The following is a 129756-nucleotide window of genomic DNA, read 5'->3' on the forward strand; positions in this document are numbered from 1 at the left end:
CGCCTGTGCCCCGGCCGCGCCGCGCAGAGAGCGGCCCTCAGCCACGAGCTGGCCTCCTACCGCCGCGACACCACCTGCCAGAAGGAGGTGGTGGCCCTCAGCTGCCCCCAGCTGCTCCCCCACGCTGCTCTGTCCCTGGGAAGCAACGAGGAGTCCTTTGAGAGGGCCTCGCAGGTCTCTGAGCCCTCTGGCCGCAGGGTGGTGCAGGTGGAGTGCGAGGTGGCTGCCGCCCTGGAGAGGGTCACACCCCTGCCCAGCAACGCCTTCAGCTGAGCCTTCAGCTGAGGGCTGGGGGTCAGGAGAACAGAACAGAATGAACCAGGTTGGAAAAGACCTTTGAGGTCATCCAGTCCAACCTATCACCCAGCACCATCTGATCAACTCAACCATGGCACCAAGGGCCTCATCCAGGCTCTTCTTAAACACCTCCAGGGATGGGGACTCCACCACCTCCCTGGGCAGCACATCCCAATGGCCAATCTCTGTGAAGAAAGGAAGGGAGAGGCTCTGCTCAGCTGCCCATGGGACAGGCCAAGGGGCAATGGTTATAAACTCCAGCAGAGGAGGTTCCACCTCAGCATGAGGAGGAACTTCCTCAGTGTAGGGGTCCCAGAGCCCTGGAGCAGGCTGCCCAGAGAGGTTGTGGAGTCTCCTTCACTGGAGCCTTTCCAGCCCCACCTGGATGTGTTCCTGTGTGCCCTGTGCTGGATTCTATGCTCCTGCTCTGGCAGGGGGCTTGGACTGGAAGATCTCCAGAGGTCTCTTCCAAGCCCTGACATCCTGTGATCCAGGAATGGGGTGGTGAGATGGGCTCAAGGAGAGATGGAAGCAGGGACACAGCTGCAGTTCCCTGCTTTCTGAGGAGGTCGAGGATGCTGTGGATGTTGCTCTTTCTCTCTCGGGGCAGCAGTTTGTGTTGGCAGGCATGGAGCAGCCAGAGCGCCCTCTCAGACGGCTCGGGGGAGGGGGTTCGGCGATGTGGGTTTCTGGCTTGCAGTTGCAGCTCCCGCCCGGGTGGGCAGCAGAGATCTGCAGGCGGCTCCCTCGAGCTGACCCAGGTTAAAAATGCTTTCTGCAGAAGGCTGAAAGGCAAGGGCTCAAATTCCACCGTCCTGGGGACTTCATCTGAGCAAGCAAAGACTTGTGTGGCCTGCTGGGCTTCTGCTCCACAGCCCATGAAGCACAAACACAGCTGTGCTTGTAGGGACAGAGCCTGCTTTGGTTGTGTCCAAGAGGCCACCAGCCCAAGGCTGCTCTGTGGGCACGATGCTGCTGGCAGGACTGGCTGCTGCTGCTGCTGCCTTCTGCTCGCTGGGACTGTGCTGGGTGGGAAAGGCAGCTCTGGGGTGGGCTGGGCAGGAAGGGCCTTGCTTGGAGAACCCTCTTGGGCTCACCTGTGTCTCCTTTGCTCAGGCAGATTATCCTGCAGGTCTGGACAAGCTGCTGCCAAGCAGAGCCTCAAGGCTCCAGGTGAGGTGGCAGCAGCTTGTCTGGAGCCTGTTGCAGGGAAGGATGCTGCACGCCAAAGGTTGGCCCTGGTGCCTGGAGCAAGAAGCAGCCTTTCTGTGCTGAGACAGGCAGGGCTGAGGGCAACCAGGGATGAGCACAAGGTGTGGTTTGGAACATGGAGCTGTGACAATTCCCTTTGGGAATGACAGAGTCTGAGCCCCTTCAGTCTGAGGGTGGAGGAGGAAGTTGGATGTTCCAGCAAGAAGGTTGCTGGTTGGGTTTCTGTGCCTCCACCACATCTTCCTCCTCTGCCTGGACTTTCTTCCCTCTTTCACTTTGCTCTCCCTCCCATTCCCTTTCTCTCCCATTCCATCGAGGATCCTTCCCTTGCTGTCGTGTTCCAATAAAAATGCCTTCTCCAGGAGCCCTTCTGCCTCTCCTCTGCTCTTTAATCAGCCTCTCCCTGAGTAGCTGGGAGCTTGTGTCTGGGGAACTGGGGGTAGACACAGCAGGGGAAGAGCCCCCAGCATTTCACGGTGACACGGGTGGGGAGTGGGGACTTGAGGAAGGTGTTTTGATCCATTCCTGCTTCAACGCGGCAGCAGCAGCAGCACATCCACGGCGCCTTGAATCTGAGACAGCTTTGGCACAGCAGGAAAGCCACTTCCCCCTCCCCAGCAAAACGTTCAAGGGAAAAAAGGCAGAAAGTGCTAATTACAGAGGAAGGGTAATTAGCCAATAGAGCCCAATTAGAGTCGAGTTACAGCGGAATGGGCGTGGGAGGGAGCGGAGCTCACTGCATCTCCAGGGTCTATGCTCGGGATTTTCCGGAGGAGCACTGCTAAGACTCAGCCTCCCGTAGAACCTTCTCCTTCTCCACAACCTAAACCTCCCCTGGGGCAACTCTGAAGCCATTTCCTCTTCTCCTGTTGCTCCTTACTAAGGAGAAGAGCTCTGCCACCCCCCACAGGGCTGCTGCAGCCTCCTTTCCGGGAGCTGTAGAGAGCACTGAGGTCTCCCCCCAGCCTTTTCCCCGGGCTGAACGCCCCCAGGTCTCTCAGCTGCTCCTCACCAGCTCTGTTCTGCAGACCCTTCACCACCTTCCTTGCCCTTCTCTGGACAGACTCCAGCACCTCCCTGTCTTTCTTGCAGGGTGAGCTTGCAAAAAGCAATGGAGAAGATGATGTAATCCTTTGGGGCTTTTTTTTTTTCCTCTGGTCCACTTGTTATCTGCATTTAGCTTGTGCTGGGGAGCTGCCCCTGAAGTGATTTTTCAGCTTTAGGAGGAATGGATGGATTTAGCAGAGAAAAAGTGGGAGAGAGGGGAGGAGATGTGGCTGGTGGAGGTGGCTGTCTTGCCTGATTTAGCTTCCAGCTTGGAGATCAGCAGCTGCTTTTCTCATCAGGCAGAGGCCAGGGGTTGGCCTCCGAGGAAAGCAGCACCAGACAGGGGGGAAGGCTAGCTGAGGGTTTGTGGCTGCTTGGAGAAGCCTGGCAGAAGCTCTTGTGGAATCACAGCCCCAATCTGTATGGTAATTTGGAGCAATCAGCAGCTAAGGGGAAAGAGGCAGGAGGAGGATTTTGTGAGAGCATGGCCAGAATATCTCCTTGCTCTGGTGAGGTTGTGCTGCCTTGGACTTCTCTGTGTGTCTCTCAGCATGTTGAGCACATTAAGGAGTCCACACGTTGGTCTTTTCTGCTCCTACAAGTGAAATAATGAGGGTCTTCAGGGGGCTCCAAGAAGGCTGGGGAGGGACTGCTCAGGCTCTCAGGTAGTGATAGGACTAGGGGGAATGGAATGAAGCTGGAGGTGGGGAGATTCAGGCTGGAGGTGAGGGGGAAGTTCTTCACCATGAGAGTGATGAAGCCCTGGAATGGGTTGTCCAGGGAGGTGGTTGAGGCCCCAGCTCTGGAGGTGTTTAAGCCCAGGCTGGATGAGGCTCTGGCCAGGCTGATCTAGTGTGAAGTGTCCCTGCCCATGGCAAGGGGGTTGGAACTAGATGATCCTTGTGGTGCTTTCCAACCCTGACTGATTCTATGATTCTATGATATGAAGGAACCCTGTGGTTAGTTCTCATCACCCTCCCTCCCTGCCTAATAGCAGCAGCTTCTCAGTTGGGAACCCTCAAGGGAGTTGTAGAGAGCCAGAGGGTCTCCCCTCAGCCTCCTTTCCTCCAGGCTCAGCAACTCCAGGTCCCTCAGCCCTTCCTCTTGTCGTCCAGACTCTTCCCCAGCTTCCTTGCCCTTCTCTGGACATGCTCCAACCCCTCACTGTCCTTGGAGTGAGGGAGGTCCCAAACTGACCCCAGGATTCAAGGTACCCAGTACAAAATTCAGTTTATTCTTCCAGCTACTCCAGACAAAGGCTGAATCACAGGGAGCTGGAGCTGAGGAGAAAAGGAGCTGGTCTCAGCTTCACAGCTCCCGTAGCTGGGATCTGTTTCCACCGGCTGCCACCTCCCTGGCCCGAGGTGAGTCCAGCCCCAACCACTTCTTTGTTTTTGCAGGGTTGGGTGTTTTGGGGCCGTGCCGGGGGGTGCCTAACGGGGCTCCCCGCACCGAACCTGCGCATTTTAACCTCCCTTCCCACCCTGCCGGGGGTCCCATATAGCCGCCCCCATCCCTCCGCTAGCCGGGGCCTGAGCTGCCCGGCGGGAGAAGGCGGGGCCCAAAGCGGGGCGGAGCCGCCGAGTGGGAGGAGCCGGGGCTCGGGCCGGGGCGGAGCTGCCCGGTGGGAGGAGCCGGGACCTGGGAGAGGGCGGAGCTGCCCGGTGGGAGGAGCCGAGGCCGGTGCCGGGGCCAGGGCCGGGCGCAGGCGCCGCAGAGGGTGGAGCCGTTGGGCCGGGCCTGGCGGTGAGGGCGGCCTTGGGGGGCACTGGAGCGGGGGTCGCCGAGCCGGTAAGGTGGGGGGGGGGGGCGGGGTTGTACCAGGAGAGGTGGTCTGGGGGTGCACGGAGCCTCGTGGGGGTGCGGCGGAGGGGTGAGGGGAGGAAGGGCTGCTGGGCGTGCGAGGGGTTGGGGGTGTTTGGAGGGGTTCCCGGGGTTCTGGGGAGGAATGGGGGGTAGTGGGGAGCTGGGCTGCATGGATGGGGGGCCGGTGACAGGGTGCTGGGGGTGTGTGGGAACGGGGTGGGGGGAAGGGTAACCGGGTGCAGAAAGCAGCACGTGGTGCTGAGGGAGCAGAAGCAAAAGGAGGAGGCATTGGGGTGCCCAGAGCAGCGCAGGATGCTGCCCTGGGGGTGCTGAGGGCTGCCCGGGGCTGTGCAGGGAAAGAAATGGGGGTCGCAAGGAAAGAGTTGAGGCGCAGCAGGAGGGGCGATCGGGGGTGCCCACGGCCTTATGCCTGCCCGGGGCGCTGAGGGCTGCACGGAGCCGCGCAGGGGCAGGGCTCAGGCCTGCAGCTGGGTCGGAGGCGTGGAGGGGGAGGTGTGCCAGGTGCCCCTGGGGCCATCTCCCCTGCAGCCGCTTCTCCCACGTGTCCCTCCGCAGGCCTCCTGATCGCTGCCGCCCTGGCGCTGCGCTGCATGGACGGCGTGTTCCTCTCGCCCAACGAGGATGAGTTCGTGGGCAGGATCACGGAGGAGCTGGAGCACTTCATGCTGCAAGGGCAGCACCACAGGTGGGTGCTCAGCCTCGGTGGGCACCAGCTAGCTGCAGAGGGGTCTTCGCAGGGGGTGACCCCTTCCCTGCTGCTGTGTGCAGTCCCTGGGTGGTGGCACACTGCAGGGCCGTTGGCACGTTGTCCCCCGTTCTGCATCGGTTCCTTGGGATGAAGACTGCAGCTGGGTTGGTGCAGCAGTGTTTGGAGCACGGCTGCAAGGTCTGGCTGGCTGCAGAGCTCCAGCCTGGCTCAGAGCATCCCTGCAGGCTGAGGATCAAGGTGGGGTTTGCCTCCTTATGCTCCTTCAAGCAGATTAGCTTTGGGTGCTGGTGGCTTTTGCACCACCACCCCGATGGTGCTGGGCACATCTGGCCCAGCTCGCTGTCAGCCTGATGAGTTTCAGAATCAAGCTGTTTCACTTCCCCTCTCTGCTGGGGGTTTCCTGATGGCTGGATCCTCTCCCGTGGCAGCAGACCCCGTCCCCTTGGGTTGCTGCACCATTTTCCATTGGCCAGGCTGGATTTCACTGGACCTAATCCCTGAGCCAGTCACCTCTGACACCCTTGAGATGGCTAAAAAGAGGCTGTCAGAGAGGAGCAGGGCTGAGATTGTTTAATTAAGTTTCCTGCCAGCTTCTACCAGCCATAAATATTTGATTGGTTGCTTTTCCTGTGGCTGGAAACCACTCAGAAACCGAAGTGGAGTTGTCAGATCCTGTCTGAAGGCACTGGACTCAAGGGCTGGTGTTTGCTCATCCCTCCCCATGCTCTGTTAGGTTGCTGCTTTCTGGAGCACACTCAGGCTGGAAAGAAGGGAACCAAGTAGCAGCCTACTGCTGCTGCTTCCCAGTCATTCCCAGCATGGATTGCTGGCAGGAGTGGGTGTCCCAGCCCAAGGAGCTGGGAGCAGGCAGTCCCAGCAGCCCGAGTGAGCACACCCAGCCAGGCGTCTGGGGTGGAGAAGGGATTTCAGCTCTTCTGGGGCTTGGCTGGAGCCCCCACACTGGGGATGATCTGGAGAAGAGAGGTTTCTTGCTGGGTTCTCATCCTGGTTTTTCCCTCCTGCAAGCTGCTGATGCCCTGCACCCCCCTCTCTTTTCAGGGTGCTGCTGTTCCCTCCCCTGTCCAGTCGCCTCAGGTACCTGATCCATCGCACCGTGGAGAACGTGGATCTGTTGAGCAGCTTCTCTGTGGGAGAAGGCTGGAGGAGGAGGACAGTCATCTGTCACTCAGCTGTCAGGTAGGGTGTGGGAGATGTCCCCCTGCTTCTCCTTCTGTGGCCATGGGGGTTTGTGTTCCAGCTCACCAGGATGAAGTCTGTGTGGTGCTCATTCACAAAGGGTGGCTCTCTCTCACTGGTGGCATCCTCCAGTCATTAAGGGAGCAGAGACTCTTTTCTGTCCCTGTTTGCTGATTCCTGGCTGGATTTCATTGAGTCATGAAGTGGTTTTGGTTGGCAAAGACCTTTAAGATCATCCAGTCCAACCAGCTGCCAACTCTACCAAGGCTGGGGGTAAACCATGGCCCTCGGTGCCACATCTCTGCCCCTTAGAGTCACCTCCAGGGATTGGGGATTCAGCCACCTCTCTGGGCAGCCTGGGCCAGGCTCTGAGAACCCTTTCAGGAAAGAAGATTCTTTTAATCTCCAACCTAAACCTGCCCTGGGGCAAGCTGAGGCTGTTTGCTCTTATCACTTGTCACTAGGGAGAAGAGACCAACCCCCACCTGGCTCCAGCCTCCTGTCAGGGAGCTGTAGAGAGCAATGAGGTCTCCCCTCAGCCTCCTTTTCTCCAGGCTAAACTCCCCCAGCTCCCTCAGCTGCTCCTCCCCAGCCCTGTTCTCCAGAACCTTCCTCACTTCCTTGCCCTTCTCTGGCCCTGCTCCAGCTCCTCAATGTCCTTCTTGGGGTGAGGAGCCCAGAACTGCCCCCAGCGCTCAAGCTGTGGCCTCAGCAGTGCTGAGCCCAGGGGGATTTGATGCTTGTCCTCCTGTCCCTTGGCTTCCTCTGCTCACCTCTCACTTCTCTTGCTCGCAGGCTGCCCGGTGAGGCCAAACCCAGCGAGCCCAAGCCCAGCAGCAACCCCCCGAGGCTCCACCGCCCTGCGCAGCCCTGGGGCCGGGGCGGCCGAGGCGGCCGGCAGCGGCACGCTGGGGACGTGCACGGGGACAGCTCCCGGGCCTGTGTGGGCTCTGGCAGGATACAGAGGCCCCCCAGGAGGAAACCAGATAAAGCTTTCTACCTCCCCAAGGCCATGCGCAGGAAGGGCGAACGGGGCGAGCAGGAGAGCCCGGGGGCGGCCGCAGCAGAGCCTGGGGGGAGCCAGGCGCAAGGAGGAGAGGGCTGCCCCGAAGCTTCGGCTGGGGACGGCCAGGAGGAGCTGGGCAAGCCTGGAGGTAGCCCAAGTGGCGTCTCCTTGGGCCTTGGTGAGCAGCAGGAGCCCGCTGAGGAGCATGCTGCAGGCGGGAAGGATGGCAGCCACGCCGGACCTCCTCCGTGTGGTGTGGAGAGCGGCAGCGGTGCCTCTGGGCAGGAAAGTCAGGACAAGGACTGTTCAGGTTCCCTTCCTTCTGCACCCCAACAAAGCCCAGCTGAGGCTGAAGAGCAGGGTTGGAGCTGTGACAAGGTGGTTGGGGCAGAAGGCAGCAAGGTCCCATGCCAGCTGCAAGCTGCAGAGCAGCCCAGGCGGGAGGCCGGCGCAGGGCGGCGCAGCGAAGCCTCCGCCCCGTCGGAAGGTGCCGGCAGCGGCGGCTGCACGGGCCCCGTGGTGCCAGAGGCGAGTGCTGCTGGCTGGCTGCTGCTGGAAAACCAAGATAAGAGCTGTGCTGCTGCTGCCAGGAGCCAGGAGAGAGGTGGCAACGTGTCACTGCCTGAGGAACAGGCCAAGGACTCTCCGAGTGCTGGCACGGAGCGGGAGGGAGGCTCCGAACTGCAAAGCCAAGACCCAGAGCGCCCCAGCGATGTCCAGCTGGAGCCTCAGCAGGACCCCCCAGGAGCCCCAAACGAGCCTCAGGCTGTGCCTGAACCAGACCCACCAGCTGCTGAGGAGCAGAAGGAGGCTTGGGTGGATGCCCCTGGGGAGAGCCACGGTGGGAAGGTGCCTGTGGCAGAAGAGGAGGGCACGGAAGGGCCTGGCTTGTGGGATGAGCTGCACTTGTCTGCAGGAGCTAAGGAGGAGAGCAGAGGTGGCCCTGGGCAGAGCAGCCCCGAGGATGACTGCACAGCAGAGCTCTTGGCAGAGGTTTGGCTGTGGGCAGAGACTTGGGGGCATGGCTGGGGGGCTCAGGAGCTGGCTGTGGGGAAATGCATCAGTTGGTGGGGGGAGAATGCCTGGGCTGGGGGCAGGCTGAACCTGTTGGCAGGAGGGTGGCCCTCAAAGGGGTGTGCAGGAAGCAAGGTGGAGCTCGGGGCTGGGAGGGGGGGAGGTTGCTCTTTGAGGTGGAGCCTGGGCTGGTGGAGGTCTTTGGGTTTAATGGTGAGTGTTTGGTTGAACCTTCTCAGATTGTGAATTACCTGAGTGTGAAGGACATCAGCATTGAGAAGATCAGCTTTGATTATTCCACCTATGGGGAGGCACAGCTCACCGAGGGGGACTTCGGCCACGTCACTGAGATCTATGACTTCTCCCCAGCCATGAAGACAGAGCAGCTCTTAGAAGTGTTCTCTGACTTCCAGTGAGTGCCCCACAGCAGTCTGCAGCCTTCAAGGCACAGCAACCTGCTGCACCTTCCTTCATGCCCTCCTCTCTTACCATAGAGGCAAGCAGGTTGGAAAAGTCCAACCTATGACCTATCCCCTGACCCCTCCTGACAGCTGAGCCATGGCTCCAGCTCTGCTGTCCCCAGCAGGAGAAGGACACAGAGCTGCTGGAGTGAGGCCAGAGGAGGCCACAAAGATGCTCCAAGGGCTGGGGCAGCTCTGCTGTGAGCACAGGCTGAGGGAGCTGGGGGTGTGCAGCCTGCAGAGGAGAAGGCTCCAGGGGCACCTCAGAGCTGCTGCCAGGAGCTGAAGGGATCCTGCAGGAAGGCTGCAGAGAGACTTTTGCTGAGGGGGTCTAGAGCCAGGCCAAGGGGGAATGGTTTGAAGCTGAGGCAGAGCAGGGTTAGAGTGGAGCTGAGGAAGAAGTTCTTCAGTGTGAGGGTGGTGAGAGCCTGGCCCAGGCTGCCCAGGGAGGCTGTGGCTGCCTCCTGCCTGGGGGTGTTGAAGGCCAGGCTGGATGAGGCCTTGAGGAGCTGAGTCTGGCTGAGAGCTGTCCCTGCCCATGGCAGGGGGGTTGGAGTAGATGATGTCCCTTCCAGCCTGAGCCATTCCAGGGTTCCATGAGTCCATCCCTTCCCCTCATGGGCCATGAGCAGAGTGGTTTGGGCAGCCCAGCTGTGGTCAGCAGAGAGCTCTGATGGGTTCTCCTGGGGGGGTTTCCTTTCCTCTTAATGAATGTTCTCCTGCTATCTTTTCATTTCAGTGAGAGTGGCTTCAAAATCCAGTGGGTGGATGACACACATGCCCTGGGAATCTTCTCCAGCCTGTCCACAGGTAGAGTGGTTCCATTCCTGGCCAGGGTTTCTCTGCTCTGGCAGTGCCCCTGCACTGATGCTCTGCTTTGTGATGTGCCTCTTGAGCCTTGCCCATGGGCTGAGCTCTTGTCAGAGGTGGTTGGGGATCAGCACAGCTTTCTCCCTGTGTGCCTCAAGCTGCAGTTGGCCTGGGGGAGTGGGGAGACTCTGATGTGCAAGAGCCAGGAGGATTTTGACTGGCTTGGGTGACAAAGCAGGACACCCTTTGCATGTGGAGTGACTCCTGCTGAGCTGCTGGAAGCTCATCTGGGTTCCTGCTTAGTCTCTTTTACCTCTTGTAACTAGGCAGAATCCCTCTGAGCCTGCAGTAATCTCCTGGGGACCCTGGGAGTGTGGCACACAGGTCCCTGAGCCTCCTGGCAAAGTGATCTCCTTGGGGGTGAGCCTCCCCAAGCTCAGGGCAAAGCCATCCCAGGAAGAAGTTGTTCCCCAGGAGGGTGGTGAGAGCCTGGCACAGGTTGCCCAGGGAGGTGGTGGAAGCCTCAGCCCTGGAGGTGTTTGCAGCCAGGCTGGAGGTGGCTGTGAGCAGCCTGCCCTAGTGTGAGGTGTCCCTGCCCATGGCAGGGGGCTTGGAAGTGGCTGAGCCTTGAGCTCCCTTCCAGCCCTGCCAGTTCTATGGCTCTAAGTTTCCATCCAGCAGTGTGTGTGGTCCCAAAGCTCCTGTTCTGCCCTTGGGATTTAGTCTAACAACAACAGAGTTGGCTGTTAGAAGAGGTTTCTATTTTCTTGGGACTCTTCCTGTGTCAGGCACATGAGATGGAAGCCTGAGGTGACCAGAGTGAGTGTAGCTGATGAGGAGAAGTCTTGAGGTTCAACAAATCACAGTGCAAGGTCCTGCAGCTGTCTTGAGCCAGCTAAGAGACAGGACCAGGCTGGGGGCAGAGTGGGTTGAGAGCAGCCCTGCAGAAAGAGCCTTGGGGGTGCTGGGTGCTGAGCAGCTCCCCAGGAGCCAGCAGTGCCCTCCTGCAGCCCCAAGGCAGCTGTGTGCTGGGCTGCAGCCAGAGCAGGGTGGGCAGCAGGGCAGGAGAGGGGATTCTGCCCCTGGGCTCTGCTCTGCTCACACCTCACCTCCAATCCTGCCTCCAGCTCTGGGGTCCCCAGCAGGAGGAGGACACAGAGCTGTGGAGTGAGGCCAGAGGAGGCCACAAAGATGCTCCAAGGGCTGGAGCAGCTCTGCTGTGAGCACAGGCTGAGGGAGGTGGGGGTGTGCAGGGGGACCTCAGAGCTGCTGCCAGGAGCTGAAGGGATCTTGCAGGAAGGCTGCAGAGAGACTTTTGCTGAGGGGGTCTGGAGCCAGGCCAAGGGGGAATGGGTTGAAGGTGAGGCAGAGCAGGGTTAGAGTGGAGCTGAGGAAGAAGCTCTTCAGTGTGAGGGTGGTGAGAGCCTGGCCCAGGCTGCCCAGGGAGGCTGTGGCTGCCTCCTCTCTGGGGGTGTTCAGGGCCAGGCTGGATGAGGCCTTGAGCAGCTGAGTCTGGCTGAGAGCTGTCCCTGCCTGTGGTGGGGAGGCTGGAGCAGGTGAAGCTCCCTTCCAGCCTGAGCCATTCTGTGCCTGAGATGCCAGCTCCTCAGCTGCTCAGGTTTGCAGTGCTGTTACCCCATGGGCTGAGCTGTGTGGTTTCCCCTCAGGGTTTCCCTCTCTGCTCACCACTCTCTGTTCCCTGCAGCCTCTCAGGCCCTGGGGCGCCGTTACCCTGCTCTCAAGATCCGACCCTTGCTCCATGCCACCAAGCAGTCCAAGATCAAAGCTCTGCAGAGACCAAGTAAGGCAACCTCTTGTCTCAGCTACTGTTCCATTACTCCTTGTGGTGCTCCCTGCTTTACTCCTTCCCTGGAGCTTGAGTGGTCCCCAGGGCAGATGAAGCTGGGCAAGACTTGCCCTAAGGAGCACAGCTGTGGCTTTCTGGGGGCTCTTTGCTGGCATCACAGGGCAGGGAGCTCTTGCAGAGGCTTCAGGACCAGCCTCAAGTTGCAGTTTTGGGGTGTTGTGGGGGTTGTTTTTCCTTTACAGTGGTTTCAGCTCAATCTCTACCATGGCTGTGCTAAATCTCCAGCAGAAAGCAGCACTGCTGCTGCTTGGCACAGGTCAAGGGGATGCCCAAGGCCTGCAGACCAAGCCCAAGTTGTCTTCTGGGCACAGGAGGGAGCCCTCCCCCAAGCTCTCTCTCATTCCTCTCCTGCTGTGCAAGGACTGAGCCACAAAAAGCATCATCAAACCTCTTGCCTTTTGTTTCCTCCCCACCTGAACCCTTTGGTGAGCTTCAGCCATGGTCTTGCTTGAGCTGTTTGCCTCTTGGGGGAAGTGCTGAGGGTGTTGAGCAGGGAGCACAGGAGCCTAGGGGCTGGAGCAGGGCCAGAGAAGGACAAGGGAGCTGGAGAAGAGTCTGGAGGACAGGGCTGGGGAGGAGCAGCTGAGGGAGCTGGGGGTGTTCAGCCTGTTGGGAAGGAGGCTGAGGGAGACCTCATTGCTCTCTGCAGCTCCCTGAAGGGAGGCTGGAGCCAGGTGGGGGTTGGGCTCTGCTCCCTAGTGACAAGTGCTAGGAGAAGAGGAACCAGCCTCAGCTTGCCCCAGGGGAGGTTTAGGTTGGAGATGAGAAGAAACTTCTTCCCTGCCAGGGTTCTCAGAGCCTGGCACAAGGAGGTGGTTAAATCCCCAATCCCTGGGGGGGTTTCAGAGCCACAGAGCTGTGGTGCTGAGGGCCATGCCTCACCCCCAGCCTTGGCAGACTCAGCCAGTGGTTGGCCTGGATGGTCTTGAAGGTCTTTTCCAGCTCAACCTTCTGCCTGCCCAGGGAGTTGTTTTTTTCTGCCCAGTTCAGCAGGAGTTCCATGCAGGACTAGGTGAAGGGAAAGAAATGGTTCAGGTCAGCCATCAGGATTGGTTTCTTGCCTTTATTGCCTTGTTCAGATCATTATGGTAAATCAGTTATAGTGCTACAGAGATGCCATGGGGCAGCAGAGGCTTGGCAATGTACAGACCACTCTGGTGGCTCTGCAGGACCCCAGTCCCAGCAGGGAAGGCTTTCAAGGGACACTGTCACAGCTCCAGCTCCCTGAGGTTGCATTTCAAAGGCTGCTTGGCTCGAGGGAAAACAGCAAAGGAATTGCCTTGGGCTTTTGGCACTTGGTCTCCTCCCATGGTGTCAGTCACAGCCTCTGAGTCTTGGTGCTGGAGCTTCAGCCCCAGGTCCTGAACTCCTCCTGGGGCATGGTGTTGAGGAGCTCTGGTTGGGAGTTACTTTGAGGAGCAAACCCTTGCTGTTTCTGAGCTTGATTTGGGGTTTCAAAGCTCAATTAGCTGAGAGTCTCTCTCTCTCTCTTTGCCCTTTCCCCCCCCTCCTTCTTTTGGAAGTGGCAGTTTTGCTTCCCAAGCTGTGGCTGCTTTGAACCTGAACCCTTCTTGATTCATTTGTTGGCCTTCACTGAAGCTTTTAGTCAGGACAAAACCAACCTCCTGGACAAGCAAAGCAAAGCCTTCACCCCCCCACCCCCCATGGCTATCTGGCTGGAATAAATGTGCCAAGGTTTGCTGCTGGAATGGTCAGGAAAAGGCCAAATCCAGACCTGCTGTGCACCTGGGGGAAGGGTTTTTTGGTGCGTTCATTGCTGCTGAAGGTGAACCTGGAGGTGGCTGCCAGAAAAATGCCTGCCAGGAGCTGAAGGGATCCTGCAGGAAGGCTGCAGAGAGACTTTTGCTGAGGGGGTCTAGAGCCAGGCCAAGGGGGAATGGTTTGAAGCTGAGGCAGAGCAGGATTAGAGTGGAGCTGAGGAAGAAGCTCTTCAGTGTGAGGGTGGTGAGAGCCTGGCCCAGGCTGCCCAGGGAGGCTGTGGCTGCCTCCTGCCTGGAGGTGTTGAAGGCCAGGCTGTGGAAGTGGCTTGGAGCAGCTGAGTGTAGCTGAGAGGTGTCCCTGCCTGTGGCTGGGGAGTTGGAGTAGTTGATCTCTGAGGTCCTCTCCAACCTGAGCCACTCTCTGATTTTAGATTGGTTTTTAATGCAGATTTTTTTCTTTCCTTGCTGCTTCCTAAGGCTAAGGCCTGGGGGGGTTGGTCACTCCCAGTGGAGCTCAGGCTTTGCTGTGCCTGCAGGAAGGGCTTGGACTGTGCCACCTCCCTTTGGCTCTCTGAGCTCTGACCTGCTGAATTCTGCCAGGAGTGGGGAGGAGGAAGCTGCTCCTGAAAGGAGCTGGGGAACAGTTCTCTGTGCCTTTGCAGGAGAGGCCTGGAGCTCTGTGCACAGCCAGACAGCTGTCACACAGTCAGAATCACAGAACTGGCAGGGCTGGAAGGGACCTCAAGGCTCAGCCAGTTCCAAGCCCCCTGCCATGGGCAGGGACACCTCACACCACAGCAGGTTGCTCACAGTCACATCCAGCCTGGCTGCTGGGATGAGGCTTCCACCACCTCCCTGCTGCCCCAAGGGAGTTCCAGCCTGCCCCTGGCCTCTGCAGGTCTCCTTCCATCCCTCCCTGCTGCCCTGTGGGGAATTGGTTTGTTATGGGAGCACAGGGCTGAAATAGAGTCATGGAATGGGTTGGGTTGGAAAGGAGCTTAAAGAGCATAGAGTTCCAACCCCCTGCCATGGGCAGGGACACCTCACACCACAGCAGGTTGCTCACAGCCATATCCAGCCTGGCCTTCAGCACCTCCAGGGCTGAGGCTTCCCTGGGCAACCTGTGCCAGGCTCTCAGCAGCCCAGTCCCACACTGGAGGCTCCTCTCTGCCAGAAGAGGTGACTGAGTGGCTAGGGGGTAGAAGGATTTGCTTCCACTCCTGGGTTAACTCTGCAAAGGAGCCAAGAAAACAGCAACCAACCCTTCTATGGCTTTTAGCCACCAGGCTCTTCCTGAACCAGCCCTCACTGACCCATTTTAACTCTTGTTTGTCTTTGGTGGTTTGTTTTTCACCTAGAACTCCTTCACCTCGCAAAGGACAGACCCCAGACCGACACCGTGGTGGCCAGGAGGCTGGTGAGCAGGGCTCTGGGCCTGAAGAACAAGGACCAGGCTGAGGGGGGCTCAGGCCCAGAGGTGCTGCTGCCTGAAAGCTTGGAGCAGGAGGAATAAACCAGCCCAGCTGCAAGGGGGGCTGGAGGAGCAGGGGCTGTGCCATGAAACTGCATGCAGGACACTTGGAGCTGCCAGGAGGATGCCCTCCTGGGGGATTAGAGCCATCTTCAGGGGGAGAAGTGGGGAAGGGACAAAGTTTTGCTGTTCAGTTTGAATCTTGAGCTCAGCAGCTGAGCTGTCAGCTCTTCATTAGCAGGAGCCTCTTGCCCCTGCTCTGTAACCTCCCAAAGAAGTGACTTTGGAGTGAGAGAATTGGATCCTGGGGGCCAAACTTCAGCTGAGCAGCTGCAGGAGGCAAGCAAAATGAAGCTGTTTCATGGTTACTTGGTTGTAATGTTGCTCTTAACCTCCCCCCCCAGAAGGGAGGAGCAGTGAATAAAGCAAGTTTCAGGGTTTCTTTTCTTTCCTCCCCCCTCACCCCTCTTCATTCCCTGGTGTTTAAGGAGCCTGAATGGCTGTGGGTGAGGATATTGTCAGGCAGTGCTGAGGCAAAAGCAAACCAGAGCTCCCCTTGTGAGTTTAGCCAGAGCCTGGGGGGAGGAGATTCAGAGAATAGAGTCACAGAATGGTTTGGGTTGGAAGGGAGCTCAAGGAGCATCCAGCTCCAACCCCCTGCCATGGGCAGGTTCATAGCTGGATTGATTGATTGATTCATGAATCCATTTGGGTTGGAAGGGAGCTCAAAGAGCATCCAGTTCCAACCCCCTGCCATGGGCAGGTTCATAGCTGGATTGGTTGATTGATTCATGAATCCATTTGGGTTGGAAGGGACCTTAAAGCTCATCCAATTCCAACCCCCTGCCATGGGCAGGTTCATAGCTGGATTGATTCATGAATCCATTTGGGTTGGAAGGGAGCTCAAGGAGCATCCAGTTCCAACCCCCTGCTATGGGCAGGTTCATAGCTGGCTTGAGAGAGAGGTTCATAGCTGGGTTGATTGATTTATAGATCCATTTGGGTTGGAAGGGACCTTAAAGCTCATCCACTTCCAACCCCCTGGCATGGGCAGGGACACCTCCCACCAGCCCAGCTTGCTCAAGGCCTCATCCAGCCTGGCCTTCAACACTTTCAGCACCCCCAACCTCCCTGGGCAACCTGTTCCAGTGTCTCCCTCCCCCTATTCCTCCAGCAAATGGTAGAATCATCCAGTGGTTGGGGTTGGAAGGGACCTTTCAAGCTCCTTCAGTCCAGCTGAGCTCACTGCAGCAAGCAGAGGCTTCTCCAGCTGGAGCAGGTTGCCCCATCCTAAGCATCTAAAGTGTTGCCTCAGCGAAGCAGCCACAGCAGGAGAACACCCAGAGGAGGTAAGGTGAGGCCCCCATTTCTAAGCAGCCCTCAAGTTCCACCTTCAAACCATGAACAGTTGGCCCCCTGAAGTCCTCACAGAGAGCTGAGGTTCCTGAACTAGCAGGAGGAACATGAGCTTGCTGGCTCCTGCCTGGGACACCTCACCCAGCACAGCTCAGCTCCATCACCTTGAGCTTGCTGGCTTCTGCCTGGGACACCTCACCCAGCACAGCTCAGCTCCATCACCTTGAGCTTGCTGGCTCCTGCCTGGGACACCTCACCCACCTCACCTCAGCTCCATCACCTTGAGCTTGCTGGCTCCTGCCTGGGACACCTCACCCAGCACAGCTCAGCTCCTCCTTTGGCTGCATCACCTTGAGCTTGCTGGCTCCTGCCTGGGACACCTCACCCACCACAGCTCAGCTCCATCACCTTGAGCTTGCTGGCTCCTGCCTGGGACACCTCACCCACCTCAGCTCAGCTCCATCACCTTGAGCTTGCTGGCTCCTGCCTGGGACCCCTCACCCACCTCACCTCAGCTCCTCCTTTGGCTCCATCACCTTGGAGCTGTCCAACTTGCTTACAGTAGGCTTAAAACCTTTCCTAGATGCCACCACCTGGGCCCTGGGATAAAAGACAGAATTAGTTTGGACAGGCATTAGGAGAGAGAGGGGAAATGAAGACTTCTGCATTCTTCTAAGCCTCACAACAGCCCTGTGAGGTAGGTTCTGGAAGGGCACAAGTTAGGTGGAAGCAGTTTCAATCCCTCCCTCTCCCCTCCAGGGCTTGAGCTGGTGTCAGCTGTGAGCATTTTGGTGCCTTCAGCTGCTTGTAGGAGTCTTTCTTTTTGTGCACAAGAGGACAAGACTTGAGTAGCAGGAATGGTGAACTGCCAGGGATAGAAGGAGACTAAAGCCTGGGGTTTTGGGGAGGTGTTTGTGGCTAAACCATTTGTTTTATTCAAGTAGCTGTGTCTGGAGGGGGGAGGGCAGGGGGAAAGGGAGGGAAACAATAACAGACCCTTGTGTGTCCTCAAACAAACAGAGGCAACACACTTAGCACCACTGGGAGCTTCACACAGCTGGGGCTGGACCAGCACAGCTCCAGCTCCCTGCTGCTGAAACCATGAAGTTAACCTCTGGAAGGTACAGCAATGCTCCAAGGCCTGGCCTCAACCCCATCTTTGAGGCCCCCAGGAGAGTGACTGAGCTTCAGAAAGCTACCTTTGGGTGTACCCAGGTGAGGAGCTCGCTGTGCAGTGGGGGGTTCAGAGTCCAGCAGGAGGTCTGCAAAGTCTTCAAGGTGCTGCCCTGATGGTCCTGTAGCAAAGGGTTCTGCAGGAGCTGCTGTGCTGGAGGGAGCTGGCTGGGGAGTGCAAGGGGTTGTTTCACTCTGCCACTAAATCACTCTTCAGCCTCTTCTGCTCAGGACAAGCTGCTCCAGTTGGGTGGTGGTGGTGGTGCTGGGTGGTGGTGGTGCTTTCCACCCCATCCCCAGCCCCCACTGTGTTTCTTTGCTCACATGGAGGCAGGAGGTGCCAGCTGTGTTCAAGAGGAGGCTTTTGCATCAGTGGTGCAGCCCCAAGCTTGGAGTCATAAAGAGCTTCAAGATCGATGCCCTGAAGAAGGTGAAGGGTAGAGACACGTGGAGGGAGGGGGCTGCTGCCCAACCCAAGGCCAAGTGTGCTGGCTGCAGCCTGGAGCTGTGGCTGTGAGGAGAGATGGTGCTGCAAAAGTGCTGGGAGGAGGGTGGAATGGTGAAGGTTGCAGCTGTGAAGCCGTGGAGCCAAGTGCAGAGCTTCAAAGCCTGCTCCTAACTACCTCAGCAGCAAGAGCTGGAGTGCCTGGAGGCGCCTGGAGGCACGGGGGGGGGGGTGGTCTGAGCACCTAAAAAGGGGGAAGGAAAGCATCTTGGAGACAATAATTTACCTGTGCTAATTAAGAGTTTTGATTGTTTAGCTTGATTGTAATTCTTTTCTTCTTCTTCTTCTTCTTTGTGCAGTGGTTTAGGGAGATCCCAGGAGCAGGAGGCTTGGCTCCTTCAGAGAGTGGGCTGGGAGCTGCTGCTCCTCTACCGGGTGGCCACTCTGTTATTTGTGAGTCCACTGAAGTGATCAAACTTCTGCTCTGTCTCCTCGCTGAAAGAGCCACCTGGGGAGTTGGCAGAGAGCACAGGCTTGAGCAGGAGGCAGCCACAGAGGGGCAGAGAATGTGCTGGGCTTGTCTCAGCTGCAACGTAGGTAGGGCTGGGCCGGGAGGGACCTTAAAGCTCAGCCGGTTCCAACCTCCTGGCCGGGGGCAGGGACACCTCCCTCCAGCTCAGGGCCTCCTCCAGCCTGGCCTTGAGCACCTCCAGGGAGGGGACAGCCACAGCCTCCTTGGGCAAGCTGTGCCAGTGGCTCCCCACCCCCTAAAGAAGTTCTTCCTCATCTCCAGTCTCAATCTCCCCTCTCCCAGCTCCTTGCCCCTCGTCCTGGCACTGCCACTTCTGGGGATGAATTTCCCCTTGGGTGAGCCAAAGGCAGGGAACATTTCTGCCCTGGCAGGAGGAGTGCCTTGGAAACTGCAGCTGCCCCCTTCCCACAGCCTCCCTGGGCAGCCTGTTCCAGGCTCTCCCTCCCCCTCACTGAAGAATTTCTTCTTAATCTCCAGTCTCAATCTCCCCTTTTCAAACTTCCATCCCTGCCCTCTCACCCTCTCCCTGCAAGTCCCTCTGCAGAGTCCCCCTCCAGAGTCCCCCTCCAGAGTCCCCCTCCAGAGTCCCCCTCCAGAGTCCCCCTCCAGAGTCCCCCTCCAGTTCTCCCTGTAGCCCCCTTCAGGCACTGAAAGGCCACCAGAAGGTCTCCCTGGAGCCTCCTGCAGGCTGAGCAGCCCCAGCCCTCCCAGCCTGTCCCTGCAGGGGTGGCTCTCCAGCCCTCCACACGAAGAGCTCAGAGCGAGGACTCCAAGAGCAAAGAGCTTCCTGGGCTAATTAATTTCAGCACTAATTAAACCTTCCCCCAGCTCAAGAGCCAGCCCAGCAGGCCCCAGGAGCGCTGGGTTTGGAGGAGCCAGCCTACAAACTGGCTTCCACTTTCCCTGCTGGCCTTGGGTGCTCAACAAAAGGCAGTGCAGCCCAGCAGGAGCTGGGAGGTTGATGCTCATTCCTCTGCCCTGGCTTTGTGCTGGGTGGGAGATGACAAAAGCCAAACCAATTTCACTGCCACTCAGAAACCCTTTTCAGGCTCAGCTCTGGAGAGCCCAGTCCACATTTCTGAAGTGCCTGGGTTTGGCTTCCCTGAACTAGGTCACAATCTGAAGCCTGACACAGGAGAGGAGAATTTTCTTCAGCTCACCACATACAGGAGGAGGGGAAAAAAAAACCACCCAGGGAATTGGTTTCAGGAAAAACAGTCCCTGGAAAGCCTCAGCCAGCCCTGGAAATGAGCCTTCCCCACAGGTTTGAGTTGGAGGGGGGCAGGCAGCTGGCTCCTAACTTCTTTGTGTTCAAACCAGGAGGTTAACTTAGAGCAAAAAATCCTCCAAAGGCTCCAAGTGACTTCTGCTTTCAAAGTGTGGAAGCACAGAAGGGCTCAGGCTGGAAGGGACCCCAGAGATCATCTGCTTCAATTTCCTGCCATGGGAAGGGACACCTCAGCTGCTCAAGGCCTCATCCAGCCTGGCCTTCAACACCCCCAGGCAGGAGGCAGCCACAGCCTCCCTGGGCAGCCTGGGCCAGGCTCTCACCACCCTCACATTGAAGAGCTTCTTCCTCTGCTCCACTCTAACCCTGCTCTGCCTCACCTTCAAACCATTCCCCCTTGGCTTGGCTCTAGACCCCCTCAGCAAAAGTCTCTCTGCAGCCTTCCTGCAGGATCCCTTCAGCTCCTGGCAGGCAGCTCTGAGGTCCCCCTGGAGCCTTCTCCTCTGCAGGCTGCACAGCCCCAGCTCCCTCAGCCTGTGCTCACAGCAGAGCTGCTCCAGCCCTTGGAGCATCTTTGTGGCCTCCTCTGGCCTCACTCCACAGCTCTGTGTCCTTCTCCTGCTGGGGACCCCAGAGCTGGAGGCAGGATTGGAGGTGAGGTGTGAGCAGAGCAGAGCTCAGGGGCAGAATCCCCTCTGCTGCCCTGCTGCCCACCCTGCTCTGGCTGCAGCCCAGCACACAGCTGCCTTGGGGCTGCAGGAGGCACTGCTGGCTCCTGGGGAGCTGCTCAGCACCCAGCACCCCCAAGGCACGCTCTTCAGGGCTGCTCCCAACCCTCTCTGCCCCCAGCCTGGTTCTGTCTCTTAGTTGGCCCAAGGCAGCTGCAGGACCTTGCACTGTGATTTGTTGAACCTCAAGACTTCTCCTCAACAGCTACACTCACTCTGGTCACCTCAGGCTTCCATCTCATGTTCCTGACACAGGAAGAGTCCCAAGAAAATAGAAACCTCTTCTAACAGCCAACTCTGTTGTTGTTAGACTAAATCCCAAGGGCAGAACAGGAGCTTTGGGACCACACACACTGCTGGATGGAAACTTAGAGCCATAGAACTGGCAGGGCTGGAAGGGAGCTCAAGGCTCAGCCAGTTCCAAGCCCCCTGCCATGGGCAGGGACACCTCACACCACAGCAGGTTGCTCACAGCCACATCCAGCCTGGCCTTCAACACCTCCAGGGCTGAGGCTTCCAACACCTCCCTGAGCAACCTGTGCCAGGCTCTCACCACCCTCCTGGGGAACAACTTCTTCCTGGGATGGCTTTGCCCTGAGCTTGGGGATGCTCATCCCCAAGGAGATCACTTTGCCAGGAGGCTCAGGGACCTGTGTGCCACACTCCCAGGGTCCCCAGGAGATTACTCTGTCCAATTCTGGAGCCTCTAGTACAGGAAGGATCTGGAGGTGCTGGAAGGTGTCCAGAGCAGGGCCACGAGGAGGAGCAGAGGGCTGGAGCTGCTCTGCTGTGAGGACAGCCTGAGAGAGTTGGGGTTGTGCAGTCTGGAGAGGAGAAGGCTCTGAGGAGACCTAATTGTGGCCTTCCAGGATCTGCAGGGGGCTCCAAGCAAGCTGGGGAGGGACTTTTGAGGGTGTCAGGGAGTGATAGGCCTGGGGGGGATGGAGCAAAACTAGAGGTGGGGAGATTGAGATTGGATGTGAGGAAGAAGTTGTTCCCCATGAGGGTGGTGAGAGCCTGGCACAGGTTGCCCAGGGAGGTGGTGGAAGCCTCCTGCCTGGAGGTGTTTGCAGCCAGGCTGGATGTGGCTGTGAGCAGCCTGCTGTGGTGTGAGGTGTCCCTGCCCATGGCAGGGGGCTTGGAACTGGCTGAGCCTTGAGGTCCCTTCCAAGCCCTGACAGTTGTGTGATTCCTGCAGGCTCAGGGGGGTTCTGTGTCGTTCCTAGAGCTGCATCCTCTCCCCCCCTGCAGCAGGCTCCTCACCTATGTGGCAGTTGTACATCCAGATCCGCTGGCCGTCGTAGCGGCTCCTGCACTTCATCACGTTGTTGGAGTAGTCTGACTCAGCAACTTCATAGTTGGGGTTGATGACAACCTGGGGAGAGAAGGAGAACCACAGCATCACTCACAGGGAGAGGCTGGGACTGACACTTCCTAAGCAAGGCTGAGAATCAGCTTTTCAGCACCATCATGGCCATGGAGCAACACCAGAAGTGGGGAGATTCAGGCTGGATGTGAGGAAGAAGTTGTTCCCCATGAGGGTGGTGAGAGCCTGGCACAGGCTGCCCAGGGAGGTGGTGGAAGCCTCAGCCCTGGAGGTTTTGAAGGCTGCCCTGGGCTGATCCCCAGCAGTGTGGGCAGCAGGGGCAGGGAGGGGATTCTGTCCCTCTGCTGTGCTCTGCTGAGACCCCCACCCCCTGCAGTGCTGGGGCAGCTCTGGTGCCCCCAACAAGCCTCCATCCCAAGGATCTGGATTGTCAGAGGGCTGGAGCACCTATTCTATGGGGACAGGTTGGGAGAGTTGGGGTTGTTCAGCCTGGAGAAGAGAAAGCTCCGGGGAGCCCTCAGAGCAGCCCTGAAGGGGGCTCCAGGAGAGCTGGGGAGGGACTTTGATCAAAGGCCTGGAGTGAGAGGCCCAGGGCTGATAGCTTCAAGCTGCAAGAAGCTGGATTGAGATGAGGAAATTCTTCTCCAGGAGGGTGGTGAGGATCTGGGACAGGTTGCTCAGAGAAGCTGTGGAGGCTCCAAGCCTGGCAGTGTTGAAAGCCAGGCTGGATGAGGCTTTGAGCAAGCTGGGCTGGTGTCCCTGCCCACGACAGCAGGGTTGGAACTGGATGATCTCTAAGGTCCCTTCCAACCCAAACCATTCCATGATTAGAATCAGCAAATCACAGAACTGTTAGGGTTAGAAGGGATCTCAATCATCATCCAGTTCCATGGGCAGGGACACCTCACACCAGATCAGGTTGCTCACAGCCACATGCAGCAAAATCCTCCAGGCAGGAGGCTTCCACCACCTCCCTGGGCAACCTGTGCCAGGCTCTCACCACCCTCATGGGGAACAACTTCTTCCTCACACCCAATCTGAATCTCCCCACTTCTACTTTTGCTCCATCCCCCCCAGTCCTATCCCTCCCTGACACCTTCAAAAGTCCCTCCCCAGCTTTCTTGGAGCCCCCTGCAGATTCTGGAAGGCCACAGTTAGGTCTCCTCAGAGCCTTCTCTTCTCCAGACTCAACCCCAACTCCCTCAGCCTGTCCTCACAGGAGAGGTGCTCCAGATTCTCTGATCCCTAAGCTTTGTTTCTTTGCCCTAGATGACCTCTCAAGGTCCCTTCCAGCCCCTAGCATTCTGTGATTCTTTGCTTTTTCCCTTGGGAAGGAGAGGATCCAATTCCTTATCCCTTGGCTCTCCTGAGAAGAGAAATCTCTTTGCAGCAGCAAGCTCCGAGAGGGAGATGCCCAGCCAAAGCAGCTGGTTAGAGTCCTGACATCCCTCCTGGGGAAGAGAGAAGCCACAGCAGTGTCTCAGGCCCTCCTTGCCCTCCCCACCATACCTGGAAGAGGTAATCCCCCGGCGGGACGTCGGTGATGTCGATCCACTGGCAGTCGATGTCGTGCCGGTAGACATCCCAGCACCCCACGGTGATGCCCTGCTCCCCAAAGTTGGCACACTCATACTGCTTCTGCACATCTAGACCACGGGAGGGAGAGGCAGAAGCAAGGGCTGGGCTCAGGCTGGGCTCAGGCTGGGCTCAGGCTGGGAGGCAGGAGGTGGCACCTGCATGGTCTGAGAATGACACCCCCCGCAGCCAGGGCGGAGGAAGGGGCAGCTGGAACTGAGCTCCACGGAGCTCTCCCAGGGCAATGAGCTACAGGAGGAGTGGTTTGAGGGTGAAATTTAACAGCCCAGGGGCCTGCTCACTGCCTGCTGGTGAGGTCCCTGTGCTGCACAACTGCACAGGGCAGCTGCTGCCTGCCACACCTCAGCACCCTGGGAGCAGGCTGCCCGGGGAGGTGCTGGAGTCCCCATCCCTGGAGGTATTCAAGGAACCTGTGGCCCTGGCACCTGGGGACAGGGTTTGGTGGCCATGGTGGTGCAGGGTAGAAGGTTGGGCTTGATGAGCTTAAAGGTCTTGTCCAGCCTTAATGATCATTACTGGGGTCAGGTGTTCAGGGGGCAGAGGGCTGGAGCTGCCCATGCTGCTGCTGCACCAACCCCTCCATGCCAGCTGCTTCCCCCAGCTGAGCCACCTGCCCAGCTGCCAAGCAGAGCAGAACTGAGGGCAGCCACATCCCATGAAGGCTGAGGACAGCTCCTTTCCAGCTGCCTGCCTCTTGTTGACACAACCCTGAGAGCCCAGCAAGAGCAGGCTGCCCAGGGAGGTGGTGGAGTCCCCATCCCTGGAGGTGTTCAAGGAACCTGTGGCCGTGGCCCTTGGGGCCATAGTTCAGTGGCCATGGTGGGGTTGGGTTGCTGCTTGGACTCAATGATCTGAGAGAGCTTTTCCAGCCCCATAAAACTCTCTGATCCTATGGTTCCTGGAGTCTCTCCTTCCCAGGAATCAAAACACTCTGAGGTTGTCAGAGCAGCTCTGAGTCTGGGTGTGAGGAGCTGAGGACTGAAAGCCCCAGAAGCCTTCAGGGCTTCTCTTAGACCTCCAGCGACCACTCCACACAGATGTCACCTCAGGACTGGTTTCTAGGCCACTTTCCAGCCCTGCTCAGGACTTTGACAGCATCTCTGAGGCCATCTCCTGTGTGGGGACAGCCCTGAACTCCCAGCACCAAGGGCTCTGGGCAGATACCTGCTTCACACTCGGTGTCTTCCAGGCAGAAGCTGGCTTTGTGTCCTTCAGCCACCTTGGTCCCATTGAGGTTCAGTAGGTCATAGTGGGTAAAAACCTCCATGCTGTGGTAATGCCTGCAAGGCACAAGGGAGGGAGAATTAGCTATAGAGAAGATGCTTTGGGATGGATGGGCCAGGGTTGGATCAGTGGGATGAGGTTCACCAAGGCCAAGGGGCTGGGACCTGCACTTGGGTCACAACCCCAGGAAGGCTCCAGGCTTGGGGCAGAGTGGCTGGAAAGTGCCCAGCAGAGAAAGGCCTGGGGGGTGGTGGGCAACAGTGGCTGAATATGAGCCAGGGGGTGCCCAGGTAGCCATGAAGGCCACCAGCAGCCTGGCCTGGAGCAGCAATGGTGTGGGCAGCAGGAGCAGGGCAGGGATGGTGCCCCTGGGCTGGGCACGGGAGAGGCCACAGCTTGAGTGCTGGGCTCAGGGTTGGGCTCTTCACTGCAAGGACACCTGGGGAGCTGGAGCAGGGCCAGAGAAGGGCAAGGAAGCTGGGGAAGGGTCTGGAGAGCAGGGCTGGGGAGGAGCAGCTGAGGGAGCTGGAGGTGTTCAGCCTTTTAATTCATTTATTTTCATTTGGTTTATTTTAATTAATTCTTCCTTTTCCTTTTTCCTTTCCCCCTTTCCTTTTCCCTTTCCCTTTGCCCTTGTTCCTTTTCCCTTTTCCTTTCCCTTTTCCCTTTTCCTTTCCCTTTTCCTTTTCCTTTGTCCTTGTTCCTTTTCCCTTTTCCTTTCCCTTTTCCCTTGTCCTTTCCCTTTTCCTTTGTCCTTGTTCCTTTTCCCTTTTCCTTTTCCTTTCCCTTTTCCCTTCTCTTTTCCTTTGTCCTTGTTCCTTTTCCCTTTTCCTTCCCCTTGTCCTTTCCCTTTTCCTTTGTCCTTGTTCCTTTTCCCTTTTCCTTTCCCTTTTCCCTTGTCCTTGTTCCTTTTCCCTTTTCCTTTTCCTTTCCCTTTTCCCTTCTCTTTTCCTTTGTCCTTGTTCCTTCTCCCTTTTCCTTCTCCCTTTTCCTTTCTCTTTTCCTTTTCCCTTTTCCTTTTCCCTCTTCCCTGTTCCTTTCCCTTTTCCTTTTCCCTCTTCCCTTTTCCTTTCCCTTTTCCTTTTCCCTCTTCCCTTTTCCTTTTCCCTCTTCCCTTTTCCTTTCCCTTTTCCCTTTTCCTTTCTTTTCCTTTTCCCTTGTTCCTTTCCCCTTGTTCCTTTTCCCTTTTCCTTTCCCTTTTCCCTTGTTCCTTTTCCCTCGTTCCTTTTCCCTCGTTCCTTTCCCCTTTCCCCTTTCCCTTTTCCCTTTCCCCTTTCCCCTTTTCCTTTCCCCTTTCCCCTTTTCCTTTCCCCTTTCCCCTTTTCCTTTCCCTTTCCTCCTCTCCTCTCCTCTCCTCTCCTCTCCTCTCCTCTCCTCTCCTCTCCTCTCCTCTCCTCTCCTCTCCTCTCCTCTCCTCTCCTCTCCTCTCCTCTCCTCTCCTCTCCTCTCCTCTCCTCTCCTCTCCTCTCCTCTTTAATTTATTTCAAGTTATTCCACTTCTATCTAATTAATTTTATTGATTTATTTAATGTATTTAGTTATTTCTTTTTCCAGAGGCAGAAATGTGAATGTATTGGGCAGAAACCTGCCACCAGCTGGAGGCAGCTTCTCCCAGCACTTGTCCTGCTCACATCTACCTACACAAGGCCAGCAGCTGGCTTCACACAGCTCCCCATCCTCAGTGGGGAGGTGTTAAGGCCACCTCAGCCTGGGCTAGGCTAGCAGCAGCACTCCAGCAGCAGTGAGGAGATGAGGTCAGGAGAGGAGATGCTGTAGACCCCTCAGCAGCACAGCAGGCTCTGGGTGATGCTCAGCTCAAACTAATCCATTTCTCCTCTGCTTCTGCATCAGGAGCAGTGTGGCCAGCAGGAGCAGGGAGGTCATTCTGCCCCTGGACACTGCACTGGTTAGGCCACACCTTGAGTCCTGTGTCCAATTCTGGGCCCCTCAGGTTAGGAAGGAGGTTGACTTGCTGGAAGGTGTCCAGAGAAAGGCAGCAAAGTTGGTGAGGGGTTTGGAGCACAGCCCTGTGAGGAGAGGCTGAGGGAGCTGGGGTTGCTTAGCCTGGAGAAGAGGAGGCTCAGGGGAGACCTTCTTGCTCTCTACAACTACCTTAAAGGGGGTTGGAGCCAGGTGGGGGTTGGTCTCTTCTCCCAGGCACCCAGCACCAGAACAAGAGGACACAGTCTCAGGCTGCACCAGGGGAGGTTTAGGGTGGAGGTTAGGAGGAAGTTTTACAGAGAGAGAGTGATTGCCCATTGGAATGGGCTGCCCAGGGAGGTGGTGGAGTCCCCATCACTGGAGGTGTTCAGGAGGAGACTTGACAGGGTGCTTGGTTGCATGGTTTAATTGATTAGATGATGTTGGATGATGGGTTGGATGTGATGATCTTGAAGGTCTCTTCCAACCTGGTCTATTCTATTCTATTCTATTTATAAAGCCCAACCTTCCAAGGAGCTCCCAGCAATGGGAGTGGGGCAGCTGGGGAAGAGGAGAGAGACATCCTGCAGTGGCCAAGCTTTGAGGCTGCCTCATTTGGCTGCCTCTCAGAAAAGTCTGAGGCTCTCCAGCCTGACTCAGCTCCTGAAAAATGCCTGAACCCGAAGCGTTTACATTCTGCTCTTCCCAGCCTGGAAAGACTGAAGAGGATCTGAGCTGTTCCTCCTCCTCCCTATAAACAGAGCCCAGTTTGAAACACACAGCTGGCTCTTGGCCTCTCCCTGCTCCTCTCCCACTCTCACCTCACTCACACAGTCGCTCCCCAACTGCTCCAAGCGTTTGAACCGGCCTGGGACGTGCTCAGGTCCCTGTGGTGCCCATCTGGTCCTCCAGCCCCTTCCCAGCAGGCTCAGGACGCAGACACTGCTCAGGGTTTCCTCCTACCCTGCTGACCTCCTGAGGTTTGAGCTCTGCAAACATCCCAACCCAGCCCAACCTGGCTGCAGGGGCAGGAGCCAATGTTTGCTTCACGCCCTGACCTTCACTGCAGGGGAGGAAGGAATTTTGTTACACTGAGGGTGCTGAGAGCCTGGCCCAAGTTGTCCAGAGAGGCTGGAGCTGCCCCATCCCTGGCACCACTGCAGCTCAGGTCGTTTGTGGCTGTGAACAATCTGCTCTGGCTGGGGATGTCCCTGCTGACTGCAAGGGGGCTGGACTGGATGAGCTTTGAACCTGCTAGGGCAGGTCCAGAGGTGGCCACAAAGATTATTGAAGGGTTGGGCAACTTCTCTTATGAAGACAGGCTGGGAGAGTGGGGGAGTGGTCAGCCTGGAGAAGAGAAGGCCTCAGGGAGACCTCAGAGCAGACTTCCAGGGTTTGAGGTGGGCTATAGGAGAGCTGGGGAGGGCCCTTTGACAAGGGCTGGGAGTGACAGGACAAGGGGTGATGGCTTCCAACTGGAAGAAGCTGGACTGAGATGAGACATGAGGAGGAAATTCTTCCCCAGGAGGGTGGTGAGGCACTGGAACAGGTTGCTCAGAGAAGCTGTGGAGGCTCCAAGCCTGGCAGTGTTGAGAGCCAGGCTGGGTGAGACCTTGAGCAAGCTGGGCTGGTGGGAGGTGTCCCTGCCCATGGCAGGGGGTTGGAACTCAATGATCTTTAAGCTCCTTTCCAACCCAACCCATTCCATTACTCTATTTCAACCCTGTGCTCCCATAACAAACCACTTCCCCATAGAGCAGCAGGGAGGGATGGAAGGAGACCTGCAGAGGCCAGGGGCAGGCTGGAACTCCCTTGGGGCAGCAGGGAGGTGGTGGAAGCCTCATCCCTGGAGGTTTTGAAGGCCAGGCTGGATGTGGCTGTGAGCAACCTGCTGTGGTGTGAGGTGTCCCTGCCCATGGCAGGGGGTTGGACCTGGCTGATGCTTGAGGTCCCTTCCAACCCTGACAACTCTATGATTCTATGAAGGAGATCTGCAGGGGCCAGGGGCAGGCTGGAATTCCCTTGGGGCAGCAGAAGGGGTGGGAAGGGGAGCTGCAGGGGGCAGGGGCTGGCCGCAAGGGGAGCTGCAGGGGGCAGTGGCTCGCAGGAAGGGGAGCTGCAGGGGGCAGGGGCTCGCAGGAAGGGGAGCTGCAGGGGGCAGGGGCTGGCCGCAAGGGGAGCTGCAGGGGGCAGGGGCTCACCGGTGGCAGTCGTGCCAGACCCAGGCGTGGCGCCCGTTGCGGGGACGGAAGTCGGACTGCCCGTTGTTGTGGATCTGGGAGGAGAAGCGCAGCAGGCGGCGGTAGCCCGAGGTGAGGGAGGTGTTGGCAGCTGAGCTGGCCAAGCAGTTCTCCTCCAGGGCACACTGCAGCATGAACATCGGCCTGTCCTCCAGGTACGCCGTCTGCTCCACCAGCTCGGCGTTCAGCACCAGGTCAGGGGCAGCTGGAAGGGAGGGAAAGGAAGGTTAGGAAGGGTTTTGGGATGGGCAGAGGATTGTCAAAGGTTGGAAGGGAGCTCATGATTCTATGATTTTTTTCCAGCACTCAGGTGGAAGAGACCTCAGAGATCATCTGCTCCAACCCCCTTGCCATGGGCAGGGACAGCTCTCAGCTACACTTAGCTGCTGGAAATTCACAGGAAGTTTCAGATGGAAGTGACCTCAGAGATCACAGAATCACAGAACTGTCAGGGCTGGAAGGGACCTCAAGGCTCAGCCACTTCCAACCCCCCTGCCATGGGCAGAGACACCTCAGCAGGCTGCTCACAGCCACATCCAGCCTGGCTGCAAACACCTCCAAGGGAGGAGGCTTCCACCACCTCCCTGGGCAGCCTGTGCCAGGCTCTCACCACCCTCATGGGCAACAACTTCTTCCTGACATCCACTGGAATGCTTCAGGTTGGAAAAGATCTCCAAGATTCATGGAATGGGTTGGGCTGGAAGGGACCTCAAGGCTCAGCCAGTTCCAAACCCCTGCCATGATCAGGGACACCTCACACTACAGCAGGCTGCTCACAGCCACATCCAGCCTGGCCTTCCGAAACTCCAGGGATGAGGCTTCCACCACCCCCCTGGGCAACCTGTGACAGTGTTTCTACTACTTTTCTGTTCAAGATCTGTGAACAATTTTAGAGGCACAGCCTAAAGCCCTCCCCCAGTTACTCACTCTCTGAGCAGGACACCCCAGCACCGAAGCGACCTCCCCCTCTGGGGCAGGAGACCTCAGCTCCGTCGTGGCGGCAGTGGGCCAGGGACATCTCCGTCCCCGAGCACTTGACTCCGCTCATCACCACGCTGTCAGCACTGACATCTCCATGCCAGTACCAGGTTTCCTGGGCAGAAGAAGGCATTTCAGACAATTCAGGCTTTAATGAGGAATGTTCACCCACCCTGGGACCTGCATCTTCCCTTCAGGGAAGCCTAAGGCTCAGGAGACAGATGCTGGAGAGGAGGAGAGGAGCCCGAGAGGAAGGCTGGGCAGCCTGGGGCTTTTTGAATCCCAGTCCCATGTTGTATGCCCTGAAGGTCTGACCAGTGCTAAGCAAAACCCTCTCCTTGTCCTGAGCTGGTGTCAATCCCTTCTCCCTGTTGCTGAGCTGGTCTCCATCCCTTATGCCAGTTGCTGAGCTGGTCTCCGTCCCTCTCTCCCCGTGGCTGAGCTGGTCTCCGTCCCTCTCTCCCCGTGGCTGAGCTGGTCTCCATCCCTCTCTCCCCGTGGCTGAGCTGGTCTCCGTCCCTCTCTCCCCGTGGCTGAGCTGGTCTCCATCACTCTCTCCCCGTGGCTGAGCTGGTCTCCAGCCCTCTCCCCCCGTGGCTGAGCTGGTCTCCAGCCCTCTCTCCCCGTGGCTGAGCTGGTCTCCATCCCTCTCTCCCCGTGGCTGAGCTGGTCTCCAGCCCTCTCCCCCCGTGGCTGAGCTGGTCTCCATCCCTCTCTCCCCGTGGCTGAGCTGGTCTCCATCACTCTCTCCCCGTGGCTGAGCTGGTCTCCATCCCTCTCTCCCCGTGGCTGAGCTGGTCTCCAGCCCTCTCTCCCCGTGGCTGAGCTGGTCTCCATCCCTCTCTCCCCGTGGCTGAGCTGGTCTCCAGCCCTCTCTCCCCGTGGCTGAGCTGGTCTCCATCCCTCTCTCCCCGTGGCTGAGCTGGTCTCCATCCCTCTCTCCCCGTGGCTGAGCTGGTCTCCATCCCTCTCTCCCCGTGGCTGAGCTGGTCTCCATCCCTCTCTCCCCATGGCTGAGCTGGTCTCCATCCCTCTCTCCCCGTGGCTGAGCTGGTCTCCGTCCCTCTCTCCCCGTGGCTGAGCTGCTCTCCGTCCCTCTCTCCCCGTGGCTGAGCTGGTCTCCATCCCTCTCTCCCCGTGGCTGAGCTGCTCTCCGTCCCTCTCTCCCCGTGGCTGAGCTGGTCTCCATCCCTCTCTCCCCGTGGCTGAGCTGGTCTCCAGCCCTCTCCCCCCGTGGCTGAGCTGGTCTCCATCCCTCTCTCCCCGTGGCTGAGCTGGCTTCCATCTCTGCTTGTTTTGCTTCCAGCTCAAGCTCACTTTTCCACCCTGCTCTACCCATCCAGCTGATGAATTCATGCCTGGGCTGTCCTAAGCCATCTAGGCTGTGCCTTTGGGAGTGATGCCCAGAACTGAACCACATTTGTCTTGTGACATCTGTGCACTTGGGAGGGCCACAAGTAACCCCTGGCGTGCAGAGGAGGGAGGCAGGATGAAGAGCCACGCTGGCAGTGCCACAGAAAGGAGACGCTGCAGGGGAAGCAGGGCTGAGGGGCTCTGCCCACCCTGGGCTCTGCCTCTTTTCCTTGTAAGGGGGGGACCCAGAGATGCTCCAACCCCGCTCCCTGCTCCTCTCCACCCCCCAGCTTTACAAAGCTTGTGAGAAGGACAGAAAATTACCTCCCCCACCCAAGCAAAACCTGCCAAACCCAAGCACTCTGCAGCCTGATGAAGCTGCAGTTGCAAAGCTTGGGGGAAGGGGAGGGATGAAAAGTGAGAGGGGCAAAAAATAACCCCAACCCCCACCCAAACCCACCCCCACCAGACAGATCTGTTGCTGTCAGGAGTGGGAGCAGGTTTCCAGGACAAGCTCAACCTATCTGTCCCATTGCTCCCGTGGCACCAGGCTGGTTGTTAACCCTCTTAGCAACACCCCCCCCCCCCGCCCCCAGCCTGCCCTGTGCTGCACACTGCAGCTTTATGCTCCTGGAGCTGCTGCAGCTGGGCCAGGCAAGGAGAAAACTTTTCTGTCCTAAATAGCAGCAGCCTCAGCCAAAGGAAAAAATGGCTTGGTCCTCGCTGGGCTCTCAGGGTTGTGTCAACAAGAGGCAGGCAGCTGGAAAGGAGCTGTCCTCAGCCTTCATGGGACGTGGCTGTCCTCAGCTCTGCTCTGCTTGGCAGCTGGGCAGGTGGCTCAGCTCGGGGAAGCAGCTGGCATGGAGGGGTTGGTGCGGCAGCAGCATGGGCAGCTCCAGCCCTCTGCCTCCAGGGCATCCTGAGCCCTCAGGGTCTCTCCAGTTAGTGCCTTCAGGCTCAGTGCTGTGGCTGCCAGTTTATTCACAGCTGGCATCAGGTTGGAAGTGACCCTCAAAGCTCAAAGGAAGGCTGCTGTCCAACTTTCCTCCTCCTCCTCCTCCAGGCTGTCCAACCTTCCTCCTCCTCTTCCAGGCTGTCCAACCTTCCTCCTCCCCCAGGTTGCCCAACCATCCTCCCCCTCCTCCAGGCTGTCCAACCTTCCTCCTCCTCCCCCAGGTTGCCCAACCATCCTCCCCCTCCTCCAGCCTGTCCAACCTTCCTCCTCCTCCCCCAGCCTGTCCAACCTTCCTCCTCCTCCCCCAGCCCGTCCAACCTTCCTCCTCCTCCCCCAGCCTGTCCAACCTTCCTCCTCCTCCTCCAGTCTGTCCAACCATCCTCCTCCTCCCCCAGGCTGTCCAACCATCCTCCTCCTCCCCCAGGCTGTCCAACCATCCTCCTCCTCCCCCAGGCTATCCAACCTTCCTCCCCCAGGCTGTCCAACCATCCTCCTCCTCCCCCAGGCTATCCAACCTTCCTCCCCCAGGCTGTCCAACCATCCTCCTCCTCCCCCAGGCTATCCAACCTTCCTCCTCCAGGCTATCCAACCTTCCTCCTCCCCCAGCCTGTCCAACCTTCCTCCTCCTCCTCCAGTCTGTCCAACCATCCTCCTCCTCCCCAAGGCTGTCCAACCATCCTCCTCCTCCCCCAGGCTATCCAACCTTCCTCCCCCAGGCTGTCCAGCCTTCCTCCTCCTCCCGCAGGCTGTCCAACCCAAGCAGGCAGAGGCCAGCAGAGCCGGGAGGCGGGCAGGGGGCGGGGGACACTCACCTGGAAGGCCTGGCTGGCAAAGCCCAGCCCCAGCTGCCGACACACCACCATGGCCTCCACGGTGCCCCAGTTCTCGCTGCAGACCGTGCCCCAGCGCAGGCTGCCGTTGCGCTCCGCCAGGACCTCCACCCGGCCCTCGTAGGGGTTGCGGCCACCGCTCAGCCGCAGCTGCAAGGAGCGCCGGGGGGGGCTTGCTGGGCTCGGCTTGCTTAGGACTGAGCTTGTCCCCCAGCAAGTCCAACCACCCAGCCCAGTGCCAAACTCTGCCCCTCCGCACCAGACTGTGCCCCGCAGCACCACACCCCTGCGGCCCCCAGCACCACACCTCTGCAGCCCCCAGCACCACATCCCTGCGGCCCCCAGCACCACATCCCTGCAGCCCCCAGCACCACATCCCTGCAGCCCCCAGCACCACACCTCTCTGCCCCCCAGCACCACATCCCTGCAGCCCCCAGCACCACATCCCTGCAGCCCCCAGCACCACATCCCTGCAGCCCCCAGCACCACACCTCTGCGGCCCCCAGCACCACACCTCTGCGGCCCCCAGCACCACATCCCTGCGGCCCCCAGCACCACACCTCTGCGGCCCCCAGCACCACACCTCTGCGGCCCCCAGCACCACATCCCTGCGGCCCCCAGCACCACACCTCTGCGGCCCCCAGCACCACACCTCTGCGGCCCCCAGCACCACATCCCTGCGGCCCCCAGCACCACACCTCTCTGGCCCCCAGCACCACACCTCTCTGCCCCCCAGCACCACACCCCTGCGGCCCCCAGCACCACACCTCTCTGGCCCCCAGCACCACATCCCTGCGGCCCCCAGCACCACACCTCTCTGGCCCCCAGCACCACACCTCTCTGCCCCCCAGCACCACACCCCTGCGGCCCCCAGCACCACACCTCTCTGGCCCCCAGCACCACATCCCTGCGGCCCCCAGCACCACACCTCTCTGGCCCCCAGCACCACACCTCTCTGGCCCCCAGCACCACACCCCTGCGGCCCCCAGCACCACACCTCTCTGGCCCCCAGCACCACACCTCTCTGGCCCCCAGCACCACACCTCTCTGGCCCCCAGCACCACATCCCTGCGGCCCCCAGCACCACACCTCTCTGGCCCCCAGCACCACACCCCTGCGGCCCCCAGCACCACATCCCTGCGGCCCCCAGCACCACACCTCTCTGCCCCCCAGCACCACATCCCTGCGGCCCCCAGCACCACATCCGTGCAGCCCCCAGCACCACACCTCTCTGGCCCCCAGCACCACACCCCTGCAGCCCCCAGCACCACACCCCTGCAGCCCCCAGCACCACACCCCTGCGGCCCCCAGCACCACACCTCTCTGCCCCCCAGCACCACATCCCTGCGGCCCCCAGCACCACAGCTCTCTGCCCCCCAGCACCACACCCCTGCAGCCCCCAGCACCACACCCCTGCAGCCCCCAGCACCACACCCCTGCGGCCCCCAGCACCACACCTCTCTGCCCCCCAGCACCACACCCCTGCGGCCCCCAGCACCACACCTCTCTGCCCCCCAGCACCACACCCCTGCGGCCCCCAGCACCACACCTGTGCAGCCCCCAGCACCACATCCGTGCAGCCCCCAGCACCACACCTCCCTGGCCCCCAGCACCACATCCCTGTGGCCCCCAGCACCACACCTGTGCAGCCCCCAGCACCACATCTCTGTGGCCCCCAGCACCACACCCCTGCGGCCCCCAAGCACCACACCTCTCTGGCCCCCAGCACCACACCTCTCTGGCCCCCAGCACCACACCTCTGTGGCTCTGAAGCACTGCCATGGATGAGGATTCAGCCACCTCTCCTGGCCAGCCCCTTCCAGGCTTTGAGAACCCTTTCAGTCAAGGAGTCCCTGCTAATGTCCAGCCTAAACCTCCCCTGGGGCAACTTGAGGGCATTTCTTTTAGTCCTATTGCTTGTTCCTTTGGAGAAGAGTCCAACCCTCACCTGGCTCCAGCCTCCTCTCAGGGAGCTGTAGAGGGCCAGAAGGTCTCCTCTCAGCTTCCTCTCAACCCCTCCCCCAGCTCCCTCAGCTGCTCCTCCCCAGCCCTGTTCTCCAGACCCTTCCCCAGCTCTGTTGCCCTTCTCTGGGCCTGTTCCAGCTCCTCAATGTCCTTCTTGGAGTGAGGGGCCCAAAACTGAAGGTGTGTCCTCAGCAGTGCTGAGTGCAGGGATCTCCCCTCAGCCTCTTTTTCTGCAGGAGAGGGTCAGAGGGACAACCTCCAGCTTCACAGGGCCACTGCACAGGTTGCAGCTGAAGTGCCACTTCAAGCATGGCAGAGGGCTGTGAGTGAGTGGAGGAGCTCAAAGCTCAGCACAAAAGGGAACCACCTCCCTCATTTACCCTTCCCCAGCCCAATGCTGATGTCAAAATCTACCCTGAGTAGGCACAGGTGAAACAGTTCCTACCCAGACATCCTGCAAGGGAGGCCTCAAGACCTTTAAAGGTCCCTTCCAAGCCAATGCCTTGTAGGCTTCTCTGATGCTGTAGGATGGAAACAGCTCACCACAGCACCCCAGGATGTCAGGGGTTAGAAAGGACCCAAAGAGATCATCGAGTCCAACCCCCCTGCCAGAGCAGGAGCATAGAATCCAGCTCAGGGCACACAGGAACACATCCAGACAGGGCTGGAAAGGCTCCAGAGAAGGAGACTCCACAACCTCTCTGGGCAGCCTGCCCCAGGCCTCTGGGACCCTTACAGTAGTTTCCCCTTGTGCTGAGGTGGAGCCTCCTGTGCTGCAGCTTACATCCATTGCTCCTTGCCCTGTCCCAGGGAGCAAGTGAGCAGAGCCTGTCCCCTCCCTCCTGACCCCCAGCCCTCAGGTATTGATAAACCTTTATTAAATCCCCTCTCAGCCTTCTCCTTTCCAGACTAACCACCCCCAGGGCCCTCAGCCTCTCCTCCCCAGGCAGTGCTGCAGTCCCTCATCATCCTCGCAGCCCTCCGCCGGACCCTCTCCAGCAGATCCCAGCTCCAGCAGATCCCAGCTCCAGCAGATCCCAGCTCCAGCAGATCCCAGCTCCAGCAGAGCCTCTCAGGCTGCTCACCTGGTTCTGGAAGCCCATGGCTGGAACATTGCATCTCACAGCAGCATCTTCTTCGTGGTTGCAGCCCTGGGACTCTGTGTTGAACTTGCAGTCCGTGAGGGACTTCTCGAAGCCTGTGCAGTCGATTTCATTCAGGTGGATTGGGCCCATGCCTAGGGGAGGGAAAGGAGAAAAGAGAGTCCTGAGCTTCTCTCCATGCTACTGCCTGGTGAAGGAGTGGCCAGTAACAGTTTGTTAGTAGGCTGCAGGCATGGAATGGGTTTGGGTTGGAAGAGATGAATAGAAGAATAGAATAGACCAGACCAGTTTGGAAGAGACCTCTGAGATCATCCACTCCAACCTATCCCCCAGCACCATCTGATCAACTCAACCATGGCACCAAGGGCCTCATCCAGGCTCTTCCTAAACACCTTCAGGGATGGTGACTCCACCACCTCCCTGGGCAGCACATCCCAATGGCCAATCACTCTGTCTGGGAAGAAATTCTTCCTAACATCCAGCCCAAACCTCCCCTGGCACAGCTTGAGACTGTGTCCTCTTGTTCTGGTGCTGATTGCCTGGGAGAAGAGACCAACCCCCTCCTGGCTACAACCTCCCTTCAGGGAGTTGTAGACAGCAAGAAGGTCTCCCCTGAGCCTCCTCTTCTCCAGGCTAGGGAACACTGCCAGGCTTGAACCCTCCAAAGCTTCTCTGGGCAACCTGTTCCAGTGCTTCACCACTCTCCTGGGGAAGAATTTCCTCCTCATGTCCAATCTCAGTCCAGCTTCTTCCAATCTGAAGCCATCACCTCTCATCCTCTCACTCCATGCATTTGTACAAAGTCCCTCCCCAGCTCTCCTGTAGCCCCCTTCAAATCCTGGAAGGCCACCAGAAGGTCTCCCTGGAGCCTTCTCTTCTCCAGGCTGAACAACCCCAACTCTCTCAGTCTGGCCTCACAGCAGAGCCCTTCCAGCCCTCTCAGCATTGCTGTGGCCTCCTCTGCTCCCTGTCTGTGCTGAGGACTCCAGAGCTGCCCCAGCACTGCAGGGAGGTCTCAGCAGAGCACAGCAGAGGGGCAGAATCCCCTCCCTGCCCCTGCTGCCCACACTGCTGGGGCTCAGCCCAGGGCAGGGCTTGGTGCCGGCTACTGTTGAGCTTCTGCTCACCCAGCACTCCCAAGCCCTTCTCCTCAGGGCTGCTCTCCATAAATTCTCCTTACAATTGGCCTCTAGAATTCAAACCACACTGCTCCTTGGCCAAAACAAAACCACCCCCCAAAATCCCAGTGATTTCTGGTAAAACATAAAGCAAAAAGCTGAAAAATGATCAGTAGCTGTTTCAGTGTCCTGGCCCTGCCAGCAGCCTCTGGAACTCAGGCACAGAAGAGCCCCAGGAGAAGCCAAGTTTCCATTGTTGCATAATTTACAAACTTCAGCTGAAAGAATTCACCAGCCATGACCTTTTGGCTGGGTGTCTGTGCTGGGATCAGCTCCCAGTCAAGCCTGGACCTTTCAATGGGACATGGACACGTTTGCTGGGTTTAACAACACAGGGATCACAGGATCACCCCAGCAGGAGGAGGACATGGAACTGCTGGAGTGAGGCCAGAGGAGGCCACCAAGGTGATCCAAGGGGCTGGAGCAGCTCTGCTGTGAGGACAGGCTGAGGGAGCTGCAGCCAGAGCAGTGTAGGCAAGCAGGGCAGGAGAGGGGATTCTGCCCCTGGGCTCTGCTCTGCTCACACCTCACCTCCAATCCTGCCTCCAGCTCTGGGGTCCCCAGCAGGAGAATAAACCTTTATTAGAATAAACCAAACCAGGTTGGAAGAGACCTTCAAGATCATCGTGTCCAACCCATCAACCAATCCAACCCACCCAAACAGCTAACCCATGGCACCAAGCACCCCAGCAAGTCTCCTCCTGAACACCTTCAATGACAGTGACTCCACACAGAGCTGCTGGAGTGAGGCCAGAGGAGGCCACAAAGATGCTCCAAGGGCTGGAGCAGCTCTGCTGGGAGCACAGGCTGAGGGAGCTGGGGGTGTGCAGCCTGGAGAAGAGAAGGCTCCAGGCAGACCTTAGAGTTGACTGCCAGTATCTGCAGGGGACCTACAGGAAAGCTGGGGAGGGACTGTTCAGAAGGGCTTGGAGGGATGGATGGGAGGCAGTGGTTTGAAAGTGGAGCAGGGCAGAGTTAGGTTGGACACCAGGAGGAAGCTCTGCACAGTGAGGGTGGTGAGACACTGGCACAGGCTGCCCAGGGAGGTGCTTGAGGCTCCATCCCTGGAGACATTCAAGATCAGCCCTGGTGCAGCCTGCTCTGGTTGGAGACATCCCTGCAGCCTGCAGAGAGGTTGGACAGGATGACCTTAGAGGGTCCTCCCCAGCCTGACTCAGTCTGGGGAATCTCACTGAGGAGCAGCTGCAAACACAAAGGTGGACACCGAGTTTAACAGCCAGGAGTCTTCCCTGGGTCACAGGAGCAGAGAGCTGAGCCTGGGCCAAAGCTTCTCCTTTCCCTACCACACTGTGATGATGCAGCTGCTGCAGGATCAGCCTGGCCAGGGAGCACTGATGGACTGAGCAGCCCCAGCAAGGACATGGCGTGGGAAGCTGCAGCCTGAGAGCTTCCAGGCTGCAGGAGGTGGCAGGGAACAGCCTGTCCTGTCCCTCACGTGGCAGCAGCCTCCACCAGGGCTGTGCTGTTTCTTACAGCAGCTAAGCAGAGCAGCAGCTCCCTGCACAGCACCACAGGAGGGTTTGGTTTGGCAGCTCCAGTGGACAGGTCACGTTTTACAGCTCCCCAGCCTCTGGCCACCACCACTGTGCTTGCCACGTGCTGCTGCTCTTCCCTTCCCTTCTCCAAACCACCCTGGCCTCAAGGCATTTCCCTCAGGCAGTTTAGTCTCCCAGGCAAGGCCTTGGTGGTGTTTTTCTTTAGGGCTGGCTTGTGGCTCAGGAGGTGGTTGGAGAGGGTGTTCCTTAGGCTTGGAGTCACCAGTTTGCCATGGTTTGGGATCTCAACCAGCTCCCAGCTACAGGAAATCCAAACCCAAACCCTGGCCCCTGAGCTGTTCAAGTGCCCTTCTGTTTATAATGAGCTAAATCCATGTTCTGGGCATCTGAAAAGCATTTTAAAGTCTTAGGATCCAGGAGTGAGTCTCTGCCAGGAGCCTTCTAGCAATGGAGTGCAGCATGGGGTGGGTCTAGAGAAGGCACAGAGAGAACTGGAGAGCAATGGATGTGGTAACAAAGCAGCAATTAGTGGAGCTGCTGTCTGAGGGAAAGCTTCAACACAGCATCACCAGGCAGCAAGGTGCCCTGGTGGCCAGGAGGCCAATGGTCTGCTGGGGTGCAGCAAGGAAAGTGTGGCCAGCAGGGCTGGGGAGGTTCTGCTGCCCCTCTGCTCTGCCCTGCTGAGACCACAGCTGCAATGCTGTGTCCAGTTTGGGGCTCCCCAGCTCAAGAGGGACAGAGACCTGCTGGAGAGATCCCAGGGGAGGCTCTGAGGATGCTGAAGGGACTGGAGCAGCTCTGCTGTGGAGAGAGACTGAGAGCCCTGGGGGTGGTTAGTGTGGAGAGGAGAAGGCTGAGAGGGATCTGATCAATGTCTATCAATATCAGAGGGGTGAGGGTCAGGAGGAAGGTGCCAGGCTCTGTTGGGTGATGCCCAGTGACAGGACAAGGAACAACAGGGAGTAGCTGGAACCCAGGAGGCTCCACCTGAAGAAGAGAAGAAAGTTGTTTGGTGTGAGGGTGCTGGAGGCCTGGAGCAGGCTGCCCAGGGAGGTTGTGGAGTCTCCTGGTGTGGAGACTTTCCAGACCCATCTGGATGTGTTCCTGTGACCTGCCCTGGGTGACCCTGCTCTGGCAGGGAGTTTGGACTGGATGATCTCCAGAGGTCCCTTCCAACCCCTAACATTCTCTGATTCTTTCAAGGAATCCTGAATCATAGAACTGTCAGAGCTGGAAGGGACCTCAAGGCTCAGCCACTTCCAACCCCCTGCCATGCCCAGGGACACCTCACACCACAGCAGGTTGCTCACAGCCACCTCCAGCCTGGCTGCAAACACCTCCAGGGCTGAGGCTTCCACCACCTCCCTGGGCAACCTGTGCCAGGCTCTCATCACCCTCATGGGGAACAACTTCTTCCTGACAGCCAATCTCAATCTCCCCACTTCTAGTTTTGCTCCATCCCTCCCTGATACCCTCAAAAGTCTCTCCCCAGCTTCCTTGGAGCCCCCTGCAGATCCTGGAAGGCCATTATCATTTCTGTGGCTGAGGGAAGAGGGACCTGCATCACATCAGCTTTGCTCCAAGAGCCAGGTTAAGCCCAAGGGCTGGTGGAAAGGTTTAGCTGAAGCAACCATGCTGTGCTGAATGCCTCTGAGGGCACTTGGGGAGCAGAAAGCCAGCTTCCCAAGTCACCAATTCAGCTTCCAGCTCCTAGACTCAAGAGACTTCCTAAGTGTAGAGAGCAAATCCCTGGTGCCCAGAACAAACACCTCCCTTTCCCCCCCCCAGTAAAAATGTGCTCTGCTCTGAATCCTGAGAGGTTCTGGGAGGTGAGCAAAGCCCAGGTGATCCTTGGAGCTCTCCATGCTCTTACCTTGGCCCAGCCTTGCCCCTGTGATGGCCTCCTTGGCACTGCCAAAGCCCAGCTCTCGGCACACCACGCTGGCTGACACCAGGTTCCAGTTGTCGTCGCAGACCGTTCCCCATTCCCCATTCTTCAGCACTTCCACTCGGCCTTCCCCAGTGTTGGCTCCTCCTTTCAGCCTCACCAGGGGTTGCTGGAAGACAGAGAGAGGAAGGGATCATAGAATCAAAGAGTCAATAAGGTTGGAAAAGACCTCAGAGATCATCAAGTCCAACCTGTCACCCAGCACCTCCCGACAGCTAAGCCATGGCTCCAAGTGCCACATCCAATCCCCTCTTGAACTCCTCCAGGGATGAGGACTCCACCACCTCCCTGGGCAGCACATCCCAGTGGCCAATTCCTCTTTCTGGGAAGAACTTTCTCCTCTCCTCCAGCCTGAACCTCCCCTGGCACAGCTTGAGGCTGTGTCCTCTTGTTCTGGTGCTGGGTGCCTGGGAGAAGAGACCAACCCCCACCTGGCTCCAACCTGGGCTGGAGGTGAGGAGCAAGTTCTTCACAGCAAGAGAGATTGGCCACTGGGATGTGCTGCCCAGGGAGGTGGTGGAGTCCCTGTCCTTGGAGGTGTTCAGAAAAGGCTTGGATGTGGCCCTTGGAGCCATGGTTCAGCTGTCAGGAGGTGTTAGGGGATAGGTAATAGGTTGGACTTGATGATCTCTGAGGTCTTTTCCAACCTGTTTGTTGATTCTGTGGAGGACAGCTTCCCAGTGCCCCTGGGCATTTCCTTGCAGAAGGCACAGGGAGAGGGGAAATGCCTGCTGGTTCCCCTTGGAGCTCTGGGAAAGGCAACCCAGCAGTGCTTAAGTAGCTGTGAAACAGCAAAGCCCAGCAGCAACTGGGCACAAATTCAACTGCCTTGGCCAGAGGAGCTCAAACAGGGACCTGACAGATGGATTTGCTTCCTACTTGCTCTCAGCCTTGCCAGCTGCAGCCACAGGCAGTCTCCCACCCTCTGGAGCCTGCAGACAGAGGTGAAGCATGGCAGAGCCTCAGCAGGGCTTGGAGGGAGGAAGGAGTACAAAGAGGAAGCAAGAAGGTCACCAGGAGGCAGCAATGTGCCCTCGTGGCCAAGAAGGCTAAAGGTATCCCTGGGGGGCATGGAGAAGTGTGGGCAGCAGGGGGAGGGAGGTTCTACTACCCCTGTGCTCTGCCCTGGTGAGGCCACAGATGGAACACTGGGTCCAGCTCTGGGCTCCCCAGTTGCAGAGGGACAGGGAACTGCTGGAGAGAGTCCAGATCAGGCTGGGAAGCTGCTGAGGAGCCCTGGAGCAGCTCTGTGAGGAGCAAAGGCTGAGAGCCCTGGGGCTGAGAGCCTGCAGGAGAGCAGCCCCAGAGGGGAGCTGAGCAATGCTCAGCAAGAGCTAAAGGAGCTGTGGGGGGCAAGAGGCTGGGGCCAGACTCTGCTGCCCTCTTGGACTGCAGAGCCATGGGGGCTGATTCAGAAGGCACCTCACCCACTGTGTGTGATGCCTTCAGCCATCCATGGATGCTACTCCACACTCTGCCACCATGGAGCAGCTCTGCCCCAGTCCATGTGCTCAGTGTGGAAGCTCCCAGAGGGGAGCTGAGCAATGCTCAGCAAGAGCTAAAGAAGCTGTTGAGGACAGGAGGCTGGGGCCAGCCCCTGCTCAGGGGTGTCCAAGGACAGGACAAGGGGCAATGGGCACAAACTGGCACCCAGGAGGTTCCATTTGAAGAGGAGGAGAAAGTTGTTTGGTGTGAGGGTGCTGGAGGCCTGGAGCAGGCTGCCCAGAGAGGTTGTGGAGTCTCCTGGTGTGGAGAGCTTCCAATCCCCCCTGGCCATTGTGCCCCTGGGCAAGCTGCTGTGGGAGCCCTGCTGGAGAAGGGGATTGGACTGGATGAGCTCCAGAGCTCCCTTCCCACTCCCACTGTGCTGAGATTGTGACATTTACACCAGAGGCTGGTTTGTGGCTGCTGGTGGTGAAGTTGCACCCCTCAGGCTGTTCCTGTTTGGAGAGGTTGGGTTTGCTCCCTGCTCACCTCCTGCCTGAAGGCTTTCCTGAAGCCACTGTGGCTGCTGGGGGCAAAGGCACGTCCTGGGACACAGCTGACAACTGCAGGCATCCCATTCTCACAGGTTGTGTTCTTCTTTGCATCCACGTGGAGGTGGTTGCCCAGCTTGCAGCTGGAGATGTGAGCTTCATTCCCACTGCAGTCCATTGAGTAGGGCCAATAGTGCTGCTTCCTCCTGCTGGCAAACATCCTGCAAGGAGAGACAGAGGACAGAGCCCTAGGAACCCAGGAAAACTGCACTGGGAGAGCTACAGCTGGGGAAAAAAGAATGTCTGGGAAGAAAATGAGGCTTAAGAACATCACAGAACTGGCAGGGTTGGAAGGGACCTCAAGGCTCAGCCACTTCCAACCCCCCTGCCATGGCCAGGGACACCTCACACCACAGCAGGTTGCTCACAGCCACATCCAGCCTGGCTGCAAACACCTCCAGGCAGGAGGCTTCCACCACCTCCCTGGGCAACCTGTGCCAGGCTCTCACCACCCTCCTGGGGAACAACTTCTCCCTCACAGCCAATCTGCATCTCCCCACTTCTAGTTTTGCTCCATTCCCCTCAGTCCTATCATTGCAGCTGAAGGCTGATCCATTCACCCACACCAGGACCCTCTGTGAGGAGTCACCTGGGAGTGAAGAGGTCACCTCCTGCAGGCAAAGATGGGAGTGGGAATCCACAGTACAGCCTGAGCTGCAATCCTGCTCATGAAGGAGAGACACACAGCAGAGAGTCCTGGGGCAGAGATCAGGCAGTGTCCAAACAGGGTCTGAGCACAAACAGCAGGGAGCTTAGACAGGAAACTGCTGGAGAGAGTCCAGGGCAGGCTGGGAAGCTGCTGGGGGGCCTGGAGCAGCTCTGTGAGCAGCAAAGGCTGAGAGCCCTGGGGCTGAGAGCCTGCAGAAGAGCAGCCCCAGAGGGGAGCTGAGCAATGCTCAGCAAGAGCTGAAGGAGCTGTGGAGGACAAGAGGCTGGGGCCAGGCTCTGCTGAGGTGGTGCCCAGGGACAGGCCAAGGAGCAGAGGGCACAAACTGGCACCCAGGAGATTCCACATCAGCATGAGGAGAAAATTCTTTGGTGTAAAGATGCTGGAGGCCTGGAGCAGGCTGCCCAGAGAGGTTGTGTGGAGAGCTTCCAACTCCCCCTGGGCATTGTGCTGCTGGGCAGGCTGCTGTGGGAGCCCTGCTGGAGCAGGGGGCTGGGACTGGATGATGTGCTGCCCAGGGAGGTGGTGGAATCAGCATCCCTGGAGGTGTTCAGAACGGGATTGGATGTGGCACTTGGTGCCATAGTTCAGCAGTCATCAGGTGTTGGGTGACAGCTTGGACTTGATGATCTTTGAGGTCTTTTCCAACCTTATTGATTCTATGCTTCTGTGAGCTCCAGAGCTCCCTTCCCAAGCCCTAACCATGCTGGGATTCTGGGATTTGGAGCAAAGCTTGCAGCTTTCTCTTCCTCTTCCTTAAAGCACCCAGGATGCCCCAACTGCACCAAAAAGCCACAAACCCCTCTGCTGTTGGACTGCTGGAGCTCAGCACCTAGGCCCAGCTTGGCCTTTAGCTGCCCTCTTGGACTGCAGAGCCACGGGGGCTGATTCAGAAGGGACCTTGCACACTGTGTGTGATGCCTTCAGCCAGCCATGGATGCTACTCCACACTCTGCCACCAAGGAGCAGCTCTGCCCCCAGTCCACGTGCTCAGTGTGGAAGTGAGACCCTGAAGGAGCATTTCCAGGGAGCCCTCCCCAGACACGTGCAGGGGGAGCCACGAACCGCACAGCAGACAGGAGAGAGCCTGGCTTGGAGAAGTCATCATGGGGATGCCTCAGAATAGCAAACAATGACCTCATCCTGGAAATTTCAGCAGGCAGTCACATCTGGTTGGGATTAACAGCCCTTGGTAGGCTGGGGGGAAAGAGGCAGAGAGAGGAGAAGGCTCCACCTCATTTCCCCAGGAAGAGAGAGGGGAAAGGAGGAGGCTACAGAGGGCCTTTGCAGACCCCAGCTCAGGGCATCCCTGGTGGTGACTTTCTGACACACCAAGGGTGCAGCCCACCCCTCCCCAGCCCATTCCAGGTCAATCTGGAGTCCAAATAGAATCATAGTATTGTTAGGGCTGGAAGGGACCTCAAGGCTCAGCCAGGTCCAACCCCCCTGCCATGGGCAGGGACACCTCACACCACAGCAGGTTGCTCACAGCCACATCCAGCCTGGCCTTCAAACCACCTCCCTGGGCAACCTGGGCCAGGCTCTCACCACCCTCATGGGCAACAACTTCTTCCTCACAGCCAAGCTGAATCTCCCCACTTCTAGTTTTGCTCCATCCCCCCCCAGGTCCTATCCCTCCCTGTCACCCTCAAAAGTCCCTCCCCAGCTTTCTTGTAGCCCCCTTCAGATCTTGGAAGGCCATTATCATTTCTGTGGGTGAGGGAAGAGGAACCTTCATCACATCAGCTTTGCTCCAAGACCCAGGTTAAGCCCAAGGGCTCGTGGAAAGGTTTAGCTGAAGCAACCATGCTGTGCTGAATGCCTCTGAGGGCACTTAGGGAGCAGAAACCTTGCACACATGCCAGGAAAACTCACCCAAAGCAGGAGCAGGAGCTGGGGAGCTGCTCCTCAGGGCTGTGAGCAGAAAGCTTCTGCCCTTGACAGGTTCTTCAAGCACTTACTGGAGTCAAGAAGTCTGGTGCCTTCAGCCTCAGGGAGGCAGGAAAGAAGCCAGACCTGCCAGCTTCTGCCCAAGCCCTTCAGCCCCTGCCTTTGCTAGGGACAACCCAGACCAGGAGGCTTCCTGCTGCAAGCACAGAAGTGGCTGACTGCCCCCCACACCTGGCCAGCCTCAGGGTGGGTTCCCAGTCCCAGCAGCCTGGGAGATGCTGTTTGGACTGACATTGAGTGAAGGATCCTGGAACTCTTGAGATCCTCCATCCATTTCTTTGCCAAACCCTGTGAGGATTGGGCTGTAAGGCCTTGTAAGGCTTCAGGTCCTGCTCAGAAGCCATCAGGTTCAGCTCTCTGCCTTAGCCATTTCCAGTCACAAACTTCCACTCTCCCTCAGAAGCCCCTGAGGTTCCCCTCAGAAGCCCCTGAGGTTCCCCTCAGGAGCCCCTCAGGTCCCACTCAGGAGCCACTCAGGTCCCCCTCTGGAGCCCTTCATGTCCCTCTCTGGAGCCCTTCATGTCCCCCATCAGGAGCCCTTCAGGTTCCACTCTGGACCCTTTCAGGTCCCCCTCAGGATCCTTTCAGGTTCACCTCTGGACCCTTTCAGGTCGCCCTCAGGAGCCCCTCAGGTCCCCCTCAGGATCCCTCAGGTCCTTCTCAGGAGCCTTCAGGAGCCCCTCAGGTCCCCCTCAGGATCCCTCAGGTCCTTCTCAGGAGCCTTCAGGAGCCCTTCAGGTCTCTCTCAGGAGCCCTTCAGGTCCAGCTCTCTGCCTTAGCCCTCTCCAGTCACAGACTTCCACTCTCCCTCCCAGCAGAATGACTTCCATTCTCTCCCTCTTTCCCCACCAGAGCAGGAACAGGGAGGAGGAGCTGACAAGTGGTGCCTATAGAAGATCCCTTTGAAGGATGTGGATGGAAACAACACTGAGATTTGTTTCATTTCCTACCATAAATCCTGCTGTCAGCTGCAGAGCCTGAGCTACATCCAGGAACAAAAAGCCTGGCACTGGGACAAGGATGAACTAAGTTGTTTTCTTCCAAGCCAGACCCATCTGCAACTCATTTCACCTCCCACCACTGTGCAGAAGCAGAGGAACAGCAAACTCAGCGTGGAGCTGGGATGTGGGAAGGGGGCAACTCCTGCCCCTGGCCAGCAGAAACCTGATCCTGGCCCATTCCAGCTGTGGGGAGCAGGATCTGCCCTTAGAAGGAAGGTATTGGAGGGAGAGCAAAGCCTGAGGAGTGAGAAGAACATTGCTGAGGCTTCAGACTCAGATGGAGAGGAGGTTTAGCTCCTGTGGCCAGCTAGAGAGAGGCTCCAGAGGGGGACCTGAGTGGCTCCAGAGAGGGACCTGAAGGGCTCCTGAGAGGGACCTGAATGGCTTCAGAGGGGGACCTGAGTGGCTCCTGAGAGGGACCTGAAGGGCTCCAGAGAGAGACCTGAAGGGCTCCAGAGAAGGACCTGAAGGGCTCCAGAGAAGGACCTGAAGGGCTCCTGAAGGGGACCTGAGTGGCTCCTGAGGGGGACCTGAAGGGCTCCTGAGGGGAACCTGAAGGGCTCCAGAGGGGGACCTGAGTGGCTCCTGAGGGGGACCTGAAGGGCTCCAGAGGGGGACCTGAGTGGCTCCTGAGGGGGACCTGAAGGGCTCCTGAGGGGAACCTGAAGGGCTCCAGAGGGGGACCTGAGTGGCTCCTGAGGGGGATCTGAAGGGCTCCAGAGGGGGACCTGAAGGGCTCCAGAGGGGGACCTGAGTGGCTCCTGAGGGGGATCTGAAGGGTTCCTGAGGGGGACCTGAAGGGCTCCAGAGGGGGACCTGAAGGGCTCCTGAGAGGGACCTGAAGGGCTCCAGAGGGGGACCTGAAGGGCTCCTGAGAGGGACCTGAAGGGCTCCAGAGGGGGACCTGAGGGGCTCCTGAGAGGGACCTGAAGGGCTCCTGAGGGAGAGTGGAAGTTTGTGACTGGAAATGGCTAAGGCAGAGAGCTGGACCTGAGGCCTGAGCTGGACCTGAAGCCTCCTGATCTGGCCCCGAAGCCTCCTGAGCTGGCCCCAAAGCCTCCTGAGCTGGACCTGAAGCCTCCTGAGCTGGCCCCAAAGCCTCCTGAGCTGGACCTGAAGCCTCCTGAGCTGGCCCCAAAGCCTTCTCAAGGCCTTACAGCCTCTCCAAGAGCAGAAAGTGCGTGGGCCAAAGCAGAGAGGAGGCTCTCATGGCCCAGCAAAGCAGATTGCTGTGGTCATCATTCCAGTGCCTCCACCATGCAGCAAAGATGATGATTTGTGAAGTTCCCAGCCCAGAACTGGGAGCTGGACAACCTGTTCCAGTGCCTCCCCTCCCCTCCCTGTCAGGAATGTCTTTCCAGTCTCCAGCCTCAGTCTGCCTTCCTCAAGCTCCTTCCTCAGTGTTTCCATGTGCACACGTGCAGGAGGCAGGACAAGCCTCCCCCAAAGCCTTTTCTTTGAGGCAGATGTCTCCAGCTGCTCAAGTTAATGCTTTTCTTGGAAACACCACCACTGAGAAGCAGGAAAGATTCTCCTTTGGCTTCCCAGAGGTGATTTATTTCTTCCCTCCTCCTGCTCTGCTGCAGGGGATGGGAAACCTCAGAGCTGAGCTTGGGCTGCTCTGCTGGGAACAAATTCTCCTCCAAGCAGCGTCCAGGGGACACTATGAGGCTGCCTGGTAGCAATCATCAGCTCTCTGCTCAGCTCCCTGGGCAGCCTGAAAGGAGAATTCCCCCTGGGTGATACTCAGCTGAACTTCTTTGTGCTGCTCTGTGGCTTTATGCTTTGCCAGCCCAAGGACCTCCTCAATTGATCACCACCTCACTAATGAAAGAGATGAAACTCGGCCAAGCAGTTCCAGGGGGAGCCTTCAGAAATAGCAACTGCAGAGGCCAAAAGGAGCAGGCAGGAAAACCACAGCTCCTGCCTGGAGGAGGCAGCTCTCCCCCTGACCAGTTGATGCTTTTTCTGCTCCAGAGGTCAGGAAAGAAATGAGACCAAATTTCACTTAAACTCTTCTGCATCTGCTTTAGGGTCTCCCTGCTGGGGAACAGAGCAGGCAGAAGCAAGGCTGTGATGGAGGCTGCTGACCCAATGCAAGCTGAAGCAGTGACACCAAGGGACTCTCCTCTTCTACACTGCTCTGCTGACACCCCCACTTGTGGCACTGCCTCCAGTTCTGGTGCCCCCAACTCAAGAAGGACCTGGAGCTGCTGGAGAGGGTCCAGAGGCCACAAAGCTGAGCAGAGGGCTGGAGAACCTCCCCTTTGGGGACAGGGTGGGAGAGCTGGGGCTGTTCAGCCTGGAGAAGAAAAGGCTCCAGGCAGCCCTTAGAGCAACCTTCCTGTACCTGAGAGGGGCTCCAGGAGAGCTGGGGAGGGACTTCTGACCAGGACTAGGAGTGCCAGGAAATGGATTGAAGCTTGAGAAGTGCAGATTGAGACTGATGATTGGGAAGAAATTCTTCCCAGGGAGGGTGGGGAGACACTGGCACAGGTTGCCCAGGGAGGCTGTGGCTGTCCCCTCCTTGGAGGTGTTCCAGGCCAGGCTGGGTGAGGCCTTGAGCAAGCTGGGGCTGGGGGGAGGTGTCCTTGCCCATGGCAGGTGGGGGTTGGAACTGGCTGAGCTCGAAGGTCCCTTCCAACCCAACCCATTCTCTAATTCTCTGCTTCCTTTAGGGCCACATCTCCTGTGAGAGAGGACCTCCCAAAGCCTCACTGCAGCAGGTCCTCAGGCAGCAGGGTGGGGATCAACCTCCTCCCCCCCTTTGCCTGCCGCAGGAAATGCTTCGCATTGCAAATATTTACACAGGAGGAAAATCTGATCTGAAGGAAAGGAGCAGCCCTTGGGGGAGGTGCAGGGGGGAGAGGGGGGTGGGAAAGCTTCCCCTACCTTGAGCTCTGCAGTTGCCATCTGACAATTTGCATTTCTAGAACAAGGCTCCAAGTGTTGGCGCCCGGGCTCGGGGCTTCGGCACACACAGACAGACACACAGACAGGCAGACAGAGAGAGCTCTGCTCTTACTTGTAGACATTGGTGTTGTATTTCCTCTCACTGGGGAAGCCAAACATGCCACAGACAACTCGAGAGTTCTTCATGGTCCAGTGCTTGTCACAAATCTGCTTCCAGGTGCCTTCATCCTTCACCTCCACGTAGCCCTCCGTCACCGGCACGCGCTTGCGGTAGGTGGCCAGGATGGGACGGATCCTGATGTCCTCCACCTGGATGTTCATGTTCTGCAGGCACAGAAAGGAAGCAGACAGCATGAGCATAGACTTGGCAGGGCTGGAAGGGACCTCGAGGCTCAGCCAGGTCTCTCTGCTCCCATAAACTCACTGCTGGTGTGCCTGGGAGGCTGTGGGATGGGGGAATCAGGTGCCCCAGGGGAGCTCCAGCACCATCCCTTTCACAGCATAAAATCACAGAGCTGTCAGGGTTGGAAGGGACCTCAAGGGTCAAGCAGGTCTCTCTGCTCCTACAGGCTTGCTGCTGGTGTGCCTGGGAGGCTGTGGATGGGGGAATCAGGTGCCCCAGGGGAGCTCCAGCACCGTCCCTTTCACAGCATAAAATCACAGAGCTGTCAGGGCTGGAAGGGACCTCAAGGCTCAGCCACTTCCAAGCCCCCTGCCATGGGCAGGGACACCTCACACCACAGCAGGTTGCTCACAGCTACAAAGCAGAGGACTCCACAAGGAAGAAGACACAGGGCAGGGTCTGAGCCTAGCAGAACCCAAAAGCTGAGGCATGCTCCAGTTCTCCTCCACCTTACTGGAGCTTCAGGGAGCTCTCTGAATGATAAGGAAACAGAAATCAAAGGTTTCATGAAGTGACTTTGGATACTCTGGGGAAATTGATTCCAAGACAAAAGGGGAAACTCTCACAAATAAGTAAAAACCAAACCCAAACTGATTTGAGTATGTCACAGAGTCACAGAACTGTCAGGGTTGGAAGGGACCTCAGGGCTCAGCCAGTTCCAACCCCCTGCCATGGCCAGGGACACCTCACACCACAGCAGGTTGCTCACAGCCACATCCAGCCTGGCTGCAAACACCTCCAGGCAGGAGGCTTCCACCACCTCCCTGGGCAGCCTGTGCCAGGCTCTCACCACCCTCATGGGCAACAACTTCTTCCTCACATCCAATCTCAATCTCCCCACTTCTAGTTTTGCTCCACCCCCCCCAGTCCTATCCCTCCCTGACACCCTCAAAAGTCCCTCCCCAGCTTTCTTGTAGCCCCCTGCAGATCCTGGGAGGCCACAAGAAGGTCTCCTTGGAGCCTTCTCTTCTGATTCAGTTGGGAAAATCCTCTAAGATCAGCCAGTCCAGGCATTCTCTGGCTCTGCCAAGGCAGAGGCTAAGCCATGGCCCTCAGCACCACATCACAAAGGCTTTGAACCCCTCCAGGGGTGGGAATTCAGCCACCTCCTTGGGCAGCCTATGCCAGGCTTGGAGAACCCTTCCAGTGAAGAAGTTCCTTCTCATGTCCAACCTAAACCTCTCTTGGGACAACTTGAAGCCATTTCCTCTTGTCCTATCACCTACTCCTTGGCAGAAGAGCCCAGCCCCCAGCTGGCTCCAGCCTCCTCTCAGGGAGCTGTAGAGAGCAAGGAGCTCTCCCTCAGCTCTTTTTCTCCAGGCTCAACACCCCCAGCTCCCTCAGCTGCTCCTCCCCAGCCCTGTTCCCCAAACCCTTCCCCAGCTTCCTTGGTCCCTCCCTAGCCCCTCAATGTCCTTCTTGGAGTGAGTAGCCCAAGGCTGAACCCAGCACTGGATGCTGTTGGCTGGGCACAGCTGCAGATATTGTTGTTTTTCCCATTAAGAGGCAAAAAACAACCCAAAACCCAACCCAAAGCATTCATTTCCAAATGGCCACACAGCAAATCTGCTTTGTTACTTAAATTCATTCAAGTTCTTGTCTCAGAAGCTCTTTGACCTTATTTGATGGAATGAACCCAGCTCAGCTTTGCTAGGTCCACCTTAATGCTGCCCCTGGGTGCAGGGAAGCAGGAGCCCTGGGCAAGGAAGAGGCTCTCTCAAATCCACTGCACATCCTCTCCTCTGCCCCTGGGTGCAGGGAAGCAGGAGCCCTGGGCAAGGAAGAGGTTCTGGGAGCTCTCCCAAAGCCACTGAACATCCTCTCTGCCCCTGGGTACAGGGAAGCAGGAGCCCTGGGCAAGGAAAGGGCTCTCCCAAAGCCACTGCACATCCTCTCCTCTGCCCCTGGGTGCAGGGAAGCAGGAGTCCTGGGCAAGGAAGAGGCTCTCTCAAATCCACTGCACATCCTCTCCTCTGCCCCTGGGTGCAGGGAAGCAGGAGTCCTGGGCAAGGAAGGGACTCTGGGGGCTCTCTCAAAGCCACTGCACATCCTCTCTGCCCCTGGGTGCAGGGAAGCAGGAGCCCTGGGCAAGGAAGAGGCTTTCCCAAAGCCACTGCACATCCTCTCTGCCCCTGGGTGCAGGGAAGCAGGAGCCCTGGGCAAGGAAGGGACTCTGGGAGCTCTCCCAAAGCCACTGAACATCCTCTCCTCTGGCCCTGGGATCCCTCCCCATGTGCTGACAGCAGCATTCCACCACTGCCCCAAGCCAGGTTTCCTCCTCCAGCTTGGAGCCTCGCTGGGAGCAGCAAATTGAGTCATGGAGCTTGGAGCCTACGTGAGGAGGGCAGTGCACAACCCAACCTTGCAGGGACCCAAGCCCAGGAGCAAAAGCTGGCTGGAAAATATCTGCTGTGGTAAGCAGCTACAAAAGAGCTACTGAAAGTTTTGGGCTATTTTTTTTTGTTGCTTCCAGGAGACCTTTTCTTGTCAAAAATAAACCAAACCAAACAACTGTAGGAGCCCACATGGTTGTGCTGAGAGTTACATCAGGACTGAGGAATCCTCCCCCTCCCCTGCTCCAATTCAGTCACTTGGAAGAGGGGAAAAATGCCCAGAGGTTTAAAGGGCTCTGGTCAGGGCAGAGCAGGGAGGTATTGAGGTCAGGGAGGGCAGAGGAGGACGTGCAGAGGCCTGCAGAGCACACGTGGCTCACCCAGCTCCCCAGCTGCTTCACCCACGCTTGATGCAACTCACAGACCCTGGGCACTGGGGAGAAAGAGCTGGGAGGGGAGAGGGAGGGGAGAGAGGAAAGGGAGAGGAGAGGAGAGGGAGAGGAGAGGGAGAGGAGAGGAGAGGAGAGGAGAGGAGAGGAGAGGAGAGGAGAGGAGAGGAGAGGAGAGGAGAGGAGAGGAGAGGAGAGGAGAGGAGAGGAGAGGAGAGGAGAGGAGAGGAGAGGAGAGGAGAGGGAGAGGAGAGGAGAGGAGAGGGAGAGGAGAGGGAGAGGAGAGGAGAGGGAGAGGAGAGGAAGAGGAGAGGAGAGGAGAGGGAGAGGAGAGGGAGAGGAGAGGGAGAGGAGAGGGAGAGGAGAGGGAGAGGAGAGGGAGATTAGAGGGAGAGGGAGAGGAGAGGGAGAGGAGATAGAGAGGAGAGGGAGAGGGAGAGGAGAGGGAGAGGAGATAGAGAGGAGAGGGAGAGGAGATAGAGAGGAGAGGGAGAGGAGAGGGAGAGGAGAGGGAGAGGAGAGGGAAAGGAGAGGGAGAGGAGAGGGAGGGGAGAGGATAGGGAGAGGAGAGGAGAGGGAGAGGAGAGGAGAGGGAGAGGAGCATCATCTCCTCCTCATCCATAGCTCTGCCCCCAGCACCCTGGGCAAGTCACTTCAGGGAGTTTAATTGCTCTCCCCAAATGGGTTCCATAACTCCTCTCCCCCAAAGGGTTCTTAATTCCTCTCCCCAAAGGAGTTTTAATTCCTCTCCCCAACAGGGGTCTTAATTCCTTGTCCCCAACAGGGCTTTTAATTCCTCTGCTCCCAAGAGGGTTCTTAATTCCTCTCCCCCAAAGGGGTCTTTAACTCCTCTCCCCCAAAGGGGTCTTAAGTCTTCTCCCCAACAAGGGTCTTAATTCCTCTCCCCAAAAGGGGTTTTAATCCCTCTCTGCCAAAGGGTCTTAATTCCTCTCCCCCAAAGGTTTCTTTAACTCCTGGCCCCCAAAGGGTTCTCAATTCCTCTCTCCAAAAGGTTAATACCTCTCCCCCAAAGAGGTTTTTAATGGTGAGACACTGGCACAGGCTGCCCAGGGAGGTGGTTGAGGCTCCATCCCTGGAGCCACTCAAGATCAGCCTTGCTGTGGCCCTGGGCAGCCTGCTCTAGTTGGAAGTGTCCCTGCTGCCTGCAGGGAGGTTGGACAAGACCTTGAGGATCCCTTCCAACCTGATGCAATCTGGGAATCTGTAAATCCACTTGAACTGAGCATGGTCTGCTGAAGATCCAGGGGCCTGTTGAAAAGAGGAACCCAAAGGAGAGAGCCAAAGCTCCAAAGTGCAGTGGAGAGGATCCCAGGATGTTAGGGGTTGGAAGGGACCTCCAAAGATCATCCAGCCCAAGCCCCCTCCCAGAGCAGGAGCATAGAATCCAGCACAGGTCACACAGGGGCACATCCAGATGGGGCTGGAAAGGCTCCAGAGAAGGAGACTCCACAACCTCTCTGGGCAGCCTGCTCCAGGCCTGTGGGACCCTCACAGTGAAGAAGATCCTCCTCATGGTGAGGAGGAGAGAGCAAAGCAGGCAGCAAATGTGCACTGACAGCTGAAAGGGGCTCAGCCAGCCTGAAGTGAGATTTCCCCCCTGCAGGGCACACCCACCCCAGCTCAAGCCCTAAGTAATCTTTGCTACACCTCAGCATCAGCTCCAGCACACAAAGAAGGGAAAGCAGAACCTTCTTCCAGGAGCAGCCCAGCCCAGCAATGTGCTAACCCCCACCTGTGCCTTTCCCTTGGGTGCTTCCATTGCACTTGAGGGTAGCCAGGTCAGAAGCCACAGTCCTTGGCAGGATGGAGAGGAAGAGTGTTGCGCTCCCAGTGTGAGCTGACACTCAGGACTGGTGGCCAAGGTGCCTGTGCTGTGTGAGGAAGCTGCATGGCAGCTCTTGCTCACCCCAAGTGAGCCATGCAGAGTGCCAGGCCAGATGGGGCTCCACAGGAGAGCCTCTGCCCTCAGGACAGCCTGGGAGAGTTGGAGCTGTTCAGCCTGGAGAAGAGAAGGCTCCAGGAAGACCTTGGAGCAGCCTCCCAGGATTAGAAGAGGGCTGCAGGAGTGCTGGGGAGGGACTTTGTACAAGGGTCTGGAGGGACAGGGATCTGCTGGAGAAGGTCCAGCTGTGAGAATGATGAGGGACTACAGCACTGCCTGGGGAGGAGAGGCTGAGGGCCCTGGGGGTGGTTAGTGTGGAGAGGAGAAGACTTAGAGGGGATTTAATCAATGTTTACAAACATCTGAGGGCTGGGGGTCAGGAGGGAGGGGACAGGCTCTGCTCACTTGCTCCCTGGGATAGGACAAGGAGCAATGGATGTAAGCTGCAGCACAGGAGGCTCCACCTCAACACAAGGGGAAACTTCTGCACTGTGAGGGTCCCAGAGGCCTGGGGCAGGCTGCCCAGAGAGGTTGTGGAGTCTCCTTCTCTGGAGCCTTTCCAGCCCTGTCTGGATGTGTTCCTGTGTGACCTGTGCTGGATTCTATGCTCCTGCTCTGGCAGGGGGCTTGGACTCAATGATCTCTTTGGGTCCCTTCCAACCCCTGTGACAGGAGAGGTGATGGCTTCAAGCTGGAAGGAGCTGGACTGTGACTGGACACGAGGAAGAAATTCTTCCCCAGGAGGGTGGTGAGGCACAGGAACAGGTTGCCCAGAGAAGCTGTGGAGGCTCCAAGCCTGGCAGTGTTGAGAGCCAGGCTGGGTGAGACCTTGAGCAAGCTGGGCTGGTGGGAGGTGTCCCTGTCTGTGGCAGGGGCTTGGAACTGGATGACCTTTGAGGTCAATTCTAACCCAAACCATTCTATCATGTGGGGAAACTCGAGGAGCCCAGAGCTGCTTCTCCACTGACTGCTTGGACTGGGCTGTCCTTGCTGGCCACTTTACAGCAGTGCCAAGTAAGGTGCAGGTTCAATGGCTTCTGCTTGGGCCTGAGGAAAACCCAAACCACTGCCAGAGGCAGGGCAATACCTGAAGCACTGCAGAGGTCCCACAACACATCTCTGCCTCCCTCACAGATGCTGACATGGAGGCAAAAAACAATCCTGCCCTGACATGAGGCTCTGTTCAGAGGCTCCCAGTCTTTTGCCACAGCGTTTTGCCAAGACAGAGGAAATAAAAACCTGAGAGAGAGCAAACTAGCAAGAAATAAGCCAACATCTCACCCCCCTGAGGCCACTTCAGCCTTCAGATAGCTGCAGCAGACCAGCATGAAATGACATTTTCAGGACCTGTCTGAGAGCAGAGCCAACCCCAGCCCCTTCCCACTCACAGAGAGGCTTCAGAGCAGAGAATCACAGCAGCAGCAGCAGCAGCAGCTCCAGGGCTTTGCACCCAGCCTGAGCACAGAGCAAAACCTCTGAGGAGGACCCAGGCTGCTGCAGGTCTGAGTTTTACAGCAGCAGCCTCAGGGGCAAAGGGACAACAAACCAGGAGAAAGGACCCCGGAGAGCTTTGTGCTGATCACCCTTTGAACGCTTTCCTTTCACTGCTGAGCCTTTGTCTCCCTGGGAGCATTCAGCGACTCAAACCCAGGCAGGGAGATGACTTCTTTACCTTCCAGCACCAACGTGGAGAGCAGCTGGGCTGATGGGGAAAACAGACTGCTCATGAAAACCTCAGCAGCAAACAATCCCTTAATAGCCAGAGCAGAGCTTTTTCACATCACCCTCTCCAGGCTGGGTGTCCACGTGGAGACAAATGCCTGCAACAGGCTGCCACAGCCACCAGGAAACCTCAGCCCTGAAAGCTTTGCTTGTGCTCACCCTGCAGCCAGGCACAACGGCTACAAGGGAGGCTGGAAACTCATGGAATGGCTCTCAGATGGAAGGGGCCTCATAGATCATCTACTCCAACCCCCCTGCCATGGGCAGGGACACCTCTCAGCTACACTTAGCTGCTGGAAACTCATGGAATGGTTCTCAGATGGAAGAGACTTCAGAGACCATCTACTCCAACCCCCCTGCCATGGGCAAGGACACCTCTCAGCTACACTTAGCTGCTGGAAACTCACAGAAAGGTTCAGATGGAAGGGACCTCAGAGATCACAGAATCATAGAACTGTCAGGGCTGGAAGGGACCTCAAGGCTCAGCCAGTTCCAACCCCCCCTGCCATGGGCAGGGACACCTCACACCACAGCAGGTTGCTCACAGCCACATCCAGCCTGGCTGCAAACACCTCCAGGCAGGAGGCTTCCACCTCCTCCCTGGGCAAACCTGTGCCAGGCTCTCACCACCCTCACAGGCAAGAGCTTCTTCCTAACATCCAATTTCAATCTCCCCACCTCTAGTTTTGCTCCATCCCCCCCAGTCCTGTCACTCAGGCACTGGACCACAACACAAAGAAGCTCCTAGAAAGCAACTAAAGGCTCTCACTGAAGGCACAGCAGTAGGAGTTTGAGCTGTGAGGCCTGGTTGAGAGAGTTGGGGTTGTTCAGCCTGGAGAAGGCTTCAGGGAGACCTTCTGGTGACCTTTCATAGAGTCATAGAACTGTCAGGGTTGTAAAGGACCTCAAGGCTCAGCCAGTTCCAACCCCCTGCCATGGCCAGGGACACCTCACACCGCAGCAGGTTGCTCACAGCCACATCCAGCCTGGCTGCAAACACCTCCAGGGATGAGGCTTCCACCTCCTCCCTGGGCAGCCTGTGCCAGGCTCTCACCACCCTCCTGGGGAACAACTTCTTCCTGACATCCAGTCTGAGACCATCCACTCCAACCCCCCAGCCATGGCAGGGATACCTCTCAGCTAGACTTGGCTCATCCAGCCTGGCTTTGAATATCTCCAGGCAAGAGGCATCCACAACCTTCCTGGGCAACCTGTTCCAGAGTCTGGTTAAAGTGAGTGGTGAGAGGCTGGAGTGTGCCCACAGAAAGGCAATGAGGCTGGAGAAGGGCCTGGGTTATGAGGAGGGGCTGAGGGAGCTGGGGGTGTCCAGGCTGGAGAAGAGGAGGCTGAGGGAGACCTCCTTGCTCTCCACAGCTCCCTGAAGGGAGGTTGGAGCTAGGAGGGGGCAGCCTCTGCTCCTTGGTGGCAAGAGGCAGGAGCAGAGGAAATGCTTCCAAGCTGCCCCAGGGGAGGTTCAGGCTGGAGGCTAGGAAATGTTTCTTCACAGAGAGGGTTCTCAAGCACTGGAATGGTCTGCCCAGGGCAGTGGTAGAGTCCCCATCCCTGGGGGTGATCAAGCAGCCTGGGGACCTGGTGCTTAAGGACATAGTTTAAGGTTGAGCCTTCAGGGCTAGGTCAAGGGTTGGAGCTTGGAGGTCTGTCCCAACCAGCACTATTCTGTGATCCTGTGTGATTCTGAGACCCTCCTCTGCAGAGCCCCTGCTGCAATCCCAGCTGCTGTGGCTTGCTTTCAGGCAGGAGCTGGTGACTCAGCCCCGGGGTGGTGCCTGCAGGCTGGGAGGCAGCAGCTGCTGTTGCTAGGAGGGGGAATCTCCTCCCTGTATCGCTTGCTGTGCATCCTCGAGGCTGCCACAGGAAGGAAGGGGATGGGTGAGGCTGGGCAGTGGAGCAGGACACCATCCAACGTGCTGTCCTGGCAAGAATTGTTCTGCCAGCACAAAGCAGACAGCAGAAGGTGAAAGCAGACATCAGGAGAGTTGTGTCAGCTTTTGCAAGGGGAGCCCAAGCCCTGGGGAAGTGTTTGGTTCAGAGGCTGGAAACAAAAGCAGCTGAGGCCCATGTGAAAACTTTCCAAGCCAGGAATCCTTTTGTGAGAGCTCAAAACCAACCCCCTTGCAATTTCCAACCCCCCTCCCTTGCTGTCTCTGGGCAGGCCCTGGCTCTCTGAAGCTGAGATTCATTGGTTTCATAACCACTTTGGCTTCTGGTGGGCCTGTGAGGCCGAAGTGTGGCACTTGGATGTGGGGTGGAGGGGAACAGGGTCCAGCCCAGAAGAGTTTGACACTTTTTTTCTTCCCCCCCCCCCCCCCCTTTTTTTTCTTTCTTAATACTAATTTCTGTTAGTGTTGGGTGTCCAAGCTCACCTCTTTGCCTGGGGCAGGTGGAATCACAGCATCATTCCAGCTGAAAAGACCTCCAAGATCCCCCAGCCCAAGCCCTCCTTAACTCTGCCAAGGTTGGGGTTAAGCCATGGCCCTCAGCACCACATCCCTGCAGCTCTGAAACCCCTCCAGGGATGGGGATTCAATCACCTCCCTGGGCAGCCTGGGCCAGGCTTGGAGAACCCTTCCAGAAGCACAGAAGCACACAGAGTGGTAGGGGTTGGAAGGGACCTCTGGAACTCATCCAGTCCAACCCCACAGCCAAAGCAGAATCACCCAGGGCAGGTCACATAGGAACCCATTCAGATGGGTCTTGAAAGTCTCCACAGAAGGAGACTCCACAGCCTCTCTGGGCAGCCTGCACCAGACCTCCAGCACCAAACAAGTTTCTCATCTTCAGGTGGAACCTCCTGGGTTGCAGTTTGTGTCTGTTGCTCCTTGCCCTGTCACAGGACACCACTGAAAAGAGCCTGGGCCCTTCTTCTTACCCCCCACCCCTCAGAGACTTGTAACCATCGATCAGATCCCCTCTCAGGATGCTCAGCAGAGAGGTTTCTTCTGCTGTCCAACCTAAGCCTCCCTTGGGGCAACCTGAGGCCATTTCCTCTTGTCCTGTTGTTTGTTCCTTGGGAGAAGAGACCAAGCCCTACCTGGCTCCAGCCTCCATTAAGGGAGTAGTAGAGAGCCAAAAGGTCTCCCCTCAGCTTTCTTTCCTCCAGGCTCAACCCCCCCAGCTCCCTCAGCTGCTCCTCCCCAGCCCTCTTCTCCAGACCCTTCCCCACCTTCCTTGCCCTTCTCTGGCCCTGCTCCAGCTCCTCAATGTCCTTTTTGCAGGGAGGAGCCCAGAACTGCCCCCAGCCCTCAAGGTTTGGCCTCAGCATCCTTGTGGTCCCTTCCAACCCTGACTGATACTATGGTACAATCCCTGCCCTGCTCCTGCTGCCCACACATCCTACCACCCATCCTCCCTTTCACCAGGGCCAGGAGGCTGTGGGAGGCCTCTGGCTCTACCTAGCCCACATCCATTGCTCTCCTGCTGCAAGATTCCCTGTGATCCACTCTCACTCCTCCTTCCTCCTCTCCTTCCTTCTGCCTGACCTATCCCAGTGCTCCACAAGACACAGGATCCTATTCAGCTCAGCACTTTCCCTTGGCAGTGGGGCTCCAGGATTTCCTGGTGTCTCCAACCACCCAGACAAAAATGCTGTAACATGGACAAGAAATGATTTCCTCTCCCCCCCTCCCACCCCCAGTTCAGACCATAACACACAAAAATCTTTCCACACAGACTCTGCCCAGCCCAGAGTCCTCTTCCCTGCTGCACTGAAACCTTTCAGACTCAGCTTACTTAGCTGTGGGTTTTTTTTCCCCCCCTCCCCTCCCTTCCCCCCTTTGAAGATGACTTTTTAGGAAGCTTTCTCTTCACACAGCCAGGAATGGGTGGAATCTGTTTTGATTCAAACATCTGGAGCTGTGCCTCTGAGTCACTCACAAAGTCCCAGCTGTTAGATCAACACAGGGAAAGAGATGCTGCAAGGCAAGGCAAGGCAAGGCTGGGGGTGGGCAGTGACCCCCCCTGGGAACATCCTGCTGGAGTGGGCTGCAAGCACTTATGGTCCTGGCTTTGTGCAGGGACAAAAGGGTGAGAGGGCTGAGAGTGCAAGCCAGGATTAGAGTCCAGGAGCAAATGGTGCAGATGGAAGGAGGACAGAAGCCAAGGCCTTTGCTAAGCCCTCAGAGGCTTCAGGGGCAGCCTGGTGATTGCCAATGCAAAGCAAGCTGAGGAGAAGCACTGGAAAAAGAGAGACCCTGGGGACAGAAGTGAGGGAAGGCAGCAACACTGAACCCTGGAGGTGCTTTGGCCCTGGGGACAGGCTCAGCCTGGGGGGAGAAGCTGCTCTGAGTCATGGCCTGAGGGTTTCACAATGAGCACAGCTCTCACAGTCTCCATTTCTGAGAATCATTAAGGTTGGAATCACAGCATCATAGAAGGGTAGGGGTTGGAAGGGACCTTGAAAGAACATTCAGTCCATCCCCCCTGCCAGATCTCACTGGAATGCATCCAGGCAGGTCTTGAGTATCTCCTCTTAAGATCAAGCCCAGTCCTCAACCCAGCACCACCTTCATGACTCTTTGTAAACATTTCCAGTGAGGGAACAGAGCCTGCAGAAGAGCAGCCCCAGAGGGGAGCTGAGCAGTGCTCAGCAAGGGCTAAAGGAGCTGTGAAGGACAAGAGGCTGGGGCCAGGCTCTGCTGAGTGGTGCCCAGGGACAGGACAAGGGGCAGAGAGCACAAACTGGCACCCAGGAGGTTCCATCTCACCATGAGGAGAAAGTTGTTTGGTGTGAGGGTGCTGGAGGCCTGGAGCAGGCTGCCCAGAGAGGTTGTGGAGTCTGCTGGTGTGGAGAGCTTCCAACCCCCCCCTGGGCATTGTGCTCCTGGGCACTGTGCTGCTGTGGGTGCCCTGCTGGAGCAGTGGGGTTGGAGTGGCTGAGCTCCAGAGCTCCCTTCCCAAGCCCTACCCATGCTGGGATTCTGGGATTTGCAGCAAAGCTTGCAGCTTTCTCTTCCTCTTCCTTAAAGCACCCAGGATGTACCAAAAAGCCACAAACCCCTCTGCTGTTGGACTGCTGGAGCTCAGCACCTAGGCCTAGCTTGGCCTTTAGCTGCCCTCTTGGACTGCAGAGCCACGGGGGCTGATTCAGAAGGGACCTTGCACACTGTGTGTGATGCCTTCAGCCATCCATGGATGCTACTCCACCCTCTGCCACCAGTGCTCAGTGTGGAAGTGAGACCCTGAGGGAGCATTTCCAGAGAGCCCTCCCCAGACATGTGCAGGGAGAGCCACGAACTGCACAGCAGACAGGAGAGAGCCTGGCACTGTAGCTCAACTCACTTTTAACCTGGTAGAAGCAGAGCCTTTGAGCCACTGGGCTTTGAAGTGAGATGAGTTTTCTTCCCCTGCTTCACACACCCCCCAAGAAGGGAAAAAGAGGGCCAGAAATAGCAGCAGAGCCTGGAATGTTTAGCCAGACCTTGTCTGCCCACCGTCTGGCCAGGGCTGCTCTCAGGTCCCAGCTCTGTTTGTGCCCCTGGAAGGGCTGCAGCCATTTGATATATTTAGAGGCTGTCCCTAGCTGAAGCCCTGCTGTGTGCACAAGAGGAAGAGAGAGGGTGGACAACAAATATTTTGTTCAGGATGTTTTGGGGGGAGTCAGGTTAAAAAAAACCTCACCCAACAAAACCCCAACCCCATGCTAAGAGAGAGATTAAAGGCAGGGAGTTAGCTCCTGTGGTCTTCCAGTGACCTCCTCAAGCCTTTAAGGGTGCTGCAGGTGGGTCCAGTGCTGTGCTGGGACAACACAGAGTGGCTCCTTGCAGTGTTTGGAAAAGCAGGAGGTGGCATTCCCTGCTCCTGGCTCTGGGAGCACACATCCCAGCAGTTTGATGCCAAAGCCTCTGGCACCCTGCAAAGCCTTTGGGCAAACATTTGGGGCTGTGCACACATCGACACTGCAGGGCTCAGCAGCCTCCAAAGGAGCCTGCAGGCAGGTCCCACTCTGCCCAGCCAGCCCCCACTGCTTCCAGCTGCTGGTGAGCTGCAAGCCAAGGAACGGCCAACAGCTGGACTGCACCTCCTGCATCCATTGCATCACAGTATCACAGTATCACTAAGGTTGGAAAGGACCTCGAGGATCATCGAGTCCAACCTATCAACACAGACCCCATGCCTAGACCATGGCACCAAGTGCCACGTCCAATCTCCCCTTGAACGCCTCCAGGGTCGATGACTCCACCACCTCCCTGGGCAACCCGTTCCAATGACGAATGACTCGCTCAGTGAAGAGCTTCCTCCTCACCTCGAGTCTAAACCTCCCCTGGCGCAGCTTGAGACTGTGTCCTCTTGTTCTGGTGCTGGTTGCCTGGGAGAAGAGGCCAACCCCTTCCTGGCTACAACCTCCCTTCAGGTAGTTGTAGAGGGCAATGAGGTCTCCCCTGAGCCTCCTCTTCTCCAGGCTAAGCAACCCCAGCTCCCTCAGCCTCTCCTCACAGGGCTGTGCTCCAGACCCCTCCCCAGCCTTCTTGCTCTTCTCTGGACACGCTCAAGTCTCTCAATGTCCTTCTTAAACTGAGGGGCCCAGAACTGGACACAGTACTCAAGGTGTGGCCTAACCAAAGCAGAGTACAGGGCACTATGACCTCCCTGCTCCTGCTGGCCACACTATTCCTAATGCAGGCCAGGATGCCATTGGCCCTCTTGGCCACCTGGGCACACTGTTGGCTCATATTCAGGCGGCTGTCGATCAGCACCCCCAGGTCCCTCTCTGTTTGGCAGCTCTCAGCCACTCCGACCCCAGCCTATAGCTCTGCATTGGATTGCTGTAGCCAAAGTGCAGCACTCGGCACTTGGACTTGTTGAATGTTTTACACCTTTTGTTTGCAGGCAGGGAGGAGTGCAGCTCCCAGAGAGAGTTGGTGGCCATGGGAATGTGCTGCCCAGGGAGGTGGGGGAGTCACCATCCCTGGAGGTGTCCAAGAGGGGATTGGATGTGGCACTGGGAGCCATGGTTTAGTAGTCATGAGGTGTTGGGTGACAGGTTGGACTTGATGATCTTTGAGGTCTCTTCCAACCTTATTGGTTCTACGATTCAGGAGGGTCTAGATGCACACATCCTGCTCCCAGCCCTGCTCCTCCACTTAGTTGTGCTTGCAGAGGAGTCACTGAGCTCCTAGAACCTGCTCTTTGCCCTCACTGCCTTGCCCTGCCCCACCTGAAGAACAGACCCAGTGCTCAGCTGGGGCAAGCAGAGAGCTCCCTGTGCTCAGAGATCCTCTGTTCCAGCAGCAGATCCCAGTTGGTTTATTGCCCCTCAGCTGCTGCCTGCTCCTCCCCAGCTCCATCAGGGAAGCTTCCATCACTGCCCCTCAGCTGCTGCCTGCTCCTCCCCAGCTCCATCACTGAAGCTTCCATCACTGCCCCTCAGCTGCTGCCTGCTCCTCCCCAGCTCCATCAGGGAAGCTTCCATCACTGCCCCTCAGCTGCTGCCTGCTCCTCCCCAGCTCCACCAGAGGGTCCCAGCAAGCACTTTGTGAGCTGGTCTGAGCACTCAAAAATGACACAGTGAGACTCTGCACCTCCCTTGAGCTCCCAAGAGCTCCAAGTGCCTCCAAGAGTCACCACAGCTAACAGAAGTGACTCAAGTCCTCTGCCATCATGGTTAGACCCAAGCTGGCCACCAAGCCACTGACATGGACTTAAGAGCACACAAACCACAGCTTTGACTCCAGGCTGTGGCTCCCCTCCTGGGGCTCTTTCCCTCACTCATCTCCAGACTTGGAACCTTTCACTCCGAGCCTGTGACCTGCAACTTGCCTTACAGAAGCCAGGGTCAGGCACTGCCCCTTCCCAGCAGGGCAGGGAGAGTGGGAAGGCTCAAGGACAGGAAGAGCTGGGATGTAAGCCCTAAAATATGAGCTGTGATGGGAAGCAATCTGCCTGAGCACACTCAGGGGGAGGCCCAGAGCTTTATGGTGACAGAAGGCTTCATCCTGTGCTACTTATCTGCAGCCTTTCCCAGCTGGGAGCTGGAGGTCTGCACCTTGGCCAATCCAAACAAGCTCTGCTGGAGGCTTCTCAAGGTGCTTTCAAGAGGGTGTCAACCCTCTGCCTGGCAGATTTGAGGCAGCAAAGGCCAGGATGGAGCCAATATCAGTCTGCACAGCCCCCCCCCAAGCTGGAGCCCCCTCCCCAGCCCCAGCACAACGAAGTCAGAGGTTGGCTTCCACCTGCTGGCTCCCCCTGGTCATGCTCAGCAGCACTTGGCAGCCCCCAGGGAGCTCAGCACCACAAGGGTCTTTTAAGGCTTCCTCTAAAATGATGGCTTTCAGATGGACCATCTGCTGCTGGCAGTGGGAACAGCCTGAGCTGCTCCCTGCTCCAGCCAAGGGCAAATCTCCAGCTGGAGAAAAAAATCAAATCAATCAATAAAATCACAGAACTGTTGAGGCTCGAAGAGGCCTTTGAGGTCCTCCTGGCCAGCTGCTCACCCACAGCTCACAATCCCACCCCCTGCTGCTGAGCCACTGCCACTAAGCCTCTCCTAAGCTGCCTGGTTCCACCAGGGGGGCTGTGGCTGTGCTCCCAGAATCCCAACTTATTGGCTTTGCTTTGCCCTCCCACCCCCACCTTGAGCTTGTCCTGGTCACCAGCTGGCTGCCCATGCCTGGGGGGTTCCCAAGAGCTCTGGAATGGCACAGGCTAAGGAAGGAGCTGGGGTCCTGTGGGCTGCCCAAGGGACCTCTGCTGCTGGGATTTTCCTCTGAGGTGGCCACACGACAGGGGCAGTTCTGGTGCCCCCAGCACAAGAGGGACATTGAACTGCTGCAGAGGGTCCAGAGGAGGCCACAGAGATGGCCAGGGGGCTGCAAAACCTCCCCTATGGGGACAGGCTGAGAGAGTTGGGGTTGTTTAGCCTGGAGAAGAGAAGGCTCCAGGCAGACCCGAGAGCAGCCTTCCAGTACCTTAAGGGGGTCCAGGAGAGCTGGGGAGGGACTTTTGGCAAGGGCTGGGAGTGCCAGGATGAGAGACAATGGCTTTGAGCTGGGAGAGGGGAGGTTGGGACAGGAGATGAGGGAAAAATTCTTTAGAGTGAGGACAGGGAGACACTGGGACAGGCTGCCCAGGGAGGCATGGATGCTCCCTCCCTGGAGGTGTTTGAGGCCAGGTTGGATGAGGCCTTGAGCAACCTGGGCTAGAGGGAGGTTGGAGCCAGGTGGGGTTGGTCTCTTCTCCCAGGCACCCAGCACCAGAACAAGAGGACACAGTCTCAAGCTGTGCCAGGGGAAGTTTAGGCTGGAGGTGAGGGGAAAGTTCTTCTCAGGAAGAGGAATTGGCCACTGGGATGTGCTGCCCAGGGAGGTGGTGGAGTCCCCAGCCCTGGAGGTGTTCAAAAAGGGCTTGGATGTGGCCCTTGGAGCCATGGTTTAGCTGTCAGGAGGTGTTGGGGGATAGGTAATAGGTTGGACTTGATGATCTCTGAGGTCTTTTCCAACCTTACTGATTCTCTGACTCTGTGTCCCTGCCCACGGCAGGGGGTTGGAACTGGATGATCTCGAAGGTGCCTTCCAACTCAGCCCACTCTATGAATCTGTGACAGTCTTTCACAGGATCATAGGATCACTAAGGTTGGAAATGACCTCGAGGATCATCAAGTCCAACCTATCAACACAGACCTCATGACCAGACCATGGCACCAAGTGCCACATCCAATCCCCTCTTGAACACCTCCAGGGATGGTGACTCCACCACCTCCCTGGGCAGCACATTCCAATGACCAACAACTCTCTCAGTGAAGAACTTTCTCCTCACCTCGAGTCTAAACCTCCCCTGGCACAGCTTGAGACTGTGGCCTCTTGTTCTGGTGCTGCTTGCCTGGGAGAAGAGACCAACCCCCACCTGGCTACAGCCACCTTTCAGGTAGTTGTAGAGGGCAATGAGGTCTCCCCTGAGCCTCCTCTTCTCCAGGCTAAGCAACCCCAGCTCCCTCAGCCTCTCCTCACAGGGCTGTGCTCCAGACCCCTCCCCAGCCTCCTTGCCCTTCTCTGGACACCTTCAAGTCTCTCAATGTCCTTCTTAACCTGAGGAGCCCAGAACTGGACACAGGACTCCAGGTGTGGCCTAACCAGTGCTGAGCACAGGGCAGAATGACCTCCCTGCTCCTGCTGGCCACACTGTTCCTGCTGCAGGCCAGGATGCCATTGGCCTTCTTGGCCCCCTGGGCACACTGCTGGCTCATGTTCAGGCAGGTCATATTCTTTGCCCACCATGAAGCCTGGAAAGCAGAAGGTGGCTGCCCCTTCCCTCCCCAGCCACGCTCCTGACACCCACAGCTGTTGGCAAGTACAGAACCAGAGCATCAGCTGCTTGGCAAAAGACCTCAGGATGCTCTGAGCCCAACCATGAGCTAACATCTCCCTGGTACCCAGCTGCTGGCCCAACACTCACAGGCTCCTGGGGCTGGGCTCAGCAGGCTGCACCCAGCACATTGACTGCAGCCACTGCTGGCTCCCCTTCATCTGCTGGCTGTCCAAACAGCAGTCTGCAGGCAGCCAGACCCACTTGGGAACCATCAGAGTTGTCACTAACTAGTGTGGGAAAGCAGCACTGGGAGCTGCAATTGAATAAATCAGCTCTCTGCATCTCTCCAACCAGGACTGCTCTGAGTAAAGCCTGGTTTGAAAAGCAGCCTAAGGGTTCAAACATCTTCCCCTGGAGAGCTCAGTGGGGAATCTGTTCTGGTGTAGCTCCCTCAGGGCCATAGCTGAAGCCAGTGGCACTGGGGGCAGCCACTGGGCAGCCTGGCCTAGTTGGATGTGTCCCTTGCTGGAGGATCTCTGCCATGGGGACAGGCTTGGAGAGTTGGGGCTGCTCAGCCTGGAGAAGGGAAGGCTCCAGGGAGACCTCAGAACTGCATCTCAGTATCTGAAGGGCACCTACAGGCAGGCTGGGGAGGGACTGTTCAGAAGGGGCTGTGGGGGTAGGACAAGGAGCAGTGGTTTGAGGCTGGAGCAGGGCAGGGTTAGGTTGGACATCAGGAGCAAGTTCTGCACAGTGAGGCTGGGGAGACACTGGGACAGGCTGCCCAGGGAGGTGCTTGAGGCTCCAGCCCTGCAGACATTCAAGCTCAGCCTTGCTGTGCCCCTGGGCAGCCTGCTCCAGTTGGAGATGTCCCTGCTGAGTGCAGGGGGGTTGGGCAAGATGCCCTTGGAGGGTCCCTGCCAACCCCATGCAATCTGTGTGCTGGGCTGGGGGTGCTCAGCAGCACTGCTGATGCCTCTCCTGGACCAAGCCACCTTCTCCTTCCCTCTGCAAGCACTCTTCTTGTGGTCCCATGGCCCAGCTGATGTGTGGCACTTGGCTGCTGGCTCAGCCCCTGTGGTTTGATGCAGTTGGCTGCAGCAAGCCCCAGGGTTCTCCTTTCCTTCCTTGCCTCCTGGCAGCTTCCTTTCATTAAGGAGCTTTTCCTCTCTAATACTAATGGACATTTTGGACTTCCTTACCTATGTCTTAGCTTTGCCAATTGCAAAAGGGATTTGTTTTGGAGGCTCTTGGACCTGACTTGCTCTGCAGGAAATAGTTACTGGGTTGTTTGGGTTGGGTTTGTAGACCTCCTTCCAATGACTTGGAGTGGATGCCCTTGGAGGGTCCCTTCCAACCCAAGGCAACCAGGTGGTGGAGGAACCTGACCACAGCATTTTGCTGCTCAGGAGACAATTCCCAGGCCCCTCAACCCCTGAGCTCTCATTCCAAAGAGCAAACATCACTTGGGGCAGGCTGCAGAAGGCAGCAGTGTCCAAAAGGATGATGTTTCCTCTGCTGAATGTGAGCTATGACACACAGCATTCCCAGGCATGTTAGAGAGGGCAAAGACACTCAGCTTGTGTTCACACAAACCTTCTGACCCCCCCCTGGTTTGGACTTGCTGACCCTCTGAGTAACCCTGCTCAGCATCTCTGCCTCCAACTATGCCACACCAGCTGCTAATGAGGTAAAGGCAAAGATCAGGGGGAGGAAGGCTGAGAGACAGAGAGAGGAGGAGAGAGCTGAAGCATCTGACAGCTAACTGTGACTGCAAAGTGCTTCCACAATGGCATCTGAAACATTTACAGCTCATCACCTTTAGCCTTCATCCTGCTGCAAGGAGGCCAGCAGAAGGAGAACCCTTCAGCTGCCAGGGATCTTAGGGGGACAGGAGATAAAAGCAGCCTGGTTTTGGAGAGGAGAAGGCCGCAGCAGAGGACTGAATGGTTCCTGAAGTGCTAGCAGAGGGGACCAGCACAGGGGCATGGCCACAGAGCTGAGGGGGACTGCTTTCTGTCACCAAGACAAAGGGACAGGCAGGCTGACAGCTCTCAGCTTAGTGCAGCTACTTCAAGCTCTTAGGCTCAGAGGATGTTAAGGGTTGGAAGAGACTTTTGAAGATGGAGTCCAAGCCCCCTGCCGGAGCAGGAGCAGAGAACCCAGCCCAGGGCACACAGGAACACATCCAGACAGGGCTGCAAAGGCTCCACACAAGGAGACTCCACAACCTCTCTGGGCAGCCTGCTCCAGGCCTCTGGCAGCCTCCCAGGGCAGAAGTTCCTCCTCCTGCTGAGCTGCAACCTCCTGGGCTGCACTTTCCATCCCTTGCCCCTTGGCCTGTGCCAGGGTGCAGCTGAGCAGAGCCTGTCCCCTCCCTCCTGCCCCCCAGCCCTCAGCTCTTGAGAGACATTGATCAGATCCCTCTCAGCCTTCTCCTCTCCACACTCAGCACCCCCAGGGCTCTCAGCCTCTCCTCCCCAGGCACTGCTGCAGTCCCTTCAGCAGCCTTGCAGCCCTCCCTTGGACTCTCTCCAGCAGCTCCCTGTCCCTGCTCAACTGGGGAGCCCAGAGCTGGATGCAATGTTCCAGGTGTGGCCTCAGCAGGGCAGAGCAGAGGGGGAGGAGAAGCTCCCTGGCCCTGCTGGCCACACTCCTCTGAATGCCCCCAGCACCCCCTTGGCCTTCTTGGCCCCCAGGGCACATTGCTGTGCCCTGCAGCCCTTGCTGCCCAGCAGCACTGCCAGCTCCTTCTCCTTGGGGCTGCTCTCCAGCAGATCCCCTCCCAGCCTGTGCTGCTGCAGGGGCCCTCAAGCAATGAGTGGAAGCAGTTGCTTGTCCCATCAGTGGCTGTGTCCTCATCCACACACAGCTTGCAGGCTGTGGGGACCAAGACCTCTCTCACCCCAATGTCTCCTGAGAGCCCTGGGGGGTGAGTCAGGCTCCTGCTGCATGAGCTGCTTGGCTTTCATGATTCATTTTCCTTCTATGTGAAGATAAATCTTCCCCACCACCACCACCCCCCCAGCACAAGTTAGCCCTCCATCACCTCATGTGCTCAGCTCATCAGTCAGCCTCCAGAGCTTAGCTAATGGAACAGCAGAGCCCAGAGCCTTCATGATTCATTTCTGAAGCATCTCAGTCTAGACTGAAGCATCTTTTCTTCCCAGGCCTCTGCCTTGAGGCTTCCCTGTGGCCTGGGGGAAGCACATGGCTGCCAAAGCCATCCCTGATGTTCCATGAGCAACAACAGGGCCATTGACAGAGGCAGCTCAGGATCCCTCCCTTCCCTCCAGAGCCAAGGGAAGCAAGGCAGAGAACAGAGGAGACCTCCAGGTCCATCGAGGCCAACTGCTGACCTGACACTGCCCAGTCCACCACTGAGCCATGGCCCTCAGCACCACATCTCTGGTGTTCTGAACACCTCCAGGGATGCTGATTCCACCACTTCCCTGGGCAGCCCCTTCCAGGCCTTAACCACTTTTCCAGTGATGTTTCTCCTAATATCTAACCTAAACCTCCCCTGGCACAGCCTGAGGCTGTTTCCTTCTCATCCTACTGCTGGTTACTGAGCTACCTGGGAGAAGAAACTCACCCCCAGCTGGCTCCAACCTCCTTTCAGGGAGCTGTAGAGAGCCAGGTGGTGTCCCCTCAGACTCCTTTTCTCCAGGCTTAACACCCTCAGGTGTCTCAGCTGCCTCTCCCCAGCCCTGTTCTCCAGCCCCCCAGCTCCCTCAGCTGCCTCTCCCCAGCCCTGTTCTCTAGACCCTTCCCTCAGCTGCCTCTCCCCAGCCCTGTTCTCTAGACCCTTCCCCAGCTCCCTCAGCTGCCTCTCCCCAGCCCTGTTCTCTAGACCCTTCCCCAGCTCCCTCAGCTGCCTCTCCCCAGCCCTCTCCTCTAGACCCTTCCCCAGCTTCCTTGCCCTTCTCTGGACACACTTTCCACATAGACAACCCATTGCAGAGCAGCAGGAACCCATCTCCTCCCCCTTGATTCTCATGCTGTATGAAACCCTCTCTCTAGTTCTTTGACACACAGTGCTCTGGGGTCAGCTGAAACTGAAATAGGGAAGTTGCCCAGCATCTATCTAAGAAGAGTCAAAGGTTCACTTTGAGCAGCTTGCAGCTCCCCATGGAACAGAACAGAGTAGAACAGAGCAGGTTGGAAAAGACCTGAAAGATCCTCCAGTCCAACCTATCCCCCAGCACCATCTGATCAATAAACCATGGCACCAAGTGCCTCATCCAGGCTCCTCCTAAACACCTCCTGGGATGGTGACTCCACCACCTCCCAGTGGCCAATCTCTCTTTCTGGTAAGAACTTCTTCCTAACATCCAGCCTGAACCTCCCCTGGCACAGCTGGAGGCTGTGTCCTCTTGTTCTGGTGCTGATTGCCTGCCTGGGAGAAGAGCCCAACCCCCACCTGGCTCCAACCTCCCTTCAGGGAGTTGCAGAGAGCAAGAAGGTCTCCCCTGAGCCTCCTCTTCTCCAGGCTAAGCAACCCCAGCTCCCTCAGCCTCTCCTCACAGGGCTGTGCCCCAGACCCCTCCCCAGCTTTGTTGCCCTTCTCTGGACACCTTCCAGCATCTCAACATCTTTCCTAACCTGAGGAGCCCAGAACTGGACACAGGACTCCAGGTGTGGCCTAACCAGTGCTGAGCACAGGGCACAATGACTTCCCTGCTCCTGCTGGCCACACTGCTCCTGACTCAGGCCAGGATGCCCTTGGCCTTCTTGGCCCCCTGGGCACACTGCTGGCTCATGTTCAGCTGCTCTCATTCAGCACCCCCAGGTCCCTTTCTGCCTGGCTGCTCTCAGCCACTCTGACCCCAGCCTGTAGCACTGCCTGGGGTTGCTGTGGCCACAGTGCAGCCCCTGGCACTTGGACTTGTTCAGTGCCATCCTGTTGGACTCTGCCCATCTGCCCAGCCTGGCAAGGTCCCTCTGCAGAGCTCTCCTACCCTCTAACAGATCAACTCCTGCCCCCAGCTTGGTGTCATCTGCAAACTTACTGCTGACTGCCTCAATCCCCTCCTCCAGATCATCAATGAAGATACTGAACAGGCTGGGGCCCAGCACTGATCCCTGGGGGACACCGCTAGTAGCAGGCTGCCCCCAGAAGGCTCTTGAGCAGCACCCTGCAGCTTTTTGGAGGAGGTTTTACCTCTATTTGGTTAAGCAGGGAGCTGTCAAACTTGAAGCCAGGGATCCTCTTCTCACTGCAGACCACTCCCACGTCTTCGGTGTGCTTGCAGTCGGTGACTCCCCAGCCATTGGAGGTGCAGGCTGCCAGGGTGGTCTCCTTGCCAGTGCAGTGGACATTGTCCATCCAAATTCTCCCTGAAGGGCAAAAAGACAAGCTGAACTGAGACTCACAACCAGGGGCTCAACCTGGCTTGTACTGAGAGCAAGAGAGGCTGCTGTGCTCTTGCTGGGCAAGGGGAAGAGGTGACCTGAGCGAAACAGCTAAGGAAGGTTCCCAGATGGCATCAGGTTGGAAGGGACCCCTCAAAGGTCACCTTGTCCAAGCCCCCTGCAGGCAGCAGGGACACCTCCAGCTAGAGCAGGCTGCCCAGGGCCATATCATAGAATCATAGAACTGTCAGGGCTGGAAGGGACCTCAAGGCTCAGCCAGTTCCAACCCCCCTGCCATGGGCAGGGACACCTCACACCACAGCAGGTTGCTCACAGCCACAGCCAGCCTGGCTGCAAACACCTCCAGGGATGAGGCTTCCACCACCTCCCTGCTGCCCCAAGGGAGTACCAACCTGCCTCTGGCCTTTTCAGGTCTCCTTCCATCCCTTCCTGCTGCCCCAAGGGAATACCAACCTGCCTCTGGCCTTTTCAGGTCTCCTTCCATCCCTTCCTGCTGCCCCAAGGGAATACCAACCTGCCTCTGGCCTCTTCAGGTCTCCTTCCACCCCTTCCTGCTGCCCCAAGGGAATGCCAACCTGCCTCTGGCCTTTTCAGGTCTCCTTCCACCACCTCCCTGCTGCCCCAAGGGAGTACCAACCTGCCTCTGGCCTCTTCAGGTCTCCTTCCATCCCTTCCTGCTGCCCCAAGGGAGTGTCTCCCCAGCCTCACTGTGCAGAGCTTCCTCCTGATGTCCAACCTAACTCTGCCCTGCTCCAGTACCAAACCCTTGCCTCTCATCCTATCCCCACAGTCCCTTCTGAACAGTCCCTCCCCAGCCTGCCTGTAGCTCCCCTGCAGATACTGAAATGCAGCTCTCAGGTCTGCCTGGAGCCTTCTCTTCTCCAGGCTGAACAGCCCAACTCTCCCAGCCTGTCCCCATAGGAAATTCTCCAGCCTCTGCTCATCCTGGTGACCTCCTCCAGACCCTCTCCATCAGCTCAGGATCTCTCTTGCATTGGGGGCCTCATAGCTGGACACAGCCCTGCAGGTGAGGTCTCCCCAGAGCAGAGCAGAGGGGCAGGATCCCCTCTCTCAACCTGCTGGCCACACTGCTTGGGATGAACCACCAAGTAGTAACTGGAGGCAGATCTGCCCCACAGCTTTCCCTCTCCCTTACCTGCATGGAAATGAGAACCTCAGCAGCAGGCTGAAGCAGCTCTGTGCTGCAGCCCTGTGCTGCAGCCCTGCTGATGGGGGAGAAAAGTGACTTACAGAATCAGTCAGTTTGGAAAAGACCTCAGAGATCAGCAAGTCCAAGCTGTCACCCAACCCCTCCTGACTAACTAAACCATGGCACCAAGTGCCACATCCAATCCCCTCTTGAACACCTCCAGGGGTGGGGACTCCACCACCTCCCTGGGCAGCACATTCCAGTGGCTAACAACTGTCTCTGGGAAGAGCTTTTTCCTCACCTCCAGCCTAAGGCTCCCTCTGATGACAGCCACTTCAGAGCCCACAGTGTCACCAGGTCCCCTCAGCTTGGCTGATTAGATCCTGCCCCCTGATCATGCTGACCAAACTATCCCCCCTGTATTTAAGGCTTCTCTTTGCATCATCTCTCAATCCCTCATTCAGTCTCCCACAGGAGACAGCTCAAAGCTTTGATTCAAGCCCTGAGCTTTGATTCCTGCCCAAGCTTTAACAAACCTCCACTGATTGGAGCCTCCTCCAGCCTAGAGGCTTTGACAACTAACTGCCAGCTGCAGTTGCAGAGATTCATAGAATGGGTTGGGTTGGAAAGGATCTTAAACCTCAGCCAGTTCCAACCCCCCTGCCATGGGCAGGGACACCTCCCACCAGCCCAGGCTGCTCAAGGCCTCATCCAGCCTGGCTTTGAACACCTCCAGAGGGGGACATCCACAGCCTCCCTGGGCAGCCTCTGCCAGGGTCTCCCCACCCTCACCAGGAAGAATTTCTTCCTAGTCTCCAGTCTCAATCTGCCCTCCTCAAACTCCAATCCATCCATTCATGGGCAGTGTTTGGCACTTGCTGAGTGGCCAACCCAGCCCTGCCCCTTGATGTTTATCCAGCAGAGAAGACTCTTCCATTAGTCACAGAATGTTAGGGCTTGGAAGGGACCTCCAGAGATCAACATTACCCAGGGCAGGTCACACAGGAACACATCCAGGTGGGTTTGGAAAGTCTCCACACCAGGAGACTCCACAACCTCTCTGGGCAGCCTGCTCCAGGCCTCCAGCACCCTCACACCAAACAACTTTCTCCTCCTCTTCAGGTGGAGCTTCCTAGGTTCCAACTTGTCGCTGTTGTTCCTTGTCCTGGCACTGGGCATCACCAACCAGAGCCTGGCACCTTCCTCCTGACCCCCACCCACTTCTCAGCTATTGATAGACATTGATCAGATCCCCTCTCAGCCTTCTAATCTCCACCCCCAGGGCTCTCAGTCTCTCTCCACAGCAGAGCTGTTCCAGTCCCTTCAGCATCGCCAGAGCCTCCCCTGGGCTCTCTCCAGCAGGTCTCTGTCCCTCTTGAGCTGGGGAGCCCCAAACTGGACACAGCATTGCAGCTGTGGTCTCAGCAGGGCAGAGCAGAGGAGCAGCAGAACCTCCCCAGCCCTGCTGGCCACACTTTCCCTGCTGCACCCCAGCAGACTGTTGGCTCTCTGGGCCCCAAGGGCACACTGCTGGCCCATGCAGAGCTTGCTGCCCAGCAGCACTCCCAGGTCTTCAACTCAACTCCAGGGCTTAAATCCCATAGCAACCTGCTTCTGCTTGGCTTTCAAATGCCATGGCCTCTCTCTCTCACTTTGAAACCTCCTCCTCTCTCCCCTCCAAGAGCCAAAGCCCACAGCTTGGCCCAGCACTGAAGGCTTCCCCTTCCAGCCAAGTCCCTGCTCACACTTCTTTTATGGGCAGCTTTATAGGTGTGAGCACTGAGTGGTGCTAAGTGACAGACACACACAGCCCCTGCTGCAGTGCAAACAGCCTGGCTGTGGCTTCCACCAGCCTGCCAGGCTTCAGTGTTGGCATCTCCATAGGTCAACATTTAGCTAGCAGCAGACAAGAAGGGAGTTAAGTCCCCTGAAATGCTGCTGACAAACATTTGCCACCTCCTGGAGCTTCCTGACTGTGCCCACAACTCCATAGAGTGGTTTGGGTTGGAAGGGACCTTAAAGGTCCTCTTGTCCAACCCCCCTGCAGGCAGCAGGGACATCCCCAACTAGAGCAGGTTGCTCAGAACCTCACCAACCCTGACCTTGAATGTCCCTAGGGCTGGGACCTCAACCACATCCCTGCACAACCTGTTCCAGTGTTCTACCACCCTCACAGTCCAGAACTTCCTCCTGATGTCCAACCTAAATCCCCCCTGCTCTAGTTCCTGCCCCTTGTCCTATCACTACCCACCCCTGTAACAAAAGTCTCTCTCCAGCATTCTTGTAGCCCCTTCAGGGACTGAAAGGCCACCAGAAGGTCTCCTTCACCCTGGAACCTTCTCTTCTCCAGGTTGAACAACCCCAACTCTCCCAGCCTGGCCTCACAGCAGAGCCCTTCCAGCCCTCCCAGCATTGCTGTGGCCTCCTCTGGACCCTCTTCAGCAGGTCCCTGTCTGTGCTGTGGGACTCCAGATCTGGCCCCAGCAGAGCACAGCAGAGGAGCAGAATCCCCAGCCTGGAAAGGATGCTCCAGGCCTCTGCTCAGTTTTGCCACCCTCAAACCTCCCTTCCACCTCGAATTAGATCAGCAGTGTGCCCAGGGGGCCAAGAGGGCCAAGGGCATCCTGGCCTGCAGCAGGAGCAGTGTGGCCAGCAGGAGCAGGGAGGTCATTGTGCCCTGTGCTCAGCACTGGTTAGGCCACACCTGGAGTCCTGTGTCCAGTTCTGGGCTCCTCAGTTTAAGAAGGACATTGAGAGACTTGAAGGTGTCCAGAGAAGGGCAAGGAGGCTGGGGAGGGGTCTGGAGCACAGCCCTGTGAGGAGAGGCTGAGGGAGCTGGGGTTGCTTAGCCTGGAGAAGAGGAGGCTCAGGGGAGAACTTCTTGCTCTCTCCAACTCCCTGAAGGGAGGTTGTTGCCAGGTGGGGGTTGGTCTCTTCTCCCAGGCAGCCAGCACCAGAACAAGAGGACACAATCTCAAGCTGTGCCAGGGGAAGTTTAGGCTGGAGGTGAGGAAAATGTTCTTCCCAGCAAGAGGAATTGGCTACTGGGATGTGCTGCCCAGGGAGGTGGTGGAGTCCCCAGCCCTGGAGGTGTTCAAGAGGGGATTGGATGTGGCACTTGGTGCCATGGTTTGGTTGTCAGGAGGTGTTGGGTGATTGGTTGGATTAGGTAATAGATTGGACTTGATGATCACTGAGCAACCTGCTGTGATGGAGGAGTTCCTGCCTGTGGCAGGGGGGTTGGAACTGGCTGATCCTTGAGGTCCCTTCCAACCCTGCCAGTTCTGGGATTCTATGGTCTCTGAGGTCTTTTCCAACCTGGTTGATTCTGTGTGTGTGTGTGTGAAGGATCACAGAACCATAGAATTGTCAGGGCTGGAAGGGACCTCAAGGCTCAGCCAGTTCCAGCCCCCCTGCCATGGCCAGGGACACCTCACACCACAGCAGGTTGCTCACAGCCACATCCAGCCTGGCTGCAAACACCTCCAGGCAGGAGGCTTCCACCACCTCCCTGGGCAACCTGGGAGAAGGCTTGGAGAGCCAGCTGGTGCCCACACTACTGCTCTGGAGTGACTTTACCTTCTCCTTTGCCATACTTGGAGCTGGGTAGCCAGGAGACAGCCTCCACGTAGCCCAGCTCCCTGCAGACCACGTGCGCGGCGTGGATGGAGAAGTCGTCGTCGCACACTGTGCCCCACTCCCCGTTGTAGAACACCTCCACCCTGCCTTCATTGTGCTTCCTCTTCTGCCCTGCCAGCCTCAGCTGGATCTTGGGGACGTCTGCTGGTCTCTGGGGGGGTTGGTACACCTGTGGGGGCGGCTCAGGGTAGCCAGGGAGGTAAGGCCAGTGCTCGTACTGGGCGAAGCCCGGCGGGCTCAGGGAGACGAAGAGGAGCAAGAGGAAGCAGTGGTCGTGGGGAAAGCCCAGCAGTGGCTCCATGCTCAGTGCTCACGGTGCTCAGAGCCAAATCCTCTTGCTAGCAGCTGCTGGTCAGTGCAGGGAGGTCCTGAAATGGAAGAGAAGGTTGAGTGAAGCGTGAGGTTGATGTGATTTTAGAGCTCTTGCTTCAGCAGGGGAAGAGACTCTGTCCTGTGCTGCCTGCATCACAGAACGGCCTCCAGAGCTCCCTTCTGACCTGTGAGGATCAGCTGAGGGAGCTGGGGGTGTCCAGGCTGGAGAAGAGGAGGCTGAGGGGAGACCTCATTGCTTTCTACATGTCCCTGAGGGAGGTTGGAGCTAGGAGGGGGCAGCCTCTGCTCCTGGGTGGCAAGAGGCAGGGGCAGAGGAAATGCTTCCAAGCTGCCCCAGGGGAGGTTCAGGCTGGAGGCTAGGAAATGTTTCTTCACAGAGAGGCTTCTCAAACACTGGAATGGTCTGCCCAGGGCAGTGGTGGAGTCCCCATCCCTGGGGGTGGTCAAGCAGCCTGGGGACCTGGTGCTTAGGGACATGGTTTAGGGTTGAGCCTTCGGGGCTGGGTCAAGGGTTGGACTGGATGAGCTTGGAGGTCTCTGCCAACCAGATCTATTCTGTGAGGTCACTGAGTCCAAACACTCTGGCTGAGGCAGGGGCAGCCCCCCAGGGGCAGGGGCAGCCCCCAGGGGCAGGGGCAGCCCCCAGGGTCAAAGCCAACTACTTCTTGTGGAATGGATGAACAAAGTGGACCAAAACACAACCAACCCAACCCCAAACAAACCAACCAACCAACCAACCCCATCCCAAACCCCAACAACAGAACACCACACTGAAACCATTTGTGAGTTTTGCTCCATGTGCTAAATGATTTCAGCTGGAAAATAATGCTGCTGCTGCTGCTTGTTGTTGTTGTTGTTGGATTGGGTTGGGTTTTGGTTTGCAGGATAAAAGTCTCCAGATCTCAAGTGCTAACAGTTGGATCTTCCCCAGCCTCTGGGAACCCAGCAGCTCAGTGTCCTCCAGCAAGCTCCAGCAAACCTTGGTTCAAATCACAGCAGGACACAATGGAATCCCCTCCTACTTTCACAAGGAGATTGAGACTTGTAAGTGGCCTCCTGCCAGCCCAGGCTGCTCCCAGCCCCATCCAGCCTGGCCCTGAGCACACCTCCAGGGAGGGAGCATCCACAGCCTCCCCTGGGCAACCTGTGCCAGACTCTCCCCACCCTCACTGGGAAGAACTTCTTCCTCATCTCCAGTCTCAACCTGCCCTCCTCAAGCTTCAGTCCATTGCTTCTTGTCCTGTCCCTACAACCCCTAATCCAAAGTCCCTCCCCAGCTCTCCTGGAGCCTCCTTCAGGTACTGGGAGGCTGCTCTGAGGTCTCCCTGGAGCCTTCTCTTCTCCAGGCTGAACAAACTCCAACCCTCCCAGCCTGGCCCCAGGAGGAGAGGCTCTCCAGCCCTCTGCTCATCTTTGTGGCCTCCTCTGGACCTGCTCCAAGAGCTCCCTGTCCTCCTTACATCATCTTTATCAGGAGGGACAACCTGAGGGTCCAGACCTTTTAAGCCCTGTTGAAAGACACTGGGAAAAACCTCCCTCCTGGTCCCAATTCCACCTGCAGAAGGGAATCCCAGAGGCTCTCTCCCTAGGATCAGAAGCCTGCCTTGCTTCAGGAGACAACCCTGCAGTGTGCTCTAGCAGCCACAGCCTGGGTTTTCCTCCCTCCCACCCCCCCCACCCCCCCCTCCAGGTCGTGTTACCATCTGCTCCAAAATAGTTCCACACTTCAGCCATGGAGAGACAAAGCCTGCACAGTGCTCACATGGCCCCAGAAAGAACACCTCCCATCCCCAGAGCTCTTGTTTATTGAGGTGGCTTCAGAGAGACCATTCAAGACTGAAGGCACAACGTCAGGAGCAGCACAGCCCTGTGGAATTTGAAGCCAGGCATGCAGCAACACAGGATGCCAGGCTGGAAGGCACCCCAAGGATCACAGAATCAAGAAGGTGGGAAAAGACCTCAGAGATCAGCAAGTCCAACCTGGCACCCAACACCTCCTGACAACTAAACCATGGCTCCAAGCACCACATCCAATCCCCTCTTGAACACCTCCAGGGGTGGGGACTCCACCACCTCCCTGGGCAGCACATCCCAGTGGCCAGCAACTCTCTCTGGGAGAAAGTTGTTTGGTGTGAGGGTGCTGGAGGCCTGGAGCAGGCTGCCCAGGGAGGTAGTGGAGTCTCCTGGTGTGGAGAGCTTCCAGCCCCACCTGGATGCATTCCTGTGTGCCCTGCTCTGGCAGGGGGAGGTTGGACTCAATCTCTGAAGGTTCCTTCCAGCCTCTACCATTTGTGTTTGAGTCAGGAGGAACTTGTGAAGGTCAAAGGGTAGGAAGGGCTGGTGGCTCTGTGCTTGCACAGTATCACCAAGGTTGGAAGAGACCTCAAAGGTCATCCAGTCCAACCTGGCACCACAGAGCTCATGACTAAACCATGGCACCAAGTGCCACATCCAATCCCCTCTGGAACCCCTCCAGGGATGGGGACTCCACCACCTCCCTGGGCAGCACATTCCAATGACAAATGACTCTCTCTGTGAACTACTTTCTCCTCCCCTCCAGCCTGAACTTCCCCTGGCACAGCTTGAGACTGTGTCCTCTTGTTCTGGTGCTGGCTGCCTGGGAGAAGAGACCAACCCCTTCCTGGCTCCAACCTCCCTTCAGGGAGTTGGAGAGAGCAAGAAGGTCTCCCCTGAGCCTCCTCTTCTCCAGGCTAAGCAACCCCAGCTCCCTCAGCCTCTCCTCACAGGGCTTGTGGAGAGGAGATCATCTGCTCCAACCTTCCTAAGGTGGCAATGAGCTGGCCCAGCAGCCTGGCAAGCTGAAAAGTGACCACTGTAGGGGGGACTCCACTGCTTCTCTTGGGAGAGGATTCCAATGGCCAAGGTGATACATTTTCTCCTGGATTCCAATGGGAAACTCCCAGGCAGCAACTTGTCCCCATCACCCCTTCCCTGCCTTCTCCATGGGACTCCTTGTCAGAAGGGAATCTCCATCCTCCTGGCAGCCTCCCTTCATGTCCTGCTCCATGGCAATAAGGTCTTCCCTGAGCCTTCTCTTCTCCAGGCTGCACAAACCCAGCTCTCAGCCCCTCCTCCCATGGCAGGTACTGGGCTTGCCTATGAGAAGAGGCTGAGGGAGCTGGGGTTGCTTAGCCTGGAGGAGAGGAGGCTCAGGGGAGACCTTCTTGCTCTCTCCAACTCCCTGCAGGGAGGTTGGAGCCAGGTGGGGGTTGGTCTCTTCTCTGAGGCAAGCAGCACCAGAACAAGAGGACACAGTCTCAAGCTGTGCCAGGGGAAGTTTAGGCTGGAGGTGAGGAGAAAGTTCTTCCCAGAAAGAGGAACTGCCCACTGGGCTGTGCTGCCCAGGGAGGTGGTGGAGTCCCCAGCCCTGGAGGTGTTCAATCAAGGCTTGGATGTGGCACTTGAAGCCAAGGTTTGGTTGTCAGGAGGTGTTAGGGGATAGCTTGGACTTGATGATCTCTGAGGTCTTTTCCAACCTGCTTGATTCTATGATTGACTTGGGGGTGCAAAAAGCTGGACAGGAGCCAGCACCAAGTGCTGCCAGCCCAGCCCCAGCCTGTCCTGGCCTGATCCCCAGCAGTGTGGGCAGCAGGGGCAGGGAGGGGATCCTCTGCTTAGCCCCCACCTCAGAGCAAGCTGCACAAGGCTGAACATTCTAAGGCCAAACTGAAGCTCAGCCTGGCAGGCTGCTTGGCTTCTGGTGGCTGTTGCCTCTCTTGGAGAGCTCATTCCTCCCCTCACACTCTCTCTCCCCCTCTGTAGCAGCCTCCAGACTTATGAATGATGTCATCCTAAAAGCACACATTTTGGTCTCCCCATTCAAAAGAATCCAAGACAGACCATTAAAAACCTATCAGATTGAGTCAGTGGAGAGGGTAGGAAAATACTGTGGGTCTGCTGGCTCCCCAGCCTGCAGTTGAGGCCATGAGACAATTCTCCATCACCACATTAATGTGTAACTTAAGGCTGGAAGGCAGGCTCCTGCTAGCTGCTGACTCAGCCCTTTTCAGGACCCCAGCCTGAAGCCTTGAAGGGAGCAGATGGCCACAGGCTCACAGGAGAGTGTGGGACAGCTCAATTCCAACACAACACTGAGCCTTTGCCTCTTCAGAGCCTCAGTGAGTGAAAGCAAGAGGAGCTTCATCTCCCTAAACCCAAAGCAAGAGGGACAGGGATCTGCTGGAGGGAGTCCAACAGAGGCTCAGAGGATGCTGAAGGGACTGCTGTGGAGGAAGGCTGAGAGCCCTGGGGCTGTTTAGGCTGGAGAAGAGAAGGCTGAGAGGGGATCTGATCAATGTCTATCAATAGCTGAGGGGTGGGGGTCAGGAGGAAGGTGCCAGGCTCTGGTTGGTGATGCCCAGTGACAGGACCAGGAACAACAGGGACAAGCTGGAACCCAGGAGGCTCCACCTGAAGAGGAGGAGAAACTTGCTTGGTGTGAGGGTGCTGGAGGCCTGGAGCAGGCTGCCCAGAGAGGTTGTGGAGTCTCCTGGTGTGGAGAGCTTCCAACCCCCTCTGGGATGCTTTCCTGGCTGGAGCAAGGGGCTTTGGTCTGGATGATCTCTGGAGGTCCCTTCCAACCCCTCCCATTCTGTGGTTCTCATTTCATCACATCAGGGCAGCAGAGAGCAAAGCCCCAGTATGATCTCTCTCAGCTTACACAGTCCAAAGCTAGAGACTTGCCACAGCTCTACCAGCTGCAACCTCCTGGCCTCTGCTTCCAGCTCAAACACACCTACACACCCTCCAACTTTCTGTGCCTCCTCCCCAGATCTTACAGGGTCTGAGCAGAGCACAGCTGGGAGAGTTTGCCAGCTGAGGAGGGCAAGCTACAAGGGACAAGACATTGAAGAGAACCCTAGAACAGCTCAGCTTGGAAGGCACCTCAGAGCTCATCCACCCCAACCTCCCCACCATGGGCAGGGACACCTCTCAGCTAGACTCAGCTGCTCAAAGTCTCATCCAGCCTGGCCTTGAAGACCCCCGGGGAGGAGGCAGCCACAGCCCCCCTGGGCAGCAAACATGCAGCACCTTTCCCTCCATGTCATGGTTGCAATTCACTTTGGGAAGCTCTTTATCACAGAATCAATAAGGCTGGAAAAGAGCTCAGAGATCATCAAGTCCAACCTGTCAGCCAACACCTCCTGACAACTAAGCCATGGCTCCAAGTGCCACATCCAATCCCCTCTTGAACACCTCCAGGGATGGGGACTCCACCACCTCCCTGGGCAGCACATTCCAATGGCTGACAACTCTCTCTGGGAAGAACTTTCTCCTCACCTCCAGCTTAAACTTCCCCTGGCACAGCTTGAGACTGTGTCCTCTTGTTCTCATGCTGGGTGCCTGGGAGGAGAGACCAACCCCCACCTGGCTGCAACCTCCCTTCAGGGAGTTGGAGAGAGCAAGAAGGTCTCCCCTGAGCCTCCTCTTCTCCAGGCTAAGCAACCCCAGCTCCCTCAGCCTCTCCTCACAGGGCTTGTGCTCAAGGCCTCTCTTTCCTTATCTCTTCCCTTTGCCTGCTGTTGCAGAATGAAGATGCCCCAGAGATGTGAACCAGGACAGCTCTCAGGCTGCTGGCCAGCCCCAGCTGGCTGCTCCACAGAACTTTGCCTCTTAAGAGGAAACAGAACTTACTCCCCAAACACACTTCCAAACCAATTAATAAGCAGGAAAAGGGATTTTATCTTTTTTTTCATCTAGTAGTATAAATCCTTTCATTTGCAGCTGGTAGAGGTGATTGGGATGACCAAGGGACCTGCTTGTGCTGAGCAAAAGCAGCAGTGTATATAGAATAGAATAGAATAGAATAGAATAGAATAGAATAGACCAGACCAGACCAGACCAGAGCAGACCAGGTTTGAAGAGACCTTCAAGATCATCCAGTCCAACCTATCACCCAACACCATCTGATCAACTAAACCATGGCACCATCCAGGCTCTTCCTAAACACCTCCAGTGATGGTGACTCCACCACCTCCCTGGGCATCACATCCCAGTGGCCAATCTCTCTTTCTGGGAAGAACTTCTTCCTAACAGCCAGCCTGAACCTCCCCTGACACAGCTTGAGACTGTGTCCTCTTGTTCTGGTGCTGGGTACCTGGGAGAAGAGACCAACCCCCACCTGGCTACAACCTCCCTTCAGTGGCTGCTAGAGATGCAGGATTCAACTCCTGTCCTCCTCAACAGGCTGCCCAGGGAGGCTGTGGCTGCCTCCTCCCTGGAGGTGTCCAAGACCAGGTTGGATGAGGCCTTGAGCAAGCTGGGCTGGGGGGAGGTGTCCCTGCTCATGGCAGGGGGTTGGCACTGGGTGAGCTTTGAGGTGCCTTCCAACCCAACCCATTCCTTGGTTCGTGAAGCAGAGGCAATCAGCTCAGAAATCAAGACCCTAGAAAAAGGTACCAGGTGAAAATCCACACCTGAGACACTGCCAGAACATCTCCCTGCATGCACAGAGTTAGCCAGGGCTAGCTGCCACAGAACCACGGCAATGGCCTCATCCAGTCCAACCCCCCTACAGCCAGCAGGGGCATCCCCAGCCAGAGCAGGCTGCTCAGAGCCCCACACAACCTGACCTGCAATGGTGCCAGGGATGGGGCAGCTCCAACCTCTTTGGACAACCTGGGCCAGGCTCTCAGCACCCTCAGCATCAAACATTTCTCCCTTCCCTGCAGCCTGCATCTCCCCTTTTCCAGTTTCAAGCCATCTCCCCCTTGTCCTGTCCCAAGAGGCCCTGCTCAAAACCTCTGTCCCCAGCTCTCTGAGCCGCTGCTGGCAGGCTGAGGGCTGTTGTGCAAGGGGCTGGGAAGCCCAAGCAAAGGCAGCACAGAAGTGAATCTCTTTTTTTTTCCAGCAAGGATTGTTTTGCACCTTCTGCCAATGAGAAACATCTGCACTGAAGCCTTTTGCTCTGAAAGGGGGATAAAAAAAGAAAGAGTTCTCCAGAGAGGAGAATTCAAACTGCCTCTGGAGTGGTGCTGCTGACACTTACACAATGCTGCTGGCATGGAGCTGCAGCTTGCTGCCCCGGAATGGGGCGCAGGAAAAGCATTGCCTGGGCTTGCAGCCTGTTTGCAGCAAGTCCTTTTTGACCTCAGGTTGCCCCAGAGGAGGTTTAGGTTGGCCACCAGAAGAAGCTCCTTCGCTGAAGGGTCTCTCAAAGCCCGGCCCAGGCTGCCCAGGGAAGTAGCTGAATCCCCATCCCTGGAGGTGCTTGGAAGCCGCAGGGATGTGGTGCCGAGAGCCGTGGCTTAGCCCCAGCTTTAGCAGAGAGAGAGAGAGAGAACGGTTGGGCTTGGATGAGCTGAAACCAACTAAAACCATTCGAGGATTCTCATTCCCACCCCTCTTTCCTTTTGTGCCTTGCCTGCAAGCAAGCCCGGGGAGCAAAAGCAGAATGCACCGCAAGAACCCTTGAACTTCATCCCAACATCTCTGCAGAGCACCGGCAAACGGCTGTGCCACCCCGCCCCTGCCAGACGAAGCCTCAGGGGACAAGAATGAGGGGGGGAAAAAACCCAACCCTCTGCCTTCTTCTGTCTAAACCTCATCTTTTAGAGCGAAGCAGCGGGGGGGAGACAGAAAATCCCTTCCGAGGAACGGGGGGAAGCAGCAGAAAGCAAACTCTCAGCCCCGAAGCGAGAGCGGATTCGAAGTGTTTAAGCTCATTCATCAACCCTTTCGTCTCCAGCAATAATTCCCCCGGTGGAGCTTTTTTTCCACCCCCCTCCAGGACTGGCTTTACCTCGGGAGTTAGTGGTAGGCAGCGCTGGGGGTGACCCGGGGCTCGTCCTGCTTCATGAAGTTCTTTCTCCTGGGCTGAGCTCTCCGTCCGAGCGGTCCCCTCCGGGCTGGGGGAGGTAGGAAGCCCAACATAAAATCAAATATCCTGCAGGCAGGGAAAATGTGCTGAAGGAGCTGCGGCTTCCTGGCAAATTTCACTAGAAGTTAGGCGAGCAAACCCCTCCCAAGACCCAGCCCCTTCAAGCCGGGGCTCAGGGCTGGGTGATATCATGGGCTTGTAATCTGAGCAGGACCGGGAGCAGAAAAGAAGGGGAAAAGTGGGGGGTGGGAAAAAGAAAACAGTTTAAAAAAGAACCCTCCATCATCTAACCGAAGCTGCAAGGAAGGAGGAAGGTTAGGAGCAGGAATGTTCGCTCAGGACCTTCCCGGAGAAGGAAGGTTAAGAATCACCTCAGCGGCAGCGGGATAAACCAGGCTCACAGCAGGCTTTGTGCATCCCCAGCCCGATCCAGAGCCTCTCGGTGCTGAGCTCTGCCGACCCTACCCGGTGGCAGGGTCTTGCAGGAGAGCGGCTTCAAGCTTCCAGCCCTTGCCGGGGTTTGGAGGGGTTTGCAGCGCGGCATCTCCCCAGCCAGTTAGGTATGGTCCACCTTAACCCTTCAGCAGCCAGCGACGGCTCTTTGCCAAGAGCTCAGGGGAGAACTCAGAAGTATTGAAGCTCAGAAATGCTGCTTCTTAAAAGCCCAAACCACTCAAGCTCAGAGTTATCCAAGCTCAAAGTTACTCCATTAGAAAAGGTCAGAATTACTCACTTAGAAACAACCCAAACTCAGAATTATTCAAGTTCAGAATGATGCCATTTAAAAAAGCTCAGAATTAGCCAAGCTTCAGGATTATTCAGCTTAAAAATAACCCCAAACAAAACCAATTCAATTATTCAATTTCAAAGCTCAGAACCATTCCATGCTCAGTCAGTCCAATTTCAAAGCGCAGAACCATCCAAGCTCAGAATTAGTCCACTTGAAAGCTCAGAATCATCCAAGCTCAGAATTAGTCCACTTGAAAGCTCAGAATCATCCAAGCTCAGAATTAGTCCATTTGAAAGCTCAGATTCATCCAACCTCAGAGTTAGTCCATTTGAAAGCTCAGAACCACCTAAGCTCAGAGTTAGTCCATTTGAAAGCTCAGAACCATCTAAGCTCAGAGTCAGTCCATTTGAAAGCTCAGAATTAGTCCATTTGAAAGCTCAGAACCATCCAAGCTCAGAATTAGTCCATTTGAAAGCTCAGAATCATCCAAGCTCAGAGTTAGTCCATTTGAAAGCTCAGAACCATCTAAGCTCAGAGTCAGTCCATTTGAAAGCTCAGAATTAGTCCATTTGAAAGCTCAGAACCATCCAAGCTCAGAGTCAGTCCATTTGAAAGCTCAGAACCATCCAAGCTCAGAGTCAGTCCATTTGAAAGCTCAGAACCATCCAAGCTCAGAGTCAGTCCATTTGAAAGCTCAGAACCATCCAAGCTCAGAGTTAGTCCATTTGAAAGCTCAGAACCATCTAAGCTCAGAGTTAGTCCATTTGAAAGTTCAGAACCAGCCCATTAAAAAACCCCTCAGAATTATTCAAACTCAGAATTATTCAACTTACAAGCTCAGAATCATCCAAGCTCAGAATCATCCAAGCTCAGAATCATCCAAGCTCAGAATCATCCAAGCTCAAAAATGACTAAAGTTAAAACTCAGCCCTCCAAGAGCTCAAACCAAGCCACCCAGCTCCTGCAGCCTGAGTGACTCTGTTCTCCTCCATGCCCCCAGGTACTGAAACCCATATTCATCCTTAAAGCCAAACCCCCAGACAGACAAATCAACTTCCCCTGAGCTCTGCTGTGTCAGAGCATTCAGAGCATCTGTGGTGCCAGCAGTGAAATGGTGACACTGGTCTGAGCTAGTGGAAACAGCTCTTCTGTCAACAAGGAGCAGCTGCATCAGTTGGATTTTGTTCTTCACTTTGGATTTATTCTGCCTCCAGCTTCATTCTGAGGCAAGTGGAAAACTCCTGCAAAGCTTTCAGCTGGAGGGTTTCAAGCTGGGGTGAAAAGTGTCCTCTTCCCCCCTCACACCTCCTTCCATGGAGGCTTTTAATGCCTGATCACAACTCTGACCATTTCTGTTCTCTGTAGCCATGAAAATAAGAAAACAGAGGTTTGGCTTTCCCAGAATGGCTCAGGTTGGAAGGGACCTCAGGGATCATCTGCTCCAACCTCCCTGCCGTGGGCAGGGACACCACTCAGAAGCAGAGAACTGTCAGGGTGGGAAGGGACCTCAAGGCTCAGTCAGCTCCAACCTCCTGCCATGGGCAGGGACACCTCACACCACAGCAGGTTGCTCACAGCCACATCCAGCCTGGCTGCAAACACCTCCAGGCATGAGGCATCCACCACCTCCCTGGGCAACCTGTGCCAGGCTCTCACCACCCTCATGGGCAACAACTTCTTCCTCACATCCAATCTGCATCTCCCCACTTCTAGTTCTGCTCCACCCCCTCCAGTTCTATCCCTCCCTGACACCCTCCAAAGTCCCTCCCCAGCTTTCTTGGAGCCCCCTGCAGATACTGGAAGGCCACAATTAGGTCTCCTTGGAGCCTTTTCCTCTCCAGATTGCACAACCCCAGCTCTTTCAGTCTGTCCTCACAGCAGAGCAGCTCCAGCCCTCTGCTCCTCCTCATGGCCCTTCTCTGGACACCTTCCAGCACCTCCAGACCCTTCCTGGCACAGAGGCTCTAGAGCTGGACACAGAGCTCCAGCTGTGGTCTCCGCAGGGCAGAGACACTCAATTAGATTCAGTTGCTCAAGGCCTCATCCAGCCTGGCAGGGGGATGGAATTGGATGAGCTTTAAGGTCCCTCCCAACCCAACCCATTCTGTGAATCTGTGGTCCAGAACTGGGGGTTCAGCCCAGCACAAGAGTGGCTCCACCACTGCTGCTGAGTGCAGAGTGCACTACAGCAGCTGGCAGTATTAGTAGGGTGGTGATGTCCACAGCCCTCTGGGTTGACAAAGCCTCTTGCAGGCAGCTCCCCAGTGTTAAAGGAGGAAGGAAGAAAAAAAAGCCACCCCAATATTTAGAAAGGAAAGCAGCTTCTTGTTGTGATACAGAGATTATGATGGAATCACAAAGGGAAGGGGTGGAAGGCACTTCTGGAGACCATCTGGTCAGGGGGAAGCTTGCCCAGGATCACAATAGCCAGGAGGGGTTGGAAGCTTTCCACACAAGGAGACTTCACAACCTCTCTGGGCAGCCTGCTCCAGGCCTCCAGCACCCTCACAATAAAACAGCTTCTCCTTCTGTTCTGCTGGAACCTCCTGGGTTCAGTTTGTGCCCCTTGGCTTGTCCCTGGGCACCACTGACAGGAGCCCGACCCCATCCTCATGGCCACCACCCTTTAGATGCCCAGACTTAAACCCAAGATGCCACTTGGCTTTCCCCCTCCCACCACCAAGGAAGCCCTCAGGAGAGGTAAGCAGCAGGAGAAGGACTTCCATGGTGGCCCTCAGTGCCCCAATTCTCCTGCACTGGTGCTGCTCAGGGAAGAGGTGAAAGGCTGCTGATGCTAATTGCAATTAGCACAATAATCAATCAGTAGAGTATCAGAGAAACACAGAATAGTTTCTGCTGGAGAAAGCTGTCCCAGATCAAGTCCAACCAGCAACCTAAGGTCACCAAGTCCCCAAGGGCCTTTTCCACATATTTCTTGAACCCCCCCAGGGCTGCTGACTCCACCAACCTCCCTGAGCAACCCAGGCCACTGCCTGCCCAGGTGGGTCATCTTGGGGGTCAGGCCTAGCCCAGGACTTCTCAGTGTTTCTCAGGGACATCAGAAGAGGAAAAGGAAAAAATAAAAAAGAGGAAAAATAAAAAAGGAAAAAAAAAGGAAAAATAAAAAAGGGGAAAAAAAAAGAAAAAATAAAAAAGGAAAAATAAAAAAAGAAAAAAAATAAAAACGGAAAAATAAAAAAAAGGAAAAATAAAAAAGGAAAAATAAAAAAGGAAAAAAATAAAAACGGAAAAATAAAAAAAAGGAAAAATAAAAAAGGAAAAATAAAAAAGGAACAAAATGAAAAAGGAAAAAAAGAAAAATAAAAAAGAAAAAAATAAATAAAAAAGGAAAAATAAAAAAGGAAAAATAAAAAAGGAAAAATAGAAAAGGAAAAATAAAAAAGGAAAAATAGAAAAGGAAAAATGGAAAAAGGAAAAATAAAAAATAAAAAAGAAAAAATTAAAAAAGGAAAAATAAAAAATGGAAAAATTAAAAAGGAAAAATTAAAAAAGGAAAAATTAAAAAAGGAAAAAAAAAGGAAAAATAAAAAAGGAAAAAGAAAGGAAAAAATAAAAAGGAAAAAGGGGAAAATTTAAAAAAGGAAACCTTAAAAAAAGGGAAAAGAAAAAAAGAAAAAAAAGGGAAAAGATAAAAAGAAAAAAAAGGAAAAATTAAAAAAAAATAAAAAGGAAAAATTAAAAAATACAAAGGAAAAAATTAAAAAAAGGAAAAAGAAAAAAGGAAAAAGAAAAAAGAAAAATAAAAAAGGAAAAAATTAAAAAAAAAAGGAAAAATACAAATAAGGAAAAATACAAAAAGGAAAAATACAAAAAGGAAAAAATAAAAAAGGGAAAAAATAAAAAAAAGGAAAAATAAAAAAGGAAAAATTAAAAAATAAAAAGGAAAAATTAAAAAAAAGGAAAAAGAAAAAAGGAAAAAGAAAAAAGAAAAATAAAAAAGGAAAAAATACAAAAAGGAAAAATACAAAAAGGAAAAATACAAAAAGGAAAAAATAAAAAAGGGAAAAAATAAAAAAAAAAGGAAAAATAAAAAAGGGAAAAATAAAAAAAAAGGGAAAAAATAGAAAAGGGGAAAAATAAAAAGGGGGGGAAAAATTAAAAGGGAAAAAAATTAAAAAGGGGAAAAAAATTCCAAGGGGTGTTAGGGCAGAAGCTGCCAAGAGCAGAGCTCGCTGGGGCTGGCAGGAAGCAGCACGGCCAGGGGAAGGAATGTGAGAGTGTCTGCTGAGCAGGGCACGGAGGAGCATGACAGGCAGCCCCAGGAATGTTTGCAGAAGGCCTGGGTCGGGTGAGGATAGGAGCAGCAAATGCCATCCAGGCCTTGCTGCTTGCATAAAGAGAAACATTCAGCAGCAGCTCAGCAGCAGCTCAGCAGCAGCTCAGCTCTCCCAGGCAAGGCTCTTGGATTCAGGGAATTTGCTGCCCCCTTCATCTTGCAGCTGGGTAAGACCAGAAGAGGAGCACTGAACAAAAGGAAAAGGCATAATAAAATAGTGCAGGAAAGCTCTCTAGAAACCCTTACAGGCCAGAGAACAAAAGTGCTGCTCAGACTGGAGCTGAATCATCTCAGCAGGCAGCCACTTGCCAGCCCCACCGGGCTGCTCCACCATCACTGCATCGCTTTTGGGGCTCTGTGGAGTTTGCTGCCCCTCAAGCTGTCTACAGCTACCTGAAGGGAGGTTGTAGCCAGGTGGGGGTTGGGCTCTTCTGCCAGGCAACCAGCACCAGAACAAGAGGACACAGTCTCAAGCTGTGCCAGGGGAAGTTCAGGCTGGAGGGGAGGAGAAAGTTCTTCACTGAGAGTCATTCATCATTGGATTGTGCTGCCCAGGGAGGTGGTGGAGTCCCCATCCCTGGAGGTGTTCAAGAAGGGATTGGATGTGGCACTTGGTGCCATGGTTTAGTCATGAGGTCTGTGGTGCCAGGTTGGACTTGATGACCTTTGAGGTCTCTTCCAACCTTGGTGATACTGTGAAAGCACAGAGCCACCAACCCTTCCTACCCTTTGACCTTCACAAGTTCCTCCTGACTCAAACACAAATGGTAGAGGCTGGAAGGAACCTTCAGAGATTGAGTCCAACCTCCCCCTGCCAGAGCAGGGCACACAGGAACGCATCCAGGTGGGGCTGGAAGCTCTCCACACCAGGAGACTCCACAACCTCCCTGGGCAGCCTGCTCCAGGCCTCCAGCACCCTCACACCAAACAACTTTCTCCTCCTCTTCAGGTGGAGCCTCCTGGGTTCCAGCTTGTCCCTCATCCTGTCACTGGGCATCACCAACCAGAGCCTGGCACCTTCCTCCTGACCCCCACCCACTTCTCAGCTATTGATAGACATTGATCAGATCCCCTCTCAGGCTTCTCTTCTCCAGCCTAAACAGCCCCAGGGCTCTCAATCTCCCTCCACAGCAGAGCTGTTCCAGTCCATCATCCTCAGAGCCTCTGTTGGACTCTCTCCTCTTGAGCTGGGGAGCCCCAAACCGGGCACAGCATTGCAGCTGTGTTCTTGGCAGGGCAGAGCAGAGGGGCAGCAGAACCTCCCTAGCCCTGGGCACTTTTCCTGATGCCCCCCAGGATGTGTCCTCCCATGACCACCTCCTGTAGAGGTACCAGCTGGAGCTGAGCCCCTCTCAGCCACACAGCCCAGCACCATTTCAGCTGCAGATCCCTTGCCTGGGCGATTTCCTCCTCCAGTCTGCCTGCAGGACACACCTTGGTGCCTGGACCAGCCAAGCCTGGTTTTGACCCCGCAGTCCCCAGTCATGGTCCATGCTCCCCAGAATTAGGCACAGACCATTAGGTTCTGTGATCTCTCCCAGTTTGCAGTTCTTTTCAGAAGGGAAGGCTCATTGCCTCCCCAAACCTTCTCTTTTCACCCTCTAGACGCTCTGGAGCCACAGGTCAGCTCGACCCTTCCCCACCCACACAGCAGAGCCACAAAGCTCCCTGCAGGGATGACTGAGGAGATTCCCTAGGGAAGCCAAGGGCTCTGCAGGAGGTGTTGGTGACACCTGGCAGCTTCCACACCAACTGACCCTGCTGCGAAGCTCCTGCGAGGTGTCAGAGCCCAGGGCTGGAGCCCTGCTTTTGGAGCTCAGGGGAAGGGCTGACAACCCCCAGAAACCCAAAGAAAGAGGGCAGAGCCCCCCCCCAAAAAGAAGGGGGCAGAAAAGGACAATCCCCCCCACAAAGAAAGGGGGGGAGGCAGAAAAAGCTCCCCCCCTCAAAAAGAAGGGGGGACAGGGGGGCAGAATCCAATGTGCAGACTGGATTCCTGGGATGTCCATGATTGCCAACAGCAGGGCCTGAGGTGACCTCCCAGGCTCCCAAGCCCTTGGCCTTGGCTTGCTGCTAGGATGCTGTTGAGCAGGGCTGGGGACTTGCACTGCTGCTCCTCGTGGACACAGGGCTGGAAAGAGGAGATTCGTCCTCATGGACTCACAGAGCTGTGGTGTGATCCCAGGGTGTCTCCAGGCAAGCAAACCACAGCTGGAGCACCCTGCAGGTCTCTCTGCTCCCACAGGCTTGCTGCTGGTGTGCCTGGGAGGCTGTGGGATGGGAGAATCAGGAGCCCCAGGTGCCCAGGGGAGCTCCAGCACCATCCCTTTCACAGCATAAAATCATAGAACTGTCAGGGCTGGAAGGGACCTCAAGGCTCAGCCAGGTCCAACCCCCCTGCCATGGGCAGGGACACCTCACACCACAGCAGGTTGCTCACAGCCACATCCAGCCTGGCTGCAAACACCTCCAGGCAGGAGGCTTCCACCACCTCCCTGGGCAACCTGTGCCAGGCTCTCACCACCCTCCTGGGGAACAACTTCTTCCTCACATCCAATCTCAATCTCCCAACTTCCAGTTTTGCTCCATCCCCCCCCAGTCCTATCCCTCCCTGACACCCTCAAAAGTCCCTCCCCAGCTTTCCTGTAGCCTTCTTCAGATGCTGGAAGGCCACAATTAGGTCTCCTCAGAGCCTTCTCCTCTCCAGCCTGCACAAGCCCAACTCCCTCAGTCTGTCCTCACAGCAGAGCAGCTCCAGCCCTCTGCTCCTCCTCCTGGCCCTTCTCTGGACACCTTCCAACCCCTCCAGATCCTTCCTGGCACAAAGGCTCCAGAACTGGCCCCAGAGCTGCAGCTGTGGTCTCAGCAGAGTGGAGCAGAGGGGCAGAATCCCCTCCCTGGCCCTGCTGGCCACACTTCTCTTGCTGCAGCCCAGGCTGGGATTTTCTCTAAGAAATGGCTCCAATCCCTTGGGATCTCTCTCTTCCTCCCCCCTCTGCCTGTGGTCTGCTCTAATGGCCAAAGCCATGCAGGCAATGACCACATCCTGCTTGTGTTCCATCACCCACTTGGACTTCCCATGCCTAGCAGAATGACCCCCTCCCACCCACAGGCCTCAGAACTTCTTGGTCTTGCAGCTCACAGCATCCCACCCAAGGGCACCACCAACCCCTCCCAAGGGTACCACCAACCTTCCCACACTGCACAAACAGCCCCAGACAGGATCCCTGCTCAAGTGCAGGCTCCTCACAACCCCCCCAATGGCACAGAGGTGCAGATCCCCCCCCAGGCAATATCCTGACACAATGCAGCTGGCCCCTGACCAGCACACACCAAACTCCTTCCCCATGCACACAGGCTCCTGACAGCTTCTCTCCACCTGACTGGAGCCAGGTGGGTTTGGGCTCTCCTCCCAAGGGACAAGAGGACAGGGCAAGAGGACCTGAAGGGAGGTTGTAGCCAGGTGGGGGTTGGTCTCTTCTCCCAGGCAGCCAGCACCAGAACAAGAGGACACAGTCTCAAGCTGTGCCAGGGGAGGTTTAGGCTAGAGGTGAGGAGAAAGTTCTTCCCAGAGAGAGTTGTTGGCCACTGGAACATGCTGCCCAGGGAGGTGGTGGAGTCCCCATCCCTGGAGGTGTTCAAGAGGGGATTGGATGTGGCACTTGGTGCCATGGTCTAGTCATGAGCTCTGTGGTGCCAGGTTGGACTTGATGATCTTTGAGGTCTCTTCCACCCTTGGTGATACTGAGACCAGGCTGAGGGGGCTTGCAGCAGAGGAGCCTGAGGGCTGCCCTCACTGCAGGGGATGAAGATGTGCAGGACTGGAGCCAGGCTCTGCTCAGGGATGTCCAAGGACAGACAAAGGGCTGGAGATGAGGAGAAAGTTCTTCCCAGAAGGAGGAATTGGCCACTGGGATGTGCTGCCCAGGGAGGTGGTGGAGTCAGCATCCCTGGAGGTGTCCAAAAAGGCTTGGATGTGGCACTGGGAGCCAGGGTTTGGTTAGTCATAAGGTGTTGGGTGACAGCTTGGACTTGATGATCTCTGAGGTCTTTTTCAACCTTATTGATTCGAGGACAGGGCAAGAGGACAGGGCCTGAAGTTGCCCCCAGAGGAGGTTTAGGTTGGATAGCAGAAGAAACTTCTTCACTTGGAAGGGTTCTCCAAGCCTGGCCCAGGCTGCCCAGGGAGGTGGCTGAGTCCCCATCCCTGGAGGGGTTTCCAAGCCACAGAGATGTGGTGCTGAGGGCCATGGCTTAGCCCCAGCCTCGGTGGAGTTGGAGAATGCTTGGGCTGGCTGATCTTGGAGGGCTTTTCTAACTAAAACCCTTCCATGGCTCCAACAGCAGCTCAGCCAGCCAGGAGATGAGCCCAGCAGGGTGTAGGCAAAGCCCTGCCCCTACAAAAAGCAAGTGAAAAGAGTGAGATTCCTGGAAGGGAAAAGGGTTGGAGAGCTGCAGCTTCACCCAGCAGAGGGAACTGCCCCAAGGGGAAAGCAGAGTCAGCTAATGCCACACGTGCAGGACAATGGTTCCCTGGCCATGGCACCACCTCCACGAGTCTGGGGAGGAGAGCTGCACTTTGTGTGGTTAGCCCAGGGGCTAGCAGAGGCCCTGGAGGTTCCCATCCCCTCCCACTAGATGGCAAGAGGCCCCCTCCTAACAGCACAGCCTCTGCATCCCCGCCGCGCTGGCCAGGGGGCAACAGCCCCAGAAGGGATTTCTGGCCCTGAACCACAGAATAGGGGAGGCTGAAAGGGACCTCCAGAGACCATCAAGTCCAACCCCCCTGCCAAAGCAGGATCACCCAGGAACACATCCAGATGGGTCTTGAAAGCCCCCAGAGAAAGAGGCTCCACAGCCTCTCTGGGCAGCCTGCTGCAGGGCTCCAGCACCCTCACACCAAAGAAGTTTCTCCTCCTGTCAAGGTGGAGCCTCCTGGGCTCCAGCTCATGCCAGCTGCCCCTTGTCCTGCCACAGGGCACCACTGCCAAGAGCCTGGCACCTTCTCCTTGAAACCCACCCCTCAGATATTTGCCAGCATTAGTAAGAGCACTAAGCAGACCTCCCTGGCCTCCCACCCTGCCCAGCAGGGCCCTTGGGAACATCAACTCCAAGCACTAACCCTACTGCACCAAGTTCACCTCAAGAAAGTTCTGTCCAGGAGGAAGGGAGAAGAGAGGAGGAACTGAACAGGAGGAGGCCTTTGGGTTGTGTGAGGAGGAGGAGGAGGAGGAGGATGCTCAGGAACACCACATCCTGCTCTCCATTGCTCCCAGGCACACACAGCAAATCCTTCCTCATCCATAAAAGGCATTCTGGAGACATCTGCCAGAGCATCTCTGCTGCTGATTCACTGGGGCAGGCCACAGAAGATGTCCTAACAAGGCCAAGTGCCTGCAAGGGGCTCTGCCCTAAGGCACAAACCCCAGCAATTAGTTCAAGGAGAGAGATTCCACTTGGTGAGGTTGCAGAGAGAGCTCAGTGCCAGGCCAGGACATGAGGTGCAGGAGGGAGTGCTGCTGGGGAACCACAGAATGGTTTGGATTGGAAGGGACCTCCAAAGGTCATCCAGGCCAAACCCCTTTGCAGTCAGCAGGGACATCCTCAACCAGATCAGGGCCCTGCTGAGCTTCACCTTGAATATCTCCAGGCATGGGGCCTCAACCACCTCCCTGGGTAACCTGTTGCAGTGTTCCACCACCCTCATGGGGCAGAACTTCTTCCTCACATCCAATCTAAATCTGCTCTGCTCTAGCCTGAAGCCATTGCCCCTGGTCCTGTCCCTGCAGGCCTTTGCAAACAGCCTCTCTCCATCCTTCCTGTAGCCTTCAGCTACTGGAAGGCAGCTCTAAGGTCCTCCTGGAGATTTCTCTTCTCCAGGCTGAACACCTCCAGCTCCCTCAGCCTGCCCTCTGAGCAGAGCTGCTCCAACCCCATGATTCCAACCTGGTTTATCCTATGTAATATATTCTATTCTATGTAATATCATGTTTGTGGCCTCCTCTGGACCTGCTCCATCAGCTCCATGTCCTTCTTGGATTGAGGCCTCCAGACCTGGACACAGCATGTAGGAGATGATCCCATGCCATTAACACCCTTCATGTCCATAGGGCCAGCAAGGAGCTAAGGACCTTGTGATGCTGCTCTGCTGCCTCCAATCCTGCCTCCAGGTCTGGTGTGCCCAGCAGGAGGAGGACACAGAGCTGCTGGAGCGAGGCCAGAGGAGGCCACAAAGATGATCCAAGGGCTGGAGCAGCTCTGCTGTGAGGACAGGCTGAGGGAGCTGGGCTGGTGCCCAGGCAGAGGGACACAGCAAGCCCTCAGGAGGCTCATTTGGGCTTTCAATGAGCTTCATGCATTATTTGGTAGCAACAATGGCAGGGACAATGGGACAGGCTAGAACAAGGTGCCCCCGGCTCAGCCACACCATCAGCTGCCTGCTGTTGACTGTCCCCTTCCCTAAGTGCTGCAGGGACAGAAAGCCTTTGTGTTCCCACCAGCTGCAGGGCTGGAGGAGCCCCTTCCCTTCCCTTCCCTCTCCTCTCCTCTCCTTCCCTCTCCTCTCCTCTCCTTCCCTCTCCTCTCCTCTCCTTCCCTCTCCTCTCCTCTCCTCCCCTTCCCTCTCCTCTCCTCCCCTTCCCTCTCCTCTCCTCCCCTTCCCTCTCCTCTCCTCCCCTTCCCTCTCCTCTCCTCCCCTTCCCTCTCCTCTCCTCCCCTTCCCTCTCCTCTCCTCCCCTTCCCTCCCCTTCCCTTCCCTCTCCTTCCCTTCCCTTCCCTCTCCTTCCCTTCCCTTCCCTCTCCTTCCCTTCCCTTCCCTCTCCTTCCCTTCCCTTCCCTCTCCTTCCCTTCCCTTCCCTTCCCTTCCCTTCCCTTCCCTCTCCTTCCCTTCCCTTCCCTCTCCTTCCCTTCCCTTCCCTTCCCTCTCCTTCCCTTCCCTCTCCTCCCCTTCCCTCTCCTCCCCTCCCCTTCCCTCTCCTCCCCTTCCCTTCCCTCTCCTTCCCTCCCCTCTCCTTCCCTTCCCTCTCCTCCCCTTCCCTCCCCTCCCCTTCCCCACCCTCTCCTCCATACCTGGCTTATCTCATGGCTCTACTTTTGTCCCTTCCATTAGAGGTCACTGCTTGGCCTTCCTTGCTTTGAAGCTTTTGCCACACACAAAACCCACCCCAAAAAAAACCAAACCCCAGAAGAGTGATGTGGCCAAGAGGCCATGAAGCCAAAAGCTTCAGTGCCATTCACCTTGCCCATCCTAGGTCACTGGCAGGGGTCAAAGAGCAGTGCCCTCAACCTCTGCTCTGTGCTTTGCTGCATGCCTCACCTGCCCTTAATGGAGCTGGAGAAAGGAGAAGGTGACCAGGAGCAGCAGGAGAGAGACAAGCAAGCAGCTTAATGCAGAAGCAGACCCAAACAAACAAACATTGCCTTTGGCACTTGGGAATCCAGGGCCAGGAACAGGGCACTGAGTGGAAAGAGGGATTCCTCAGGCTCTTAAGGGAATCCTGTTGCCCCCTGGGGCTGTTGCTTGGTGTAGTCTCTTCAGAGCAAGCTTGGCCAGGGCTGGGATGGAAAAGCTCTCTGATTTTTTTTCCTTCTTTCCCTTTCATCTGGGGTTGCAAGAGAAATATGGGTTCAGTCTCCTCCTCCAAGCATCTTCCCCCTCTTCCAGAGCCCCTCAAGAGAGGTGAAAGAAAACACCCCATGGACCTGAGCAAAGCCTTCAGCACTGTCCCACACCACATCCTGGTCTCCAGGCTGGTGACACATGGGTGTGATGGGTGACCACTGGATGGGTACAGAACTGGCTTGATGGCTGCACCCAAAGAGTGGCTGCCCATGAATCCATGGCCCAGGGGAGGCCAGGGACAAGCAGAGTCCCTCAGGGATCAGTCCTGGGCCCAGGCTTGTTCAACATCTTTGTGGGTGCCATGGGCAGTGGCACTGAGTGCACCCTCAGCAGGTTTGCTGCTGGCACCAAGCTGTGTGGTGCAGCAGACAGGCTGGAGGGAAGGGATCCATCCAGAGGGACCTGGACAGGCTGGAGAGGTGGGCACAAGCCAACCTCAGGAGGTTCAACAAGACCAAGGGCAGGGTCCTGCAGCTGGGTGGAGGCAATGCCAGGCACAAATCCAGGCTGGGCAGGGACTGGCTGGAAAGCAGCCCTGAGGGGAGAGCCTTGGGGGTGCTGGTGGAGGAGAAGCTCAACAGGAGCTCTCAGTGTGCACTTGCAGCCCAGATTGCCAATCAGATCCTGGGCTGCAGCAGGAGAAGTGTGGCCAGCAGGGCCAGGGAGGTGATTCTCCCCCTCTGCTCAGCTCTGCTGAGACCACAGCTGGAGTACTGCAGCACCCAGCACTTGGACTTGTTCAGTGCCATCCTGTTGGACTCTGCCCAGCCTGGCAAGGTGCCTCTGCAGAGCTCTCCTACCCTCTAACAGATCAACTCCTGCCCCCAGCTTGCTGTCACCTGCAAACTTACTGATGACTGCCTCAATCCCCTCCTCCAGATCATCAATAAAGACATTGATCAGGCTGGGGCCCAGCACTGATCCCTGGGGCACACCACTGGTGCCTGGCTGCCAGCTGGCTGTGGCACCATTCACCACCACTCTCTGGGCTCAGCCTCCAGCCAGTTCCTAACCCAGCTCAGAGAGCTGCTGTCCAAGCCAGGGGCTGGCAGCTTGGCCAGGAGCTTGCTGTGGGGGATGGTGGCAAAGGCCTTGCTGCAGCCCAGGTAGACTACATCCACAGCCTGCCCCACAGCCACCAGGCAAGAGCCAGGGGGTTGGAGTTTTGGAAGTGGGGCTCAACCACTCCTCACCTCTGGAGCATCTTGAGTCCTGCTCACCTCACCAAGCAGATCACCATCTGAGAGCTGAAGGTGGGAAAATGGCCACAAAGGAAGGGAAAATGCTCAGAAAGGAGGAAAAATGCCCACAAACGAAGGTAAAATGCCAAGAAGTAGGGAAAATGCCCATGAAGGAGGAGGAAATGCCCACAAGGGGAGGTAAAATGTCCACCAAATGGGGGGAAAAACGCCCACAAAGGAGGGAAAAATGTCATGAAAGGAGGAAAATTGTCCACAAAGGAGGGAAAAATGTCATCAAAGGAGGGGAAATGCCCACAAGGGAAGGGAAAATGTCCACAACAGGAGGGAACAGTCCAATGGAGGCTAAGAGGATCCTGAAGGGACTGCAACAGCTCTGCTAGGAAGAAAGGCTGAGAGCCCTGGGGCTGTTTAGGCTGGAGATTAGAAGGCTGAGAGGGGATCTGATCAATGTCTATCAATACCTTAGGGGTGGAGGTCAGGATGAAGGTGCCAGGCTCTGGTTGGTGATGCCCAATGACAAGACCAGGAACAACAGGGACAAACTGGAACTCAGGAGGTTCCACCTGAAGAGGAGGAGAAAGTTGTTTGGTGTGAGGGTGCTGGAGGCCTGGAGCAGGCTGCCCAGGGAGGTTGTGGAGTCTCCTGCTGTGGAGAGCTTCCAGCCCCACCTGGATGTGTTCCTGTGTGACCTGCCCTGGGTGATGCTGATCTCTGGAGGTCCCTTCCAACCCCTAACATTCTGTGACTAATGGAAGAGTCTTCTCTGCTGGATAAACATCAAGGGGCAGGGCTGGGTTGGCCACTCAGCAAGTGCCAAACACTGCCCATGAATGGACTGGATTGGAGCTTGAGGAGGGCAGATTGAGACTGGAGACTAGGAAGAAATTCTTCCTGGTGAGTGTGGGGAGACCCTGGCAGAGGCTGCCCAGGAAGGCTGTGGATGTCTCCCTCTGGAGGTGTTCCAAGCCAGGCTGGATGAGGCCTTGAGCAGCCTGGGCTGGTGGGAGGTGTCCCTGCCCATGGCAGGGGGGTTGGAACTGGCTGAGCTTTAAGATCCTTTCCAACCCAGTAGAGGAGAAATTAGTTTGGTGTGAGGGTGCTGGAGGCCTGGAGCAGGCTGCCCAGGGAGGTTGTGGAGTCTCCTGGTGTGGAGAGCTTCCAACCCCCCCTGGATGCATTCCTGGGTGACCTGCCCTGGGTGATGCTGCCCTGGCAGGGGGGCTGGACTGGATGCTCTCTGGAGGACCCTTCCAACCCCTCCCACTCTGGGGGCTCTGTGCATTTTCCTGCTCACTGCCTCACCACCTTCACTGGACAGAACTCCTTCAGGGGGTTGTGGTTTTCATCCAGTTTGGGTTTTGTCTTTGGTGCTTGCCATTTTTGGTTAGTTTGGTTTTCACTTGCAGCAATTGAGACCTTATCTCCTGTGCTGAGAGGCTGCTGGCATCTGCCTGGGTTTTGCTCAGTCACATCCTGCTGTTCCCTCCCCACCAACGTCAGCCCTTGGCCAGGGCAGGGTCCTTTATCTGGGGCTGCAGGCAGAGGTTCTGCACTCTTGGGCTGAGGCAGCTCAGAAGCAGGAAGGAGAGGCCCAGGAACAATTGGGCAGTGTCAGTTTGCTGATAACCCTTATCAGCCTGCAAGTGCAAGAGGCTCCTTGCACAGGCCCAGCCAGCAGAAGTGAGAGGATTTATCTCAGCAGGCACTCAGCTGGTGCTCAGAAAAGAGCAGCAGGCAAACCAGGCTCTCAGCTGAAGAGCTCAGATTTGGCAGGCACACAGGAAAAAATCCTTCATGAAATGGAAACATCTTTAAATCAGAGATTCACAGAGTGCTTAGGGCTGGAAAGGACCTTAAAGATCAGCCAGTTCCAACCCCCCTGCCGTGGGCAGGGACAGCTCTCAACCAGACTTAGCTGCTCAAGGCCTCATCCAGTTTGGCCTTGAACACCCCCAGGCAGGAGGCAGCCACAGCCTCCCTGGGCAGCCTGTGCCAGACTCTCACCACCCTCACACTGAAGAGCTTCTTCCTCAGCTCCACTCTAACCCTGCTCTGCCTCAGCTCCAAACCATTCCCCCTTGGCCTGGCTCTAGACACCCTCAGCAAAAGTCTCTCTGCAGTCTTCCTGCAGGATCCCTTCAGCTCCTGGCAGGCAGCTCTGAGGTCCCCCTGGAGCCTTCTCCTCTGCAGGCTGCACAGCCCCAGCTCCCTCAGCCTGTGCTCACAGCAGAGCTGCTCCAGCCCTTGGAGCATCTTTGTGGCCTCCTCTGGCCTCACTCCAGCAGCTCTGTGTCCTTCTCCTGCTGGGCACACCAGAGCTGGAGGCAGGATTGGAGGTGAGGTGTGAGCAGAGCAGAGCCCAGGGGCAGAATCCCCTCTCCTGCCCTGCTGCCCACCCTGCTCTGGCTGCAGCCCAGCACACAGCTGCCTTGGGGCTGCAGGAGGGCACTGCTGGCTCCTGGGGAGCTGCTCAGCACCCAGCACCCCCAAGGCTCTTTCTGCAGGGCTGCTCTCAACCCACTCTGCCCTCAGCCTGGAGCTGCCCTGATCCAGATGCAGGACCTTGCACTGTGGCTTGTTGAGCCCACTTCTGAAGCCTGCCAAGATCCTTCTGGATGGATTCCTTCCCTCCAGTGAGTCCACAGCACCACACAGCTTGCTGCCATCAGCCAACCTGCTGAGGGTGCCTGAGTGCCACTGACAAAGCTGTTCCACAGCCCTGGCAGCCAGGGCAGCTCACACCTCCCAGAAGAGAAGAAAAGTTTTGCCAGCTGGATCCAGTGGGAAGAGAAATGCTCTAAAAGATCCACACCCCAGGAGCTCATAGAAATCTGACCTTTAATCATGGACAATTTTACCTTCAAGTCAAATCAACTGTTTTAAATAAAACATAAATTAACAAAGCAGAGGACTCCACAAGGAAGAAGACACAGGGCAGGGTCTGAGCCTAGCAGAACCAAAAAGCTGAGGCATGCTCCAGTTCTCCTCCTCCTTACTGGAGCTTCAGGGAGCTCTCTGAGTGAGCAGGAAACAGAAATCAAAGGTTTCATGAAGTGACTTTGGCCACTCTGAGGAGATTGGTTCCCAGACAAAAGGGAAAACTCTCACAAAGAAAACAAACCTAAACCCAAACTGATTTGAGTATATCACAGACTCACAGAACTGTCAGGGCTGGAAGGGACCTCAAGGCTCAGCCAGTTCCAACCCCCCTGCCATGGGCAGGGACACCTCACACCACAGCAGGTTGCTCACAGCCACATCCAGCCTGGCTGCAAACACCTCCAGGCAGGAGGCTTCCACCACCTCCCTGGGCAACCTGTGCCAGGCTCTCACCACCCTCATGGGCAACAACTTCTTCCTCACAGCCTCCCCACTTCTAGTTTTGCTCCATCCCCCCAGTCCTATCCCTCCCTGACACCCTCAAAAGTCCCTCCCCAGCTTTCTTGGAGCCCCCTGCAGGTGCTGGACGGCCACAATTAGGTCTCCTCAGAGCCTTCTCCTCTCCAGACTGAACAACCTCAACTCCCTCAGTCTGTCCTCACAGCAGAGCAGCTCCAGCCCTCTGCTCCTCCTCGTGGCCCTTCTCTGGACACATTCCAGCACCTCCAGACCCTTCCTGGCACAGAGGCTCCAGAACTGGCCCCAGAGCTCCAGCTGTGGTCTCAGCAGCGTGGAGCAGAGGGGCAGAATCCCCTCCCTGGCCCTGCTGGCCACACTTCTCTTGCTGCAGCCCAGGCTCTGCTTGGCTCCCTGGGCTGCAAGTGCTCCCTGCTGGCTCCTGCTGAGCTGCTTTTCTGGAAGCCCAGCACTGCTGCAACTGAATTTCCTTCTCTATCACAACACTGATGGCAGAACACAAAAGCTGACATGAAAGGGTTATTTGGGTTTTTTTCTGCCCCCCCCTTCCTGAGAACCCTGCACTTTCTCTCCTTGGACTTGGGGAGCCTCAGAATTGAGAAGTCAGAGCAAGCCTGGCAGAGAGAAGAAAAACCTCCTTCAGAGCCTCCCTCATCCTCCCCCTCACTCTCTGACCACACAGAGCTGAAGCTGCTGCTGCCCACTGCCTGCCAGCGAGCTTCTGCTCACTCCCATCACACACACACACACAAGTGCAACATTCCCACAGAACACCAGCAGCAAAAAAAGGTGAGTTTTGGCAGCTGGAACTTGGTGAGACTAAGCCAGGCTGACCCCCACACTCCCACCTCTCCAGAGCCCTTCCCTCTCACACGCTCTGGGCAGACACCTGCTTCTGAAAGGGGCAAAAAGGAGGAACCCTGAGGCAAAACAATGGCTTTTTCTCTGTGTGTGTGTGTGTGTGTGTGTAGCAAGTCCCAACAAAAGCACAGCTCCACCCCAGCATCTCCTCAGGGCCCTGGGATCTTCTGTGGGGGGAGCCCTTCCTCCATCCACAGGGCAGGGGAGGAGGAGTTGCGCAGCATGCGGCGGTGGATGCGGCGCAGGCGCAGCAGGTAGAGCAGGATGGAGAGCAGCACGACCAGGAAGCAGGCAGAGAACAGGTAGTGGTTGTAAACAAAGGAGAAGCTCCTCCAGTGGGAGTGGCTGCCACGGAAGTTCTCTTGCTGGATGTCCCTGGGAGGAAGCAAAAGGCAGGGCAGGGGTCAAGGAGGGAATCAAAGTTCACCTCCGAGCTGGCTGAGCGCGGGGGCAGAGCTTGGCTGGGACAGCAGCTCAGAGTGGGGAAGGCTGGAAGGGAGCTCTGGAGATCATCCAGGCAGGGGCACCCCCAGCAGCACAGTGCCCAGGGTGGGCTGGAAGCTCTCCACACAAGGAGGCTCCACAACCTCTCTGGGCAGCCTGCTCCAGGCCTCCAGCACCCTCGCACCAAAGGAGTTTCTCCTGACAGTCAGATGGAGCCTCCTGGCTGCCACTTTGTGCCCTCTGCCCCTTGGCCTGGCCCTGGGCACCACTCAGCAGAGTCTGGCCCCAGCCTCTTGCACTCTCCCCAGCTCCTTTAGCTCTTGCTGAGCATTGCTCAGATCCCCTCTGGGGCTGCTCTTATCCACCAGGGCTCTCAGCCTTTGCTCCTCACAGAGCTGCTCCTGGCCCCTCAGCATCTTCAAGGCCCTGTTGGACTCTCTCTAGCAGTTCCCTGGCCCTCTGCAACTGGGCATAATGCTCCAGATGTGGCCTCAGTAGGGCAGAGTTAGCACAAGAGGCTTTATAAAGGATTAGGTGAGCTACCTGAAATATCACAGCATGGCTCAGGCTGGAAGGGAGCTCAGAGATCACCCACTCCAACCCACCTGCCATGGGCAGGGACAGCTCTCAGCTACACTCAGCTGCTCAAGGCCTCATCCAGCCTGGCCTTGAACACCCCCAGGCAGGAGGCAGCCACAGCCTCCCTGGGCAGCCTGGGCCAGGCTCTCACCACCCTCACACTGAAGAACTTCTTCCTCAGCTTCACTCTAACCCTGCTCTGCCTCACCTTCAAACCATTCCCCCTTGGCCTGGCTCCAGATCCCCTCAGCAAAAGTCTCTCTGCAGCCTTCCTGGAGGAATCTCCTTGAGGCTCCATTAGGATCCTCTCCCCTCCCCCTACCTATCAGCTGCTTTGCTGCCACCACCCTTTTCCCCCTTCACCCAAATCCCCCACTTTCCACCCCAAAGCCCTTGGCAGGCACTGCAGGGCAGAGCTGGTACCTTAAAGGTAAAAAGCGAGTTCGGTAGAGGATGGCCCCCAGGGTCCACTGCACCTCTTTGTCATACACCTGCAGAGCTGTTTTCAAGTTGCTGTAAGTGACAGGAAAAGAGAAGCCACTGTGGAACACTTCATACATCCAGGCAGACTTAAAACACTGGTACCTGAGGGAAAGAAAAGTGGCAGGAGTTCAGAGCAGTGCTTAGAGACAGAGCTACACCTGACACGTCCTGATCCCAGCTCCCAGGAGGTTAGGGGCTGGAAGGGAGCTCCAAAGAGCATGGAGTGCAACCCCCTGCCAGGGCAGGAGCAGAGAATCCAGCCCAGGGCACACAGGAACACATCCAGACAGGGCTGCAAAGGCTCCACACAAGGAGACTCCACAGCCTCTCTGGGCAGCCTGCTCCAGGCCTCTGGCAGCCTCCCAGGGCAGAAGTTCCTCCTCCTGCTGAGCTGCAACCTCCTGGGCTGCACTTTCCATCCCTTGCCCCTTGGCCTGTGCCAGGGTGCAGCTGAGCAGAGCCTGTCCCCTCCCTCCTGCCCCCCAGCCCTCAGCTCTTGAGAGACATTGATCAGATCCCTCTCAGCCTTCTCCTCTCCACACTCAGCACCCCCAGGGCTCTCAGCCTCTCCTCCCCAGGCAGTGCTGCAGTCCCTTCAGCAGCCTTGCAGCCCTCCCTTGGACTCTCTCCAGCAGCTCCCTGTCCCTGCTCAACTGGGGAGCCCAGAGCTGGATGCAATATTCCAGGTGTGGCCTCAGCAGGGCAGAGCAGAGGGGGAGGAGAAGCTCCCTGGCCCTGCTGGCCACACTCCTCTGAATGCCCCCAGGACCCCCTTGGCCTTCTTGGCCCCCAGGGCTCATTGCTGTGCCCTGCAGCCCTTGCTGCCCAGCAGCACTGCCAGCTCCTTCTCCTTGGGGCTGCTCTCCAGCAGATCCCCTCCCAGCCTGTGCTGCTGCAGTTTATTCTTCCTTGCATTTCACTTCTTTCCCCTCCAACCAGTTTGGTGTTTTCCCTGCCCAGGGCCCTTCAAGCAATGAGTGGGAGCAGTTGCTTGTCCCATCAGTGGCTGTGTCCTCATCCACACACAGCTTGCAGGCTGTGGGGACCAAGACCTCTCTCACCCCAATGTCTCCTGAGAGCCCTGGGGGGTGAGTCAGGCTCCTGCTGCATGAGCTGCTTGGCTTTCATGATTCAGCTCCCCCCAGCACCCCTGGCTCTGCTGGCCACACTCCTCTGAATGCCCCCCAGGACCCTCTTGGCCTTCTTGGCCACACTCCTCTTGATGCCCCCAGGACCTCCTTGGCCTTCTTGGCCACACTCCTCTTGATGCCCCCAGGACCCCACTGGCCTTCTTGGCCCCCAGGGCACGCTGCTGTGCCATGCAGAACCTGTTCTCCAGCAGCCCCTGGGGCTGTGTTTGGTTTTGTTTCCCCTCCCTTTGGATGGCTGATGCAACACCCAAAGGCTCTGTTCACACCTGTGCACGACTTAATGAGCTGGATCATTGGGCCATCCCCTTGAGCTCTCCAGGGCCCGGCCAAGGTGTGGGGCTGAGTGAATGCTGAGCAAACAGCCAGGGCACTTACTTCAATCGGTGGAGATCAGCATGTGAGGCATAAAGGCCCCGGTCAAAACGCTCCCGCAGGACAGACCACTTTGTGGCACAGTACTCCTGCAAGAGAGGCAAGGGAGAAACAGACTGAGCAGACAGAACCCCAACTGAACCCCCCCCCAACAAACAAACTGAACAAAGAAACCCCCCAAGAACCCCAAAGCACCAAACAACCCCCCCCAAAAATAACCCCAAAGAAGAAAGCGGCCAAAACAAAACCACAACGAAAAAAGGCAAAGAACCCCCCCCCAAAAACCCCAAAGACAACAAAACCCCCCAAAAAAAATCCCAAAGACAACACCCCCCCCCCAAAAAACCCCAAAGACAACAACCCCCCCCCCAAAAAAAACCCCAAAGACAACAAAACCTCCCCAAAAAACCCCAAAGAGGGAGAGGGGGAGAGAGGGGGAGGAAGAGAGGGAGAGAGAGGGGGAGGAAGAGAGGGGAGAGAGAGGGGGAGGAAGAGAGGGAGAGAGAGGGGGAGGAAGAGAGGGAGAGAGAGGGGGAGGAAGAGAGGGAGAGAGAGGGGGAGGAAGAGAGGGAGAGAGAGGGGGAGGAAGAGAGGGAGAGAGAGGGGGGAGGAAGAGAGGGAGAGAGAGGGGGAGGAAGAGAGGGAGAGAGAGGGGGAGGAAGAGAGGGAGAGAGAGGGGGGAGGAAGAGAGGGAGAGAGAGGGGGGAGGAAGAGAAACCAGAAGGCAGATCTCAGTGCCACATGCCCTCTCTCTTTCTCTCTCTTGGCACCTGTGGACTGTGGCAGTTTTAGGCTATGCCTTGGAAGATTTTTCCCACAGAAGAGAATGGGGGTGTGGGAATTTCCAGGCCCCCACAGGTCACATTCCTCTGCAGTGGTACTTAAACTCTCTGGTCTCACACTTAGGAGGTGAAATAAAGCTTGTGTCTTGCCCAGGACATTGACCAAGCAGGTCACAGCCCTCTGCTGTATGTTGTAGCCTGACCTGAAACTCTTCCCAACACCCTGAGCCCTGTTCAGGGAGCTGTAGAGAGGTCTCCCCTCAGCCTCCTCTTCTCCACACTGAACACCCCCAGCTCCATCAGCTGCTCCCCAGCCCTGCTCCCCAGCCCCTTCCCCAGCTTCCTTGCCCTTCTCTGGACCTGCTCCAGCTCCTCAATGTCCTTCTGGCAGCGAGAGGCCCAGGACTGAATGTAGGCTTGGAGCTGCAGCTGCAGCAGTGCCCAGTGCAGGGGCACAGTCCCTACCCTGCTGCTGGCCACTCCAGGCTGATCCAGGCCTCCTTGGCCACCTGTGGGCACAGCCCTGGCTCATGCTGAGCCAGCTGTCATCTCCAGGCCCCTTTTGCAGTGGGCAGCTTTCCAGCCACCCTTGCTGCAGCCTGGGGCATGGCACTGGCCAAGGTTTCCCCCTCAGGAGCAGCTCACCTTGGCAGCCTTGGTGAACTTGGCAGCGTTGTAGTCCCCTCCCATGCGCAGCACGTCCTCAGTGCAGTAGTAGAACTCTGAGAAGCCATAGAATTCACTGTTCTGGAAGGGCACAGCAGGCTGGTAGACACCATTGAGGGAAGGTCTGTGTTTCATTGGTCTTGTTCATGAAGGGCTGGATGAGCTCACGACAGAGCTGGAAGTCCCCCGTGCCCCGCAGGTGCAGGACCTGCCCACCCTGCTGGACTTCATCCTCAGCATCCAGGGGCAGGCAGGGATCCAGGTAGGGGGAATCAGAAGTCAGCCCTGTCTGCTTGCCCAGCAGCCTGCAAGGGAGAGCAAGCACAGGCAGCATGGAATCAAGGAGGTTGGAAAAGACCTCAGGGATCAGCAAGTCCAACCTGGCACCCAGCACCTCCTGACAGCTAACCTGTGGCTCCAAGGGCCACATCCAAGCCCCCTCCTGACCACCCCCAGGGATGGGGACTCCACCACCTCCCTGGGCAGCACATCCCAGTGGGCAGTTCCTCTTTCTGGGAAGAGCTTCACAAGAGCAGCAAAAAAGCTGCCTCATGTGCAGAGACTTCAGAACTGCCTGCAGCATGCTCTGGAAGTGAAGAGTTTCACCAAATCAGGGGAGTCACAGCATGGGTTGGGCTGGAAGGGACCTTAAAGATCAACCAGTTCCAATCCCCTGCCACAGGCAGGGATACCTCCCACTAGCCCAGGTTGCTCAAAGCCTCATCCAGCCCTGGCCTTCAACACCCCCAGGCAGGAGGCAGCCACAGCCTCCCTGGGCAGCCTGGGCCAGGCTCTCACCACCCTCACACTGAAGAGCTTCTTCCTCAGCTCCACTCTAACCCTGCTCTGCCTCAGCTTCAAACCATTCCCCCTTGGCCTGGCTCCAGACCCCCTCAGCAAAAGTCTCTCTGCTGCCTTCCTGCAGGATCCCTTCAGCTCCTGGCAGGCAGCTCTGAGGTCCCCCTGGAGCCTTCTCCTCTGCAGGCTGCACACCCCCCAGCTCCCTCAGCCTGTGCTCCCAGCAGAGCTGCTCCAGCCCTTGGAACATCTTTGTGGCCTCCTCTGGCCTCACTCCACAGCTCTGTGTCCTTCTCCTGCTGGGGACCCCAGAGCTGGAGGCAGGATTGGAGGTGAGGTGTGAGCAGAGCAGAGCTCAGGGGCAGAATCCCCTCTGCTGCCCTGCTGTCCACCCTGCTCTGGCTGCAGCCCCAGCACACAGCTGCCTTGGGGCTGCAGGAGGGCACTGCTGGCTCCTGGGGAGCTGCTCAGCACCCAGCACCTCCAAGGCTCTTCCCTGAGAGCTTTAAATCACTTAAAAATCACTTTTGCTTTACTATATGAAGTTGGGATTTTCATCCCTTGGGAGAGAAGGCTGAGAAGAGCTGCTCAGGGATCTTGAACCTCTAAGGGCTTTACCTACTGAAGGGTGAGCAGTGATCAGACAATCCTCTTCCTGAAATGCCCCAAGCTCTGTTCGTTATCCCCTGCCCTGCTGCTCTGGCTGCAGCCAGTCCTTTGTCCTTCTTATGGTGGAGACACCACAACTGGGGGCTCAGTTAGGGGCTCAGTGAGCCCTGTGAAGCCCAGAACCCACATCCCCCAGTGCCTGCAGCCAGCTACCTGTTTCTTGAGCAGAGTGCTGGCAAAGAGGCTCTCCTCGTATCGCTGCCTCGCCGCGTTACCCCCGAAGCCCAGGAAGGTGGCAACGTAGACTCTGTAGATGTGCTCAGTTTGATGAGCATCACACCCCCAGGTTGAACTCTGCAAGCAAGTTTTTGGCTACTTCCTCCTGCAGGAAACACAAGCACCAAGGTGAGGTGGAAATAACAGGAGCCAGGACCCAAAGATGACACAAAACTGATCAGCAGCCACCTGCAAGCCTTTGCAGCCTCCAGCTGGCGATGCACCGGGGCGAGCTGCTCTCAGCTTCAGTGCCCACTGGAGAGCCACAGCTGAGGACCTCCCTGCTAGTCCTGCTCTAGGTCACTTCTCCGTGAAGTTAGTAGGAGATTATCCCTGCAGCTGGCTCAGGACAATCCCAGACACAACTCCAGGCTGGGTGCAGAGTGGGTTGAGAGCAGCCCTGCAAAAAGAGCCTTGGGGGTGCTGGGTGCTGAGCAGCTCCCCAGGAGCCAGCAGTGCCCTCCTGCAGCCCCAAGGCAGCTGTGTGCTGGGCTGCAGCCAGAGCAGGGTGGGCAGCAGGGCAGCAGAGGGGATTCTGCCCCTGGGCTCTGCTCTGCTCACACCTCACCTCCAATCCTGCCTCCAGCTCTGCTGTCCCCAGCAGGAGAAGGACACAGAGCTGTGGAGTGAGGCCAGAGGAGGCCACAAAGATGCTCCAAGGGCTGGAGCAGCTCTGCTGGGAGCACAGGCTGAGGGAGCTGGGGCTGTGCAGCCTGCAGAGGAGAAGGCTCCAGGGGGATCTCAGAGCTGCCTGCCAGGAGCTGAAGGGATCCTGCAGGAAGGCTGCAGAGAGACTTTTGCTGAGGGGGTCTGGAGCCAGGCCAAGGGAGAATGGTTTGAAGCTGAGGCAGAGCAGGGTTAGAGTGGAGCTGAGGAAGAGACCTCTGGAGCTCATCCAGTCCAACCCTCCTGCTCCAGCAGGGCACCCACAGCAGCTTGCCCAGGAGCACAATGGCCAGAGGGGGTTGGAAGCTCTCCACACAAGGAGACTCCACAACCTCTCTGGGCAGCCTGCTCCAGGGCTCTGCCACTTTCAAAGTGAAGAATCTTTTCCTCATGTTGAAGTGGAACCTCCTGGCTGCCACTTTGTGCCCCTTGCCCCTTGGCCTGGCCCTGGGCACCACTCAGCAGAGTCTGGCCCCAGCCTCTTGCCCCCCACAGCTCCTTTGGCTCTTGCTGAGCATTGCTCAGCTCCCCTCTGGGGCTGCTCTTCTGCAGGCTCTCAGCCTTTGCTCCTCACAGAGCTGCTCCAGGCCCCTCAGCAGCTTCCCAGCCTACTCTGGACACTTCCCTGTCCCTCTGCACCTGGGGAGCCTAGAACTGGACCCAGGACTCCAGCAGTGGCCTGGCTCTGTCTCACAGAAGCTCTTACAGGGGAAGAAGCACACAACACCCAAATCCAACCTCCAGTCCAACACACACTTACATCCCTGCATGCACAGCAGCCACAGAGCCCAGACCCACTGTGAATAAAACCAGTGGCCAATGACACTGCTGGGAAGCAACTCTCTGAGTGCCCAAGACAACTGAACTGCTGAGCTGAGGAAGGCCTCTGCCAGCTTTGATCTTCTCTTGCTTTGCTCTTTGTTTTGGTGGCATGGGATGTAAAGGGAGGGGAGGACTCCAAACAAATGGAGGGGGGGGTGAAGAGGGGTGGGGGCAAAACCCAAACTCCAGAGCAAGGACAATGCATGGCAAAGAACTCCAAAAGCCAAAAGGAGGAAGTTGCACAGATAATAACCTGCTGTGAAGAGGCAAAGCTTACAGTTTTAGGGACTTCATAGGCAATCTGAGTCGAGACTCCACCCATGTCAAGGATACCCACTGTCCTCTTTCTGAAGATGGCCTCCTTGTTCTCACTGCCTGGCACAAGGACCTCCACAACTGCTTCATCCTCTGGACAGAACACAGAGTTAACCAGCTTGGAAAAGACCTCAGAGATCAGCCAGTCCAACCTCATCCAACCCCCAGCACCACCTCATCACCTAAGCCATGGCACTGAGTGCCTCCTCCAGGCTCTCTTCAAAACACTTCCAGGGATGGTGACTGAGAAATGCTGCAGGAGAGCAAGAGGGCAGGGAGGAACACCTCCCCCCTCACCCCAGGGCAGGCCTAAAGCAGCAGGGCTCTGCCCCTGGGTAACTTCTGGGGGTTTGGGGGAGCAATGCAGACTGCCAAAACTTCCCATCAAAAGCTGAGGCCACAGCAGCAGCTTGGGATGGAGGAGGTCTTCTGCAAGGCCCTGGCAAAGGGCTGGGAGGGATAGGATGAGGGACAACAGCTTTTGAGCTGGGAGAGGGGAGATTGAGACTGCAGATGAGGAAGAAACTCTTGAGGGGGAGGGTGGGGAGACCCTGGAACAAGTTGCCCAGGGAGGCTGTGGCTGTCCCCTCCCTGGAGGTGTTCCAGGCCAGGCTGGATGAGGCCTTGAGCAGCCTGGGCTGGGGGGAGGTGTCCCTGCCCATGCCAGGGGGTTGGCACTGGATGAGCTTTGAGCTCCCTTCCAACCCAACCCATTATCTGGCTCCAAAAGCACAGCAGCAGGGACAGCAAAGCCATCCTTGAACCATAGAGTCCCAGACTGGTTTGGGTGGGAAGGGACCTTTGAAGCTCATCCAGTGCAAGCCCCTGCAGCCAGCAGGGACATCCCCAACCAGAGCAGGCTGCTCAGAGCCACAGACAACCTGACCTGGATTGGTTCCAGGTATGGGGCAGCTCTCTGCCAGGCTCTCAGCACCCTCAGTGTCTAACATTTCTTCCTTCTCTCCAGCCTCAATCTCTCTCTCTCAGTTCACACCACCCCCCCTTGGCCTGTCCCACCAGGCCCTGCTCAAAGTCTGCCCCCAGTTTTCTTCAAGTCCTGCAAGGCCACCAGAAGGTCTCCCTGGAGCCTTCTCTTCTCCAGGCTGAGCAACCCCAACTGTCTCAGCCTGGCCTCACAGCAGAGCCCTTCCAGCCCTGCCAGCATTGCTGTGGCCTCCCCTGGCCCTGCTCCAACAGGTCCCTGCTGCAGGGATGCACTGGGAGTGCTCCCTGTTCAGACACTCACCATCATCTGTATGTTCAAATCTTCCAAGCACAAAGTTGATGCCAATCCATGCATAAACTCCTGTGGGGATAAAGAACAGAGCTTGGGGCATTTCAGGAGGAGGATTGTCTGATCACTGCTCACCCTTCATTAGATAAAGCCCTTAGAGGTTCAAGATCCCTGAGCAGCTCTTCTCAGCCTTCTCTCCCAAGGGATGAAAATCCCAACTTCATATAGCAATGCAGAATGGTTCTAAAGTGATTTAAAGCTCTCAAGAAAGAGCCTTGGGGGTGCTGGGTGCTGAGCAGCTCCCCAGGAGCCAGCAGTGCCCTCCTGCAGCCCCAAGGCAGCTGGGTGCTGGGCTGCAGCCAGAGCAGGGTGGGCAGCAGGGCAGCAGAGGGGATTCTGCCCCTGGGCTCTGCTCTGCTCACACCTCACCTCCAATCCTGCCTCCAGCTCTGGTGTCCCCAGCAGGAGTAGGACACAGAGCTGTGGAGTGAGGCCAGAGGAGGCCACAAAGATGCTCCCAGGGCTGGAGCAGCTCTGCTGTGAGCACAGGCTGAGGGAGCTGGGGCTGTGCAGCCTGGAGAGGAGAAGGCTCCAGGGGGACCTCAGAGCTGCCTGCCAGGAGCTGAAGGGATCCTGCAGGAAGGCTGCAGAGAGACTTTTGCTGAGGGGGTCTGAAGCCAGGCCAAGGGGGAATGGTTTGAAGCTGAGGCAGAGCAGGGTTAGAGTGGAGCTGAGGAAGCAGCTCTTCAGTGTGAGGGTGGTGAGAGCCTGGCCCAGGCTGCCCAGGGAGGCTGTGGCTGCCTCCTGCCTGGGGGTGTTGAAGGCCAAACTGGATGAGGCCTTGAGCAGCTGAATCTAGTGGAGATCTGTCCCTGCCCATGGCAGGGAGGTTGGAGGAGAGGATCTCTGAGCTCCATTCCAACCTGAGCCATTCCATGGTTCTATGACTTTCAGCCTCTCCAGCAAGCTGATCCCATCAAACCATGGCTCCTTCAGAAACCATTTTTCCCTGCCATGCTTCTCCCATCAATCCCTGGTGCCTAATTCTCACCCCTCCCTCCCCCAAAGCAGAGAACTCAAATTCCTGCTAAATACTGAAGTTATTTTCACTGCTAATGAGAAAACATTTAAAGGAGTCAGAAGAGAGAGAGAGAGAACTGCTCTGCTGTGAGGACAGACTGAGGGAGTTGGGGTTGTGCAGGCTGGAGAGGAGAAGGCTCCAAGGAGACCTAATTGTGGCCTTCCAGGATCTGCAGGGGGCTCCAAGAAAGCTGGGGAGGGACTTTTGAGGGTATCAGGGAGGGATAGGACTGGGGGGGATGGAGCAAAACTAGAAGTGGGGAGATGCAGATTGGCTGTGAGGAAGAAGTTGTTCCCCAGGAGGGTGGTGAGAGCCTGGCACAGGCTGCCCAGGGAGGTGGTGGAAGCCTCCTGCCTGGAGGTGTTTGCAGCCAGGCTGGATGTGGCTGTGAGCAACCTGCTGTGGTGTGAGGTGTCCCTGGCCATGGTAGGGGGGTTGGAACTGGCTGAGCCTTCAGGTCCCTTCCAACCCTGACCATTCTCTGATTCCATAGCTCACAGCAGATGATCTTCTGCTCCTGCTGAGGTCTCTTAGTCAAAGCATTAACTAAAGAACCCCAAACCAATAAATGAATCCAAGTTGCATTGGGAATGCAGCAAACATCCCCAAGAGAATGTGAATGGAGCTCACCTTCCTGCTTCCCTGAAATCACCTCTGCATGGGAGTCTGAGAAGAGGAAGTCAAACTGCACAGGGATGTCAGTGAGCAGATCTTCAAGGATTGCCTTCTGCTGGCTGCCAAAGAAGCACAGTTAAAAAACCCAAGAAAACCCCAAACCAGGCAGGCAGGGCAGGGCTGGGGTGGGAAAGGGTAAAAGACAGGAGAGCAAATCACCTTTCTGGCAGAATCCTCATGCCTGCAGTACAGAGGATGTAGAGAGGAGTCTCCTTGTGCTTGGCACGGGGCACGTGCTCAGCAGCAAAGCTGAGGAGTGGGGAGATGTAATCACTGACCTTGCCTGGAGAGCTGGCAAACTCTGAGATGCCTGCAGGAAGGAAAAGGAGGAGAGGGAAGCAGCTCAGCTGTGAGCTGGGGAAAAACCTGCAGAACCAAAGAGAAGCCAAAGGGCAAAGCCAGGGAATCCAGAACACAGAAGCAACCAGGTGGGAAAAGACCTCAGAGATCAGCAAGTCCAAGCTGGCACCCAGCACCTCCTGACAGGCAACCCATGGCTCCAAGGGCCACATCCAAGCCCCTCTTGAACACCTCCAGGGCTGGGGACTCCACCACCTCCCTGGGCAGCACATCCCAGTGGCCAATCTCTCCTGGAGGAATTTCTTCCTAACACCCAGCCTGAACCTCCCCTGGCACAGCTTGAGACTGTGTTCTCTTGTTCTGCTGCTGGGTGCCTGGGAGAGGAGACCAACCCCCAGCTGGCTACAACTTCCCTGCAGGGAGTTGGAGAGAGCAAGAAGGTCTCCCCTAAGCCTCCTCTTCTCCAGGCTAAGCAACCCCAGCTCCCTCAGCCTCTCCTCACAGGGCTGTGCTCCAGACCCCTCCCCACCCAGGAGGCTCCCCTCCTGCCCAGAGAGCCACCCAGCAGGCTCCCCTCCTGTCCAGAGAGCCACCCAGCAGGCTCCCCTCCTGCCCAGAGAGCCACCCAGCAGGCTCCCCTCCTGTCCAGAGCCACCCAGCAGGCTCCCCTCCTGTCCAGAGAGCCACCCAGCAGGCTCCCCTCCTGTCCAGAGCCACCCAGCAGGCTCCCCTCCTGTCCAGAGCCACCCAGCAGGCTCCCCTCCTGTCCAGAGCCACCCAGGAGGCTCCCCTCCTGCCCAGAGAGCCACCCAGCAGGCTCCCCTCCTGTCCAGAGCCACCCAGGAGGCACCTCTCTGCCCAGTACCTGGTTTAATTTTCATCACCACTGGTTTCCTGGCTTTGTCCCTCATCTGCTTGATGTCCAGCAGGTCATGGGGATTGCCATTGTGCCTGGGCCAACAGTACACAAAGATCCTGGAGCCACTGCTGCCACAGTCCACAACGATGCCATAGTTGAGGTTGGGGTTGCTGGTGTCTGTGGCCTCTGTGTCAGTGACTCTGGCAAGGTATCTGCAGGAGAACTAAAGGTTACTCAAGTGCCCCAGGGAAGCTTTTCCTCCCCATCAGCTTCAGAGCCAGAAGCCCCACAGCTGTCACTGCTGTGAAGACACAAACCCAGCCCTGAAGTATCCCTGCTAAGGACTCAGTCCCCACAGCAAACATCCCAACCAACCTGCAAAAGAATTGGTGCTGAGGCCAGGCTGAGAGGGTTTGGGGTTGCTCAGCCTGGAGAAGTGAAGGCTCCAGGGAGACCTTCTGGTGCCCTAGCAGGATTTAAAGAGGCTGAGCAGAAAGCTGGGGAGAGACTTTTTGAGCAGGGCCTCCTGTGACAGGACAAGGGGGGGGATGGATTGAACTCAAAGAGGGAGATTCAGAGGGGAGAGAAGGAAAGAAGGTGCTGAGAGCCTGGCCCAGGCTGCCCAGAGAGGTTGGAGCTGCCCCATCCCTGGCACCATTGCAGGGCAGGTTGGTTTGGGCTCTGAGCAACCTGCTCTGCTTGGGGATGTCCCTGCTGGCTGCAGGGGGGTTGGACTGGGTGGGCTTGAAAGGTCCCTTCCCACCCCAAGCATTCCAGGGTTTCTGTGCCTCTTGTTTTCCTGAGCTGCTGCAGACACATCCCATAGGATAATCTCAGCCTGAGCTCTTGAGACATGAAAATCAGCTGAGATGAGAATGTTTCACTCCTATACTTGCATAGCATGGGAGGGGTTGGAAGGGACCTGTGGAGATCAGCCAGTCCCAGCCCCCTGCCAGGGCAGGATCACCCAGGGCAGGTCTCACAGAACACATCCAGGTGGGTTTGGGATCTCTCCAGAGAAGGAGACTCCACAGCCTCTCTGGGCTGCCTGCTCCAGGCCTCCAGCATCCTCACAATGAAGTTTTCCCTTCTGTTCCCCTGGCACCTCCTCTGCTCCAGCTTGCCCCCAGTGCCCCTTGGTCTGTCCTTGGACATCCCTGAGCAGAGCCTGGCTCCAGCCCTGCACATCTTCATCCCCTGCAATGAAGGCAGCCCTCAGGCTCCTCTGCTCCAAGCTCCCTCAGCCTGGCCTCAGTATCACCAAGGTCAAAGGTCATCCAGTCCAACCTGGCACCACAGACCTCATGATTAAACCATGGCACCAAGTGCCACATCCAATCTCCTCTTGAACACCTCCAGGGATGGGGACTCCACCACCTCCCTGGGCAGCACATTCCAATGGCCAACAACTCTCTCTGGGAAGAACTTTCTCCTCCCCTCCAGCCTAAACTTCCCCTGGCACAGCTTGAGACTCTGTCCTCTTGTTCTGGTGCTGGGTGCCTGGGAGAAGAGACCAACCCCCTCCTGGCTCCAACCTCCCTTCAGGGAGTTGCAGAGAGCAAGAAGGTCTCCCCTGAGCCTCCTCTTCTCCAGGCTAAGCAACCCCAGCTCCCTCAGCCTCTCCTCACAGGGCTGTGCTCCAGACCCCTCCCCAGCCTCATTGCCCTTCTCTGGACACCTTCAAGTCTCTCAATGTCCTTCTTAACCTGAGGAGCCCAGAACTGGACACAGGACTCCAGGTGTGGCCTAACCAGTGCTGAGCACAGGGCAGGATGAGCTCCCTGCTCCTGGTGGCCACACTGTTCCTGATGCAGGCCAGGATGCCCTTGGCCTTCTTGGCCACCTGGGCACACTGCTGGCTCATGTTCAGCTGCTGTCAGTCAGCACCCCCAGCTCCTCACAGGGAGATGTTCCACTGCCTGCAGCAGCTCTGTGGCTCTGAGATGGACTCTCTCAAGCAGTTCCCTGAGGTCCCTCTGGAACTGAGGGGCCCAGAGCTGGCCACAATATTCCAGATGTGGCCTCAGCAGGGCAGAGCAGAGTGGGAGGAGAACCTCTCTGGGACGACCAAGCAGAGCCCTTCTAACCCCCCATGGCTTTTACAGACCTGAGCTGCCAGGGCTCTCTCTTTCAGCCCCAAACCACCTGCCCTTCCCCTCCACAAGCCCCTTGCCAGCTCCCTCACCTGTGGAAGCTTTTGTCCCTGTAGGCACGCCCATACTTGCTCCTGAGGACCACCAGGGAATAGTAAAGCAGGGAGAGAGCAGCAGCCAGGACTCCAACCACCAGGATCTGCCTCAGGCTGGTGTTGAGGACACGGGGACATCCCACTGGAGAGATGCTGAAGTGCCAAGAAGCAGGAAGCAAACATGAGATGCTGATCCTAAAATCCAGAGAGGACAATCTGCTTGAAAAGTTGACTTTATTACACCCCACAGACCCCCCCAAAGAAAGGCAGAAAATAGAATCACAGAATCCACCAGGCTGGAAAAGACCTCAGGGATCAGCAACTCCAACCTGTGAGCTATCCCCTGACACCTCCTGACAGCTGAACCATGGCTCCAAGGGCCACAGCCAAGCCTTACTTCAACACCTCCAGGGATGGGGACTCCACCACCTCCCTGGGCAGCACATCCCAATGGAAGAATTTCTTCCTCCCCTCCAGCCTAAACCTCCCCTGGCACAGCTTCAGACTCTGTCCTCTTGTTCTGCTGCTGGGTGCCTGGGAAAAGAGACCAACCCCCCACCTGGCTACAACCTCCCTTCAGGGAGTTGCACAGAGCAAGAAGGTCTCCCCTGAGCCTCCTCTTCTCCAGGCTAAGCAACCCCAGCTCCCTCAGCCTCTCCTCACAGGGCTGTGCTCCAGACCCCTCCCCAGCTTTGTTGCCCTTCTCTGGACATCTTCCAGCAGCTCAACATCTTCCCTACACTGAGGAGCCCAGAACTGGACACAGGACTCCAGGTGTGGCCTAACCAGTGCTGAGCACAGGGCACAATGACCTCCCTGCTTCTGCTGGCCACATTGCTCCTGACCCAGGCCAGGATGCCATTGGCCTTCTTGGCCACCTGGGCACACTGCTGGCTCATGTTCAGCTGCTGTCCATCACTACCCCCAGGTCCCTCTCTGCCTGGCTGCTCTCAGCCACTCTGACCCCAGCCTGTAGCACTGCCTGGGGTTGCTGTGGCCACAGTGCAGCACCTGGCACTTGGACTTGTTCAATGCCATCCTGTTGGACTGTGACCATCTGCCCAGCCTGGCAAGGTCCCTCTGCAGAGCTCTCCTACCCTCTAACAGATCAACTCCTGCCCCCAGCTTGGTGTCATCTGCAAACTTACTGCTGATGGACTCAGTGCCCTCATCCAGATCATCAATAAAGATACTGAGCAGGCTGGGGCCCAGCACTGATCCCTGGGGCACACCACTGGTGCCTGGCTGCCAGCTGGCTGTGGCACCATTCACCACCACTCTCTGGGCTCAGCCTCCAGCCAGTTCCTACCTCAGCAGATTCCAGACACCAACAGATTCTTCAGAAGCCTCTGCTTTGCCCATTCCCTGCCTTGAGGGCACTCAAGGCACCATCCCCATCTTTGAGTTCATTATCAGCCATGACTTTATCACTAGCTTCCCTGGCAGCTGCTTGGGGATCCTTGCCTCCCCATTCTGAGATCCTTACCTCCCCATTTTGGGTGTGACCAGCAGAGAGAAAAGCCAAGCTGGTGTGCAAACATCAGCCAGCCACCTCAGCCTGACAAGGCACATCAACCTTCCTCAAAGCCATGGCTCCTCTGTTCCTGAATGAAAGAGAGACCAGAGATGAGCTTCCAGACAGCATTATGAAGAGCACTAGCAGCAGGTCCTTCCCCTCTGCTCTGGGGAGGCTACATGTGGAATGCTAGGCCCAGTCTGAGGCTCCCCAGGGCAAGAACTACACAGAGGAAGTTCAGTGTAGGGCTACAAAGATGACAGAGGTGCTGAAGTGTCTCTCACATGATGAGAGGAGGCAGCAATATGAATGCACAGAGGCATCTGAATGGAAAGAGGGAAGCAAACTCTCCTCTCAGTGGTGCCCAGTGACATGAGGCACAAGGTGCAAAGCACAAGGAGTTCATGGAATCACAGAGTTTTGACTGAGAAAGCCCTGTAAGATCAACCCTTAACCCAGCACTGCCAAAGCACCACCAAACCCTGGCCCTCAGCACCACATCTACACAGCTATGAAACCTCTCCAGGGCTGGGGACTGCACCACTGCCCTGGGCAGCCTGGGCCAGGCCTGGACAACCCTCAAGGGGAAGAAATTGTTCCTCATGGCCAACCTAAACCTCCCCTGGTGCAACCTGAGGCCATTTTTCTGGCAAGATCTGTCAGGACAGAGCTCAGCAAGACACTTAGTGAACAGAAAACACCCCCCATGAGGGTGCAGGGACACTGGAACTGGTTGCTCTGGGAGGTTCTATGGCATCTCCACTCTCAGAGACATTCAAAGCCTGCCTGGATGGTGTCCTGGGCATCCTCCTCAGGCTGACTCTGCCTGCAGCATAGCTGCTCACTGCTCTGCTCAGGAAGAGGAAAAGAAGTCGGGCACAGACAGCAGCACAGCTGCTGCACAAGCTTTCTTAAGCAGAGCACCTTCAGCTCTGCTGCTACCGGCAAAGCCTCTGCCTGCGATGCAAAGCCTCCAGATGCTACAGAACTGCAGCACCACTTGAAGAGGAGATCACCACACAAATGCCGACACTCCAGGGCAGGTCAGGACTTCCCTTCTTTTTCCACCCCCTGCAGGTGGCCTCGCAGCCCTTCCACTCCCGCCGCAGCCTTACGAAAGCAGCTGCCCGAGGTGCCACCAATTCCCTGCGCGGCTGCCAAACCGCAGCCGCCCACTCCCGCTCCGAGCGAGTCCCACAAGCTCGCAGGGAGTGGAACATGCAGGGTGGCTGTGCAAATCCCAAACCTCTTCCTCGCACGCCAGCATCGGAGAGGCCACACGGCACGGCCCTGCCTCACCCCTCATCCCGCTCCCCAAAACCGCAGCGGCACCCCCGACGAGCGGGGCCCACCCTGAGAGAACAGACACGCTCCCCCCAGGCACGGCCAGCCTAGGAGGAACCCTCCCTTCTGCCTTCCCAGCCATAAAGCCCGGATAGCCGCCGCCACCACACTCACCTGCCGGCCCGCCGCCGGCCCGCCGCATAGCAACCGGCCACGGCACCACTTCCGGGTCCCGCCGCCGGACGTGACGCAAACACGCACGCAAGTGGTGCTGCCGGCAGTGGGTGGGGAAGGGATTCCCCGGGGGCGTAACCGGCCCTGGGGAGGCGGGGCCAGTGGGACAGTGGGCGAGGCCAAGGATGAGGTGTGGTCGTGGATGGTCAAGGTATGAGAGGGGGCGTGGCCACGGTTGAGGCGTGCTAGTGATTGGTCGTAGGTATGGGGGGGCGTGGCCCAGGGGCTGCTGGTGGGCTGGGAGCGACGCTGTGGGAAGGGTTGTGGCATTACTGAGGCTAAGCGGAGCTGGCACAGAATGCTTCCAGCCACTTCCCAGCCCCAGCTCTAGCCCCAACCCTAGCACCAGCACTGTCCTGGGCTGATCCCCAGCAACGTGGGCATTAGGGGCAGGGAATTAATTCTGCCCCTCTGCTGTGACTCCCCCTGCAGTGCTGGGGCCGGCTCTGAAGCCCCCAACAGAAGGGCAAGGACTGCTAGAACTGGGCTGTAGGAGGCCACAAAAATGATGTGGGGGCTGGAAACTCTCTGCTGTGAAGCCAGGCTGAGTGAGGTGGAGTGGTTGAGCCTGGAGAAGAGAAGGCTCTGGGAGAGACCTTCTGGTGGCCTTTCAGGACTTAAAGAAAGCTGGGGACAGACTTTTGAGCAGGGCCTGTTGTGACAGGCCAAAGGGTGATGGTTTGAACTGAAAGAGGGAGAGCCAGTCTGGAGAAAGGAAGTTTTTGCACTGAGGGTGGTGAGACCCTGTCCCAGGTTGCCCAGAAAGGTGGGAGCTGGCCCCATCCCTGGGACCATTCCAGATCAGGTTGGTTGGGGCTCTGAGCAACCTGCTCTGGTTGCAGGTGGATGAGCTGACTGCAGGGGGTTGCGCCGGATGAGCTCTAAAGGTCACTTCAACCCAAACCAGTTTGGGATTCCACGATTCTATGACAGCAGGGCATTGTAGTGCCTGTAACAAACATCTAAATATTTATCAGCAGTAAATAAATAAGATTGGGTTATAAAAGAAATAAATGAAAGAAAGAAACAAAGAAGGAAGGAAGGGAAGAAGGAAGGAAGGAAGGAAGGAAGGAAGGAAGGAAGGAAGGGAAGAAGGAAGGAAAGAAAAGGAAGGAAGGGAGGAAGGAAGGAAGGAAAGAAAAGAAGGAAGGAAGGGAAGAAGGAAGGAAGGAAAGAAAAGAAGGAAGGAAGGGAAGAAGGAAGGAAGGAAGGAAAGAAAAGAAGGAAGGAAGGGAAGAAGGAAGGAAGGAAAGAAAAGAAGGAAGGAAGGGAAGAAGGAAGGAAGGAAAGAAAAGAAGGAAGGAAGGGAAGAAGGAAGGAAGGAAAGAAAGGAAGGAAGGGAAGAAGGAAGGAAGGAAAGAAAAGAAGGAAGGAAGGGAAGAAGGAAGGAAGGAAAGAAAAGAAGGAAGGAAGGGAAGAAGGAAGGAAGGAAAGAAAAGAAGGAAGGAAGGGAAGAAGGAAGGAAGGAAAGAAAAGAAGGAAGGAAGGGAAGAAGGAAGGAAGGGAAGAAAAGAAGGAAGGAAGGGAAGAAGGAAGGAAGGGAAGAAAAGAAGGAAGGAAGGGAAGAAGGAAGGAAGGGAAGAAAAGAAGGAAGGAAGGGAAGAAGGAAGGAAGGGAAGAAAAGAAGGAAGGAAGGGAAGAAGGAAGGAAGGGAAGAAAAGAAGGAAGGAAGGGAAGAAGGAAGGAAGGGAAGAAAAGAAGGAAGGAAGGGAAGAAGGAAGGAAGGGAAGAAAAGAAGGAAGGAAGGAAGGGAGTAAGGAAGGAAGGGAAGAAGGAAGGAAGGGAAGAAAAGAAGGGAAGAAGGAAGGAAGGGAAGAAAAGAAGGAAGGGAAGAAGGAAGAAAGAAAGAAGAAAGGAAGGAAGGGAAGAAGGAAGGGAAGAAGGAAGGAAGGAAGGGAAGAAGGAAGGGAAGAAGGAAGGAAGGAAGGGAGGAAGGGAAGAAGGAAGGAAGGGAAGAAAGAAGGAAGGGAAGAAGGAAGAAAGAAGGAAGGGAGGAAGGGAAGAAGGAAGGAAGGGAAGAAAGAAGGAAGGGAAGAAGGAAGAAAGAAGGAAGGGAGGAAGGGAAGAAGGAAGGGAGGAAGGGAAGAAGGAAGGGAGGAAGGGGAGAAGGAAGGAAGAAAGGGAAGGAGGAAGGGAAGAAGGAAGGAAGGGAAGAAGGAAGGAAAGAAGGAAGGGAAGAAGGAAGGAAAGAAGGAAGGAAAGAAGGAAAGAAAGGAAGAAAAGAAAGAAGGAAAGAAAAAAAGAAGGAAAGCAAGAGGGAGGGAGAGAGGGAGGCAAAAAGCCTCTCCTTGCCTGGAAGGAAAGTCTGCTGGCAAAGCAGGGATCCCTCCTGCGCGTCGCCACTGAGCGGCAGCACAGCTTCTGCCCACGCAGCGCCTTCAGCCAGCAGGGAAAGACAAAGTTTATCCACGGATTCATCCCAGGCATGATCCGGTGGGAAGGCTGAGAGGCTTTGCCAGTGTCTCAACTCTCCCACTGGCGCCAGTTTAGGAGCCCTGGGCTGAAGCTTCAGCCTGAGCCCGGCTGCTGGGGTGAAAGGGCAGAGGGTGAAAGGATGGATCAGAGCACAGCAGAGAGCCCTGAACTTGCAGGGACAGCTGTGCTGGGTGTGCCACCGATCCCTAGCAGCGCTGGATGTGGCCCCGGGCAACAAATCAGGTGCTTTGGGATGGTGACTTATGCTGAGATAATGACAGGACCTCCAGGGAGAGGCTCTTAGACCTACTCTTGCTTTGCAGCAGGAATATGGAGCCCTGGGGCAGGTGCTGGAGCTGCTGTCAGTGCTAGGGCTCAGAGGAGGGAGCAAAACTCTGCCGGGGGCAGGGGGTTCAGCCCAGTGAAGGTGCTGAGCCTGCTGTCCCACGGGGTGAGGAGCATGTGGCCCTTCAGGGTTTCCCTGTCCTCACTCAGCACAGCAGATGTTCAAGCACTGGGCTGGTGGGACCCATCCTGGCATTGCAGGGGCTCAGCCCTGCAGCTAAAACCCAGCAGCTCCTCGGTCCCTTTCTGGACTGAATTCAGTCCAAAAGTAGTTTGTGCAAGCTGTGACTGGAAGGGAAGGGAAGAGGGAAGGGAGAGGAGAGGGAGAAGGAGAAGAGAGGAAAAGGTTTGCAGAGGAGAGGCTTGGAGAGGAGAGAAGAAGGAAGGGAGGGGGAAGAGAGAAGAGGGAAGGAAGAGGAGAGGGAAGGGAGAGGAGAGGGAAGGGAGAGGAGAGGGAAGGGAGAGGAGAGGGAAGGGAAGGGAGAGGAGAGGAGAGGGGAGGGAAGGGAGAGGGAAAGGAAGGAAGAGGAGAGGGAAGGGAAGGGAAGGGAGAGGGAAGGGAAGGGAAGGGAAGAGAGAGGGAAGGGAAGGGAGAGGGAAGGGAAGGGAGAGGAGAGGGAAGGGAGAGGAGAGAGAAGGGAAGGGAGAGGAGAGGAGAGCAGAGGAGAGGGAGAGGAGAGGGAAGGGAGAGGAGAATAAATAAGTAAATAAAAGGCACTGCTGCCATCAAACCCCAAAGCTGCCCTGGGGGGTGGTGTGCTGGGGTTTGAGGGTGGCTCCTGTGCCATGGGCAAGCTTTGGCCAGGGCTTGGCCTGGGCTGGCCGAGGTTGTTACTGAAAAAGAAGCAGCAACTGAGAGCTGCCACGGACCCCTTGCTGCCCAAGTCTGTAGGCAGCATAAAGGAAGGGCTGGGAGGAATGTGTGAGTTGGTTTTGTGCATGCTAATCATTCCCAGCTGCAGGCTTTTCACAGCAAGGGAGAAAATATTGGATGTCTGTGTGCATTTCTCAGCCCCCCATGAGCACCCCCAACCTCCCCCCACTGCCTGTCGCTTGTGCTGGTTGGAGCTTGGGTTCCCATTGGGATGCTCTGCTCCTGGTGTTTCACCCAGGCAGGAGGAAGGTGTCCTCCAGGCACCAAATCCTGCTTTGTGCCCCACTCCCTGTGCACTTCAGAGGGGGATCTGGGAGAAATCCACCCTGCTAAAAGCATCTGCTTCTGAATGGGTGCCTGGAGAAAATGGCTTGGTGGAGACTCAGAGCTGGAATTGGGGCATCACGCATCTCCAAAGGAGAAACCACCTCCAGGGCAGGCACAAGTCAGCCCTGGCAGCCTGAGGAAGGTGTGTGCAGGGTGCTGGCCCCTATCTCAGGGGAGCACAGCATCCACCCCACCCCACCCTCCCAAATATCAGCCCAGGCTGTGCAGCAGGGTGAGCAGATATGAGGGGCAGCTGGTGGGTGGCACTGCCTGTGGCTGCTGATCAAGGGGAACAACCCCTGGGCTGCTGGAGGTGCAAAGGGGGCTGTGGAGGAGGAGAAAGAGGAGGCAGGGCTGGGCCATGTCTCCCAGCTGGATTTTCTGCTGGCATTGTGGTGGTGGTTTGTTAAAATGCTTCTCTGCCCATCCCACAGCTGCAGAGGTGTCCCCCACAGCCCAGCCTCCCCAGATGTGTGCTGCCTGGGCTCACTTTGGGGTGGGTGAAGCTGAGTTTTGCTTTGCTTGCACTGTAGCAGCAGACTGGGGCTGCCTGTCAGCCATGGCCCCATCTGCAAAGCCCTCCTCTCATCCTTGGGTCTTTTTTCCTTATCTCACAAAACCTTCCCCAAGAGAAGAAGTGATGAAGTCCATCAGGAGGAAACAATTTGACCAAAGCCATCTGAGAGCTTGCTGGCAGAGCAGAATCATCCAAAGCTTGAAAGACATGAGCCAGCAGTGTGCCCAGGGGCCAAGAAGGCCAAAGGCATCCTGGCCTGCAGCAGAAACAGTGTGGCCAGCAGGAGCAGGGAAGTCCTTGTGCCCTGTGCTCAGCACTGGTTAGGCCACACCTGGAGTCCTGTGTCCAGTTCTGGGCTCCTCAGGTTAAGATGGACATTGAGAGACTTGAAGGTGTCCAGAGAAGGGCAATGAGGATGGGGAGGGGTCTGGAGCACAGCCCTGTGAGGGGAGGCTGAGGGAGCTGGGGTTGCTTAGCCTGGAGAAGAGGAGGCTCAGGGGAGACCTTCTTGCTCTCTCCAACTCCCTGAAGGGAGGTTGGAGCCAGGAGGGGGTTGGTCTCTTCTCTCAAGCAAGCAGCACCAGAACAAGAGGACATAGTCTCAAGCTGTGCCAGGGGAAGTTTAGGCTGGAGGGGAGGAGAAAGTTCTTCCCAGAGAGAGCTGTTGTCCATTGGGATGTGCTGTCCAGGGAGGTGGTGGAGTCCCCATCCCTGGAGGTGTTCAAGAGGGGATTGGATGTGGCACTTGGAGCCACGGTTTTGTCATGAGGTCTGTGGTGCCAGGTTGGACTTGATGACCTTTGAGGTCTCTTCCAACCTTGGTGATCCTGTGATTCTGTGATGTCTTCCCACCTTACTGGCTATCATTTTGCTGGCTGCTAGAAACAAAGCCAGGGGGGGGAAAAAAAACCAACAACCACCCCCAAAATAAAGCAGAGCCAAAGCCAGAGGCAGAGCCAGCAAACCCTGTGGGAATCCTCTTGGCTTTCTCTGCCCAGTGCCACCAGTCAGTCCCAACAGCAGCACCAGTGTGTGCTGCACCTTTCCCATTGTTTCCTCAGGGCTTCAAACCAGAAAGGCAAGTTGAGAGAGAGGGAGAAAAAAAAAAAGAAATAAGGTTTTTAGTTCTTCTTTTTGCTTTTTTTTTTTGGGTCCAGGAAGTAACACAAAAGACAACTTTAATTATACACATTGGGCATTGCCTCTCCCTGTTCCATTCATCCCTTCAGCCAGGTAATGGTAAATTAGGTCAGATTATGTGAGAGCTGAAACAAAACCCACAGGCCAAATTCCTCACCTCCACACCTCCTCTCTCCCTCTGAGGTTGCATAAATGTGCCTCTGCTGCAGCTGGCTGCCTTGCTGGGGGTGGGGGGGAGCTGCACTGACCCAGGGCTCAAGTCTCTCTGAACACAGAGTCCTTAGAATGGGTTGGAAGGGACCTGAAAGATCATAGTATCATAGTATCAGTCAGGGTTGGAAGGGACCACAAGGATCATCTAGTTCCAACCCCACTGCCATGGGCAGGGACACCCCACACTAGATCAGCCTGGCCAGAGCCTCATCCAGCCTGGGCTTAAACACCTCCAGGGCTGGGGCCTCGACCACCTCCCTGGACAACCCATTCCAGGGCTTCACCACTCTCATGGGGAAGAACTTCCTCCTCACCTCCAGCCTGAATCTCCCCACCTCCAGCTTTATTCCATTCCCCCTAGCCCTATCACTGCCTGAGATCCTGAGTAGTCCCTCCCCAGTCTTCCTGTGGCCCCCTTCAGATACTGGAAGGCCACAATTAGGTCAGCCAGGTCCAAAGCCCCTGCCATAGGCAGGGACACCTCCCACCAGCCCCAGCTTGCTCAAGGCCTCATCCAGCCTGGTTTTGAGCCCTTCCAGACATGAAGCCTCCATAACAGAGTACAGAATTAACCAGGTTGGAAAAGACCTTAGAGCTCACAGTATCACAGTATCACTAAGGTTGGAAGAGACCTCAAAGATCATGGAGTCCAGCCTGTCACCACAGACCTCATGACTAGACCTGATCATCGAGTCCAACCCATCCCCCAGCACCATCTAATCGACTAAACCATGGCACAGGCTCTTTTGAAACACTTCCAGTGATGGTGACTCCACCACCTCCCTGGGCAGCACATCCCAAATGCCAATCTCTCTTTCTGGGAAGAAAAACTTCCCTGGCAACCTGTTCCAGTGCCTCACTGCCCTCATGGGGAAGAACTTCTTCCCAATGTCCAATCTCAATCCAGCTTCTTCCAGTTGGAAGCCATCACCCCTGGTCCTGTCACTCCTTGCCTCTGTGCAAAGTCCCTCCCCAGCTCCCCTGTAGGATCCCTTCAGGTACTGGAAGGCAGCTCTAAGGTCCTCCTGGAGCCTTCTCTACTCCAAGCTGCACACCCCCAGCTGCCTCAGCCTGCCCTCACAGCAGAGCTGCTCCAGCCCTTGGATCATCTTTGTGGCCTCCTTTGAACCTGCTCTAACAATCTCACATCCTTCTTATGTTGAGGAGCTTGGAGCAAACTTGCTCAGTCCCACTGCTCATGTTGCCTACAACACACCAGTCCCAGGCCCAAGCCCTGAGGAGCACCACCTGGGCTCTATGTGGACCTGGAGGTACTGACCATCACTCTTTGAGTGCAACCATCCAGACAGTTCCTTATCCACAGAGTTGTCCACCCATCAAATCCACCTCTTTCCAATTTGGAGACCATGTGGGACAGTGCTGAACACTTTGCATGAATCCATGAGGATGCCACCAGCTGCTCCTTTGCATTCACCTTCATGGCCCTTGCTGGCATCCACCTGGGGTGATGAGGGTGGTGAGAGCCTGGCACAGGCTGCCCAGGGAGGTGGTGGAAGCCTCCTGCCTGGAGGTGTTTGCAGCCAGGCTGGATGTGGCTGTGAGCAACCTGCTGTGGTGTTGAGGTGTCCCTGCCCATGGCAGGGGGGTTGGAACTGGCTGAGCCTTGAGGTCCCTTCCAGCCCTGACAGTTCTGTGATTCCATGACCTGTTAGGTGTAAAGCTGTTGTCCACACTCTAGCCATGGAATGGCTCATGCAGAGTGCTGCTGTGGTGAAGCCAGGCACGAAGGGATGCTCTGAGTTTGTACTGGGATGAATGGGTTTGGTGTTTCCATCACCAATCTCTGCAGCAGCATCCTGGTCTGCCCAGGGAGGGCTGGAAACCAGGGGGTGCCTTGCCCTGATGTTGTGCTAAGTGGGTCACTCCCTCTGGAAGACAAAACAAGGCTGTTTGCTTCTTTCTGTGGTGTTTGCTGATACAGAGATATCACAGAACTGGAACACTGTAGGCTTCCCAGGGGCTGATATTTCCCCATGGCCACCTCAATCAGCAAGGCACTGGCACAGGTTGCCCAGGGAGGCTGTGGCTGCCCCCTCCCTGGAGGTGTTCAGGGCCAGGCTGGATGAGGCCTTGAGCAAGCTGGGCTGGTGGGAGGTGTCCCTGCCCATGGCAGGGGGGGTTGGGACTGGATGAGCTTTAAGATCCCTTCCAACCCAAGCCATTCTGTGAATTTTCCCAAGGACACCACAAATGCACCAGGCTGGGCAATAAAACCGAGCCTGGGGCCAGAGGGACCTTTTCCCAGGGTCTCTTCTGAGGCTGGCATTGCCTTGCACCCAAGGCTGCTTCTGAGGGGTGAGGTCCAGACTTGCTTTGAACATTTTAAGGCAGGGATGAAGCTCACAAGGGAGAGGGAGGCAAGAGCTGGGGCTGCATCCACATGTGGGGTGGGAGTTGGTGTTCTAGGGGTTGCTGCTCATGAGCACTAGGGATCCATCCCTGCCTGAAAATCACCTGCTGCCAGCATGGCATCTGCTATGCAAGCTGGCTCTGAGGGTTGGTCTCTTCTGCCTGGTATCAAGGGACAGTATCAGAGGAAATGGCCTCAAGTTGCACCAGGGGAGGTTGAGAAAACCTTTTCCTGCAGTGAGAAAAACCCAAAAGCAAAGTGAGACCCAAGCCTGGTTCTGTTCCCAGCAGGGATGTGATTCCTAAGGAGGAGTCAAACTGGGAATGGGATGGACCTGGGGATGCTGAGCCTGCAGAAGAGGAGGCTGAGGGGAGACCTTCTGGCTCTCTACAGCCCCCTGAAAGGAGTCAGGTGGGGGCTGGGCTCTTCTCCCAAGGAACAAGCCTCAAATTGCACCCAGGAGAGGTTTAGATTGGACATTAGAAGAAAATTCTCCACTGAAAGGGCTCTCCAAGCCTGGCCCAGGCTGCCCAGGGAGGTGGTTGAATCCCCATCCCTGGGGGTGTTTCAGAGCCACAGAGATGTGGTGCTGAGGGTCATGGTTTAGCCCCAGCCTTGGTAGTTAAATCCTGGTTAGCCTGGATGATCTCAAAGGGCTTTTCCAACAAAAGAACTGAATTATTCTGGCAGCAAAATAACAACAACCCAGGCTGGGGGGGACATAAAGTTCAGGCAGAAGATTGCAAACATCTGCCCTTAACAATAGGCATTTGCTCTGCTCCCTCTTCCACAGTGAGCCCCATCCCTGGAGGGTTCTAAGGCCAGGCTGGATGTGGCTGTGAGCAACCTGCTGTGGTGTGAGGTGTCCCTGGCCACGGCAGGGGGGGTTGGGACTGGCTGAGCCTTGAGGTCCCTTCCAGCCCTGACAGCTCTGTGATTCTGTGAACACTCTGCAGCATGCCATGGGTGGGGCCTCTTCCTTGCCCCAGTTCCAACCCCCATCAGCTGCTGCTGAACCCCTCCATTAAAAGCAAATCAGGGAACCATAAGATTGTTTTGATTGGAAGAGACCTCTGAGATCCCTCAGTCCAACCAGCAACCTAACCCCCACCCCCCCTCCATGTCCTGTCACTTGCTGCTACGTGGCACCATGCCGCTGGAGGTGAAGTTGTGGTCCTCCTCCTCCTCCTCCTCCTCACCCCCAGCTCAGCACCCAGCTCTTCACAGCACCAGCAGGTTGTGGGAAGGATAAAGCCCAAGCCAAGGTGGTGCTCAGCTGTTGGGAGCTGTAGTGTTGTTTTTTTTTTGGGGGGGGGGGGGGGGGGGTAAAAAATAGGAGCAGATATCTTGCTGGATCTTGGAGATAAGTCCCAATGGCTGTGGCTCCCAGAAGGTCTCCTCCTCCCAGCAGGACACTCCTGTCTTATCAGCCTGGGTGCAGCTGTGCTGTCCTGCACCTCCTGCCCCTCCTGCCCAGCAAGGGGCTGTGATAAGCAAAACTGGGTCCTCCTAATCAGCTGAGAGTGCCAGGCAGATGGGCCAGGGCTTGCAGGCACCTTCTTTGGGCAGGGCCTTACGAAAGCCAGGAGCATTTCACTGCTTTTGGCCACTTGCTCCTCATTTCTGGTTGTGTTTCTGGCCAGATGTTGTATTTGTGATGCTTTAGAAGCTGCCTCAAGGTGCTGAAGCCCCATAAAGAAGGTCCCAGTGAGGACTGGAGCCTGGAGAAGAGCAGCCCCCAGAAGGGATCTGAGCAATGCTCAGCAAGAGCTAAAGGGTGGGGAGCAAGAGGATGGGGCTGGGATCATCTCAGTGGTGCCCAGGGACAGGACAAGGGCACAAACTGGAACCCAGGAGGAGGAGAAAGTTGTTTGGTGTGAGGGTGCTGGAGGCCTGGAGCAGGCTGCCCAGAGAGGTTGTGGAGTCTCCTTGTGTGGAGAGCTTCCAAAGCCCCCCTGGCCTTTGTGCCACTTTGGCAAGCTGCTGTGGGAGCCTTGCTTTA

At 56.8% G+C, this 129756-nt stretch overlaps 4 protein-coding genes across 8 annotated transcripts in view; 2 read left to right on the forward strand and 2 right to left on the reverse strand.

Annotated features, from left to right (window-relative positions):
* LOC137450207 (D(1) dopamine receptor-like) overlaps positions 1-1866 on the forward strand; it is a 7447-nt gene extending 5581 nt beyond the window's left edge. For both annotated transcript variants that reach the window (XM_068156503.1, XM_068156502.1), the window contains exon 2: positions 1-1866. This exon is cut by the window's left edge. In XM_068156503.1, coding sequence (XP_068012604.1) covers positions 1-273 — 273 coding nt within the window. In that variant the 3' untranslated portion in view covers positions 274-1866.
* Positions 1867-4242: 2376 nt separating this feature from the next.
* Positions 4243-15086, forward strand: R3HCC1 (R3H domain and coiled-coil containing 1). Its single transcript, XM_068156489.1, has 8 exons — positions 4243-4347; positions 4939-5068; positions 6152-6289; positions 7085-8288; positions 8549-8721; positions 9510-9580; positions 11286-11381; positions 14527-15086. The coding sequence occupies exons 2-8, from the start codon at positions 4974-4976 to the stop codon at positions 14679-14681; spliced, it is 1932 nt and encodes a 643-aa protein (XP_068012590.1). The 5' UTR covers positions 4243-4347; positions 4939-4973; the 3' UTR covers positions 14682-15086.
* On the reverse strand, positions 12478-98925 carry LOXL2 (lysyl oxidase like 2). Of its 4 annotated transcripts, none has more exons than XR_010989548.1 (15): positions 84073-84295; positions 75918-76345; positions 70977-71152; positions 48915-49126; positions 42210-42432; positions 40161-40344; positions 35575-35726; positions 32507-32674; positions 29336-29501; positions 28370-28613; positions 24189-24304; positions 22938-23074; positions 21365-21476; positions 17900-18121; positions 12478-17589 (listed from the first exon to the last, which is right to left on the reverse strand). XR_010989548.1 is itself a non-coding variant. In XM_068156466.1 (15 exons), exons 3-15 carry the CDS (start codon positions 76276-76278, stop codon positions 18042-18044), a joined length of 2331 nt encoding a protein of 776 aa, XP_068012567.1. In that variant the 5' UTR covers positions 76279-76345; positions 84073-84216; positions 98462-98925; the 3' UTR covers positions 12478-18041. The 4 variants fall into 4 exon arrangements, 2 of the variants coding, with proteins under 2 accessions (XP_068012567.1, XP_068012569.1); XR_010989547.1 differs by having other exon boundaries at positions 12478-16131; positions 16306-18121; XM_068156466.1 differs by adding an exon at positions 98462-98925 and having other exon boundaries at positions 12478-18121; positions 84073-84216.
* Positions 98926-101372: 2447 nt separating this feature from the next.
* On the reverse strand, positions 101373-119563 carry ENTPD4 (ectonucleoside triphosphate diphosphohydrolase 4). Its single transcript, XM_068156488.1, is given in 15 exon segments — positions 101373-102593; positions 103665-103826; positions 105251-105336; positions 106675-106815; positions 106817-107003; positions 108320-108444; positions 108446-108484; positions 110144-110274; positions 111428-111487; positions 113127-113230; positions 113331-113481; positions 114337-114542; positions 116516-116713; positions 118005-118122; positions 119493-119563. Coding segments are annotated over 14 exon segments (1902 nt in total). The 5' UTR covers positions 118091-118122; positions 119493-119563; the 3' UTR covers positions 101373-102367.
* Positions 119564-129756: the final 10193 nt, after the last annotated feature.

The sequence above is a fragment of the Melanerpes formicivorus genome, unplaced genomic scaffold (assembly GCF_026170545.1).
Source record: "Melanerpes formicivorus ecotype bairdi unplaced genomic scaffold, bMelFor1.0.p_v2 SCAF_34, whole genome shotgun sequence".
Classification (NCBI taxonomy): domain Eukaryota; kingdom Metazoa; phylum Chordata; class Aves; order Piciformes; family Picidae; genus Melanerpes; species Melanerpes formicivorus.

What these genes read in the sequence shown, in the direction of transcription:
- R3HCC1 (XM_068156489.1), top strand. Translation starts at nt 4,974, where the DNA reads ATGGACGGCGTGTTCCTCTCGCCCAACGAGGATGAGTTCGTGGGCAGG. An exon ending in CTGCAAGGGCAGCACCACAG is followed by an intron (nt 5,069 to 6,151) that starts GTGGGTGCTCAG and finishes CTCTCTTTTCAG; the next exon opens with GGTGCTGCTGTTCCCTCCCC. An exon ending in GAAGTGTTCTCTGACTTCCA is followed by an intron (nt 8,722 to 9,509) that starts GTGAGTGCCCCA and finishes TTTTCATTTCAG; the next exon opens with TGAGAGTGGCTTCAAAATCC.
- LOXL2 (XM_068156466.1), bottom strand. Translation starts at nt 76,278, where the DNA reads ATGGAGCCACTGCTGGGCTTTCCCCACGACCACTGCTTCCTCTTGCTC. An exon ending in TACAACACCAATGTCTACAA is followed by an intron (nt 42,433 to 48,914) that starts GTAAGAGCAGAG and finishes CTCTCCTTGCAG; the next exon opens with GATGTTTGCCAGCAGGAGGA. An exon ending in GATGTACAACTGCCACATAG is followed by an intron (nt 18,122 to 21,364) that starts GTGAGGAGCCTG and finishes CCAACTCCCCAG; the next exon opens with GTGGCTCTTTCAGCGAGGAG.